We start from the raw sequence: 125,425 nt of genomic DNA, 5'->3' as shown, positions 1-125,425 counted from the left end.
TAGCCAAGAATTGGAAGCAACCTAAATGTCCATCAATAGATGAATGGATAAAGAAGATGTGGTACATATACACAATGGAATACTACTCAGCTATAAGAAAAGGGCAAATCCAATCATTTGCAGCAACATGGATGGAGCTGGAGGGTATTATGCTCAGTGAAACAAGCCAAGCGGAGAAAGAGAAATACCAAATGATTTCACTTATCTGTGGAATATAAGAACAAAGGAAAAACTGAAGGAACAAAACAGCAGCAGAATCACAGAACTCAAGAATGGACTAACAGGTAACAAAGGGAAAGGGACTGGGGAGGATGGGTGGGTAGGGAGGGATAAGGGGGGGAGAAGTAGGGGGGTATTAAGATTAACATGCATGGGGGGGTAGGAGAAAAGGGAGGGCTGTACAACACAGAGAAGGCAAGTAGTGATTCTACAACATTTTGCTATGCTGATGGACAGTGACTGTAAAGGGGTTTATAGGGGAGACCTGGTATAGGGGAGAGCCTAGTAAACATAATATTCGTCATGTAAGTGTAGATTAGTGATAGCAAAAAAAAAAAAAAGGGCAGTTCCTGTGTGGTAACCTCCAACGAGTTCTACACAAGGGTATAAAGGGCATATAAAAGTGTAGGCAAAGGGTCTGTTTGTGTTTATACAGAGGATCAAAGCCTAATTGGGCTACCCCGAAAATGAACTAAGATACGATATGAAAAAGAACTTCCAACATCTGCACCCTCTGGAAGACTCATGCCAGAAGATGATCATCAAAAAACCCCAACAAAGATCCACGCACTGCTACAGCTGTAGATGCACTCATCCCACCAGTTCCTGGTCCTGCCATGGGAATGAGGAAGGAGATATCTAAGCTGGCCTGTGCATACAGTAAAACAACAAAATTGGACTGGATCTATACTGTTGGAACTCAACCAAGAATTTGGAGAAGTGCAAATTGTAGCGCTCCAAAGTCTTACAACTACAAACTATTTATTGTTAAAAGAACATATGGCATGTGAACAGTCCCCAGGAATGGGTTGTTTTAATTTGTCTGATTTCTCTCAGACTGTTCAAGTTCATTTGGACAATATCCACCGTATCATAGATAAGTTTTCACAAATGCCTAAGGTGCCTAACTGGTTTTCTTGGTTTCACTGCAGATGGCTGGTAATTACAGATATGCTTTGGTTATGTAACTATACTCCTATTATGTTAATGTGTGTGTGCAATTTAAGTAGTAGCTTAAAACCTATACATGCTGAAGTTACTCTACAAGAAGATATATCAAAGAAATAATCAATCTTCCCATGTTTTCTTCCGCCTGCTACTTCTATAGCTTTTCTTCTTCCTTCCTAATTACAACCCTTAAATAGAATTCGTGCCTCATATCAAATTTACCGAGTATCATAATTCTTCCAAGTGGTAAAGATACCTCAAGACAAATGCTGGGCATAGAAGCCACAGGGCATAAATATGCAAAGAAGTAAAAAGCTAACTTTTTCAAACAATAAGGCTTCTCTCTCACTTACCAACTTCACATTTCCCTGTATGGCCCCGGAAGATGACTGGTTAGCCAGACACGGGTAAGATTCCTCAAGGGAGGAACAACCTAAGACAGGCACAGTCGCAGGGGGGCCATCAGGTGAGAAATTGGGGATCAACAGAGGTGAGGCTTAGAACCTCACCCCCCCGTTCTGAGAGAAATCTTCTGCATACGTGGATGTTTTATTGCCCTGGTCTAGCTTGGATTAACACATAGTCTACAGGCACACACCTGATCATCTACATGTGCTCTCTTACAACACTAAACTATGTTTTCTACCTTTATCTTGTATCTACCTACCACTTCAGCATTTTATTAAAAATAATAATAATAAAGAGAGAAATGTGGTATCCACATATAAATCAAGTATAAAAACCAAATGAGTATTCATATTTGAACTGACTGTTTATAGTTCATAATGCATGAGCAAAACCGAAAGTTTCTGTGATGACTGCCCTTGTACTGTTCACTATGTAACTTATTCATTATGTAAGAATTTGTTCTACATGTAAAAACTTGTTTGTTATGCCTCAGAAGATTGGAGACTGACAAAAATTAGGCTTGGGGTGGAATAATGATTGTGCATTGAGCATTGACTCCCCTATACAGAATTTTATTGTCGTTAACAACCATTTGATCAATAAATATGAGAGATGCCCTCACAAAAAAAAAAAAAAAAAAAAAAAAAAAAAAAAAAAAAAGGACAGACTTCCAATGGTAAAATAAATTAGTAACCGGGATGTAAGGTATAGCATAAGGAATATAGTCAAGATATTGTAACAGCCTGGTAGGGTGATAGCTGGAACCTAGAATTATGTATATAAATGTTCTACCACTGTGTTGTACACTTGAAACTCATGTAATGTAATACTGTGTGTCAACTACCCTTCAATAAAAAATAATTATTAAAAAAAAAAAAAAAAAAAAGATGAAGCCTGAATAAAGACAGAGGCAGAAATAATGGATGGTAAGTAGGTAAGTTAGAAAGAAATTAAGGATTCAGGACCTTTAAGACATGGAGGTTGATTAACTGGGGATCTAAGTAGATGGTGGAGCTATCTATTAAGACAGGGAAAAGAGGAAAAGAATAGGTTTCGCCTCCTGGGAAGGGCTGTTTGTGGGAATTGCTGGCATGGCAGAGGGAGAGGCGTTTGGAGATTTGGGTTTGAGTTTCAGACATGTTGTTTGATGCACCCGTAGCAGATCAGATCTAGGGCGAGATGTCCAGTATCATCATATTGTTTCCATGTGGTTCCAGCTCCTCCTATTTCTCTCTGATAAAGACCCTTGGGATTACATAGGACCCAGTTAACAATCCAGGATAATCTCCTATCTCAAGATCCTTAACTTTATCACATCTACAAAATCTCTTTTGCTATATAAAGACATAGTCACAGGTTCTTGGAATTAGGACCTGGACATCCTTGAAGGCATTACTCAGCCTACCACAGAAGTTATGGGTGTTTAAGAGCTATAATGAAGGATGAAATCATTTTGGAAAAGTGAGGAATCAAGAATACTGTCACGGAAAGATGAGGGAAGGGAACATTTCTAGGAGGGGGAGATAGAACCGTCAAATGCTGCCAAGAGGTTAACCAAAATAAGGACTGAAATTGTCCTCTAGCAATGAGGCCACTGTAAGCATGATGTCAGGGAAGTGGTAGGGGCAGAGGCCAAACTGGAATATGTTGAGGAATAAACAGTAAATGAAAACGTGATGAAGATGGTAACTACAGGCAACTCTTTGAAGAAGCTTAGCTATGACTGAAAGAAGAGGAAAAAGCAATAGGAGAGAGGGACATGAGGCAAAGGAGTGGGAAGATTAAGGACACTTAAGATGCTAGGAGACAGGGGTCCACAGAAGAGTTTAGGGTATACTCGTAGACAGGTGGAGAGTGTAAGAGAAGGTCTCAGAGAAAGAGCCAGAAGCTCTGCGAGAAGCAGGACGGAGGTGGGAGGATGAATCCAGAAAAGGCAGAGGGGAAGGCAAGGAGCAGGAGGACCCCCTCCACTGCAAGAGGAAGGAGGTGAGGATGAGGGGAGGAGTAGAGCAGCCAGCCCCCGGGGGGCTCCACGCTGGGGAGGGAGGTTTTAGGCTGATGCTCTTCTCTGTGTGGCAGGAGATGAAAGATGCGCTTGTTTACCAAGAGTCAAAGGAAGGAGGTAGGAAGGTTGAGAATAGCGAAGGTTCAGAATGGCCGTGGGGATGAACAGGCAACGCTGTGACTGGGAACACGCGTAAGTACCATGGTAGAACCTGGGTAAGGCTGGGGCCCTGAACCGTGTCATTCAGAAATGAAAACTAGCAACAGGAACTAAATTTTCAAGGACTAAGAAGGAAAGGAAGATCAATTTAAGGCTGTAGCTCTATAACAGAACCTTAGTGTGTTCTGAACTAAATATGAGCAAGAGATCTCACCATTTTTCTAAGTCTTTAAACAACTCTAAATTACACACAGATTTGTTAAAATACTTTAAGTCTACCATGGTTTGAGTAACACACCCAGAAAACTGGAAGAAACATTTTTAAAATGTGCAATCCATTTCAGAGAGTCATGAATATTTTCATTACGTAGTTTTTATTTTAGATGAACATTATTGTAAAAAAAGTTCACTTGGAATAAAATCCTTTTTTTAAAAAAAACCCCACAGCATCATCAGTATCAGTACACAGTTAATGAATTGGCTTAAACAAGATTAACCACATAACAGGTCCATTTTATCTGCAGGAGCTTTTCACATTAAGCTGTTGGAGCAAAAATAAAATTGCGGAAACATACATAGTAGGATAACTCTATGGAAAAACTAGGTATTTCCCATTAGGGACATTATTTTAGTCAAATATATGGTATTTTGCATTAAAGGAACTGCAGCATCAGCTACAGACAAATAAAATAAAACCCATCTGTAAGGCCATAGGAATGAACTGTAATAATTCACATTTTAAAAAAAGGTAGAAAGTGAAACAAGAAGTTCTATTAGTTCTTGGCAATAAGAAATGCAATTGCATATGGCACAAGCATTCCAAAAATTGAAGTAAAATTTGAAAATATCCCTAAAATAATTGCTAATTATCATTTCTGTAAATTTCATCAAGATTTTTTTCATAAGTGAACATGACATCCATTAATTTTATTAGTCTAAAAGAAAGACTGCTTCTACTATAAAATTGTGCTAGCATTTGAAATTTTATTAGTATATCCTGTCCCTCTAGGTCTCTCTAGGACAAGGAATTTCATTTTTAGACATTCTTTTTCCCCCTGTCTTTGGATATAATAAGAAGGAAAAAGGAATGTTTTTTCTGTTAAAAGAAAAATTCTAAGAAGCCCAATAGCAGAAATGAGGGCTTAAAATCTGAGATAAGTAAACCAACATAATGAAATGCTGTTTTCATATTTAAGCTTAGAAGCTCATCTTTAAAGATTAAGAATTAAATTTATTTTAAATAATCTAAATCATGAACTAGAAAAGAAAGTCTGCTTAAATGTATCACTTACTGTCCACAGGAAAAAACTTTATAAGCCTTAATACAGATTCTCAGCATTCAGAACCTGTTAAATGGAGTTATAGTCCCTTATTTAGGAATTTCTGCAAACATTTATCTATATTGCACAGCTAAATTTATTAATAATGGAGATAGGGAGATAATACTTTTTTTAAGCTATTAGATATGACATGTATGTTCGATTCTAAACTAAACTACCTCCTACTTTTCCCAATGATGCCTTTAGTTCAAAACAAAACATACAATCTAAATTGTACTGGATGCATAAAGGCTGGCTCACTGTTTTTCTACCAGGTATTAGAATACTAGTTAGCTAGATGAGGTATAATTAAAAAATAGTCCTTCAAAGTAAAGAGCATATAGTTTTCCGAAAATTGATAACAAAGACTGCACAAAATGTTTGTGTAAATAGTAATAAACCCTGCAGCATCTCCTAACTGATGCCCAGGTGGATTATTTTCCCATAATCTGTCTGAAATAAAGTATAGCTAAAATAAATTCCCAGTGAAACATTTTACGTCAACTGTTTTACATGCTACTTAGTTACAGCACATTTTCACTGTCTGATACCCTCAGACTCTATTTGAAAGGGTCTAGTCCAATCATTGTCAAAAATTACCACACTGATAATAAAGTGCAGCCACTGAACCACTAATACTGCTGCAAAGATCTTCATGTACCTTATCCATAAGACAACAAAAAATGTTCACACAAAACTAGATTTCTTCAGTTTCAGCAGGGAACAGACAATTATCTGCCACTAAATTCATCTACAAATAGAAAAAATAATGCACTATATGTACATTGTTAAGCAAAGTGAGCTATTTATTGGGTCATTTTACCATGCAGAAAGTGAATTTCCTATGGTCTTAGCTCAAATTATATACAATTTAGCAAAGCTAAATGTAAGAAAATAGCAAGGACAATTTATTTCTATATAACAGAGCATATACCCCCAATTTGCTGCTACTTCAAAGAACACTTTTGGACTCATCTAACTTTTACAGGCTCTTTCAAAGGGAAGTTCATGGAGACTAGTTATTAACCCATATAAGACAAAAGAAGAGAGAAGGAAAAAAACAAAAGCAAAGCACTGGTTTTTTTAAAAGCTAACCACAGAATACGTCAGTTTTGGTTTGTAGACAACCCCTGAGATATAAACCAAAGTGTTAAGACACCAAATAGTCAGAGGTAAATTACTAAGAGAATTACATTCATACATGGTGTCATAGCACTTGTCTTTTAGAAAGTACTTTGTTACCATCCAGAAAACTTAACTGCTATGATCTTTTTAAGAAAATTAGTACAAAATGTTTCTAAGAAAGTATTTTTTCTTTCCAGAAATGTACCTAATTTTAAGATGGCAGACATACAATCAACTTTCAATCAAGGAACTACTAGTTATACTGGAACACCAACAGGTACTTTTAAGCCGACAGGTAAGTGCAGAAAGAAAAAAAAAATCAAGGAGGCTGCAATCTATCAACAGTAAGTTTAGTGTATGCATAAAAAATAGTTCTGGTGTATTTCTTACCACTGAATTGTGTGTACGTTTTCAAATGGGCAGTAAAAGTTGAGTGGTCCAAGCCTTGGATACATCTTAATTTGAAGCAGAATTCTCTGTGCTAACAAGCAATCCCTTTCCACTTTCATCTCCCATTCTTAACTATCAAGCCCAATGGGAACCTTTGTGAAACAAAACAGGCCTAACAGGGACTATAATTATTAACAGAATTTACTTCCCTAACTACCTCTTTATTTCTCCCTTCTGTGTGTTGATACGGAAGGCTAGAATAATAGCAATGACTTCATGATTTGAATTTGGCACACAAGTTAACATTACATACCTTTTTTTTTCTTATGTGACAGTTACATCTACAAAAGGTATCCCAGGACCAGCGTTTGGTGAGAAAGGCAGAGAAGCTTGTGGTTGGCTTTGGCCCAAACGACTGGACCAAGTTCCATAAGAACAAACTTGAACAGATGGAACTGGGTTCTACACATTCAAGAATGGCTGTTTTAAAATTGAAACCTTGCTCATATTTTCTCTAATGAAAAGGCAAGACTTTTCCTAGAGGCTGCACAAGGTCTAATTATTTTTATTTTTTAAAAAGTCCCAATAAAAACAGAACAAAAATAATTATTTTCACCATTACCATATCAAGTTAATCTTCTTTCCCTATTGGTAAGAGTTTGGGGAACTAAAATCTAAATCGAACTCGTTAACTCTTACAGACAGATTGTGGCAGGAATTGGGTATTACAACTAAACCAGCAAGCAAAGGAGTGAACCTAAGAAAAAAAATATTACACGTGCTGATGTGACAGAATGACAAATAGACGCTGAAAGAAAACCCTAAAAGGCACATCTCCCTGCCTGTGTAAAATTTCAGCTCAAGAAGTCAAGTCAGAAACAGACAACAATGTTATGTTTTAGATAACTGAGTAATTACAACTAGTAATCAAACATAAGAATAGCACATACCACCTCTAGAAAAGGTGAGATTAAGGTGACTTCCAAATGCAGTTTCTATAGATTAGGCAGAGGTAATCAATTGAAAAAGTGATTTATTCAACTACCCAGACTCTGTGGCAAAAAGTTCAGAAATGAAGCAATCTCTAAAAAACCTGAAGAAATAAATTGTGGTCTCTGCTGAACAGATGGGCATTTTTATGAATTTTTAAGATAAATTTTATCAGAATTTAATGTTTCTTATTTATAAAATCACAAATCAGAGTCTTTAAATGAATGCTATTGATGCAGTAATATTTGGCCAAATGAGCCAGGCCAAATGTCCTTTAATTTTAGTGTATCAACCTCCGCGTTAAATATTCTACCCTTTTTTAAACATCTGCAAATGCCCAAATTTGTCTAGAACTTAATGAGACAAAAGCATGTAAATACGAGTCTAAGATTGTGCTATTAACAGGGAAAGGCTAGCATTGACGTGCAAAGTGAAAAAGAAAGATAGCAGCTTCTGCAACAGGCAATAAAACAAAGAAAAAACAAGTTAGGTCCTGCATGAGTCTCCACTTCATTGCTTCCATGTTTGAAAAAAGGAGCCTGCTATCTTGCTAGGCCATGAGGCTGGAACCCACTTGGCATTCAGTGTTGAGAAGTCTGGGTTCAGTGGTGCTCTCAGCAGCAGCCGGGCGCTGTGACTCTGAGGCTGGGGGAACCTGTGCTTTCAGAGAAGCAGAAAAGGGTCCTCTAAGTGTGCTGCAGTCTCTCAGAAAGAGTTCATCAAAGGAGTGAACAACGGAAGAAACTGGTCTTCTTTGATCTGTTTTCTGTAATTTTCACTGGCCCACCTGCCCCCGATGAGTTGCTGTCATTCTAAAAAAACAAAAAAAAATACAAAGGAAATGAAAGTTTCATGATTTGACCCCAATTACCTAAAAAATAAAAAATTAAAATATCAAACCAGACCATAAATGTGCATTCAGTAGAGTATTTTACTAGAAAGGGAACTAACTTAAGCTTCAATATTGTCTGTTTCTTTGGAAATGGTGGATTAAAATGAGAAAAATGTGTTTAGGATAGCACCTTTGCGTATTAATAATTAATACTAGATAGAAAGTGCCTATTTCCAGTTCAAAGAAATTACAGCTGGTGGAGTGTAAAGTTTCAAGGGTAATGGTAGAAACAATGTTAAGATACTGGTATAGGCAATCCTGTTAGAGCTAAGAAGAGTTAGTAAAATAAGGTATACAATTACATTCAGGACTTAGGCTAAAACAAACTTTCAAGGTTGTCCTAATGATTCATCAATGAGATCATTTCAAATTTAAGCAACATAAATAAGAAAGTTTTTAAAATAGCATAACAAAAATTAAAATTGTGATACAAACCATTTTTCTGTTGAGTTTTGTCATTATATCTCGTGCAAGTATAAAAAATGCCTGAAGATAAACCAAAAATTTCATTATTATATTTTTTAAAGTATAGGATTTGTTCAATATTTCATTATGAAATATAAATACATTAAAGTTTTTAACTGAGAAAAAACATAATTGTAATCACAGTATACGCACGAATATTGTGTCTTACAGTTATGTTTTCCAAGGTTATTAAATTGTCATTCACTCATTCATTCACCAAATATTTTCTGCACATACTGGCACAAGCTCCTAATTGTTGATTACAGACAGCTTCCTTAGTACACGAGAGGGGCAGAGGCGCTATCCAAGCCACACCTGCGGAGTGGCTCCCAGAGCAGGCACGGTGCCTGGTCTAGATGAATGAATAATTATGTATTATTCTGTAACTCTAAAACCTATTGCTTTCACTCGTATACCTGAGAATATATAATCTTCCCTGTCTTAACACTCTAAAATCCTCACAGTTTCCACAGCTCAGCCAAATTCCCCACCGTAGAAGTCAGTTCGAATAGAAGCAGGACCAATCTGATTAACCTCAGTGACATTTTATACCAAGTGTCTCTTGACCCAAACCAAATATTTTTCAAACCTATCATCCCTACTTTGATTCTGTAGAGCCAAGACTCTAAAAGCTCTCTGGTTTTCTCCATGCTAAACTCACTGTTATGTCAGTCTCTTTGTTCCCAACCATTCCTGATAACTCAAAAATGTTCAGCAAAATAATTATTTCCAATCAAGTCAAGCAGAAACAATATGGTTACTAGTATCACTCATTGTCAGTGTCTCACCATCACACTGGTCATCTATGAGTCTAAAAAGCATCTAAATAAGCCCATCCTAGGTTTGGTGACGCTAACTACAACAAGTTAAAACTCTGAGAAAATTGCTAACTTCTGTAGAATACCTGGCCAGAAAAAGCAGCTCGGGTGATTCCCAGCTCTTTAGTTCCACAACTCAATGCTCTCTCTAAGCCATAGGTGTGGTCAGGTACTGCAGGTACTAACAGGAGACCAAAGCCTGCTCCATTAAGCCAGGTACAGAGTTCATTCCGTGGAAACAATCCTATGTGGGCTATCTCAGCGAACTTTCTCCTGTCTAAACCATTAATGCTGACTTTAAGATGCTCCCTTCTTTCTGATGGAAGGAAATGCTTTTATGGCAAGCAGAAGGAAGCATTTTTCTGCTTATCTATGTGTAAATAAATCAGCTGAGGCTTCCTGTTTCCTAATACCAATTAGCCCGCCTGAAAAAATGAGTGGTAGTTATTTAAAACAAAGAAAAACTTCTGATTGGTGTCTACTGGTTAGTCATTTAAGTCTCAATTTTTAGCCATGATGTTATGGTGAACAGTGAATATCCTAAGAAATCAAAATCTTTAGGAAACTATCAGTATTACTGTGAATTACATGTATTAACACATATAACATGTTTTATTTTTATGATCAGTTTAAAAAATATTTTTAAAAAGGAAAATATTTTCAACAATTCTGCCCTTGGTAAAGAAAATCTATTCTTAAAAGACTTTAGATGATTTGGTTTTTTTAAGAGCTACCTTACTGAAAATTTATTAAAACTACTCTTTGATTAAAACACTTATTTCTACTAACTGCCGCTGCATTACAATGTAACATGCTTACTCTAATTCAAACATGTACACTAAGACAATCTGTTTCATGAGCTAACAGTTTAATTCTTTTGAGAGAGTATAAACATGAAAGTAATTAAGGCTCTCCTGCTACAGGCGACTATAGGATGGCATGAAAGATGATAAATGAGCAGAGGACACTGCTTGGGCAGCCAGTGCAGGATTTCCAGCCTCCCAAACAAGGGCAAACTGATCTTAAACTGAACTTCTACCTTCTGTTCAGTGAATCTTAAAGGAGCAGCTTAATATATCCCATAGGGAGGTTGGGCGCTAGAAATTCAACAACCAAGGTCCAATTAAAAGTCAAAAGCACTAAAGTCACGAAATGGAGGTGGAGCTCACAAGGCATTCACTAAGTGAGAAAATAGCAAGGCCTTGAGTGGTGCCTGAAAATAGGCAACTAAGCAAAATGTTAGCACAAAACAAAAGTCACCAAACATTTCTTTTTTACCTCTTCTACATTGGTACTCGATTTCGCACTTGTCTCCAAGAATTTAATCCCATAGTCAATCGCTAACTGAAAGGCAAACAGAAACATCTGAATTCAGTGCAATTAAATATACAAAGGATTTCTGTTTTTTAGGTTTTTCCAAGTCCCAAAGTTAGAGTATCTAGTTCAGAACTCCTGTAGTTCTCAAACTTTTCTTCTATTGTGTTTAAAATTTAGATATCTAGTTTAATTATCCTAAATGGAAGTGGTAAAATGGCACCACTTCCATTCAAAACACAATTTAAGTACTTCTCTTTTTTTCCACTCTCTTCTAGTTCTCTAATATACTTACAAGCAAAACTATGAGAGAGACACACCTACCATTAATTTGGGATTAATTTACTCCTTTTATTTGCTCCCAAAGTATAATTCTCCAAGTTACTATATGGACTTTTCATTTTTTAAAAAACAAATTGATCACAATAGACTAAAAGCTTAAAATACTAAGTTCTACTCATTGCTTTGGTTTCTAATGATGTGACAAATTGTGAACTCTTCCATATTTCCATCTACTCCCAAATAGTTCCTAGTTCATTTATAACACTAAGATTAAGTGAATGTCTTCATGAGGAAAAGGTTTGCAGTTAGATTGAAGAAAAAATAAAATACATTTCACATGCATCACTAGAAAAAGACCATAGCCAAATTCCAAGACTTAAAAATTGAAGGGTTTAAGCCAATTTGAAAATGTCATACAAGTTAATATGTACATATAAAAAACACTTCTGCTTTGCAGGACACAAAATAGAGAATTGCCTATAAATGACATCCATAGCTTGATGAGTCACAAGGTTTTATCCGTAATGACCTAAATCTAATGTGCAGTAAAACAGTCTAAGAAAAAAGAATGAACTGGAAAATGATTATTGTTGAAACTTCATCTATCCTATCACTTTTTTTCAAAGAGAATAAATTAGTTTAATTTCAAAACTGGGTGTTCACACAGATATGGAAGAAATACCCTGCACTCTAAGCTGCAGGAATCTGAAAAAGGACCAAATTGTATCTCCCAGAAAACAGCAAATTCTTCAGGAATGAGTCATGACTACACAGAATATAGAGCTAGAGTTGGATTACTAATTCATACCATTCAAGTATGGATCACATCTCTTTGTTTTTTAAAGGATTAAAATATAGCTATTTTTTAGACTTAAGTCAATAATTAAATAATACTAAGAAAATAAATGTTTAATGTAAGTAGATTCCAGTTTTTGGGCATTCAGTTCAAGTTACCTTCTCTCCTCTTTCTTTTGACACTTGTCTTTTGTCATTCATATCACATTTGTTACCCAGGATCATTCTTTCAACATCTGAAGAGGCATGCTGCAGGGAGAAAATAGTATGTTATAAAAACAGCCTGAGAAAAACAGTTATTCAACAGACAAATCCTAACCTGTCAGAAACATATCCGTGAATTTAGTAATTTAGTAAAAACAATCTTCACTCAACTCAAGGCCTGACACAGAGGAAAATCTAAAAGATGAGAGGAAGGGAAAAGCTACAGCATAAGAGCCTGGGCAAACTTTTTTCCCAAAGGCAGCGGTCTTCTCACGTCTCTTTTTTTGTACATGAACAAACAGAAATACAATTTATGGGTATCTAACAACAAAGCTTCCAAATATCAGTTTGGATCAAAGGAGAAAAAAAAATTGGGACTGAGTGAGCCAGTGGGGAAGGTATTCTGGAATGTGAACTACATAAAAAGTAAATTAATATAAGTTAATACAAATGTGTACAGAATTGTTTCAGAGTCATATTTCTTTCTGAAATGTCAAAGACATTTAAAAAATCTTAGTATCATCTTGGGATTAAACCCAATTTCAAATATCTAAGATGGAGAAAATGTCAGAAGGGCAAAATGATAAGTTACTGGAATAAAGATGTAGTTTTGCTAGTCAAACAGCACAGTGGAACAGACAGAACCTGGGAGTCAGAAGTTTTAATTCTGGCTCTCCTTTTTAAAGGCTTTCTGATCATAGGCAAGTCTTTCTGGCCTCAGTTTTCTCATATGTAAAATGGAGACTTGGCTTAAATTATTTTCAAGATCTGGGTCAAGTTTAAAATTCTGTGAAACTGCTCCTCTGTCCACATCCCCCAGTGCAGCAGAGTAGCCTGATGGCAGCACCGGCGCTCTCACGGGCCATGGTGCTCCTCAGAGTGAGAGGGCCTGGCCTGCCCTGCCCCTGCAGCCCAGCTGCCTCTTCTGAAGACAGAAAGAGCCCTTTGTATGCACCCAGCAGGACTCTTCTCTGGTGTCATCATTGTCTTTCCATACATACCTCTTCAATGTTTCTTATCCAATTTTTAATATTGTCAAAGGACTTTTCATTTGTGATGTCATAGACCAGCATAATTCCCTACAAGAGAAAAAAAGATCTTTAATACTATATATATTCAAAGTTATAGAGTATGATGCCAATGTACTCCTCTCCTCCAGAAACCTTGTGTATGTCTTTTCTCTTTTGTCTTTATAAAAGGGATTCATAATAAAATTTTAAAGTACAGAGATGCAAAGATAAATTCTTCTATTGCCTCCTCAAGTAAATAAATACTCTGTTAACATTTTCACTGTTGAACTTTAATGAATTAGTGATTATGGTAAAGGTGATACACTTTTTCTACATAAGAATTGCACCAAGTGGAGCTAAAGGACTGTTTAAGTTAAAACAGAGATAACACTGAGAGCAAGAAGTGATCACTTCTGTTGTGCACTTGTTTATTCCAAGTAGAAATTGTCTTGCTTCTTTACTCTTATACTAAGACTGTAAGCATAATGCTTAAAAATTATTTCTTCTATGTGGGTTGATCAAAATGTCACTATCTGTCTCAGTATATTACAGACACTTAAAAATATATGCACTTGTTATACAAGCTTAATGAAAGGCATTGTCATATTTTTAAAGATCCCATGTCTGATATTTCTAAAGGGTTTACCTTCTGAATATATCAAGTGAAACTGTATGCTAATTATTCCAAAATCTTTATCACCAGACTACATTTCTGTATTAAGTGAGAGGTCCAACCATTGTCCATCCATTCAACAAATATTTAGTGAGCACCTACTATGTACCTGGTACCAAATTAAGTGCTACCAGCAGTGAACAAGAAAGACAAGGCCCCTTCCTCTCATGGATGGCTAGTAAAGAAAACAATGAACCAATAATTATACAATTAATGATAATCTTGACACTTGCTATGAAGAAACATTGGGAGCCATGAGTACAAATGCTAATCTAATCTGATTGAGGAGCTGGGTGGTTGGGAAGTATTCCTTAAGAAAATGACATTAAAGCCAAGGCCTAAAGACTGAGTAGACTTGAAATGGACAAAGGGGTTGAGGCTGGGGTGAAGAGAAGCCCACGGTGCCTGGCGTATAGCAGAAACATGGTATCTTGCTGACCAGAAGGCCAGAACCCACTGGATTTTGTGATGGAGTCAGTTTGGCGAAAGTGCATAGAAACACTGGGAGAAGGGCACATGAGGCTGCAGAGGCAGACGGGGGTCAGATGTACCTTTGAGACCACTGACTGGACATTGGCTCTCAGATGTCCCCTCTGGTCACCAAAAACTCTAAGTAAAACACAAGGTTGTTTTCATCCCCTCCAAATCTTCTCTTTCTCCTTGTACTCAGGTTTTGTTAAAGGGCAATACAACCACACCAGCCAGCTCAAGCAGACGCCTAGGAGTAACCTCCTCCACAGCCGGTCAGTCCCTAAGTCCTGTAGGCCCCGCAACTGCAGTATTTCTAGATTCTGAGCCCTGCACCCACCACACACACATTGCCTTATTCATATTCTCATCAATTAGCCTGTACCGGGATTACTGTCATAGCCTTTATTGGTCTCCTACTTTCATTTTTAGCTTCCTCTAATTTACTCTCTATAAGGGCACCAGTTACCACTTCATGCTTAAAATCCCATAGCACCTCTCCATTGTACTCATAATTATAGGTTAAAATTCCTTAGCATGGTAGACAAAGTCCTTCAGGTCTAACTTTCAACTTTGTAAATAAATATAAAATAGAAATACAAATCACAAAACACATGGACAAAAGAATCTAGGAAATGTTAACAAAATATTAACAGAGCTATCCCTCAGGGCAGTGAGATTTTGGATGATTTCTTAAAATTTTCAGTTTCCTATACTACATGTAACTTTTTGACAACCATACAAATGCATATTATTGTTTAAATGAAAAAAAAATTCTCCTCTATCCTCCCTCCCCTCAGCCTCAAATGCAAATGTTTCACTTTGGCTACACTGTAAAGTAGATTTCACAAATGTGTCAGTGTAAATAAGTCTTTAAAAATTAGAGTTGAGAGTCATACACCTAAACTGTAAATTTTATGTTAGGTATATTTTACCACAATTTAAAAAATAATTCAAAATGGAATCTGAATAATTCCTGATTCAAAGAATTTAGCTGCCTACAATAAAAAAGTTAATGAAATAACTACCAATAGCTCTACTATCCTTTGAGCCTTATGGGCGATCTTGGTCTTCCTGTCTTATGTCTGTCAAGTGGCCCTCTGGGTGGTTAGCACAGGAAGTGTGAACATGACACAGCGTCTAAAGTCACGGGCTCTGGAGCCAGAGACTCAAGCCTGGGCTCCACCATGTACTACCACCTGGGAGACCCTGGAGATGTTATTGAATCCCGCTCAGTCTCCATTTCCTCATTTGTAAAATGAGGACAGCACATCTTCCACACTGGGCACTTTTCAGGATCTACTGAGATATTATTTGTAAACTACTTAACCTAGAACCCAGGACACAGCTTGGACTAAAAAATTGGCAGCTATCAATGAATATCTTTGGTTTCAATAGTGGAAACCCTTCATCTATTTCCTATGTTTGTAAACTAACTGATGTCGTGAAATTGGAAATACAAACTCAAGTATTCCAGTTAAAACTTCATATATATCTGGTATATCCCTATAACAGAGGCTTCCTTAGCATTCGTAAGATAGCCTTGGTCTATGAGAAATGTTGATAATGCAATGATATAGTCCTTTTTTCCCCCAAAGCCCAATGTCCATCTGGCTTACTTCTGCACCTATGTATATTGCTGAAGAGTTTGAAATCAACCAAAGGACTCTGGAGTGGCAGACTGCAGTACAGTGCTTCTCAGCATGCCGCGCACCTGAACCTACACACTACACCTGCCAGAACCACCACGTGCTGAAATGAGAACACGACGGCTCCGTGTCCCACTGGAACACATGACCTGCAAGACCCAAGACTCAAGTAAGAGCAGGGTTTTCTGAAATTTATCTAAGGTTGTATCTAGGTCTGAAATTTTTCCACTGCTTCACCCCTTCAGCAAGTATTTATGAAATACCTACTATGTGTCAAGCATGGCATTACAGCAGAACAAGGGAGACAAAAATCCCTCCATCAAAAAGGAAAAGACAATACTACCTTAGAATACCAACAATTTCTAATTATTTGAAGTAATGTAAAGAGAGACTTGCCAAGTAGATGAATGAAAAAGACAGACAATCCTCAAATCTAAATTAAATAACACATTTCAATAACCTCTTTCCTCATAACATGAACTAGAGCCAGACATCCAAGGGAAACATCTGCTCTACATCTTACATGTTCCTGCCCTCTCTAGTGAAAACAAGCATGCAAGTGGAATCAATCCATCATTCCTAGAAAACAGAAAAACAGTCAATAGAAAGACTTGTGTTTGTAAGATGCCCTAGTCAAAATTACCTGTAAACTATTCAAAATCATTCCTGTTAAGATATTCTTATTTATCCCTAAAATCCTTCCTGGGAGAAACAAACAACAAAGGAACTTCTTTCTGGCACACAAAGTAAGCCCCTCTCTCTGATTCTAATCTAAGCAAAACAGAATAGCTGACAACCACCTTTCTTAAAATAATGACCTGTCACAATTTTTCAAGTATTATAGGGTAGAACATGGAGAACCATAAGCATACAAAACACATAGTGGTATATAGCGCCAAGGTGATCTAGCTTTAGAAAGGAACCCCTAATCTTTTGGTGGGGATGTTACCAGTACTCAAATAAGGGAGGGTGAGTGGCCGTGGAGGAGGGAGGGAGGGCAGCATGGTAATAAAGGGATCTAGGGATCATGATCACATCATCCGGGAGACAAGGGGACAGCTATCACCTACGGTTCTGGCACCCTGGCTCCACTCCCAGAAGCACAACAGTCTTTTAAGCAACGAGCCTGGTATGATGGCAGCTGATACCCCACAATCTACTACGTTGGGCTTCATGATCTCAACAGCTCAACCTTCTAAGACTCAGTGAGCACACTGGGTTTCATCATCATTCAAAGCTCCAACTTGTGTTTTGGCTTAAGCCTAAAAGCCAGAGATTAAGCCCTGGTCTGGGCCGAACATTCTAGGCATGTCTCAGTACAGCTCTGCTTCTAGGCTGCCTTCTTGACCACTGTACTCCCAGCACACACACAGGATTTGCCCTGAGCCAACAAGCAATAAAATGGCTTGTATAGATGAAGCATCTCAGGATGGAAAACAGCCAAGTGATGAGCTTATGATAACGAGGATAAGGCTAGGAGGTAGCAAAGATGGACTTGGTAGCCAAGACTGACCAGAGTCTAAGCCTCAAAGAGTCACAGATGATTCAGCTACTTCCTGGCCAGCTGGCAGAACGCTGGTCGAGGAGGCTGTGGAGAGATCAGCCATTAGGAGCGGATGTTGGGGGCCTGGTGAGAGAAGGGATGATGGTGGCAGGGCTGAATGATGAGAGGGTGCAAGCAATGCACACTTAGTCCCAGAGCTTGTGGTTTGCTGAGATTTGACAAAGGTATTAATACAAAGGAAAGATCACAAAAATATGCACAATCACTCAAGATGGGTGGAGGAGTTCTAGAACATCTACAAGCTAATTATCTGATTGATATTATGAAGACCAGTGGCAGGGTATATATATGGTTACTAAACAAAGAACATAAAAAAACCTTTAAATGTTTTGTTTCCACATCAAAAAACCTGTTTTCCCCATTCTACTTGATGCTACCTTGAGTTCTATAAACTTGATAAATGAATATTCATGTTTTACTTTCACCTGAACAGTTACAAAACCCTAAAACACACTCACCATGGCTCCTCTGTAGTATGCTGTTGTGATGGTTCGAAATCTTTCCTGACCCGCTGTGTCCCTAAAATTTGAAACAAGAGAGAGAGTGGTTTTTAAAGTCATCACCAGCATCACTGAGGAGAGGCTCTAAGCTGTAGGAGATATAATTTCGGTCTGCTCACAAATGCAGTGGTTTCAGAGGAAAGGAGAACAAGACACAAAGGGAGCCTGTTGTGTGTCTGTGAGCTGGAGGCGGTGGTGGCCATGGGAGCCTGTCAAGAGCTCACAATGACTTGGGTGGAAAACCTGGACCTTGATGATAAAAGCAGCAACAGGACAATGCATGGCCCTGCTAGGAACCAGCACATTATGTTAGTCAAAATAGGTGGGAGAGAATAGAGAATAGTTCTAAATTCTTGGACTCCTAGAGGGTTATAAACCTTCTTTCTAAACGCCTAATGATTAATGCATTTTGCTTTCTTGACTGAAAGTCTGATTACTGTTCAAAGCAAGAAATTGGGCTGGACTTACTACTGTGTAAATTCTGCTCAGCAGAGCATACTAAAATGGATCTCCTCAAGAACTCTTTCAGCTACGGAGCCTGTGATTAAATGGGAACCTGGAGCCAACACATAATGATTGGCAATGTTTCCAAAGACTTTAAAATACATCAACTTTCATATATTCTTGCTTTTTAGCCAGTATCACACCATTAAAACACATTCTGGAAAATATAAAAGTTTCTACAATTAGAAACTTCTGTTTTACTTATTTTAGTAAAAAACCCCTATAAACAAAGTTAAATTTCCTTGACACCTGGAAAAAATCAATATTCCTAAATTTGCCACTTACCACCAGAATTAACTCACTCCCTGTGGTACTAAGAAAGACAAACTAAACTATACAATTTAATTGCAGGGGAGAAAGAGGCACTTATGGAAATATGTTAGAAATCTAATGCATTCCAGGCCCAAGCAGATATACACACACATATGTATATATATACACTTGCATCTGTAAAATTAAAAAAAAATGTAAATATAGTATGTATAACATACAGTACGTATATACTACATAATTTGTATAATATAAATTTATGTACTCTATATATATATAAATAAAAATCCATAAATACCTTAACTTTTATGAATACCACATAAAATATTTTCACATGGTGCTCACATGATACCCACACCAAAGCCGATGGTAGTATTACCATCATCCTGACTCTGCAGAAGAGGAAACAGGCTTGGGTGGGCTGTGGTCCCAGCTCTGCCACTAAAAAGCATCCCAGTTCTCAGCTGTTTAGTTCAGGGCCAGGCCTCACACACCAGTCATCTTATCCTGCCATTCTCTCCCTAATCAGGATTAGATACACAGGGCACCTCATTTGCTACATGGCAAAAAATCCACTGGGAAATCGAAGCCAAGCACCTTTGAACAGACTAACCATATTTTGATTCTAACATACTACTTTATTTAGAACCAGTTCTGTGGCGAGGATGGAAGAAAAAATGCACCATACTGAATGTAGGTCATAAAGACTGAATGGAGAGACTTGTGTTACTCAGAGTATTGATAAATAGTTCCATAATAAATAGTACCAAGTTCCACGTAACTGATCACCTACAGCCTCCTAGAAACACTCATTATCGCTATAACAAAGACTATACAGCACAGAGTCAGAAATTCTCTTTGCTTTTCCCTTAAACAAATTTCTTACATCTTTAAACAATTTGGCTTCTTACAAAACACCGAAAGATAAAAAAGGGCAGCCTGCAGTAACCTTCACAATGTTCCCAATGCATTATTCCGGGAACCACTATACTAGGCTAATATATGAAGCTGACATGATGTTCCAGGAGATTTGGGTAATAGTCCCAGCTTTATCACTAACCCAGACATATGCCGTCAGGTGCACTTAACCCACTTTTCATCCTAGTTTCCTCCTCTGTAAAAGAAGGGCTGGTGGATTTCAGTGTTCCAGCTCTATCCTGGCTCTGAGATTTAAAGCAGAAACACAGCCTAGGAAAAACGTGATATACATATTACTTTACTGTTCTGCCCTGCTTTCATCTTAGTCAATGCTGCACTAAATTTCTAAGCTTTGTCTACTACTGTCATCACACATCATCAGTAAACTCCAGTAAACATCATCAAAAATCTTCCTCAAGTATTCAAATCTACATGGCTCCATGGAAAGCTCTGGAATGAAAGAAATTAAACCAGCTTATAGGAGGTTAAAAAAAAAAACGAAGAAGAGTTTCTGAGTTCAAGCCAAAAGTTTTCAACCTGGCAATCTGGCAGAAGCATATTTATTCCCTGTAGTCTGACAAATTCTTTAGGAATTCACCAGCCACAGTTAGGTGATCATAAGGGGATCTTTGCCTTGCATATTGCAACCAGAGACCTAAGGGACATGACTTTTTCTCCCTTATTTGCCAGTCAAGTGTTCCTCATGTTTTCATTTAAAGAGAAGAAATATGCAAATAAATTATAAAACGTCAGATCTGAGGGGGAACTCAGATGTAATCAGTCTAACCAATCAATTTTCAAATGAGGAAAAATAGGCCCTAGAAGGGAAGCAACTGGCTCCAAGTCCTCAGTGCAGAGGCAGTCATGGCCAGAACCTAGGTCTGCACTTCCTGTTTGGGTTTCCTGTCACTTGACTACTCGGCCTTATCTGATTTCGTAGCTGCAACAACTACACTAACAGAGTAATAGACAGTTGACCCTTGAACAACATGGGTTTAAACTACACCGGTCCACTTATACGTGGATTTTTTACTGGAACATTTTTTGGAGATTTGTGACAATCTGAAAAGAAAACATTTTCTTTTCTCTAGCTTGCTTTATTGTTAAGAATACAGTACATAACATACAAAATATGTGTTTACTGACTGTTTATGTTCTCAGTCAGGCTTCCAGTCAACAGCAGACTATTAGTTAAGTTTTGGGGGAATCAAAGTTATACACAGATTTTCAACTGCATGTGGGTAGGTGCCCCTAAGCCCCCCACTGTTCAAGGTCAACTGTACATTCTAGAATTTGGTTTCCTCCTATAAGATTAGCATTTTGGAAGAATGAGTTCTCAGATCCTTCTGGCTTTAAGAGATAGTGACATCATTCCTTACCTTTCCGCTCTTGGTTGGAGGTACCTTTGAATACTTACTCTTTCCCCACTTGGTTCTGATAAGGAAAAGATGTTTTAGCTATCACAGAATACCTCTAACTTATCACAATTTACATTTAGATCCCCACTTTTAACTCCTGATTAAGGAAGAAACTGTGCATATACGTATCTTTTTACTTACCATATCTGAAGCTTAATTTTCTTTCCATCTAGTTCTATCGTTCTGATTTTAAAATCAATTCCTGCCAGAAAAAGAAACAAACACATGCTAAATTTCTTCAAATAGGATCCAAGTCTTATTAGGAAAGGGACAAAGATTTCTATTGAAAAACAGCTCTCCAACGCACTGGAAAATGTGAACACAGAGAGGGTGTGAATGGTATGTTTCCTCTGAATACAGGCTGAAGAAAGGAATGCTAATTACTTTGCAAAGAATTCCCACACATGTTAAATGCAACGTATTATGTGCCTCATTATTTTGACACAAATAAATCACATCCCTCAAAGGTACATAACTGAGATGGACTGAGAACATGACATATTTTCTTCCTGAAATACAATATTAACAATGCTTCCCACTCCTCATGACCCATCCTTCCCTAAAGAAGGCCATGAGACCCCTTTACAATGTCTTCTTCCAGCACCTCCCATTCTTTCTTTAGGATCTGCAACTGGCTAAGAAGAAAATACACGCATATTTGAGGGCAGGGACAGGAAAGCCTGCATATTTATTTTATATAGTTAATAAGTATTCTATATACATTTTAATAAGTGTTCCCTGCATCTTACTGGCAGGAGCTGAAACAAGCTAGAATGGTTTTTAGCCCTGCTGCACTTTAGAATTATCTGGGGAACCATAAAAAAATACTCATGACAAGGCTTGCTTCCCTTCCCAAATTCTGAGATTCTGCCTCAGTTGGTCAAGGGTGGGATTCGTGCAATAGTAATTTTAAAAGCTCTGCAGGTGATTCTAACCTGTAAGAAGCACTCAACTAGGCATGACAGATAGTATGTGAGTCATTTGGCACCCTGCCCTCACCTATTTCCCCCCACTACGGTAGCTCAAAACTTCCTCAGCAATTTCAACTACAAAGAACCACACAGTCCTTGACGAGTACCAGCATGCTTTATCATTTGTCAGGAATGAGCTGCTACTCCTTCTGAAGGCGCTACACCAGTGAAAACAACTCAGCTGCAATTTGCTGAATCCTCATCTGTCGACTCAGTTTTGTTTTAGTGTTCTCTATTCTTTTGCTTTCTATACAGAACCCCTTAAAAGTGGTTTCCAAAACAAGAAAATATGTCAATTATGTATCCTTTACATTGACTTTAACTGCAGTTGTTTTGGGGGAGAAAAGCCTTCAGCAACTGTTACTACAACGTTTGTAAATATAAACACCGAGAGCACCCAGAGCGGCTGCTTGGCAGCTCCAGCTTTATATAAACCCACATGCATAAACCACATGCGTTTCCCCTTCCCCGTTTTCTTTGCATGGCACCTTTCCCCCAGGGAACCTTATTAAGTACTCTTATGAATCTTAAAACAAACAATCCCACCCAAGCTCATCTTTCCCCTCATTAATAACCCATATATTGTTCACAAATACAATCTGGCTGCCTGTATCCCGGCGTATCTGGCTCACATCTCCCCCCTTAGGTACCTCGGGATTGCAGGGTCTGTAATGGGGCAGCAGAATTTGCCAGCACAGCATGAATATTACTGTTACCATCACAGAGAATTTACTGTTGCCATCAGTCATTTGAGCCTTAAAATACATTGATTTTCATTGTGATTTATCTTTTTATAGACCTCCAAGTCCAGTGTAACAAAGGTCCTCTAGGGACCCTCTTCTCCCCTTTATCTCCTTTTGGTCTCAGCACTCAACACCTACTTGGCACTCACTCAGTGTTTCTTGACACTAACATTTTTGAAGCATCTGTGTAACTTTCCAAATTCATAGAAATAGCAAGTAGAATGGTGGTTACCAGGGGGTAGAGGGAAGGGGAGAGCTAAGTTTTCCCAGATGAAAAAGTTCTGGAGGCCTGTACTTACCGCTACTGAACTATAGTTAAAAATGGCTGAGATGGTAAATTTCATGCTATGTGTTTCCTACCACAATAAAAAAGAAAAAAAATCCTGACTTTCAAAATGCCTACAGTATGTCTGGAAAATAACTTTCTCAATTGGAAGGTGAATGTCCAACATTCCATCATTTACTAGTTTGCTCATATTTAAGTAAGAGGTGATGTATATCAAAATGCCTGCTCAAATGAGTACTTTCCTTACTCTGGCTTATTAAGATGGTAACTCCTGTTCTTTGGAGGTTGTTTTTGCCTGCAGCTGGGAGTCATGGCAACTTTTCCACCTTCATTCAACAAAACCATTCTGAGGCTCCCTGAAAGTCTCACTTACTCTCCGTTCATTTAAAACATTTTAGGAAACTTCCTACTGACCTAGCCTTTTGTTCTTTGTGTTTGTTAGAAGGATTGCCTTTCTGTTATTTGAGGAGGTTCTACCATTATCTGTGATACTTAACCATCTTTTCACTATTCAGAGGTTTTCAATGTTTATAGGAGTTGTGAACTGTGGTCTTTAGCTTTCGTTTATGCTGCTGTCAGGAGCCGACCGATAGTCAATTGCTGTATACAGAGCACAGTCAAATCAGCCCAACTTGAATTTCACTAAAAATATTGGTTATACTATTATTGAAAAGCACTGGACCTGGAAGTACAAAGACCTAGATTGCAGATTGGGTTTTGTCATTAACAACTTTTTAGAGGTTGTTTAACTGCTCTGAATCTCTATACCTCATCCATAAAAAAGGTTGAGAGGACCTAATTAGATAAATTAGTTAATGTGTTTTCATGTGCTTTGGGAACACTGACATTCCATACATATGTAAGCTTTACACACTCAGATTCTATTATCCAACAGCTCCTGTCACTTCATGCATGGATTGTGCTAATAGCTTCCCAGGACGCTATACCATTGTCTCTCTAGTCTAAATTCTCCTGCATTCCACTGCAAGAATAACTTTGAACAATCCCTATGGTAATGCCGCCTCGCTATTTAAGAAGCCAGTGGATCTAACTTCTTGTGCCTGGCAGTACTGCTCTTCACACCGGATGTACCGTTCTCCTGGCACTGCAACTCTCAGGGCCTCTCTTCAACTTTGACCTTCTGTTTCTCCCAAGGGGCCCCACACCTCCTCCTCCCCTCTGCATGTACACAGCCACAGCATGGCAGCCTTTGAGGGCGCCACTGCACACATGCTGTCCTCTCCCTCCTTCCCGCCTCGGCTCTGAATTCCTCTCAAATCAAGCAAGGGTTCCATTCTCTTTCTCGGTTAGGTTGCACACAGAAACATGTAGATAGTAGACAGTAACTAAACGGTTAAATACTCTTATGTAATTAAATAAAGGTTAAATGCTACCAAGTGTGAGAGATAAGAAAACCTCGGAGGTTCAAAGTTTTCCAGTATACTGCACTAACAATAGTCAGGATGCTGAGAAATCTTATTCAAGAAAGAAAATGAAGATATTTACATTACAGTTAGTTTGACAACAGTATCAGTAGAACAGATAGTAGATTGAGATCACTTTAATATTTAAAGAAAAGATAACTTCCTGAGACTACTCCAGGATTAAAGGAATAACAAGTCATAAAATACTAATATATCAATTAGGATGCTTTCTGCTGCAAATAACAAATTCCAAATGAAACTAGCTTAAGGTAATTTGTTGACTCATAAAACAAGTCCAGCAGTGAGCTGGGGTTCAGAGATGTTTCAGTTCCGGCTCATTTCTCTGCACCTCCGCTGGCTGTGCCCTCCTGGGACTATCAATTTCATCCCCTGACTGATAACAGTCTCTGACCGCAACAGCAATACCGAGCAGAAAAGATATCATCTTCCTGTGTGCCTCTATCTTAAAGTGAGGAAATGTTTCCCCAAAGCCTCCAGTGACCCAGCGACCTTTCCTTCATGTCTCATTTCTGGATTTATAACCATGGGAAGAAATGTCATGTTCTAGGGGCTAACGCTGAGTTCCTGAACCAATCACGGCCAAGGCAGTTACCAAGACTGGATTAATCAAGGCCTATCTCTGGAGCTGGGCCACTCCCTAGACCCAAAAGACTGCAAAACATAGAGAGGATGGAAAGGCAACTGAATCAATCATAACATTCATTAGGATAACAATCAAATCTACCAATTAGTAAAATTTTATATTCATAGCTATATGAATGAACAAATTGTGATTTGTCAACAGCTCTCCCCATTATTCTGACATGACTGTTGTTATATTTAGTGATAACTACAGTATTTCTCTTAAGATAATTTTATCTAGTGCTCAGCCACAAACAGAAAACATGAAGGAAAACAATGTGTAACCCACATAGCTGCCATGGCATCTCTGTGCTAAACTGTGATCTTCACTGCCTGGAGAGTCCCTGAGACCTGGCTGTGCTCCAGCTCTAGATGATTAGAAACTGCAAAAAAGGAGGGGGTCACTGTATCAACAGCAACAAAAACCACAGCTCAACCTGGCAGCAAGGGAACTTTTTGGTTTAAAAGGTTAACACAATCTTAAAAACATAGCTTCTACAGGGCATTATGTTAAGGATAAAAAAGCCTTCCATATTGCAACAGCTTTTCAGAAAACATCATTTTCTGGCAGAACATAATACAGTAACTCAAGTTCAAAATGACGACCCTGAGTCATCCCAACTCATGAGCAATCCATGAGCCCTGCCAGGCTGTATCCAGCCCACCCAGCTGGCAACACAGCCCAGCATCTACATTCAGAAGACAAAACTGCAATGTTGCGTCCATGTTTGCTCGAATGGATATGCCCCAACATTAATTTTTTAATGGCTTTAAAGCAGTGCCAGTTTTCTCATTAATATTTATATCTAGTCAATAAAATAGGAAATCTAAATTGTAAGAAAACATTCCCGACTCAAAGACATTTTCATTTTGAACTTAAGTACACACACACGCACACCTTTTTTTTTCCTGAATTGATTCTCATGCTGAACAGCTGCTTATAACTGACACATACTATACACTATAAGGCAGCAAGGTAGCAAGAACAAAAGGAATCAGAGTTCTAGACTTGGAAATACCTTAGAGACGGTTTAGTCCAGTTCTCTTTTTAGGCCAAAGAAAACTGAGGCCTGGGGAGATGCAACAAACTTACCCAGATTCACAAAGATCAATGCAAAAAGGGGTTAAAGTCAAGTGTTGGCATTTAGAGATTGGGCCTTCTCCTAGAGATGTGCACAAGAATGTCCTCGTCTCCCTGTGTGGGGGCAGGGGGTGGGGGAACTGCTCTTTAAGGGTCACTGCAAAACACTAGCAACAACGGATATGTCCACCAGTAGAAGCAGAACACGTTATCAATGGGGCTACTTGGGGGCAGTGAATAAGAGCCATGTGTATCAACATAAGTGAACCTAAAAACATCATGTAAAGTGCAAAAACAGCAACTGCAGGAATTTACACAAACCATTTCTGCAAAATTTCAAAAATACCAAAAGCCATAGTATGTATCATTTCTATATACATCCATGTGTGATGAAAGTATAAAAGCATGCCTGAGAATGATTATCAGCAAATCTGGGATAGCTGTTAACTTCTGGAGAGAAATCAGGGGGGGTAGGGGGGGTGGAAGGCATTAGGGAGGGGCTCATAGGAACTTCAACTCCATTTATAATTTATTATTGTTAAAATTGAGTGGTGGCAGCCATAAGAAGAAAACAAGTCCTACCATTTGCAACAACATGGATGGAGCTAGAGGGTATTATGCTCAGTGAAATAAGCCAAGCGGAGAAAGACAAGTATCAAATGATTTCACTCATCTGTGGAGTATAAGAACAAAGCAAAAACTGAAGGAACAAAACAGCAGAAGATTCACAGAACCCAAGAATGGACTAACAGTTACCAAAGGGAAAGGGACTGGGGAGGATGGGTGGGAAGGGAGGGAGAAGGGGGAAAATAGGGCATTATGATTAGTACACATAATGTAGCAGGGGGTGGGGGTGACACAGGAAAGGCAGTATATACAGAGAAGACAAGTAATGACTCTATAGCATCTTACTACGCTGATGGACAGTGACTGTAATGGGGTATGTGGGGGAGACTTGATAATAGGGGGAGTCTAGTAACCATAATGTTCGAGTAATTGTACATTAATGATATAAAAAAAAAACTGAGTGGTGGTACATGGATGCAGAAGTGTTTTGTATTAAGTATACTGTTGTATGCCTGAAATTGTTCATAATTTTAAAAAAACAGTAGTTACCTGGCAAATGACAGATGGAGGCACTCATTAATGATAGCAGAAAAATCAAAGCAAATTGAGAGATGAAAGGTACCTTAGAAGATTTATTCCAGGGGGGAAAAGCAGGCACTATCTGTTCCTCTCCTTGTTCAATATACAGAGGGCCTGTGAGCCCTTGGTGACCAGGTAGGGAGTGACAGCAGCAAAAGTGGATCAAGTTCAGAAAGTAAGGGGTTTGGGGTAGCAAAGAGTGCTGGCCATTCAGATTTCACGCAGGGGTTCAGGGACATTGCTTTCCCTGCCTGGAGGACAAGGAGCTTCCATCTGGGCCAAGGAGAATCAAAGGCGTTCTGATTTTCCATTCCAGGGGGAGAAGGAAGAGGACAGCCCCCTCTCGCTCAGGCTGGGGGAGGAGGGCTCTGCCCTGCACCTCTCTGAGAAGGTAAAGTCGTATCGAGGACTCTGCACTGTCCAGGGTGACGCACGGGAACAAGAGCTGGCAGAGACCTGGCATTGAGGCTCCAAGGAGAGATGCGGGGTAAGCACTGCGTCTCAGATCTTTCTCAGGTGTGGCTGGAGACAGCTGGCGTGAGGCCTTGGCCAGCAGCAGAAAGGGAAGGAAACTTTGAACTTGGCCTAAGCACAGTTAACAGGCCTGTAACAGGGAAAAAGAGCTTGGAATGAGCAGTACCAGGTCACCTGTCATTCTATAAATTCAATATAATTTAACATGAAGAGGGAAGAGATTGACAAAATTATTTTAGCTTAAAGTCAAATCAGTCAGCCAACAGATATTAATAACATAACCTTTTTTGTTTCAAGAGAATAGGAAGGTTGCCCTGGGTTTATGCACAGGTGAACAGATACCATTGCTGGAGTGCAGGAAAGAACAGCAAGATCTTTTCCTGGCCTTCAGAACTAACTCAGGACCACCAGTTGACCTGACCTTCAGCATAGCGGAGACGTGATGCATTTTTGCCCTGTGGGAGCTGTAGCTTAAAACACACAGAGCTTTCTCTTCTATCTCAGAACTATCTTGTGTTACTTGGGGAAGTTGGCTGCCTGACCCAGGAAAATCAGGAGTAGAGAAACAGCAGGGTCTTTCAGCTGTTTGAGGTTTTCCACACCTGGTTCTCACTGGAGTTCTTTTGAAGTCCAGCTTGGCTGCAGTCAAGAGAGCTATGAAAATAAAAATTCTGATTTCTGGGACATTTAGCCTTTCAAGGAATGATAGCAATGCCGGAATCTAATGCTGGTTTACTTATTAATGGTGCTGTACAATCAACAGAGAAAAAAACATGGGCTATTTATCCCCTTTGACCCACTTTAAGAAGCAGAAATTTAACACTGCACTTATACAATTAAAAAGAAAAAAAAGTACCCTTGTTTGAGAAGTACATTTGGAAACATCTGTGATCCCAGGCTATCTGAACAGGGGTTATGTGGTTTGTCTATTTACATTTCAGAGATATTCCAGGAATAGAAAAAAAAGTTTCCCAAGTATTGAAATCCACTTTAAAGAAATGCTACATTCACTTCCTTATTCAAGATTGTTATTAATGATGAAGATAGAGTGTAGATGGATACTGCCATTTTGAACCTTTGACACCACATTTTGCTTATGCTTTTTTGGTGGACTTTTAAACATGGAGATTAATGAAATTTTATGGTCACTGACTTTAGGATAATTAGTTAAAATCTCTAATTAGAAGAACATTACTGAAGTGGGAAAAAAATATGAGTCATGGATTGAAGTTAAAAAAACTTTTTTTCCAAAAGAAAGAAAGAACTTGGAGAAAACATGTAAAATAGGAATAAAGTTAAGAACAATACTTAGGCTGAAAGCTAGGAATTCAAGGTATTGTTCTTTTGTACATACACATTTTATAGGCTCATAAAAGCATATTTTCACCAACTACCAATTTTGCTGCATATATTTAGAAACATTTAATGTTTTATTTGATTCAAGTTTATAATCTGTTTTCTTGTTTGAAAATTAGAAAATCTAAAGTTGAGGAGGAAAAACATTAAAATTAAGCTTAGCAGACATTTTAACAACAGTTTGAAATGATCACTAGCAGCCAAATGTTAAGTTTTGTTAAATCCAACAACAGGAAAAGGAAGATTTTTTTTAACATGGACTAACAAGTGGTCTGTGAATATAATTTGCCCTTAAAAAGGACATATGATACTCTAAAAAGAAGCTAGACTAGAACTTTTCAGGTTTTTTTGGTTCTTCTCTGTGAATGGCAAGTGGTGAATTAAACCTGTTTATGGTGTAATTCAACAGTGACACATATTACCACTTCCTGCTATAAAGAGTTGCACATCTTATGCACTATTTTAGAATTTTCTACTTGTTGAATTCAATTCAATTCTTGGCATTCTGGTTAAGAGACTGTACTATATCTATAAAATCTAATCATACCAACAAAAGATAAACTCCTAACTAGTTTTACACATTAGTAAGGATTTACTAATTTCTCTTTGAGTCATAAACATGTGTGATGGATACAAACAGTGCAGTAATGTCTATATTTGAGTCTCAGGGCTTTATAGATTAAAACATAGAGATCTACCTAACTTTCAAAATATCTTTGGAAACTAAAAGGGCAAACAACAAATCACTATACGCCAAGTTATGTTGAATCACAAATAAAGGTATTTAACGTTAGAACTACCGAAATATCAAGGGAAAAGCAGAAATAGTGAAGTGTGCTAACACAGCTAGGACAACTCAGATAAAGTATGCAGAGACACCTAGGAAGGATTGAGAATTTTAAATCTGATTGAGGAGCCAGCAGAGATTATCCAGCATTTAGCTTACTGTTTGAGAACGCCCAAATGAATGCATGACAAGTCTCTCTTGCAAATCTTGCACTTTCAAAAGGAAATGTGTTTTAAGTGTTACTCAATTAGGAATAGCAATGTGCTTGAAGTTGTCAAAATGTGGATTTTTAGAGGTTTTCCATGAACAGATGTTTTACTGTCAATAAAATCTCTTTTTATAAAGAGCCTAATTTAAGAACTAAACTTCCTTGAACAATAAAAATTCAGAAAGTCTCTGAGATTTCCATCCCTTCCTTCATTAGTGATTCATGACCTTCTGAAGAACGGAACTGCTCTCAAATGAAACCACTTAAATCTCCTCTACGCCATCCACTGTTTCTGAGAAAGTGTACCTTTGTAACCGGCAAACCCCTCCACTATGAGTCACTATCCCTTTTGTAAACCTGGAATTTCCTTCTTTGTTATTTTGACAACTCAGGGGTCAGGTCTATTTCATTTTAAGGGTGAAGAAATACTATGATTATTCAAAAGACGAAAATAAAAAAGCAAATCTCAGATTTTACACACTATTGCTATGGGAAAACTATACTGCCAAAAATCACTGGAAAAAATTACAACTACATTCCAATGATGCTGCACCAAAAATGCAGTGAAACTGGTCCTTTAGATCTTTCCAAGTATTCACCATGTATCATATTTTCCATTCATTTGGAGGCAAATGAAATTTAAAGAAAAAAAAAATGAAGTAATATAACTAAGTAACATATTACATGGTGCAACTAAAAACCAATTATTTTTCCTCTTTGAGAATGAATGAGTTCTTAAAAGAGGAAAAACAAAAAAGACTGTTACTGATGTAACTAGTCTGCAAGTAAGGGCTGAAATAAATTTCAACTACAGTTTTATTATTTTCCAAGAGAAGTTCCAAATCATTTAAGAAGTGTAACATTTAGTAGTTTTCCTCACCCAGTTAATACAAATCAACTTTTTTTATGGGAGGCATGGGGTAGGGTCTGTACCAAATTACTGGCGGCTTAAAAGCAGAATCATCTAAAGTAATACTATCCTTCCTGCAATACTCACCTCACCACTTCTCATCTTTTTCTCCCACTGTCTTTTTTCCAGATAAAAGGAAAGTGATCAGTTTACAAAAATAAGCAAAGATAACTGCAAACTCAGTGCTTTGCTTTGAGTCTTTTCTTGATCAAAACCAACACCAATGGCACAAAAGTATAGTAAAGTTAAGCAGCACTTAAAGCTCACTGCAGCCAGGGTGACAGATGGATAATTATAATAAGCTACTGCTAATGAGTAGGGTTAAAACAAACAGATGGAGTATATACACGTAAAAGGGTGGAATAAAAATGGTGCAAACAGAATATAGCTTTTCCTAACCAAAAATGGAAAACTTCTACCAATGAGTTTATCAAACTGATTTGTAAAAACACTCCCCTATAATACAAAACTTCACAGTTGCCAACACTCTATAACCTTCATGCACGTAGTAAGTACTTCTACAACTGCACTATATGTAACTCATAGAGAAATCCACCTCTCAACACTTAAGACATTTCTCTAACTTTATAGGGTGACAAAGGATTCTGCCACCTACTACTTCCTTGGCTTGGCTTTTAAAACAGAATACAATGTTAGAACTGCGCTGGTAAATCCATGATGTATGTTTCACCTACCATCAGCATCACTGAAGGAGCTAGAACACATCATATTTTCTCCTGTCTCTCTTGTCCCCCAGCTAATTGCCACTTTAAACTTCAAATACACAAGAATGAGTAATATTCAAAGCATAAAATAAGTGGGTTGTCAAAATATGCTGCAGCAGACTTCCCATTCAGTCATTATTCTCCCCACTCCCAGTGTCTGCGAGGGAGTAGGGGGTGGGGAAGAAAACCTAACAATATTGACAAGAGCCCATTTTTTAAAAGCCATCCTGTTATTTCATGGCTTGGAGAATCATCCAGTACCATATAAAATAACTTTTAAAAAACTGACAAAAATTTATTCCAAATTATATTTTATCAGCTTGTTTTATAAAACCAACTTCAAAGTAAAACATGCCATTCAAGGCCTCCCAACCCCCATCTCAGGTATTAGAGCAGGAAACTAACAGTCCAGGTTCTACTAACTGGCCCTCAGTCTTACAGGAGAATTATTCACTTTATTTTCCCTCTTACTTGTTTTTTTCAAAAGAGACAGTTCTTTCCAAATCCTGGAGAAGCATGTTCAAGATCACTAAATGTCTATTAGTGCCTGTCTTTCTCAGGGAAGTTTTTCAAAGTTACAAATAGAAAATAGGTTTTTTAAACAGGTCATAATTAGGCAGTTGCCCCAACTGATAGGCTCGTAAGAAACAAAAGACTCATTTGGAAGTCTCTAGCCTGAACACCACTCCTGGGGGACAATTACCCGTATTCCAGAACAGAACCTGTAGGAGTGACTGACCAAGAGCTGTGGCTTCTCTTAGGCAGCTACAGACACACTTACTTGAAAACAGTATCTCCCCCCCATCCTCACCCCTTACTTCCCAATGCTAAGCAGCCTCTCAAGGCTTGGCACCTTTTTCACCACAAAGGAATATTCTGAAGCTATTAAAAGTAATCCCTGAGCATTAATTATGAAGACTATACAGAAACTTGTAAAGTATTGGTGTTACATGTGATAAAAGTAGCAAAATTAAAAATTCACTGTCAATGCCATTAAGCAATTTTGAAGAAAACATTATACATACTGTAGATCAAACAGTACTTACTACAACTATACCTCAAATTCTGAATTAAAGAAGCTTTTGGGGACTGCTCTTGCAAATGTTACTTTTGATTATAATGCTGTTTTTATGGGAACAAAGCATTAGAAATTGCATGAAATAACCAATTCTCGTGTTCCATCTGAGTCTTAACTGAAGACTGCAACCATTAACTACCAAATAGACCAGACAAATTTGTCCCTCTTTCCCTAATTCCTTCAACTGAAGTTTATCTGCTGTCACCTGCGAGGGACAGTGTGGGAAGACAAAGAAAGGGATAAAGAAATGTGAGCTTGGTTTCACATGACGTGGCATTTGCAGAAACAAACCCAGGAGGAATGGCATTATCTGCAGATTTCATTTCCCATGCTATCTCTGTCCCTAATTAACACAGCTAATTCTGAGTTTGCTGTACCATCATTTATTAACCATATTCAATTAATCTAATCAGCTGTAAAACAGGAGAGGGCAACAGTGCAAGCTTTAATAAAGTAAGCTCAATGGACTTGAAAAGCTGCTTAGCTGAGGCTCATGGTGAATTCCCACACACACAAAGGGCAAAAGTGGCCTTGGTGAATAATTTGCTTTGCATATTTTAAACTCAGCATTCTATTCATGAGGCCCCATATTATAATACAGTTTAGAAAAAAAGCAACAGCAGGTATACAGATTATTTTTAAAGTACACTCAGAGGTAAGAGGGTAGAGAATTCTGGGCTCTTGGGTGTGGAGGGGATGGACTGGGCCAGAGTATTGTCATATAGAAACAGTTCAGAAAAAAACTAAATAAAACAGACATGACCATCTAACTGAAAGTGTTACATCTGCAATTGAAAAGGTGATATTTTACAATGTTAAATTCATTTACCCAGTTTTTTACTGATCCAAAAGTACACTGGTAATGCCCTAACTGTAACCCTCAGTTACTAACACAAAAAACAAAAACAGAACTGTCCACTCACATGATCATTTTACAGACACACTGTCATTTCAAGGATGTCCTCAGGCAGGCCTGGGGCACGATTTCCACATCTGGTGGTCACAATGTTAGTGCTCTCAGTGTGGACAGGGTAGTCATTAGGTCAGGAAATGCACATGTCAGTGATGCAAAGAAGAAACCCAGTACTCACTGACTGTATTTTTAACCCCAATGTCTGTCAGCAGAATGAAGAATGTGAAGAAAAATGCCACTGGCTGTTTTGGGAACAGAAGAAATCACAACCATTGGACTGCAGTTCTTTGCATGGTTTCTAAAAGTGACAGAAGAAAGCCGGAAAAAAAACTGTGCATTCAGAAAAACTGGTATTTAATCTACTTTGCATAACCCTTTACAAGGCCTCAAGGCTGAAGTCCCTGTTTGGAGATTATGACATGGAGGGCACAGAAGTGGCAGACGTGGCTCCTTTCAGACTTTGCAACCAATTCCTGAGCGGGTATGTGAGTATGATCCACTACTCAAATTACAAGATAGAGAACTGACTGAGATCGCTTCAAGAAATGGCTAAAGAGTGCTCCACCACATGACAAACAATGAGGTTTAGTTGAAGGTAAGTCACACTTAACAAAAATCAAGTTGACCGATAAAAGGGCAAATTTTAATATTAATTTGTCAAGAAGTACTGAGTCTGATGTGAGCCTGACACTATGCTATGCTAGGCACTGAGGAATACAAAATGAAAAGTTATCAGCCTCACAGAGCGCCTAGCCTACTACCAGTGACTCACTAGTCACTAAAATCTCGTAATGTGAAAATCCTACACCACACTTGTGACTTTGGTTAAAGAGATTATTCTAAGGTCGCTCTTCAGGAGCAGTAACTAACAACAGATGATAGACCACTGGAAAACATGACTTCCTAAAATGTGAAACTGCCTGCTTTGATTCTGGTGTTTCCACAAGGAAGCATGTAATTATCTCCCCAAAGGCTGAGGGTAAATAAGTGGCATTTGTCTACCACAAATGGTAAAGATGGTAATGACAATTTTTCACTGCTGTTTAGAAACCAATTTGGCTTAAAGTTTAAGACAGTTAAAAAAAATTTTTTTAAGTACTCACTATACCATCAGCTTCACATGCCCTCCCAGCACTCTAGTATATAAACTATAATCTTGGGCAAGTTTGAAATTTTCTCTAAGCTCTAAGAACTTTGATGGCTAGCTGAAAATAAACATGAGCAAACATCATATTTAGAAAGAAGGGTAATATTAAAAACTCTATCAGGTTTAAGTTATATTAGTAAAGGCTAGGGGGCTCAGTAAACCTGTGTAGCTCAGCTGTAGAGCCTTGAGTCCCTGACTCCAAAGTCCTTTATCTGATAGCATGATGAGATTACAGTTGACCCTTGAACAACACATGTTTGAAATGAGCAGTTCCACTTACATATGGATTTTTTCAATTAATATATTGGAAAAATTTTTGGAGATTTGCGACAAACTGAAAACAACATTCTCTTTTCTCTAGCCTACTTTATTGCGAAAATAAGAGTATATACATACAAAACATGTTAATAAGACTATGTTACTGGTAAGGCTTCTGTTCAACAGTAGGCTATTAGTAGTTCAGTTTTTGGGGAAACAGAAAGTCTATGAGGATTTTTGACTGTGCAGAGGGTTGGCGCCCCTAACCCCACCATGTTCAAGGGTCAGTTGTATATTAAAGAGCTATTTTTTGTGTGTACCTACTGTGTGCCAAGTATAACCCTAGGAAATAGCCACCATTATCCCTCATTTCACCAATGAAGAACCTGAGGCTCAAAAAAATTAAGTAAATTGTGGAAGAGGACAAGCTAGGGAGTGTCAGAGCTGGGATATTTACCATGTCTGCCTAGCTCCCTTCATTGGGCCACCCACTATGCTAACGATGAGAATTCTGTGACTCAAGTGGCACTAACAGGGGAATCACCTTTCAGAGTCCCCCCTAGACATATGAAGTAAGATTACAAAGGATTTGGCAGGAACCAGTTTTCAAAAGAGCACCTAAAGCTGAACCTAGCTCTAGGTCATCTCTACATCACAGAAGTAGAATGGATCCATACGGGGTGGACCTGAATATTAGGTATTAGCTCTCTGAATCCTCTGAGTAAGCTTAGTATAGCCATTCCAAAAAGAATTCTTATTCTAGACTAATCTGAAATAGATCTGATCATCCTGGCATCTTTTGAACTGGAAAAGACTCCATCATTCCAAGTCTTTTTTGAATTATAGTGACTCTCTTCACCAGGACAAGGACCAAAATAAGGGATATTCAGAAGGGACAAGAGGCAACTTGCGGCTCTTATGACTGAAATACATCCATGTTATCCTGCAAGACAGAAATGTGATGTTTATGTTGCCCTAGGGAACATGCCCTTGGTTCTACAGGAAAGCTAGGAAGAAACAAAAATGTTTGAGATAACTGGGCTATTATCAGTGGACAAATACACTTCTTCGCCATTTGGAGGATACCTTTTAAATACACAACAATTTCTTCCATAAAAGATTAGTGTTTCATATAACTTTTCTCTATCTAATTGTAGGTGCATCTTCCAAATCTGATTTTACAGTGAGAAACTATGATGGAAATAACTACAAATGCTCATAATAAATTAAAATATGACCACCTGCTAGACTATTCTGTGGTATCATGGAGGCTCTAAACCCAAAGGTCTTTTCACTAAATCACTCTGCTTCATTAGGACAAGTTTTGTGGGGGTGATGGGTTGTTTTACATATACTTCTGAGGATACACCATAAGGGAAAAAAGCATAAAAGTCAAAAGAAAAACTTGTTTTTTAGAACAATGTATCAGTCGGAGTCTAATCAGGAAAAAGAAACCAATTCAAGTACTTACAACAGAAGGAATTTAACACAGGGAATTGGTGACACAAGCCTTGAAGTAGCTGAGAGCCAAGTAGGAGATGGTAAAAGGTTCAGCAACAGCAGAAAGCCATTGCCACCCTTAAGGTAGAGAGACAACAGGAGGAGGTAGTGTTACTGGAGCTGAAGGCCTAGAGTCATCCAATAAGAGCGTGGAGCCACGGTGGCCCTGTCCAGTGGGAGCTGGAGCCCCGGAGAAACAGGCTCTGCAGAGGAAGCCACCCGAGGCAGAAAGGGAGAAGGAGAAATGCCCTGCTTACTCCCTTTCTCCTTCCTCCTAATCTCCTGCCAGTGTCTCTGGCTGGCTGACCCCAGCCTGAAGCCAGCTGACTGAGGAGCCTAGGCAGGGGACGAGAAAGGGGTATCTGACGGAGAACTGACCAAGGATACGGTTACCCTGTAGCTCTAAGAATGAAATGTGTGTTTCTCTTTTAAGCCACTGAGATTCTAGGGCTGTGTGGCAGCGAAAGCTGACTGACAGATACCTCCATAAACGTTATCAAGTAGGTAAATTAAAAAGCAGACAGAATAATCATATAAATGGAGAATCAAATGTGAAATAATGTTAATAATTATTTTCAATAATGGCTTTGAGGAAAACATTTCCACCATTAATTTGTGAGCCCGGGGCAGAGGGCAAGCACCTGTACAGATCTCCAACCATGACCCAGTCCTAGAAAAGCAGCATATTTGGGTACCTGTCTAGGAATGCAGCAGAATCCCCAGCTGAAGGTGGAAAGGAGCCCTGGCCATTACTATCTTATAACTTCACAGTCAAACGGAAACTTCAGGACAGGATGACCTGGTAAACCAGAAGTATCATATGCTGGCAAGTCAGGAGCCAGGCCTTCAAAAAAAGGAAGTATGTTGCTGAGTCGGCGGTGTTGCCAAACCCTAAGCCAGAGGAGTACCAATATAGCTCAATGGTAGCCACTGACATGGTGATTCCAAGCTTTCTGCTTATAATACTTCAATCACAGACCTCACACTGCAACCTCATTAGTTATTTATAATCTTTCCTTTCCCCAAAGTAGACAGTAAGCATCTGCAGGATGGGGGTGGGGGGTACTTTTTAGCTTACGAAACACTGTAATTACCCACTTGAAAATACATGGTCTCACCCAGCATATGTAATGCTACGTTTTGCAGTTCCTCAGAATACACCTTCAGAAATGCCTCCTTCATGCTCCACTCTGCTATTCCCCACTCCTAAGCATTTTTCAGGATTCCTCCACTGTCTGGAATATTCTCCATACTTCCCACTGGAATCCTGACAGTGGTTTAAGACTCAATAACTCTACTTCCTCTTGCCTCCAGATATCCCAGCTGACTCTGATCACTCTCCACCCTAAATTCCTAGAGAATTAAGAATAAATATTACAGATGAAATGTAATTGCTCTTGTTGTTTCATACAGTTAAGTTTTGCCTTTCCAATTAGATTTAGGCAGAGAATCTAGCACAGTACAGCTGATGGAATTCCACACACAATGAAATAAATACCAATTCTGTCGATGAATTAGGAAGACCAAAGTAAGTGCTACCACCAAAGGGGAAAAAAAGACTGGATATTTCATATTGGTTAGAGAGTCAGTACTTTCTTCAGAAACTGTAGTTTTCTTAAAACTTTGGCAACAATCAGAAAACCGTATGTTGCAGGTGTCTCTGCTGTGTGGGAACTTCTGCCATTGCTCCAACAATCAGAACGGTTTCCAGGGTCCACTGAGAAAAGAGAAGGCAGAAAACCAAGAAAGGAGAGAGACAACAGGCTCACTGCCCAAAAGACCCCAACAGAAAACACAGCAGGTCACAGCTACAGCCGTAGCCCTCCTTCACAGGTAAAGGCCCAGGTTTTTTTTTATGGAAGGAAAAGTGGTTTATCTGATTAAATACAGCCTCCATAGAATTTTTTTTTTAAGTCTTCAGTGGCAAACACAGCCACAGCAGCGGCTTTCTAGCTTTTCTGACCCACAATTAAGAAATGCTTTTGATATCATACCACATTATACATACATACATATGTGTATATATGTTATATAATTGAGAGGAAAGGTTCATAAAATAGTACTTGACCCTTACCCCTTGTTATTATTGTACATGCAATGAATGGACTCTACGTTCTTTTCTACTCTGTTATGTTCTGGTCTGTTCTCTTCCCCTCCATTAAGGAAAAAAAAAAAGTTGTTCTGGACACACTAAACTGACTGCATGACCCAATAACAGGTTGCAACCCACACTGTATAACATTGGCCTAAAGAACATTCTGGAAGTCAACCAAAGGTCATACACTATTGTTTTCTTCTTTTTTAAAAAATCCACTGCTAATAAAGAAAAGCCACACTAACTTCATCTTTTAATGAGGGAGCCTCTTGAGAAACAAAAAGAAAACTTCAGGGCCTTGCAAACAGTAAGCATTAAAATATCTGTTAAATTTAAGAAGCCATAAAAAGAGTGCGTGTGTGTGTTTTTCTGTTTTGTGGGTAACGTAACATAGAAAGGAATGGGGTTAGGGGTGGAGGACATCCTGAGACTTAAAGGAGAAAAATAATTCCAATAATGGAAATACTGCCTGGGCAACATGCCCAATTTTTTAGCATGATATTGCCAGAGGTTCTGCTTCCTTCATCACCTGAGATGCTTTCTGATCTATCTGCCTAAGGCCAAGAAGCAAAAGAGAGAAAGGCCCACCACAAAAAGCAGAAGAGTTCAGCACCATTTGGTAAATGACCTTATTCTAAATGAATGAAATGGGACTATACCTTTTAAATGAGGGAATAATTAACTGCAAATCCAAGGACTCCAGTTTAAATCTGCCCAGAATGGCTACAGCATAAATTGTACTAAAGAATGACAAATTATAGCCAAACAAAATGAGCATCAGATTAGATAACCCTGTCTTATGGAATTAAATCATATCCCTCAAGATATAATCCCCTAAAATCCCTCCCCACCAACAGATAATGATGTTGACAGCTATAATGGGATAGGTTATCATTAATAAAAATAGCTATCACTTCTCAAGAGCCCACTTAGTGCCAGGCACTGTGCTAGGTACTTACTATACGTTATCACTATTCTCATGACAAGCCTGCACGGCGGCTACTATCCTCATTTTACACAAGAGGAAACTGAGGTCCAGATGGAGGAAGACAAAAGTCTAAGCTGGGTAGGAGAGGAGAAGGCCCTGGGACTGAATTATGCAGACCTCAGTCTTGAACTTCCAGATTCCCTGGGCCCCAGCTAGTGCTTAGGACAAACATGGTATCTGGTCACAAACAAGAGTAGGTATCTTCCTTGTTTGGTCTGGGCAAGGAGCTGGGAATCCTGTAGACTACAGACACTTGATCCTGTATGAGAAGGTATGAGGACATAAGAGCCCTAGATATCCTATCTGATTTTAAAGACCTTAACAAACAAGAAAAATAAATGTAAATAACATATGTATTCCACATAAAACTTTTTTTTCTTCTCTCCTTAGGAGAAAGAACAGACAAAACACCTACTATATGCAGCTTTTAAGTTAGGAGAAAAAAACCCAGAAACATGAACTCTCAAAAGCACAAACTCGCATCTTAAGGGTTACGTCAGAAGAGAGAAAGTGCCACTGAAACTGGACGCAGGAGGTACCACCCTAGTCATGTCCACTGTCAGCAGCACAAGCTTTGGAAAGCATTAGAAACTGAGCACAACCATTTCCAAACAATTCAACACCATCACAGAATTCTTTTTCAAACTGAACTCAAGCTCTTGAGATAACTGCAGTAGATAGACCCTTTACCTCCCACACTAGAATACCTTGAAAGGAACAGCCAATTTGAATTTTCAAGCACTGGAAATTTCTACGTTTTACAGAGTTGGTAGAGAGACAGAAGCCACTTTTGTTCCTGAGAGTGAATAACAGAGGAATAAATAGAAAACACAGAAGTTACTGGGAAGACAGAACTTGTTCATTTTAAGTTTCAATACTCATAAACAAAAGCAGTTGCAAAGAACTCATGTAAGAATTCTTAACCAGAGGAACACTGTTCTTTCGTGTTTTTTTCATGTCCATATTACAACTTAAATTTACAACTTAAGCTGTTAGCGTTATTTTTCAAATGAAAGCTACATCATCTGTAGTCATAAGCACACAGACTACTAAATTTAAAAGGCACCCATTATAGTTTTAAGCATAAGTTGAGTGATTAAATGAACAAGAAATTCTTTAGGCAGTACAATAGTTTTTCTGGGCATTTGGCACTATTTGGAGGACCATATTTTACTAATAAGCACCACTAACCTAAGTCATATTATGACTGCTCCCTCATCTAACCTCTGCCTCCCTTGTAACATCTCACCTTCATACTTATCCACCTGTTTGGGGCAGTAAAATAATGCCTAGAAGACATTTATCCTCATGGGATTTTATTTGAAGAAAGAAATCAGAAAGCAATTATCTAGTATAATTTAGTTACAATTACAGGTACTGTCTAGGAAGGAAAAAATGAAAATTAACTTAATCTGTGTACAGGTTGAAATTGTCCCTAGTCCTAAAAAAGATTAGTTAGAACTTAGAGAACTTCCTTTTGATTCCAAGGGGAGTGAGAGGAGAAAAAGAAGGGAGGGAAGAAGGGAGGAGAGGGAAGACTCAGACACTAAAACACGCTTTAGGTTTCTGCCAAAGTCTTACAAAACCTAACACAAACTTCACAGTTAACTACTGTTAGCGGCATGTGCTTTTAGTTATATTCCGAAAATGTGCAAGCCAGCAAGGCAAAATTTGTATCATGGTTCTCGTTTACATTTACCATTCCCTCACTATGGGAATATATAATCACATACAGACATCTGTGAATGATTATACATGAGGATGAGCCTTTCAAGATCAAGTTTAGGAGTTCTAGTGTCTTTCTATTCATATACCAATCATGAGGCAATTCACTAGAGCTGTTTTAGTGAAGAGGGAAACATGTGGGTAGGTCCAGAGGCTATCTGCCCACCATGCATGAACATTGTATAATAATATCCCTGATCCCCACACCCCTTTCTTCTCACAGTAAAGCTCAAAGGTGACATTTCCTTTACCCTACCTACTTATAAGAATCACTCTGTACTTCACCACACCTTTCTTTGTAAGGATTCTTTTTTCCTTGAGTCAAAAGTCATGCCAAATTATCACTGCAATATCTTGACTCTTCTGATATGTAACCAGAATTTCCCCTCTCCTAGTTGAAAGTGACATTTTCTAATACAAAAAGTTTCCAAGTAAAATGGGGTTAGATTAGAATAACTATGAGTCACAGCTGAACATGAACTGAAACAGAAATACACTGGTGAAATCCCTGCCTTAAAAACTTTATCTCACAACCTCAAATGTTTAAAAATGATAAACACAGTGACTTATCCAACAACCTGGGTATCAAGCTTTTGTGACTGTTTGCTTTTTGCTGTGAACTGCTTCTGCATGCTCTGTTTGTTATGCACCGAGGATGTTTCTACACAAACTCAGAAGGCAGGCCCACCATGCATTCTGCAAGGAAGCCTGGGCTCCAGATGCTGCCGAGCGATCAGGTAGGGCATCCACCTTCAGACCAGATACACATGAGATGTACACGGCAGTCAGTCTATGGCACTACTAGTGAAAATATGCTGGGCAAAAAAATCTACTGGAGGTTAATTTTGAACTCTATCACACTCACTTTTACTTTTAATAAGATGTATTTAAAGGAATTATTTGCTATGTATAGTATCAAGAAGCTTTATGAAAGAAACTTTCAAACTATTCAAAACACATTTTAAAAAATTCTTAAAGTGTTTGTTACATTTTGTTCTCTGTTCAAATGGTCCTCATTATTAAGATACAATAGTTAAATTAGCCTGTCGATCAGAAAGATAGTTGAGTGTATATAGCCTGGAGTACAGCACAAGTTTAATATCCCAGTAAGGGGGCCAATGATCTCCCAACCTCCCACCACATAAATTCATTCAACTTGGCTGTAATTTCAGGAACATCTGTGAAACATTTCCCCATAATCTCAGTAATTTCTATACTTCTGATCTACAAAGGATATTCTATTATTTGTTCCCTTGTCAAAAAGGAAAAGTTAGTCCAGAAAAGCCAAAAGAGATTTTAATGCAAAACACTTAAGTCAATGATAGCAGCGTTGATCATTCACTTTTATTCAGGCTTTTGCAGATAAGACACCCATCTTAACCACAGAATCCTCCCCCAAACTCTATTCCTGCTTTTATCTTTTGGTATTGCAAGGGCTCTAGTTGGTCATAGTGTAGTGGTATCTTTTGGCAAAAGAACTCTTCTGAGGCTGAGATAAGGCCTGGCCCTGCAAGGCTAATTAGAACCACCCCACATAGTGTCAATATGCTGCTAGAAAATGCCTGCGGTCTGATGTTAAGCTTTCATTTGCTTCAAGAGACAATTCAATTTCTCATCTTTTATTTACATACCAGTCACTCATAACACAAAACCAGCCTGCAGTTTAAAAAAAGGCCAGGAACTGGCCCCTTGATCACCGCCCACAGCTGTTGCGGTTACCACTGCCAACCTTACACATTGCCCTCCCACCACTTTTTCAGTAGAAAAGACAAGAGTGGAGAGGCAGTGGCACACTCTTCGTTCTCCTTCTGTGCCAGAAAGCCTACCATTTCCCCAGGTCCAAAAGATCTCAATGTTTCAGTGGAAAAAGAGTTGAAAAATGGCTCCATTACAGAAGAACGGAACCCAAAGGCAGGAGGCACTTGGCGTTGAATGTTGCCTCAGGCGCATACTGGGAGGCCTACTGACATACTACCCTATCTCCTATCCAGGTTTGCTTTTGCGCGGGTCAAACTCAGTAACAAAAGATTTTGGTGGAGAAGGTAGAATTAGATAAAGCAGAAAGAAAACACCAAAGTCATTAAAAAAAATTTTTTTAAGAAGAATGAAAGTGACAGGCCTGTAAAAAGTTCAAAGATGGCTTTCTCATTGACACAGAGAAAGCCTCATTATCTAGATCTGGTCACAGTGTGCTGATAGCTCTAGAGAAGAAGAGAGGCAGAGAAATTGTAGTTTATGACCTGGGAGAAAGATTTTCAGGGCCTCCTCTGTCAAAACTTAATCAGACATCAAAATCAATGTTCCAAAAAAGGTTTCATAGAATAATGTCAATGAAATGTGTAATTTCTCAATTTAACCACCTCAGCCACAGCAGACCTAATCCCACATTGAGACACCACAGTTGTGGTTTAAAATTATCTAATCTTCAAAAGATAAGTGGGCAAACATTCTTAATATGTTTTAGTAAGCAACAGTAATTCTGACTTCAGAATCATCAGAAACATAATTCCAAACTAATACCTTTAAAAGATTCCATCCCCCAAAGATGAGAGCCTTACTTTAGTCACTTCATCAATATCCTGCTAAAATTTCAGTTCAATGACCCTTTTCTTGAGCACCAAATATGTGACAAGTATGCAGTGTGGCAATGCAGAGAACACAAAGGTTAAGACCAATCTCTGTCCTAAAGACAGTTATCATGGGAGTGGGGAGCTGGGGAAGCAGAGAAGGAAGTTGCTTCTGCTTTTCATACTGGAATAATGTGGGAAATGCCATGCAACAGTCCAAAGAACTACAGGGTACATAGTACCACTGAGGAAAGAGAAGCATCCTCCGCAGGGGTGGGGCAGGGAGAAGGCTCTGGCATGGCGTCATAAAACAGGTACCACCTGTGGAGCATCAGGAAGGGTAGGGTGTCGACAGGCAGACACGAGGGATGTTCATGGAACCACCCATTCTGGGTGAAGCAGTCATTCCTAGGCTTTTTAATTTCATGAATTAGTAAAATTTCCAGAAAAAAATCCCAAAGGTGATGGTGGTGGAGAGTATGAAAGAAGTTGAAAGAAAGAATGTACTCAGCTAGGAACTGTGTATTCCATAAAATTTGTGTGGGGAGAATACAGGCTAGAAATAGCCTCTTCTTCCCCAGAGAAACAAAACAGCAAGAATTCTGTTACAATTTTCTTTTTTGCAAATGATAGTGAGATAAATAGTGACAATCTATTATCACCATCATTTTATAAGCAAAAGAACATTTTAATTCCCAAAATATAGGAAGCATATCATCTCAGAAACTTAAAAACAGAGCATTCCTTCTCATGAAAGGGCAGTTAGTAACCATACACTGGTCAGGTGGAAACCTGGCCATGGTCCACCACGCACACCTCTTCAGGAGAACCTGGGTTAGAGTCTAGGACTCCTGCAGGAACAAAAGGAAATACAGCTGGAGCCATACTGTAAGGAGTTCGGAATGATACACTGAAGAAGTTATATTCAACTAGGCAAAATGAAATAAACTTTTAAGGGGAAGGGGAGGGATTAATGTGGTACACAAGCAGACCTATACTCTACAACTAATTTGATCAAACTGTGTAGGACGGAACTGGGAGTAGGGGGTGCTGCCCAAGTGAGCTTGGAAATGCTCAGGCCCCCCAGGGGATACTGCAAAATCCTGGGGAGGTATTGAGGGCCTCTATTAGGCGGGTAGAAGAAAGAATGGGAAAGACTTGGCAACAAATTATCTGTAGGATTTGAGGAAAAGGAAAGAATCAAAGATGACTTCTAGATTTTGAAAAAAAAAAACTGATGGTAGTGTTAACAGATACATGAATATTTATAAAAGGGTACTAGATAAGAGGAAATGAATTCCATGTGGACTGGGATATGCAGTGCAGGAATCTGGGAAAGACTGGGGGTATGAGATGGAAAGTTGGGGAGTCATCTATGGAAGGCTTGGAAGGGGGCAAGTTTACCTCCATCATCTGGGGATTTCTGAACCCTTTTTTCGTGCCAGACACTGTATTAGGTGCTAGGGACATGATGAAGAATCTGCTACCTGCACTCATGGAGTCTGGCAGGAAAGATGGATAGTAAAGTAGTAATCACACAGATGGGTGTGATTACAAATTGTATTAAAGAGCCTAATTTCCAAAAAGAAAAAATAGAGAGCAGACACTTGGAAAATGACTTCAATTGAAAGGCAAAATGAGACTACCAATGGCAACAGAAGGCCCAGTTAGGAGAGTAGGAAGCAAATTAAAGCAGACAATTCCTGGAAGCTGGTGGAGGAATGGGTTTCAAAGAGCAAGTAATAAACTGCGCCAAATGCTAACTGAGAGACCAAGTGGGACAAGGGCTGAGAAAAGGCCACGGGCCTGTTCAATTAAGACAGGATGAGCTGGGCACAGTACTGAAGCAGGCTGAGCAGGATTTTAAGGGGTTAATGAGTGAGGAGACATTGGAAAGTGCTGGTGACAAGATTTTCAAGGAGTTAAACAACAAAGGAAAGGAGATGGGAAATGGGTGACTTAAAAGAATCAGTGAATTAAGGGGTTTTACGGTGAGAATGATTTCAACAGGACTGAAAGCAGAGAAGAAAGGGCCAGCAGAGAAAGAGAAGACAGATGATATAAGAGAGGAGAACTATGACTGCCAGAGCCCTTCCCAGGAGAGTGGGTGGGTATTACATCAACCAATCGGTCAGCACTTGCTCTAGAAGGCAAAAGGGAGGAGGGAAGGTGAAAATATGCGGACATGGTACAAAAAGGATTGCTAAGGACGCTCTTGTTAGGGGGTCACGCGGTCTTTTCTGGAAAACAGTGGAAGAGGGGAGTCATTTGCTGACATTTGAGTGACATCAACAGTTGGACTTGAGATTGCTATCAGCTGTCAACTGTACATTCACTCAACAAACATTTACTGAGGGCCTTCCATGCACCAGAGACTGTGTATTTATGCGTGGGCATAAATGAAGTTAGCAGGCATTTAGTACAGATGAAAACTGGGTAAAAGAGAAACAGGTTGATTTTATGGTTCTCACATCTAGAAAAAGACCATAAACAATAACAGGTGATAATTACATATCCTTTGAAGCTTATGTATGTGCTAATGAATGAGTTACCACTATTGCAAGAGCCCAAGAGCCATTCCTCAGAAGAAAATGTATGGTGTTAGTTAATTTATCCCACAAATACTGTGTGCCTGAGCACCAGACAAATGAGCTCTGAAACGGCATGGTTCCTGTCCTCAAGAAGGCCACAGTCAAGATCGGCATGGTTCCTGTCCTCGAGAAGGCCACAGTCAAGATGCGATGTCCTGAAAACTTCTGCTCTTTCCACCATTTTGACACATTTCATTGTTTGCAGCATTAACTGAACCCACCATCACAATCTTTATACTTCATTTGAATTTAAGACTCTGGCCATCTGAACACAGGAAGATACTTTTCTGGATGCAGCGTAACTTAGGGAATGGACTGGACCAGAGAGTTCCATAGCATGGTTTTTCAGTACCAGAATATCCCAAAATAAACTCTTAAAACCACTGGATCTTTTAAAAATTGTAAATGAAATGTGTTACTTCCCCACATATGTCTCTTCAATTATAGTCAGAGCAAAAATCTACACTGGTCCTTGAGGCTCTTGATGACCTGGTCCATGCCACCTGTTGTACCATCCTTGTGTATATATTTCTAATGTTTAAAAACACTTTAAGCTGGGGAACAGCGTCTCATCTCACCTTCCTGCCCAAAACAAGTACTGTGCAAAACGAAACCCAATTTTGGCTCTACGCCCTCCAGGTTCATGTAATCATTCATTACACCACAAGGCAAAAGTGCTAAAAGGGGGAAATATCAACTTTTATGCTCATACTGACACATTTATTTCCCTAATTCTCTTGATGAGACAGTTTAATGATTAAAAAGAAATTAATAGCATGTATCAATATTGTAAAAATGTTATTAATTACTTTTCTGGGATTAAAGTATCATCGTCTTGAGTATTAGGTAAAGAAGAACCTATTGACTAATTTTCAAGTTGATAACTTACTCATTAAAATCAGCTATGGTGTTTCAAGATTTAATGTATTGTTCAAATTCATGTATGCAAACAAACTCATTAAAATTCAGGAGACTTCACTCAGAAACTCGCTGCACTTAAAATTCAGGGCCCTAACAAGACATTGAGCTGGAATATTTAAAGTGAAACATTTGTCCCTCCTAGACGGGGCACTACACACAGTTTTTTGTTTTGTTTTCACCCAAAAGAAGAATTAAAGATACCCTGAGAATGTGCAGCAGCCAGAAGGCTGCAAAGAACTTGCTGCTGCCATTACACTGCTATGCTGTACCCAAGGTCAACGGCTGCTCTTGGACACCTCCTGAATGCCAGCTGAGGCCAGTGATAATCACCTTCACTCTGGGAATAAGTTTAAAGGAAAACATTTCTAATTCTAGCTTTGTAAACTGCGTGTGGTCCATGACTTTTAAGAGCTAATTTTCTAGAAAACTGAAGCACACCCCATTAAGTAACCAAAATGTTCCCACTCATAATTTTTATGGAATTTATTCTAATATAAGTGCTTCTTAAATTACGTGGAAAAAACAAAACCCCCCACTATTTTCTGAGCTCGACTGCATGCTTGACCCTGTGCTAAATGTTTTACTGCAGTACTACCATTAAACCACCTTGCAACAATCCTCGACAGAAGAAACTTAGACCCAGGAAGTTAAAGGACTTGGTGACATAACCCGGCTGGTAAAGGGGTGATGCTACATTCACCTGGTACCATATCACCTCCTTGAAGATAACTGATCTTTTTTTAGAAAATATATTTCTGAATCACTCTTGGCATAGTAAGGCATTGTGGTTCAAAAAAGACTCTGGAACCAGACTTGCCTGGATTCAGAACTGGACTGGTTTTACCCCTTAACTAGTTGTGTGACCTTGAGAAGTTATTCATCCATTTTGTGCCTCAATCACCCCACTTGGAAAATGGGAATAACAACATAATGCACCTAAGAGGTTGTTCTGAGATTTAAATGAGTCAATCCATGAAAAATGTTGACTAATGTAAAAAGCATTCAATAAATGTTAGTTTTTATCATTAAAAGCAGGTGTAATAACAGTGAAACCCAGGAGGATTACCTAGGCTAGCTGTCTGGACCTACCCTCAGTGAATTCGGACTGCGTGCACTCACACACATTCACAAACACACACTTTTCTGTGTGTGTCCCCCATGTGCCAGAGATATACACACAATAATGTATTTCATTCTCAAAATGAAATGAAAATCATGCAAGGGAGTTGCCATCCTTCATCAATAAAGAAAATGGTTAAACAAAGGTTCTCAAATAGGAATTAATAGAATCAGGATTCAAACTTGAGCAGCAGCCCAAGTTCTTTTATTCATACCATGTTATTTTGAGTTCATATGTCTACTTTTTCCATGTTGACAGCAAATCCTTTGGTTATCATTTAGGATCAGAGTTTTGGAAGGGACTAGAGTGTATCTAGACCAAATTCCCCTTTCTGCTTATGAAGAAATGGAAGCCCAGGGAGTTTACTATTGATTTGCCCAAAGTCATATAATGAATGCCACTGTCACAGAACCACCCTGCCACTTGTCCTCTTGAATACTGATGGCCCTGCCTCTAGGAGGCCCTCAGCCCTGCTCCAGATCTTTCATGGGCTCAGAGGAACCAATGACCACTATACAAATCAAGAATGCAAAGGCTAAGTGAGGACTCCAGGGGCTTCCCTAGGAGGCAAATGGGCTTTGTTTCATCAAGTTTAGTTGCTTGGGCCTGTCTGCTTCCTGGTTCACAGCAGCATTCTGGACTCAGGGCTGGCAAACAAACCAGGTGTCAGTCTAGTCTGTAATATCACTGTGATTCTGAGGAAAACTGCCAGATAGGGATTGACAACAATACCCAGGGTAGAAAACTTCACTCGGAAATAAAAAGAAAGGATGGGCTAGCATGAAGTTTAAACTTAATGTGTCAAAGGAAGGAAGCTCACAATGTAGCTGTTCCTAGCATGTCACAGTCTCTCCAGGGCCAACGACATCTGAGCCTAACCCACAGCCCCATGCAGAGGCAGCGCTGAGACTTCCCACATAATTTGTTTCCTTTTCACAAAAGAGTTGGGCTCATAATTAAACTCTGTCCCCTCCTGCCCCCATTCTGCTGTGTGCATATTTGACCGCTTCTTACAGGACTGGGTTAGAGGCCAGGAGACAACCCAAAACTGCAAGGTCATGGCCAGCAGGCAATGTGATGCATGTCTGCACTAACTGTTACTGGGGCTTGTCCAGGGAGAGGTGGATTTCATCATTCTACTCAACACACTTTTAAGAGTTTGCTGGTCATTTTACACAGTTCTTAGAGACCACTGGAAGGGTCCGCTTCTGTGGGCTAAGTGCCAAAACACTGAGACCACGGAAAACACCAGGACCCATTCTGAAAGGAGCGGGTTGTCGCGGACTGAGTGTGGTCTGCAACTGAAATCCCAGGCTCAGGTCTTGATCGATCAAGTCAATTACCCCCACAGAACCTTAGCTTCCCTGTCTAGAACAGGAAGATAGTAATCTCTACCCATGGATATGATTATTGGGGAGCTTAAACTGTGATGTAGGTAAAAGTATTTTATAAACTAAAAGGTCCAAGTGAAGGTGAGGGGGAACTGATACCGTCTGCTCATCTAATTGGTCTCTCTGCATAAAATCCTCAGTGACTTCCCACTGCTCTCAGGTTAAAGTCCAGACTCTTGAACAGGTTTAAAAGCCCTTCACAACCTGCTCTCTAATTGCCCTTCATCTTTACCTGTCATATGCCTGACTTCATTTCAGTCTTCAGCTAAACAGGATACCGCGAGTTTCTCTAGAGGGCTGTGCTGTCTGTCTGTCACACCTGCAGGGGGGAGCCTGCCTCCTCATACTCTCCCATTCTTCCCAGCTAACTTCTCTGATTTTAGCTCAGGTGTCATTTTCCTCCCAGAAGCTTCCCTCTACTTCTCTATGCTTTCCTAACATCTTCTATCTATCCCTTTGTAGCCCTTTCCATCTACTGTGTTAAATTGCCTAGATACTTGTTACTCTTTCCCCTCTCAAAATGTTGTGGACTGAACAACATTGTTGACTGAATGGGTGAATTCAGTGAAAATGAAAATGCCTTAGTGTCTGACTAACAGATCTCTGCAGTTTCTCCCACCCTGAACTTCATAAGCAAACTCACCCTACCCCAGCCTCTCCTTTCTACTGATAAGAAAACAAAGGCCATGAGATGCTAAAAGACTTGGCTAAAATCAAATGGCTCATCAATGGCAGAGATGTGCTGGGACCCTACATTTCCTAACTCAATCCCTGAATTTTCTCCCACAGAAAGCTGACTACGTTCAGACTGTTTGCTATAACATCAGTGTCTTTTCATAGCAAGAGAACTGAAAAGGCAGACGAGATTTAAGAGCAAGGAGGCTTGAAATCAGAAAACGAATGCTCACAGCCTGGCTCTGTGTGACACAGAGCAATCTCCAGGCCTCTAGGCCTCAAGTACCTCATCTGTCAAATGGAAATTTAGCACCAGCATACCTAAGCAGCAAAAGGCTCCTATTATCTAGATTACTTTTCACCTACCTCACCGCATTTTATGTGAAGAAAATGAACTGATCTGAAAATACTTCATACACCTCTTCTCAAAGAAATATTTTACAACTTTCAAGTATCTATTTCTCTGGTAACAGTTAGCTTTATTGTTCAAACTAAGGCATTTTTAAGGGCAGGATTTACATTCATGAAGCGATTTCTTTGTACTAATGAAAGAAGGTTTACAAGATCGACACAGCCTTTGCTTGAATTAACTAATGTCACTACGTCTGCCTCCTGTCTCCATGCCATCAAAACACTATCACCCACAATCATTAACGAAAGAACTAAGAGGACAAACCCTTTTTTCTTTACAGACACTACTTGGTTTCACAGACTCACAGAACACTGCAGCCAGAAGAGACTGGGAAGACCAGGGAAGCCTGCACTTGCCTTTCACAATAAGACAACATCCTAATCTAAACGTTCCGGGGAGGGACTGATTGGAAACACACACCAATTGTTTTTCAGAGTACTATATGTTTTGCAATGATTAGATGATTTGAACAACAAAGAAGAGGTAAATCATATAATGAAATCACAACATAAATTTAACATGTAATGGTATTTATCAAAATTGACGGCTGGAGGGCCAAGATAGAGGCACACCTCTGATATTATGTATGTGTGTTTTAAAATTTAATTATAATGGAAGTGAAAGAAATTATTTTGCTTGTCCCATCAATTTTTCATGCTATATAAGACTGGAAATTTTCAAAACAATAATACTTAGGAAAAACAGGAAACGCACTGACATTGTTTGTGAACCATACCCTCCTCAGTCTGTCATTGTTCATTACTGGCTGGGACAGAGACAAGCACCAATTTTTTATTATCCAGTTCTAAACAGTGTAAGAGAGCGATGTAGTCGAAAGTCAGCATTACTTCTCACACTATCTCAGGCAGAACTTTCTAACTCCTTACTCAATAGTTTACTCCAACTGCTAACAAAAGCAGAAGAGATTGAAGAAGTAGCCAAAGAAACTAAGAGAGGAGGAGCATAGAATGTTGTTTTCATTCTTGTCCTCTTCCCAATCCAACTCCCTCTCCCCAAACCCTGGTAGGGGTGAGGTGTCAGTGGAGAGTGGAATGACAAAGTGGCCCAAATCATTCCAAAAATGGAATAGTTCTCATAATAATTCTCAATACATTAGTCCAGATTTTATTCAGATAACTTTAGAAGAGAAAAAGTAAAAAATTACTTGTTGAAAACCATAAACAGCTGCTCCATCCAAATTCACAAGCAACAAACAAATTACAGTGGGGTTAGTCACTGACATCTCATAATGCAAACTTTTTCTTTGTAGTGGGCTTTGTGTATTTGTATGAGATTAGAACATTTTGCAATGCCTATTCCAGATAAATATCGCATAGAGTCATAAGGAACAAATTCTTATAATTCAACTTCTAATAGATCACCCTGTATTCCATGTCAAAACTTGACCGTGTATTTTAGAGATTGTCCTTCTACTTCATACATTAGGAAAAAAATCTGTAAGTTATTAAAATAATGACTGCCAAGTTCTTTGCCAAAATATGTAAAATTATAATGTGTTGTGGGGAAGTCACGTCAGCCCCAGCTCTGCCCGCAGAAAGCTGAGCAACACTACACATTGCTTAACAGTTTTGTGGTTGGTTGGTAACATGATGGGCTGGGATTCCATACATAACCCACTTTTGCAAAGTGCTTTGAAATCCTACAAGGCTATCACAGGACTGCAAGTAGCACTGTCATCCAGCCTCTCCTATGCTAACAAACCTAAATCTGATGAACGTGGGGACATGCAGAGAGCTTTAGCACTTTCTCCTGGAAGCCAAAAATTAGAAGTCTGGGCTGAGGAAGATGAGAGCTCCTTGGAAAATGTTCAAAGGTTCAGCAACAGGTAAATACCGAAATGCCTAATTAAACTGATACTGAATGCTTCAGGTAAGACAGAAAGAAAACATACTTCAGCACAGCCCAGTAACAGGGCTGCTGCCGAGAACTGTTTCAAACTGTTTCCACTGCTTGATGTGGCTTCCCAAGGAAGTCATGAATAACTCAGTAACTAAAAAAAAAAAGCAGAGGTATTTCTTCCTCTAAAGACCATCATGCACTACTTCCTTTAAGATTCCTTATTTCAACTCAAAATAAGAAAAATCCACAGACACAAAACTGAACATAGGAAAAGGACACATCTCCAGATACAATAATACCCAATAATCATTCATGGATAATATTTTTAATACTGAAATTTAGCTATAACATGTTGGATAGCAAATAGCTATCTATTCATTTTAGGAAATAGCAAATGTGAAGGATAATGCCACCCACTCTCTCCCTCCATTGTCATGGCAGACAGCAGAAATACATCACAGCCCTCAGTCTTGCAGAGCTCAGACACCACAGAACTCTGCACAACAGAGCGTTCCAGGCGGCCACTACCAATCCCTCAGTATTGGTCTTCATGCTGAAGCCTATTTCATCCCGACTTGGTATATTCTTCAAATATGCCAAAATATTGAAATGATCTTCGGAGGAAGCCACTTCATGATTGTTTCAAGACTATATAGTAGGACCTTCGTTTAAGCCATAAAATGGTCATTTCTCCATTTTGTAATTTTTAAATGGTATTAAGAGCAGAAAACATGATTGTAAAACATTAGTTTTACTCTAGACACTATGCAGTTCCAGTGAGATATACAAGCATTTCGATGTAATAAATGTTTATATTCATCTTTTTAAAAATAGAATATGGCCTTATTCAACTCAAATGTCAGTTCCAAACCACTCACTACCCTTCCCTCAAACAAGTGCTGGGCAGAACACTGACACAAACACAGCTCCATCTGCTAATTAAAACTGGGCATGAAACTGTTAACAGGCATCTGTTGCATTGTTTGAAGCTAATGGGCAGAGACAAAGCTGAAATGGCTCTTCTAAAGCAAACCCACTGATTTCATTCATTTTCTCTTTGGTATTTGGGGGGTGTTGGAAGCGGGTGTTAAACAGCTTATTATGGAGGCTGAAAGATAAGTGAAATATCTTTCACCGTCTAAACATCCCTTTAAGATTGATTATAGAAAGAAAGATCTACAGCATTTTATATTGGGGGAAATAACACTCTTGCGTTAAGAAGTCAAATGAAGCACTTTTAATCTCAGACATCATCCATCTATAATATTATGAAAGATAACAAAAACTATAATTCAAGCAATGTTTTACAGCTCCATAGCGTGCTTTCACAATTCATCCAGCCAGCCACTCATTCATCCAGTTGGTTAGTTATTTAATACAGGCTTTGGAGATTTAAAAGGTGAGTAAGACTTGATTCCTGCCCTGGGGAATGCAATAGCAACCCTGTAAAGTTGGTACAGTATTATTACACTCTATCATAGATGAAAGAACTATAGAAAGACAATTGACTCACTAAAGGCCAGAAAACTAGGAATGGCAGATGCCAGAACATGACCCCAGATCTGACCCCAGACCCACTGCTCTTCTTAATTCACCATGCTACCTCCTTAACTCCAAACATGAAACAGTCTACTTCATCTGCTGCTTACATTTCAGAAGCTCTGTATTATGTTATATTCCACATTACTCACCAGCTAACACCCACTTCCTCATCCCTGCTCCAACCCTCTTCTCAATCCTGCTATGAGAACTCTTCCCCACGAGACTTCCCCAAGTAGCAAATCTAACACACGCAAGAGAGCTGGTCCCCAGACCGGCTGCGTGTGCAGGGCAAGCAGACCTAATCCAGAGCCAGCTTCGCACCATGCCAGCAGCTTCTTGGTCTTCCACTTCTGGTTCTGCGGTTCTTTTCAGATTTGGTTATTGGATTCATTTCAAAAACCAACTGCTAAATTTTTCCTTGTCCTCAAAAACTATACTTATTTCCCTCGAACACAGCATCCAAACCTACTTCCCTCTAGCTTTTCTCAGTGGATCCAAACAATCGTGGTGCTGTTGCCGAGAGAACCTCCTTGCTGACTTGCTGCCATGAAGAACAGCTGGTGAAGTTCTTTGTTAAAGTGCACTTATTCTTAAGACTTGTCTGTATCTGTATCCAAGACTCAGTCTCCCCACACTCATCTTTAATTTGAATGGCTTTTCTCATTCACTAGAACACTTAGGACAACAGCTGAACTCTTTACCATCAAGTTTTAAATTTTACTTTTTCTAAAAGCTATTACTTAGATGGGAAGCCTACTGACAGCTGTGGAAGAACACAATGACATTAAAATAAGGTTTGATGTACAAAATGTTCAATACAAAGTTGCATGTTTCTTGCACATTTTTGTTTGAAAAGCTGCAACCAAGGGAAACAACTATGAAAATTAAAAGCAACTTGCTCTATGTGTCTGGATCACGCTCAGCCAAATGTTGCTAACAACTTGGATAAAAATGTAAATATGACAAAGTTTGTTTTGCAGTCAGTAAGTCTTGATAAAAGCTTTGTATTTCTACCAACCAAGAACAGTTTTAATTTTAAACTGGGGTTAGCAAACTTTTTCTATAAAAGAACAGTTAGTAAATATTTTTCAGTTTTGTGGGACACATAGGGTCTCTGTTGTATATTGTTCTTTGTATTGTTTTATTTTTTTTTTAACCCTTTAAAAATGTTAGAAACCGTTCTTCGCTGTGGACCGCACAAAAAACAGACTGCAGGCCACATCTGGCCTGTGGGCCTTAGGTTGCCAACCCTGATTTTAAGGAAAGTGAATCCAAGAAAAAAAATGCAATGTTATAGAATAAAACATCTAAAAGTGCTCTCATGAGACTAGGCTGCAACAATTACCAGCATACTGATATTAATATAATTTCCTTAGTTGTTTTGCACATGGAAGGAATTTTAATGACAGGCTGCATGCACTTTGATCTACCCTGAAACTACAGACATTGAAAGAAAGGGCAAAGGAGAGCTAGAATATGCTGCGCTATCCAAGTATGAATTCCTATAGGACTCAGAGGCATTGTATTAGCATTTACTATTTCCCTGAACAGATCTGGCTAATCAAAACGGGAACATCTTAACTTTCCCTTACATAAAAGCATACGTGCAAAAACGAATTTTTCCCTGGAAGAGGTGGTGACTTGAATTTAGGGAGCTGATCAGAGTGATCAGAAAGAGCAGCAGCTCAGGTTTGAGAAGTGATACAGACTTGGATTTGGGGTTTCACTAGAGACTCTGCTACAACCAGCTGTGTGATCTTGACGCTATCAACCTTAGTTTTCTCATTTATAAAACTGGGACAGAAGGATAAAGTTTTCTGCTGTCAAACTGTGACTACACAAAAATAATGAAACCACTCAGGAAATACCCTAACAGGAAGGAGGGGGTGGGGCAGAGGGGCAGACAGTAAAGGGAAGAAGACGGTCCTGTTAGAGGACATGGCCAGGCTCAGTTCAGGTCCTTCTAAGAAGTCAGCATGCCTTCGAATCAAAATTAAAATGAACCCATATCCCACTGGACTCACAATACATAGCTAGCTGTATTATATTTCCTATAATTGCCTTTTGCTTGTTGTCTTCATGTTCCATTTTGCAGACATTTAATTGAATGTTAATTATGACTGTGTAAGGGGTTTGGGGGAGCCGATCAAAAACCTCTTCTTAGTTCTCAAACACTTGAACTGGAAGGCTAGTTGGTCCTAGGCACTGGGCTATAATTTCAAATGAATAAAATATCCCTATTCAATTGTTAATAAATATTATCTGACTGATATTCTGGAAGATTCCCAATAAGCCAACTGAAAAAGCAGAAAGGAAATGAGGGAAACTGAGGTATCTGAGAAAATGGCAGAACCTTAGAGAAGTAAAAAAAAAAAAAGTATCTGTGAGACAACTGTATCTGTAATCCAAGTGACTAATTGTCTCCTTCCTTCCATGATGGCAGAGCAGCTAGAGAAACAGCATCTAGACAGCAAAGGCCCTTTTTTTAAAACTACTTAAACTTTGACAAAGCAAAATTAAGACTTAAAATGTGTCTTCGTGGGAAGAAACAGCCGCACATACTTATCTACCAAAACATACACACAAACCCCAGACATTAAGAAATGGACCTTTCCTGTGAAGTAGACCTTATCAAGTTTTGTCAGCTATGCTGAGGCAGACCATGTCAAAACTCAGTCAGAAAAGCCCAGGAACTTAAACCACCTAGGGACCTCAAGAAATAGTTACGATTAGGAGGAGATGAACCATCCTCTTACCTGAACAATTTCAGATCACAGGGGACAGGGATGAAGGTTTCAGAGGGTGAACACTGCTGTTAGAGATGCAGACACTCTGATTCTACGGTTGTAGTCAGTGAAGAGTGTGTGGAACTTTTCACTAAAATGGTGGTCGACATTCACCTTATTTTCCTAGCTTAATTTCAACTACAAAGCTTTAGGTTTCAGGTATATAAATTCTGCTGTTTGAAGGTCGTGTGACACCACTTCCTGTCAGGGCACTGAGGCTAAATAAGAGGTATGGATTTCCCCTCCTCCATGCCAACTGAAGACACAGTTGAGAGCCTCTTTTTACCACATCCACCCCAAAGAACATATAAAGACCAAGATCACACATGAGATTCACCCCATTTAACATCTACCTCCTGTTCAAGACAGTTTTAGGACACTGCAACTCTCCACAGAACCAAATTTCAATTATTAAAAAAAAATCTAAGCAAGAAAGATTTAATCCTTTAGGATGAAAGTAATTGTTAAAAGCTACTATTGTAAAAGGAAACAGACACCCATGTAAGGGGAAAAAATTAAGGCAAAAAAAGAGAAAACTAATAAAACTATTATAAATGAATTACAGTCATCCAAGGAACTTAGCAGAAAGAGCATCAAAGAGATTCACTTACTTTCAACACAGAATGTTTCTGGGAGGGTCACACACAGACTGAACAAAAGGCTACCCACTCAACTTGTTAGAAATTGTCCTTTACCATCTGGATTGCAGGATGCATTCAACAATGAAAACGAGTTATTTGGGATTTTGAAAGTAGTACCAGCATCAAAAATTAACTCCCTTTAGTTACATCAAAAATGAACGCCCTTTAGTTGCTGTAACAGCTCCCACCAAATCTCTTAGGAATATACTTGAGATGTGACATTTAAAATCTGCTTCCTCAGAAAAGAAAAAGTCCCACTCAAGAATGACTGCCAAGAACTTGCAACTCAAACTTCCCTAAGCCCAGATATTTTGACACCAGGGAAGTTTCGGACCACTCGATTCATATGAAAGAGGCCAACAAGCCACAGCCTTTCCTAGTACTTGATTTGAAGAACATTGTATCACCATTCTCTTTTTAAATACATTATTCTTAAAACATACAAATATTCAAATACACTTATTACCACAGCACTGGCCCCTGGTATCCCAGAAGTTCATGGTGGAATATGCTGGTAAGAACCATTTGGAAGATGCTTAAGTTAGTTACTATAACAATCCACGAACATCACCCAGACAACCAAAAGCTAAGATTCTTAAAGGCGTTAATTAAGTGCAGCTATTAAACAAGGGAAATGATGTTAAGGTCACTTGTACAGGCATCTTAAAACCAGCTTTGATTTGCTCTTCAGTTTATGGTAAAAGATCTTGGTACCTGAACACAAAGTCTCCCACTACAAAAGAAGGAAAGATAGCTCCCAGCCAAGATCAGGAAAAAACTGCATCAAAGGTAATTGGGGAGGTATTTTGCATGTTGTGATTCATTTATCAAGTAATAATTAAAACCGAAGCAAAATATACAGAGAAGCATGCGGAATGTAAGATCAGTTTCCAGCTGAGAAGCTGTTACACATACAAGCCCAAGAAGTTAAAAAGTTGACAAGTGTTGCGTCTCAGGAGATGGTAGTGAAAGGGTGAACAATTTTTTTTCCTGATCACACCATCCCCAAAGTCACTGGTTCTCTAACACCCCTTAAAACTCACAGAACAATTTAATGCTCCACAGACACTCCATCATTAGTCACTTTTTGCTCTTGATCCTGCACTTGATCCAAAGGAATTAGAGGGAAAATGGTAACCAGACTCCCAGTTCCTGGAGAAAGTCCTGTGCTCCTACTGCTTTCCATTTCCCCTCCGTTTCCCACCTTTTCTGCTCAACCACTCTACGGTATATTCTGCTTCCCCTTTTCCTATCTCATATCCAGAAATCCTTTACTTTCTCCACTAAGTACCCTCATTCCTTCCTTTCGGTGCCTGAACTCTTCTCCCCATCTAGTCATTTTCTTCTGCCCCCTCCTGTGAAGAGATGTCCAGACCTCTTGCGGCCGGTGCCCCTCATCCTTCACCTCCTGACCACTCATTCCCCTGAATTCCCTCCCTGCTGCCGGGTTCTCGCCTCTCTTGTCCCTTGTGTCCTCTGTCCCTTTACTTCACGTCCCCTCCATTCCCCCAACCCTTCATTTCGCTCTTAACATTTCCTTCCTCCTTCCTGCCTTTTAATCCATTTCACACCCACTGTCCCCTTCTCTCACCAGATTTCCTGTGCCCCCCACTTTGTCTAAGACCTTTCCTGTCACGCCCCCAACCCTCTCATTTCCCCCCAGTACCCCTGGCCCAGGTGCCTCCGGTTCCCCTTCCCCTTCTGCCCCCAAGTCCCCCCTTCACCCCCCAACCTCACGTCCCCGCCCGCCCCTCTCCCTCACGCCTTCACTCTCTCCCACTGCCCTCGCCTCCGTGCAGTCCGCGGCGTCCCCTCCCCGGGTGGTCCGTCCCCCGCCCTCTCCCAGGCCCCCTCGCAGCCGCCCCCAATTTCTCACTCCCTGTTCCTGGTCGCGGCCCCTTTCTCACCGATGGTGGAAATGAAGGTGGTGTTGAAGGCGTCCTCGGAGAAGCGGAATAGGAGGCAGGTCTTGCCCACCCCCGAGTCGCCGATCAGTAGCAGCTTGAACAGATAATCGTACGTCTTCGCCATCTTCTCGCTCCGGCCCTCTGACCAGGGAGCTAGAGCAGCAGCGAAGAGAGAAGAGGAGGGGGCCTCGGGCGAGGGGGCGTACCCGCCGAGCCGCCGCCGCTCGCCCCGCCCCAATCCCCGCCCCTTCCCTGCGCGCCCCGCCCCGCGAGGCCAATCCTCACGAGCTTCGTCATCACCACTCGCGGCCCAGGGCTTCATGGGACTTGTAGTTTCGTCGATGAGGCTCGGGCGTGCCTGGCGCGGGCTGTCCGAGCGACCCCAGCGGATAAAAGAAGACACGCTCTGGGCGGGGTGATGGGGTGGATTAGGCGTTTCCACCCGAGTTGGGAAGGGAGGCGTGGTTTCAAATCTACGCATCAAGCCGAGGCAACTTAATTTCGTCTTTTCTTTGTGTGCAGGCTCCTTTCCAATCCAGGACCTCGGAATCTGAGTCCCGCGGTTCCCGCATCTCTTCCGCCAGGACCTGGAGCGGGGATACTATCTTTTCTTCACGCTGCGATGGCGCAGCTTGTGGATTATCTGCCAGAGTAATAACTGGCTTCTCCTTGAATTCCTGTCCAGCACTACCTCCAAAACCTCTTACAGAGCTCGAAACGAATGACTGCTTTTCCAACTTGAACCCCAATCATGTTCCCTTCTTTACTCAACACAGAGCCAAATACGACGAGTTTTTAGAGGATCTGCTATGCAGACCTCCTCCCCCACCTCGCAGGAGGATGGATAAAAAAATCTTGGGACAAAATATGAAGGCTTGTGCTAGAGGTCTGTGCCCTATAAAACTGCAAGCATCGTATGCGGCAGGAACTGACCGTGGGAATCCAGAGAGTAAGATTTGGGTTTTGTCTGGGTTCAACCACTCAACCACACACACAGGCTCTCTACACCTCAGTTTTCTCATCTGCAAAATGGAGTATAAAACCAGCTGTTTCATACGGTTGTAGGGAAAATTGAGATACTGAATGTGAACACACTGAAATTCATAAGGCATTTTAGAAATGTTAATGGTGATGGTTACCTTCTTCAACCCTTAGTAGACTCAATGCATGACAAGTGAAGGGGGAAAACAGCCTTCCGTTAGACTCGATTTGACCCTTTATTTACTGTTTCGGACTATTCTTTAATTGTTTTGTGCATGTATTGTTCAGGCCTCTTTCATTTGCTAGTGGCAGAAACCCAACCAGATCAAGCTCTCCTGAAAGGGGAATTTACTGGCTCAGGTTAAGCCAAAGGGAAAGCAAATAGCTCAAGGAGGTGTAGGACTAAAAATGCTATCCAGTCAAATCTCTCCATCTTTTATCTCTTCTTCTCCTTTCTCAGTTTTAATTTCTAATATGTCAAATACCTAAGAAAAGACCCACACAAACAAAAGCTCTTCAGAGTTCTCAATAATTTTTAAGAGGATAAACGGGTCCCGAGGCCAAAATATTTGAGAACTACTGGCTTAAGTATTAACCTTGTATCTGAGGAAACACCTTCTGGAAGGTTAGAGATTATTAAGGGAACCAGTGGACTCAACCATTAGTGGAATAAGGAAAAATCTTGGACAGTTAGTAGAGCAAAACAGCAGGCTTTTCTAAAACACATCGAGTACCATGTGACTTCATGTACAATGCCAGTGATATTCCATTCTTAGTCTTTTGTGGCAGAAGATTCATTTGGCCTGAGTATTGACTTTCCCCTTCTATGTGGGAAGAAGATGAAATAAGTCATTAACTCACATTTACTGATCATACTGTACCCAGATGGTTGCTGCTAATCTAATGTCTAATTCTTAGAGCCCACCTGATGGGAACAAAGCTCTAAGAAGGCCTATGTCACAGTTTCTGCCCCTAATGAGGAGGGAGTCTGCCGTCTGGAACGGCTGAGCCTCCTCACTCCAGACAGTTCTTGGACAATTTTGTACACTTGGCCTCAGCCAGGACTGAACAAGTATGGGGAGCTCAATTCTATACCTTCATCTTCATTCTGGAGAAGAGAAAAAGAAATCTTCAAAGACCAGTAGAATCTTTTTTTTAAAATGTATACTGATTAAAATAAATTTTAGTCCTACCATCTGCATGCAACTGTTGGCATTCTCTTTCTGTATGAATAAGAACATACTGATGTAGTAAAGAACTTAAGTTCAGAAGAGAAGCTAGAGTTAGGAATTTTAAAGTCCCTAGATTTCCTTAGGGGAATTTTGTTAATTAATGGGAATTTTAAAAAATAATCTTTCCTATTTTCACTTCCCTGGTTTTTCTCTACTACCAAGTATATATAAGATTGGGACTTTCTAGATGGTACATCTGTGCACCACTGTTGAAGCACCATTTGAGCATTGTGATATATCAGCACTACTTCAAAAAGAATCTGATATTTTCTTTATATGCATTATTAATTTTCATATTTTGTACAACAATATGTTACTTGGAGATCAGATTTTGGTGGTAGGAACAGTACTATTGAATCAAGGCACTTTGCTCAAAGGACTGTACAATAAGTAGTAGATTTGTAGAACTGGGGTATCACAGGTAACAGGTTGCCTTTCTTTATCCAAGATGGGTGAACCCCTTTTTAAAAACCCATGTTACTGTGCTCTGAAGAGACCACATCAATATTTTTGCTGGTTGCCCAAACCCACCCTTGAATGTTATATCACTTTAGTGCACTATGCAAAGCTGCACATTCAATTTGGTCCTGTAAATGCATACTGAAGTTTTTGATAAGGTTATGTTTGTAGCAGCCTGACTTACAGAAATCTAGGTGAGCAGGGCGTTTCCCCTCTGTGGTTCTTGTCAGGTCAGGACTTGTGCTTCCTGCTTTCGGAAAGCTTCTTCTCCCCCCCATTGTGGCTAGGAATCACGGTACTTTACTCCTCCAACCACAGAGGTGGTCATATGATCAAGCTGGATCAATCTGAGTTCCTCTCTGTGAATTTTCTGAGCTGGGGAGTTGATGCTGAAATAAGGTCTGTCTAGTGTGAGGTTTGTGAGTTGATCTGGTTTCATCAGAGCTCTAGTTCATTTTCCTGTATTCTCTTGCTGCTGCCCTTCATATGTTTACCGTGTCCTCAGGCTGGCCTTCCTCATGGTAGCAAACAGGACTGCCACATTGCACAATTCCAAGGGCATATTCACTTCTTACAGTTTCTTCAGCTTGGAGGTCAAAGACCCTCAAGGGTCTACAAACATATTCTTGAGGATCTGTATGTTCTCTAGGCAAATTTTCAAATTAATTCAAGCATTCTTTAACTGGTTTAAATTGCTCCATGACACTTGACTGCACCTTTCTTAACTGCTTAAATGACATTAAATTTGGTTGAGACCCCAACTTATCAAGGGCTGGCAAAACTGGTATCAATCATTCTGGGGACTTTTCTTCCCCTTAATTATATCCTATAAGAATCCAGACACCTTACATGGTCCTGAAAAGTTAGGAGAAAAGCAGCCTCTGGCTATCAGTCTGCACCTGTCAGTGTTGATGCTTCTGTCCAAACACTCTTGGGTTCTGGTCCTCTGCCATCTATTGAGCACAGCTGTCCTGGTGGGCTACAAAGATGTCCTTCATGGTGATTATTTTCACTGGCTGATGACTCAGCCATCGAATAAGTTCTCTCTCTGTTATCTAGTAGTTTGTGTACCTCTTTGTCTTCTCTCTTAAAACTTGAGCTCTTTGAGGAAAGGGACATTACTAATTTCTCACTGTGACCCCAGCATGCCTAGCATGATGCCTTACATTAGTAGGTACTCAGTGAAATTGTCAAATGAGTGAGTGAACATCTGACTATCATGCCAGCTGTCTAGGTAGTTTAAAAACATCTGGGACATCTTCCATTTATTATTTGCCGTAAGACCTGGGTATTTTTAGTCTCACCAAATATCTTTCTTGTGGCATGCTACCTTGTATTTATGTTATTCATTCTCTAAGTATACTATTCATTATTGTGTTTAAGAAATCAGTGTGATTATATATTATTTCTCTAGCTTATCAAGATCATATTGATTGATAATCCCTTAAAAATACCAATTTTTCTTACCACCTGTGTGTCATCCAAAAACATGCTCTTTGTTTAGTGATATTCTAGTGGGATAATTCTGTAATTATCCTCATCAGAGCGGGACAGACTGTACTCTTCCCCCCTACTGTTGTTTCCTGAGCAATCACTGGGTGAATAAGGTCCACTCCAACAAATATCCATTAAGCTCACACTCTGAAACCAACTCAGCAAAGCCACCTGGAAGATACAAAGAGATCTGTCATGTGATCCCTGCCCTCCTTATGCTTGGCAGCTAACTGATAGGGAGAACCCACAAGTGAAACGTCCCATGATGAATGGAAAGCAGATATTTGGCTGACAGACACTTCGTTTTTCCGATGGGTCAGGTGCCCATTCCGACTGGCTAGGTGTCCATTTTGACTGGGCACACAGTTTAATTGGTCAGGTTTCCAATGTGATTGATCCAATGCTTGTGCCAAATAGATTATTTAATATTTTACATATTACCACTGGATGCAAAAGTTAAGTAAATATGACATGATAACAAAAAAAATTGTTATATCAAAGTACTATGTCTGCTTGATTAACAAATCTCTATAAAGGTGAGTAATCCAGTATCTCAAATAACATACCTAGGACCTGGTTTCTCGTGTTTTCCTAGCAATGCTTCCTCAAAGTAACACTTATTTCAACAGGCCAACCTAAGTGGTTACAAAATGTTTTCCTGAAACTCCTGGGACTCTGCTTCCAGATTCGAACAGAAGAACAAATAGAGAATCATCTTCCTCAAAAATTCAAATAAACGCATTACAATTGAGTTCCATAGGCCCTGACTGCCCTTTCACGAACCAATCATAGGGTCCAAGGGAATGGCCTGGGCCAACCGGGTTAAGCCATTCGAGGGGTCAAACTCACCCTAAATCACAGGGTTCTATTAGAAAAAGAGAAGACAGGAACAGATAAGGCTATGGAAACAACAAATGAATATTACCACCTGTTTCAGGGTCAAGTGTATATTGATATTTGAGTACTGCTAAATGATTGGTTATGTTGGAACTTCTGGAGCAGTCCTGGAGCTGAATCCAGGAAAATTCTGACTTGTCGTTCTCTTAAACAAATGGACTGATGTTGAACTAGGAAGAAGAGGCAAAGGAAATACTGTTTCCTTAAGGAGGGGACAGGTGGTCCAAAGTTAGAATTAACAAAGGCTCTTAGACACCTGGTCCCTTTTCTACTCTACTCCAGCAACCAGCTAAGGTTAGACACTTCTGGTAGCCTTGAACTTTCTAAGTTCCCTATCAGTTTCTGACAAGTCTGTCCTGTGTTTTTTGTAACCGAAAGAGAACTGGACTAAGTATCAGGTGACCTGAGTTCTGTTCCTAGTTCTCCCACTAACTTGCTCTGTAACCTTAAATAAGACAACAAACTTTCTCAAGAGTTTGAGACAAACTTAGACAAATCCAAACGCCCTTAACAGATTGCCTGGGATCTGCTCTGGGGATTCTGGTTTTATAGAAACTGGTCTACCAGGCCAACCAAACAGCCTGAGGAATCAAGGGGATTTATTGACAGCCGCAAGGCCTAGTGGGTCCCATGGAGGCCGCCAGGCAGGGTGTGGTGCTGGGAAAGGAGCCCAAGACACCTAGTTCCTTGTTCTAAAGAGTGTTCAATTCACCCTATGACTCAGTTATCAGCACTTCTCTCTTTCCAAGAAGTGCAAAGTTTCAGTCAATCCTCTCTGTGATGGCAACAGCAATTTTATTGGGTTGACAGCAATTTAATGATTTGCTAATCTATAGTTTAGAGAAAAATGAACTTTTGCTTTGTATTTTGAGCCATATCCAATCAGATTTCTGCCTCCAATTCCTACTTAGTATGGATAATCATACCTGAATAAGCTTAAACATAGACTTTTTTATCCCTAATTTAACAGCAGCAAGGGCTTATAAACAGAATAATCAGGGAGCATGTTGAATGCACCAGAACTTATGATAAAACACCCTCTCTCTTGAAATTCCTTGTTCTCACTGTTCAGACAGAACTGAAGAATTGATATGAAATCAAGCAGAACTCTTTGATTACTTATTTTTAAGATTTACAATGATAAATGATGCTGACAAACTAATGGACTGCTGAAGAAATAAGACTGAATAAGTGATTCTTTGGGCCAGAATGAATATTCAGATTAAGAAAAAACTGCTAAGGAAATCCCAATCACAGAGTAATTTCCCACATATCACTTTCTAAACCTCAAGTAGCTATATGGACTAATTAGGCCTGTTTGGGGGATTATCAAACATCTTATTTCTGCAATGAATGGCATCATTTGGCATTTAATATTCATTGAGGCTTTTATGAAACAGAGAGGTTTCCATATGTCTCTAGAGCAAAACATTTGTGCTAGCCATCTGCTACTCAAGAGCAGTTTTGTAGGAAAAGAATGCAAATTGCTTGGTTCTTTAATTACTTTGGGGTTAGACTGTGGGACTGCCAATTCACTGCTAGGAGAATATTATTTACTTAGCCACCAACTTAAGGACTTCTTTATAAATAGCGTGACAAGAAACTGAAACCTAAAATCATCTCTGTCCTTTGAACTCACAGCAAAGACCATTGTAAAGTGATGTGTGAGACTTTTTCAAGTTGGCATTAAGGAGACACTGTCCAGAATACTGGACCTTAAGGTCAGTGTAGCAACATCAGTTCTCTTTTCTTCATCCTGACACCAAGGGAATATATGACTCAATACTTAAAAAAAAAAAAAAGTAAAGATCTCCTTGAGCTTGGTATCAAAAAAGGGTAATTTATTCTTAGTCACCCAGGAGCTAATTACCTGAGCTTTGGATCTATGCCATTTGTTTCTCCTTCCTCCCCACCCCGCCTACCCTCCTCATTAGCTTCTTGAATTGTGGCCCAATTCTCTGCTCAGTACTATCTCCACTAGCCTATGGGTATGCATCATTAGTTGTGATTAATCAGGAGTAACTCCAACCAAGAATTTAACCAAAATGGAAAACCTGGAGCTTAGAGATTTATCTGGAGATTTCAATTAATGAGGCTTTTTCTAGCTCTCCTCACAGTAAAATTTTCATTCACTGGGGTTATTGGTATACAGGATGTAAGAAATTGACAGGCAAAAGAGACCTGGGTTGGCCACAGACTAGCTGTGAGATTCTAACCTCATGGACCTCTGATTTCTAAGACTATTTTCTGTTTTAAGATGCTGTAAAACCACTGAGTACAGAGATAATTTATTTTGTTTCCAAAGTTCATACCTCAAAACACTAAGTGAATCAGCAAATATTAGTAGATGAAACTAGAAGAAAGGGTTTCATGGTCAAAACCTTTCGGGAAATACTGCTCCCAGTGTTTCGGTGGTATGCCTCCTCAGAACCCGCACTACGGCTGAAGTGCCTGGTGGCTCCACAACGGGGTGCAGTGGGCAGCTTCCCCACACTCCCGCCTAGATGCCCCTTTCTGATGCAGCATTTTATGGGACCTATGTTCTGCAGAATATATTTTGGGAAATTTTGATTTAATCTAAACCCTTAGTTTTAGATATGAAAATCTAAATTATGAAGTACTACTGTCATGATGAAAATCAGCACGTTTACAGGAAACTGTCTGGACGGGAGGAAGCATCCATTACCAGAATTCCTGACAAACTGGACAGAGAACCCCTGACCCTGCCTCCAGGTTTATCCTGGGTTCCAGGGGAGGCCTCCCTCAGGCCGCCTCTGTCACCATCACAACCACAGAAAGATCTGCCAAGGGGTGGGGGTGCTGCTTTGCCTCCAAGTCCTGGGGAACTGGCAGAAATTGTACTACACAGCAATAAAATCATCACCTTATGTGCAGAAGAAAATATATCCAAGAATTCTCAAAGTGAAAAAAGCTAGTTTCTTAAATGAATATTCTGGATGCTGCATTTTTCAGAAAAAAAAAAAAACTAGTGTCAAGTAACTAACCCAACATTCATGTTTTTGCTTTTGTATTCTGTATTTTAAGGGAATTATAGGGTATGTGTTAAAAGATCACATCACATGCAGGCTAATTTACTACAGTGACATCTAAAGTTTTGTATAATGATCTGCACAATAAAATATTTTTAAGGATTAATTATTTAAATTTCTTGAAGGCATGAATTATATTTACATTGTATCTCTAATGACTAACACAGGGCTTGACATATATTAGGCACAGAGTGACAAATGTTTGCATTAATTAGTAAATTATTACCTGATGATTGGATATTAATAAAATTATGTATAATGTATTAATGATACTAATAGTATCATTCCTTTTGAAAAATCAAAGATAAATTCTTTGACCTGGGTTAGGGTTTATAAACAAAAGCTGAGTTAACACTTCTTATTTATAATCTTCTTTTGTCATACACAATTGCACTGTGATATGGTGTTTCTTTTAGGTAATAATAAATGGGATCACTTCTATATTTTACTTTTGAACACATGCACATAGACTTAGGATTGTAATGAGTCAGTAGACAGTCCTATCTTCAGTAGACAGCAAGTCCTATCTTCCAGTTAGTGTAAAATTCCCCTTTCAGCCCATTGGCCTATATTAAACATCCCCAGAGATAACACACATAATAATGAGCCTTAAAAAATGTGTGATCCTGGAGGGCCTTTTGAGTCGTCAAAGAAGAATTAAGTGATGTTGGTAAATTATAGTTTGTGTTCTATATTTTCATTCATTTAATAACAAAACACTTTTTTTAGCACCTGCAATATATAAAGCAACTTGTCAGGTACCATAAGGGGAATACAAACAAACTGATAAAGAACATCCCTTAAGAAGCCTTGCAGGAGAGGTGGAACATACACATAAATAATTATAATGCTAGATAAATTTGATATGCCAATGATATGCCAGTAATGTGCAACTATGTTGGTTTATAGTTCTTTCAAAATCAGTTTACTTTTCTTTCAAAACTGGTAGCCTATAGTTAAGCAGATTACCCCGTGTATTAGAACACCCTGTTCCCTAACTATTCTGGATAAATGGTATGTGTATGTTTCATCACTCAGTATCAGTCACATCAGGTTTTACTGGCAGTCATCAGCATCGTCTGAGAGCCATGCTTCTCATTAAGTGGTAGGACAGGCCCACCCCAGCAAAGTGTCACTGACCAGCACTAAATCACTTTGACATACAATTCACTTGGAGTGGACAGGCGAGGAGGCTGAATCATGATGCAGGAACCTGAACTGTGGTGGGGAGGCTGAGGGCAATTCAGGAAGTTGGATATTTGTGTGGGAGGCGACGCAGCAGTAAACAGACCAAGTTGTCAAGTGACAACCAGAAATGGGGTCAGTAAAGATAGGCACGCAAACTGTCCCCTGGCTCTGCAGAGGGGTTCTGTCTGAATGAATAGTGGACCTGATGAGAAGGTTTGGGGGCAGAAGGAGGTCACTGTCTGCCACATCCCAGAAGTGATCACTACCTGATGGTGTGAATTGACTCTTTTATTCTGATCCAGGCTATATTTTTAATCTCTATTTTAAAAGCAAAAAAGTTTTAAGGAATTAATTTATATAATCAATATCCAAAGATCATTAAGGAAATATGTCCTTCATTTATTAGGAACAATACTGTCAGAGAAGGTTGTACTAAAGCTTTTGTCTGAGCCCAGAATCCAGAATTCAGTGCTCTTAGCACTGAAACACACAACAACAAATTAACATCAAAATATGTATCTTATACATGTCCTTATTTACACCTTTGCCTTGAGAACTGGTGATAAAATACTTTTTAGTCTGTGGACATAGCTCCTATAAAATTAAATGTTGTAAATCATGAATTTGACTTCTAAAAATTGAGTATGAATTAATAAGGAAGCTTGTAATTTTAACTTCTCTGCATGTCAAGCCAGGACTGGATTATGACCCTGACCTGGAGGGAAACGATGATGTGGACAGAAGGACCTGTTTTATCTCGCAGCTCCTCCCGACCGTGGCTGACCCAAGGAGCCCTCCGCAACAGGCGAGGCAGTGCACACCTGGTGGCCCTGGGAGTCATGCTTCTCTTCTCCCTCCTACCTGGTCCACTTCAGGGAGGCAACACCAAGGTCACCCATGCTAGGATCACTATGTAGGGCTTTGGTATCTGGCTTTTTATGGGAGCTCAAACTTTCCAGTAAAATGTTTAATTACAGAAATTATTTGTTTGGTTTCTAGCCCATAGGCCTACCGGAGACCATGTCTACTGCCCAGAGTAAGTTATTTGTGGCAGGCAGCAGACAAAACACTTGCAATAGCTCATGACTATGTGCGTGTTTTATAGTTGAGGTAGCAATTATTTATGTACCCAGTTTTGTGCACTCTAGTATTAACTCACTTCTGGCTTATTGTTTAGCCAGATATCCTTCGCTCTGAAGTCTTGACAAGAGGGGTCCCTCCCCTGGGGCCCACTCTTTAGGGGGCCCTACGCTTGTCCTCTTCCCTCCTCCCCACTGGACAAGAAATGTACAGGCTAGGCAGATTTATTTAGTCAGAACCATGACCCTCTTTTAGTCTATACTCAGATAGCCAGGCCCCAAATTTCCTGCCAGAGGCCCTGCTTCCAAGACCAGTATGGGCCTCTTCTCCTGATCTGTTCTTCCAAGGGTACACTGTGACACTGTTGTGACACTACAGGCCCAAGCAATGGCCAAAGAGGGTGGTGACATGTTCAGAGCTTGGACATATGGGCTGGAATCCTTATCATGTGTGTGTGTGTGAGGCCCATCATGATGCAGGCCAGGCCTGGGAGTGGGAAAGAAGGGATTGGTTCAGGCCAGGACTGCTCTACCCGAACCACCACATTCTGGAGTGGAGCTCTGTGGAGCCAGAATAGTCTAAAGCCCAATCAGTTTTCTAGGTCATTATAAACATGTCTGTCAAGGCAGGAAGCTTGTTGTCTGCAGCAATAATTCAATATTTAGACACAAGATATGTGAGCCTCAATTTTTACTCTTGCCTCAGGCCCCACCCATTATGAGACTAGGCCTGCTTTTGGAATAGGCTTGATTTTGAGTTTATTTAAAATTTTAATGTAAAGGACCTGGTAACAGAGGGTTGAAGTGTGGGTAGTGGGGGGGCCACTTTGACACCAGATCAACGGTAGCATTGCAATGTTACAACTATGTCCCAATGTCCTGCTCCCTAGCCTGACAGAAATCATGTGCGTGTGTGTGTGTGTGTGTGTGTGTGTGTTTAACATCCACCAAGAAACAGAATATGACTTAGCTGTTTTCAAATAATTCGAGCCCCACACTACTGCTCTGGTCTAGATTGCTGCTGTTTCACTGCCAAGCACCATTTTCCACTGATTTCCTTAAGCTGCTTGGAGTTAAGAGCCAGGCACTACAAAGGCCTCTTCCAGGCAAGAAAGATGATCTAGAAAGGGACTTGGGCCAAGCTTACTCGATGGAACACCACTTCACTTCAGAAAATCCCTAAGCCTTTCTATCTGTTTTGTCAGCTGTAAAATAAGCAGACTAATTCAGTCCTACCTCAGAGGGCAACAAGTGGCAGATTTAATTAAAGATGACTGTGCTGGGCTTCGTAATGTAAAGTCATATATAAATGAAAAGGAGCAATAGAGCTATTTCATCCAAAGTTTGGAGTGCATCCTGTTTCCACTGCTTGAGCCTCTAAACACTGATCACAGACTGCCACAGACTTCAGAGGTGCAGAAAGGCACAGCTGGGCTTGCGTTACCTGAACTGAAAGCAGGGTTTAGTAATGGGAGTGAAGCACAGACCAATAATCAGTGCACATATCCAATTTCTGGATGGCAGGCAGCACCAAGATCCACTGGGTCCAGCTAGTGGCAGATGATGGGCTGGTTTCTGCAATCAAAATACAAAGAACAGATGTATCCATTTATTCCTGGGACTGTTTTGAAAAGATCCTTGAGATCTGAAGTGTCACACTGAGGGGAGACCCCTTTCCAAACAGCTACCACGCTCTTCTTCCTTACTGTCCCTGTCTCAGTTTTCTGGCTGACAGCTCAGGTTAGAGGTGTTTTCCTCAAGGGGTAGGCTTCATTCGTTAAGGACATACAGCAAGGATCAAGCCTGTCTAGGAACCAGTCCTTCCTTTAAAGCTGTGCTTCTTATTCACAGGGTGCACATTCCATGGTTCCCTTAAAGACTCTGCTGCGTGACTCACCAGAAGTCACGCTGGTCCAGCTAAGACACACCTGGAATTGTTGAACACTTTGGCTAAAGGATTTCTGTCTCTCACATGATTCACCTGACATGCACTGTTAGAAAATGTGAATCCTTGCAAAAATGGGCTCAATTCCATTGTACAAGTATGTCTTTAATTTAAAATGGTTTCTCTCCTCAACCTGTGGTCCCTATATTTGATTATCCTACATGAAAAAAAATGCTTTTGTTGTAACCATTCATCAACGATTTGCTGAAGTTCATGGAGAAGGTGTTTTCAGTTAACAAGTGATGTCCAGTTATTGTTTCAGTGAGGCAGGCTGAAGGGGAGGACTCCGACCAGCCGCTGTCTTGCCAAAGGCAGCAGTGACAACATTTGGAGGAAGTAGGCACCTTACGCATCTTTTCCTAAGCACTTCCCCCAACCCCCTTCCCCAGGGGTGGGCCCCAGGAGTCTCTATCACCCCAAGTGCCCACAGTGACGAGCACGCACTCGTGACCGAAGCTGAGACCACCAGATTCTCTCTCCAGGGCATGTGGAGTTGGGACACGGGCCCTGGTCAGTCACTACCAGCGCTGGAACTAGGAGAGCATATAACAGGGGCTGGCATGGCCATTTTCACTATGTGCTCTGGGAGGCAGAAAAAACTGGGATGTAGGGAGAGAAGACTGAAACAGTGTCAGGGAGTAGAGATGAGAAACCAGGTCACTCCTGAGGGAAAAACAGAGGCAGCAAGAGACTAGCTGTCACCATTCCAGTGGCCTCTCAGGGTTCTGCTCCAACCCCTTGAGGCCCAGCTGCCCTTCCTGTCCTGGCCCATTTCCAGTACACTCTCCATTTTAGCCCAGGCAAGCCTGAGACGTATCTGTTCCATGAAACCCAAGGAGCCTGGGCTAAGTGAGTGGGCTGGCAGAGAGCGAGGCTGTCAGGGATTCTGGCTGCACGAGCAGGGCCCGCCTGGTGACCCCTACCAGGTGGTCCCATGACACTGGCCTGCCCATATCAGATGTGCATACAAGTAATTTTTGCTGATCATAAAATTGAATGAAATAGCTTCATAATTATTCCTGAAACAATGTTCTCTCTTAGCCACTTCCTGACACACTTCCTTGTGCCATAGGGAAGAAAGCGGCATGGTAGACGGCATACCCAGAATTTTGTCTAACTGAATACTTCTGCATGTGTATTGGTACCTGCAGCTACCATTGGCCATGCATGTTAAAGAGAAAAAGAAAAGAAAGGAAGGAAGGAAAGAGGGAGGGAGGGAGGGAGGGAGGGAAGGAGGAAGGAAGGAAGAAAAGAAACAAACAAAAACAAAAAATCTGACTGGATAGGCAATGGTCACTTCTAATGACTTGTCTGTCCCCATTTGCTGGACCACCTGACACTCATCCAGAGCTCTGAATCTGCCCCAAATTCAGAAGCAAATCCTTTCTCTAGTTGAAGGCTTCACGGAGTCTCGTTTCAGTATTTTAAGGGACATAGGTTACCCTGTGACCTGTCCTGCTAGCATCAAATGTCCTGGTTCTAGGCCTCTGGGCTTCTGCCTTTATCCTGGGATTGAGTCTCAGTTTTGATTCCATTTCAAAACGTTGAGTCTTTGATTCCCCCAGGCTTCAGCCCTGCTTCCATTACCCAACCAGGACCCTGGTCCCTTCAAACTCAGGACTCTTAATTTGCTTAAATCTATCCTCCCCAAGTAATACACCTGAAATGCAGGCAAGCTGGGACCTTGCTGCCTGCCCCTTGTCCTTTGTGACCTACTGCTATGTATGCTTTTCCTGCATATATATACAAAACAATAATAGTATTACACAGCAGTAATAGTAGTATAACTCAGTTTGGTTCCCCAACCTGATTCCAACGTGTGTTAAGTATGGGGGAGGGGGTCTTCCCACACACAACAACAAGCAATTCTCAAACACCAGCAGGGTGTCTGAGAACTCAACTCAGTTCTGATGCTCTCTGCCTGGAGACAGCACCAGACTCCCCAGGTTAAAGGCTCTGTCCTACAAGACTGCCCTCTAACCCCTAGCTTCAGAAGCAGGTCACAAGCCCCAGGCTGTTACTTGTGCTTCTGATCTACTGGCTATAGCCTGGAGGTTCTCACGACCTGCCCCTTAGATTCAATTAATTGGCTAGAGCAGCTCCCAGAACTCAGGAAAATACTTATGTTTACCAGTTCAATAAAGGATTCCGTAAAGGATACAAGTTAACAGCCACATGATGAGATACACAGGGCAAGGTCCCAAATAAAGGAGCTTCTATCCTTGTGGAGCTTGGGGCCTGGCTCAGTGGCACGTGGAGGCATTCTGGTTCCCGACGCACAGAAGCACTCTGACTGAGAACCAGGATCCAAGAGAGCACAGAGCGATAAGCTCTTCTCAGGGGTTTGTGGGAGGGTTCACTGCATAGTCATGATTGACTAAATCAGTGGCCATTGGCTGATTCACCCTCCAGCCCCTGTCCTTGGGTGGGGTCCAAAAGTTTCTCATTAACATGACTAGACACCCATTTCACCTTTAAGCTGCAGTGTTTTCAGGAATTGTGGATGAAGACCAAATATACTTGGGAAATATATATTTGGTCATATGAATGACCAAATATGTATTTCTTATGACTCATTATATTGCACCTACACTGCCACTCTAGGTCACTCACATTGTTCTTCCCAACATCTCCCCACTACTCTATCACCCTGTTTTCACCACAGCCAATAATCATTTACTCTACTTATGGGATATCTACCTTTTGCTACCTTCTAGATCTTTCTGACCATGAATCTTCTAAGTCCCCAAATCACTATTACTACCCTGAGGGTCCACATGGTTCATGGCTCTGTTTGCCTGACAGACATCCCCCCTTTTACTTCAACTGGGCATGATCACAATGCTTAGCATGCAGGGTGACAGGGAGGCAGTGTGGTGGAAGGGGCATGACACGAGCATGGGCATCGTGAGCAACCGAGATCAAATCCTTGCTTCTCTACTTACACAAGTTTCTTAATTTCTCTAGAACTCAAAAGGATTGTTGAAAAGAGTATGTGAGATAATGCATCTGGCAAAATTTAGTAGTTGAGAAAGTGCAAAATTCAGCAGTTATGATAAAATAAATGTTGTCTTTCCTGCAACTGATACACTTTTTAAAATTAAGGTATCATTGATATACAATCTCATGAAGGTTTCACATGAACAACATTGTGATTTCAACATTCACCCATATTATCAAGTCCCCCCCAACACTCCATTGCAGTCACTGTCTATCAGGGTAGTAAGATGCTATAGATTCATTACTTGTATTCTCCATGCTGTACTGCCTTCTCCATGACCTACCCATATTGTGACCCTGCACTGATATTTTTTAACAGCTTTATTGAGATACAATTCACGTATCATACAGCCCACTGACTTCAAGAGTCCAATTTAACGGTTTTTAGTAAAGTCTCTGGACTTGGATTTCTTAAAATGCAATTATAGCATAAGAGATATGAGGTTTAATAACAATTAAAAAGATATAGGATTTTAGTCAGTTATATATTTATATAAATCAAAAGTGGGATGGCACTACACTGCCAAAAAAGCTTGTGATATTGGGTGGTACTGCCACACATATGACGGTCAGAACAAGACAAGTTATGGTTCCCTGTTATTCTGAGCTGGCAATGTGTTCACTCATTGGGCCTATTTCAAGAGGGATATGGGCAAACTGGAGCATGTCCAGAGGAACATGAAGAGGGTGATGGGAAACTGCAAGTATAGTTTGTAGGTGCCTGTGATAGTCATACCAGAGAAATAAACCAAAGAGGAGATGAAACCTCTCGTGATTAGCTCTAGGGCTGTCATTAGGGAAGTGAATGACATATATTTTCTGTGTTCCTTTCCTAGGCCAGAACCTCAATTGTTGAATTTCAGTTAAAGGCAATCAGATTTTGACGTGACATAAGGAACAATTAGAACTGTCTAAAATTGGAGTGGATTGTCCTTTCCCAACCTGAAATTCTACTTTTAATATATTACCACATTATTAGCAAGTCAGACAGCAATGCCTATAGAGCTCTTACTCTGTGTAATGTGTTGTGCTCAGGTGGGTAAAATGAGCCAGTAGGCTAATTCCTCTTTATAAGGCCAATCATCCAGTATGTGGGTTAGTCTAGCAGTCCATTCTTTCTCTCATTTTGCATTTCTGCCTTTTAATCAGAGGTAAGAGAAATGGAAGTCCCAGAATGTCAGTATGGATATTTTGCTAGCAGTTCTGATGGTAATGGAAATATTTTTAAAATAACCCTTTGGCATTACCTGATTAGGAGTTAGTGCTCATCTCTTCTCCACTGTGCATAAAGTGACTTCATTTTAGTACTTGAAATTGGCTGTGGTGGAAACACTTAATGGAAATTAGCAATCGCTACAGATCAGGAACACAGCTCTCCTCCAGCTCATTTACCTGTGCCCTGCTGCTCCAGAGTACACGTATTACATAATGACTACAGAGCTGGCACAATCAATCATGAAGACAGACCTGCTGCTAGATTTTTGGACTATGTGTCTCTATAAAAATATGTTCAGAGCCAATGGTATTTAACTTTAATGTAAGGCCAATTTGGAATCTAAGTAGTTTAATATAGCTAGTTTCAGATGAGTGGAATATTTAGGGGAAAATATTTAGGGAAGACTAGACTCACTTTCAACTGCCTTCAAGGCTGTATCTCTTCTTCCTTTAGGAAAACTCATAATAACCATGGAACCATGGTCTATATTTAAAGAGTCTACTATGCCCAGCTGCTTATGGAGTGACCAAGTGACAGAGTAGGAAGACATCTCCAGGACAAAGGCCCTCTGGAAGTGGGAAGATAAAAAGCTCTCTGCTGGACATTGTCCTGCATGACAAGTGGCTCCTTGTGCCACCTATTGGACTTTGAAAGAACAATCTCTTGGCTTTTCATTCACAGGTAAGACTCCAGCATTTTCTGCAGATAGAACAAATTCATAATCCTCCTTAAGTCAGAACTATTGTAAAGCCTTGCATTTTACAAGTCATTATGAGGGAAATCACATCACTTCAAGATTCCCAGAGCCAACTGATTTCTTTATCGTCAACAAGCTCTAGGAATAACAGTTGGCATTATTGAGCACTTGCAGTATACTATGTACTTTTCGAGCACAATCTCATTTTATCTTCATATAACCTTACGTAAAAGGTATAAATACTTTCATTTCACAGATGGGGAAACAACTTAAAGAGGTTAAGTTTCTATATTAGAGTAAAAATTTTCGGTGCTCCTAGGAAACAGGGTTTATATCGCCTATTGCTTTGTATGTAGCAGAAATTCCACAAAGTTTAATAACTTTTTAAATATGAATAAATAGAGACCCATTCTTCTTAATACCATAAGCCCAGTGACCTATTAGCCTTTTAATCACCTTAATCTAATGGGAAAATGGAATGATTTTCATTGATTTTGCCTGTACACACTTTCCAAGGGAAGAGCTCGCTGTAATATCTCATTAACCCTAGGGTGACTTAGAATTATTTCCCCATTTTAGAAATGAGTTTAACTGAGGCTTGGCCAGAATTTAGTGGTCTTTCAGTCTTTTCATCACACCCAGATGGGGCAGAGGAAAGACCAAAGGCATTCATCAAGAAGGACCTAACAAAGGTTTGACTGGAAAAGGATTCTGGGTAGGACAGAGGCAGAAAAGTTAGTCCTCAAAGAATGACCATCTCATCAATTATGGTGAGTATGGTACTCAATGGACAAATTCCTGTGCTTATTATGCACTGTACATGTGGGGAAATGAGACGAAATTCTGATCTTAAGAAGCCTGTGGACTTTTAGGGAAGAGGAGACATAGACACATAGACACAAGGAAAGTAAAATTGCAGCTTTACAAGAGTATAAAAAGAAAAACCACATAAGACAGCAGTGATTATTGAGAAATGACTGATGTAGGCAATACATGCTGCAGGAATTCAGAAAATGGAGAGATCATATTTGCATAGAGTTTTGTTAACCTCAGAACATCTTCACTATGAGTTGTGGGAAGACCATGAAGTTTTGAGAGAGCATCTGGCCTCTAAGTAGCTTTCTTCCCTGAGACCTAGGCAAATAGTGACAGGGTTTGCAGGAAGCAATAGCCAGATTGATGAGGAGCCCAGAGACCTGATCAAAGCAGGCAACACAGCACCAGGAGAACTCACCTGGCTACTGACTCTGATATTGTGAATATTAATTAATGACTTTTTTTCTCATTGTATTTTTCCCTCTTTCTACCTTTAAGCGGGAATAGCCTGTAGTTCTTTCTGGGCTTTGCTTTCTTTTTTTTTAAAGTATAATTTCCTTTTTTTTTCCCCAGAGAATAATTTTTCTTCAGTCCATATGGACTTAGCTCCTTACATGTTTTTTTTTTAAGTGTAATTTCCATTTTATTTGTTTTCCAGAGAACTGTGTTTGGGCTCTGCTTTTGAAAATTTTGAGCCCTCCAGAGAACTTGTTCTTAATCTTGGCTCCTCATGGAGTCGCCTGGGTCCTTCCCCCAAATACTTTAATTGACCGGGGATGCTCCTTTGTTCATTCTAATGTGCAACCGTGTGTATCATTACTGAAAGGGTTCCTAGACCTGGTAAGAGGGAATAAAATTTGCTAGAACGAGCAAAGCGTCTTGGAGGAACAGGGGAAGAGGGGAGCTTCCTTGCTCCAGTCTAGAGAAATATCTTTGATTTGTTGCCCTGGAGTAGTAGGAATCTTGGTTCTGGCTTCCTTACAACCTCATGGGGAAGGTAGGGAGATTCCAAGAGAAGGGCGGTGTGGAGTTATCTGGGCCAGTGCTTCTCATGCTGGGATGTGCACACGAATCACTGGGGGGCCTTGGTAACAGCAGAATCTGACTCAGTAGGTCTGGGATGGGGCCTGAGAGCTTGTTATTACCAAAACTTCCTGGATGACCCCAGTGCTGCTGGTCCGCAACATAGCAAAGATCTGCATGGCTGAGACTCTAAGCTGCCCCCCACCTCCATCTCAAGCCATGACCTGTTAAACCTGAGGGGTTCCACAGCAGGGACAATGGACATCAGTGCAGTGACCTGGCTGGACTGATAACTGAGGAGCAGCTGGACCCCAGCTGCAAAGCCTTCCAGGCTAAAAGGGGGCACATCCTCACAGAGGATGCCATGACAGAGTTCTGGCAGATCAAAGACGGCCAAATGAAAAGCAGTAACTGACGAAGGCATCACACAGGTTGTGGGCAGGGCTAACACAAACCAACAAAAGGTTAGGAGGCACCACCCCTTAGGCACAAGGGCCAAAAGTGGAGGATGTGGTGACTGGAATCCTGTGACAGGAAAGGGACACCTGTGAAGGACAGTGAAGCAACTGTCACTTTAGAGAAACATGGCCACTCAGGAGAAAATGGTGTATCAAAGATAGATCCAAGGTAGTAATACCCCAATACTGCTCTTCTCCCACCCCGTGATTACCTACAGATGCCTCCCATTGGCCCAATCCAACTAGAAGCCAGAAGGCAAGAGAACCGAGCTGTTGCAGCCCAAGAAAGTCAGCCTCCCGCACACAGAGCAGGGTGAAGGACAGACAGCAGATCAAGTTGGGGACACATGCAGAAAACCTAGTACAATCCCCAAGAATGAGGTGAAATGTTTTTCCAGGCAGGCTGGCTTATCTGTTCAGTTTGCTATAACAAAATAATATAGGTTGGATCAGGAACAAGATAGGGATGCCCACTCTCCCCACTGTTATTCAACATAGTACTGGAGGTCCTAGCCACGGCAATCAGACAAAACACAGAATACAAGGCACCCAGACTGGTAAAGAAGAAGTCAAACTGTCATTATTTGCACAAGACATGATACTGCACGTAAAAAACCCAAAAGACTCTACTCCAAAACTAGAACAAATATCGGAATTCAGCAAAGTTGCAGGATACAAAACTAACACACAGAAATCTGTGGCTTTCCTAACTAACGATGAACTAGCAGAAAGAGAAATCAGGAACACAATTCCATTGCATCAAAAAAAATAAAATACCGAGGAATAAACCTAAGCAAGGAGTGAAAGACCTATATCCTGAAAATTACAAGACACTCTTAAGAGAAATTAAAGAGGACACTAGCAAATGGAAACTCATCCCATGCTCTTGGCTAGGAAGAATCAATATTGTCAAAATGGCCATCCTGCCCAAAGCAATATACAGATTCAATGCAATCCCTTTCAAAATACCAACAGCGTTCTTCAATGAAGTGGAACAAATAGTGTTAAAATTCATATGGAACCACAAAAGACCCTGAATAGCCACAGCAATCCTGAGAAGGAAGAATAAAGCAGGGGGGATCTTGCTCCCCAACACAAGCTCTACTAGAAAGCCACAGTAATCAAGACAATTTGGTACTGGCACAAGAAAAGAATAGAGACTCCAGACATTAACCCAAACATATATGGTCAATTAATATATGATAAAGGAGCCATGGACATACAATGGGGAAATGACAGTCTCTTCAACAGATGGTGCTGGCAAAACTGGACAGCTACATGTAAGAGAATGAAACTGGATCACTGTCTAACCCCATACACAAAAGTAAACTCCAAATGGATCAAAGACCTAAATGTAAGTCATGAAACCATAAAACTCTTAGAAAAAAACATAGGCAAAAATCTCTTAGACATAAAGAGACATGACTTCTTCATGAACATATTTCCTCAGGCAAGGAAAACAAAAGCAAAAATGAACAAATGGGACTATATCAAGCTGAAAAAGTACAGCAAAGGACACCACCAATAGAACAAAAAAGCATCCTACAGTATGGGAGAATATATTCATAAATGACAGATCCGATAAAGGGTTCACATCCAAAATATATAAAGAGCTCACGTACCTCAACAAACAAAAAGCAAATAATCCAATTAAAAAATGGTCAGAGGAGCTGAACAGATAGTTCTCCAAAGAAGAAATTCATATGGCCAACAGACACATGAAAAGATGCTTCACATTGCTAATCATCAGAGAAATGCAAATTAAAACCACAATGAGATATCACCTCACACCAGTAAGGATCACCACCATCCAAAAGACAAACAACAACAAATGTTGGTGAGGTTGTGCAGAAAGGGGAACCCTCCTACACTGCTGGTGGGAATGTAAATTAGTTCAACTATTGTGGAAAGCAGTATGGAGGTCCCTCAAAAAACTCAAAATACATTATGAACTATACACAGTCAGTTCAAATATGACTATTCATTTGATTTTTAAACTTGATTTATATGTGGATACCACATTTCTCTATTATTATTATTTTTAATAAAATGCTGAAGTGGTAGGTAGATACGAGATAAAGGTAGAAAACAGAGTTTAGTGTTGTAAGAGAGCAAATGTAGATGATCAGGTGTGTGCCTGTAGACTATGTGTTAATCCGAGCTAGACGAGGGCAATAAACATCCACGTATGCAGAAGATTTCTCTCAGAACATGAGGGGGGAGGTTCTAAGCCTCACCTCTGCTGCTCCCCATTTTCTCACCAGATAGCCCCCTGCGACTGTGCCTGTCTTAGGTTGTTCCTCCCTTGAGGAATCTTACCCGTCTCTGGCTAACCAGTCATCTTCCAGGGCCATACAGGGAAATGTTAAGTTGGTAAGTGAGAGAGAAGCCTTATTGTTTGAAAAGGTTAGCTTTTTACTTCTTTGCATATTTATGCCCTGTGGCTTCTATGCCCAGCATTTGTCTTGAGGTGTCTTTACCACTTGGAAGAATTATGATACTCGGTAAATTCGACATGTGGCACGAGTTCTATTTAAAGGTTGTGATTAGGTAGGAAGAAGAAAAGCTATAGAAGTAGCAGGCAGAAGAAAACCTGGGAAGATTGATTATTTCTTTGACATATCTTCTTGTAGAGTAACTTCAGCATGGATAGGTTTTAAACTACTAATTAAATTGTAAACACACATTAACATAATAGGAATATAGTTACCTAACCAAAGCATACCTGTAATTACCAGCCATCTCCAGTGAAACCAAGAAAACCAGTTAGGCACCTTAGGCATTTGTGAAAACTTATCTATGATATGGTGGATATTGTCCGACTGAACTTAAACAGTCTGAGAGAATTCAGATAAACTAGAACAACCCATTCCTGGGGACTGTTCATATCCCGTATGTTCTTTTAACGATAAATAGTCTGTGGTTGTAAGATTTTGGAGTGCTACAATTTGCACTTCTCCTAATTCTTGGTTGAGTTCCAACAGTATAGATCCAGTCCAATTTTTGTTTTACTGTATACACAGGCCAGCTTAGATATCTCCTTCCTCATTCCCATGGCAAGTCCAGGAACTGGTGGGATGAGTGCATCTACAGCTGTAGCAGTGCGTGGATCTTTGTTGGAGTTTTTTTTTTTTGCTGATCATCTTCTGTCATGAGTCTTCCCGAGAGTGCTGATGTTGGAAGTTCTTTTTCATATCGTATCTTAGTTCATTTTCGGGGTAGCCAAATTAGGCTTTGATCCTCTGTATAAACACAAACAGACCCTTTGCCTACACTTTTATATGCCCTTTATATCATTGTGTAGAACTCATTAGAGGTCACCACATAGGAACTGCTTTTTTTTTTTAATCATTAATATACACTTACATGACGAATACTTTGTTTACTAGGCTCTCCCCCATACCAGGTCCCCCCTATATACTCCTTTACAGTCACTGTCCATCAGCGTAGCAAACTGTTGTAGAATCACTACTTGTCTTCTCTGTGTTGTACAGCCCTCCCCTTTCTCCCACCCCGCTATGGATGCTAATCTTAATACCCCTCTTTTTCTGCCCCCCCTTATCCCTCCCTACCCACCCATCCTCCCCAGTCCCTTTCCCTTTGGTACCTGTTAGTCCATTCTTGAGTTCTGTGATTCTGTTGCTGTTTTGTTCCTTCAGTTTTTCCTTTGTTCTTATATTCCACAGATGAGTGAAATCATTTGGTATTTCTCTTTCTCTGCTTGGCTTGTTTCACTGAGCATAATACCCTCCAGCTCCATCCACGTTGCTGCAAATGATTGGATTTGCCCTTTTCTTATGGCTGAGTAGTATTCCATTGTGTATATGTACCACATCTTCTTTATCCATTCATCTATCGATGGACATTTAGGTTGCTTCCAATTCTTGGCTATTGTAAATAGTGCTGCGATAAACATAGGGGTACATTGGTCTTTCTCATACTTGATTGCTGCTGTAGATTAATGATAAAAAAAAAAAATACTATAGGTTGGGTGGCTTAAACAAGTTGTACATTTTCCCAGTTCTGGAGGCTGGTAAGACCCAGATCAAGAGTATCAACAGATTTGGTGTCTAGTGAGAGCCTACATCCTGGTTCAAAGACAGGGTCCTCTCACTGTGTCCTCACATGGCAGAATAAGGGAGGCAGCTCTCTGGGGCTCTTTTGTAAGAACACTTAATCCCACTTATGAGGGCTCCACCTCATGACCTAACCACCTCCCTAAGGGCCCACCTCCCAACAGCATCACATTGTGGGTGATTAGGATTCACCATATGAATTTGGAGGGCAATAAACAGTCAGCAGCACCAGTCCACTGGGGCTCAGCCTCAGTGAACAATTAATTTAGTATGGAAAACAAAGAAAATAACAGTTAGTGTCATCTGACACTCTCACCTCTTATAGATGGAAGCTTATCTGAGAAGTTCGAGCAAACATCCTCATGAATGACAGATGGATTTCAATCCTAATAATGGAGCTCTGGGGACAATGGTTGTGACCCCGTTGGAGAACTGGTGTGCAGAGAAGGGGTGGACTTTCAGAAGTTGCTGCTGATTTCAGGAATGTGTTGAGAATAAGACACCTGTGCTTTGAAACCTGCCAACAGGTGGACAACAGGAGGAAGAGAAAAAGAATGCAGCTTTGTTATAGTTCGCAGGTGACACAGATTTCTCTGAGCTTCTCATAAAATACTTAGAAAGGCTGGAGTGTGAAAAGGTATCTTTAAAGCCCCACCTCACACTGTGAATTTCCTAAAAACAAAAGTAAACCTCTGACCATCTTTGTGGGAAAGAAGAGGACAAGCCTGAGACACCCCAATCCCAGGGAAAAGTGGGGGTCTGACCTATTTAGACCTGTCTTGGCCGGTTTGAAATTTAGCACCAGTTGGGTTCCTGGCTTAACTCAAATGCCTGAGTTTTCCCAGTGTCTGAAGTTTAAGGGGGAAGGGATGGCTGCACACTTCCGAGGCAAAGGACTCAGGTGCTGACTAGATCTCAGAAGGACCTTCTCAGACCTGGCCAGACAGAACAGCCAGAGTTCTCAGGCAGTGAACACAGTGCTGACTGGCTCTTCACAGTTCTTTGGAAGCCAGGCAGGAGCTCCTTCTGCAGGATGCCTGAGAGCAGGCTGCCAATGCAAAGGGGCTCTGGGTTCCTTTATCTGCCATCAGTGTAAGGGCCCAGGGACATTTAGGGGAAACTGAGCTCTGGAGGAAGAGACAGAGTTATAAACAGAGCCCAGGTCAGCTTGATCTGGACTTTTTATTTCTCGTGCTATTACATTGTCTCCAAAGTTGGAGGGTTTGACACACTGTACTGGGCATTGGTTAAGGAACAGAGGTAACTAGGTGTGAGCATTAGAAATTGTTCTGAGACCTACAACACATCAAGTGCCAGAATAGATTCCAGATTAATTAAAAAGTTAACGAATAAATATCACAACAAAATAATTAGACTAAAGCATGGGAAAATAAATATTTAGCTGATCCTAAGGTGGCCAAGGCCTGCATATCTACAACAGCAAAGAGAATAACAAATTGGCTTGAAATATATATATATATATGTATACACACATATGTATATGTATATATAATTAAAATTTTCTGTATGCTTTTAAAATCACCAAAACATAAAATGAATAGGCTAACATGAACAGGAAACTAGAAATTGGGAAGAAGAATATTTGTAATCCTTAATAGAGAAGGATACATAAGAACTAGATGATCATCATGCTAATGGCTTATAAGCATATGAAAAATATTAACTAAAACAACAGTGAAATATGACAAAATACCATATAGTTCTGAATAGAAGGAGACCAGGAAAAATATACCCAGTACTGTCAAAGGTGGTAAGAAGGGTGCATTTTCAAGCATTTACAACTGGAATGTAAATTGGTTTGACTTTTCTGGAGGGTAATTTGGCAGTTTATATTATTAATCTTAAAAATGTGTGTAACTCTTAACTCAGCAATTTCTCCTCTAAGAATTTATCCTAAGGAAATAGTCAAGGATGTGCACAAAAGACTTACCTACAAGAATGTTTCCTACAGTGTTAATTTTAAGAGAAAAATTGGGGTGGGGGAATAGCGAATGCTAAGATTTGACAGAGTTGGTTGGTGGGTACATGGGTCTTCATCATGGTATTAGTTTCCTACTATATGAATTACCATAAAGTTAGTGGGTTAAACAGCAATACAAATTTATCTTACAGTTTTGTAGTTCAGAGTTTGACCTGGGTCTAGGTGGGTTGAAATTGAGGTGCTGGCAGGGCTATCTTCCTTCTGAAGGCTTTAGGGGTGTCCATTTCCTTGTCTTCCAGCTTCTAGAGGGTCCCCATATTCCTTGACTCACGGCCCCATTCTTTCATCTTCAAAGCCAGCAACATATCTCAGATGCTTCTTTCATCATAACCTCTTTCTCTGACTCTCTTTTTCTGTCTTCCTCTTTCACTTTTAAGAGCCCTTGTGATTACGTTGGGTCTACCCAGGTCATCCAGGATAATTTTCCTAAAGTCAACTAATTAGCAACTTTAATTCCACTTGCCATGTAACTACAGGTCTTGGGGATTAGGCCACTTAAGTCTTTGGGGGCCCCTTTAGTCCACCTACACAATTACACTATGCACACATTTGTTTGAAAATATTTAATATTATTTAAAATAGTAAATATTTAAAAACCCAATCCTAATGTCCTATTTATTGTACGGATGAAAGAAGGATATATATTCATACAATGAATGCTATGTGCCCATCAAAAGTCATAATGTAGTTAGATATGCAGTAACATGGAGCAATGTTCATTATGCAGTAAGTGGGGGAGGAGGAAATCAACGCTATGAAAGAATATGCACAAGATAACCAATTATGTAAAATCAAAACCCTAAATTCAAGTGAATAAAAAATGTTTGTAAGGACTTAAGTCAAAACGTTAACTATATTTATCGCTGGATGGTATATTTTTCTTCTATTTTTCTCCCTTTTCCAAAATGTGCTTTATACACATATTATTTGCGAAGAGAAATAGGTGATTAAGAACGCCCGTCTAGGACAATTTTCTGGTCAAGCACCTCCCTGGCTTCCTGACATTTCATCACACTCACCCCTCAAGTTTGTCCTCCTCATCAAAAAACATTTTCAAGGCTGGCTACCGCGGACGCCGCTTTTCGGGCCGAGCTGTCCGCTCAGCACAGGAAGGGGCCGCACGGTTAACTAAGCATGGCAGCCAAACGGTGCGTCTTAGAAACTTTTTCAGGGTAAAGAAAAGCCAAGGCAGAGCCGCGTGTCTTGGTACCTTGGAAGCCGGACGCACAAGTACACGAACCGCTTTCGTAATCTTGCTGGCACATGTTAACATTTTTAATTAATAATATTGTTTTTAATAAACAAAAGAACAGAGACTATGTGGCATCGCCGCGTGCGCGAGGCCGCAGAGCCAACTGAGAGCGGACGGGCTTGGCTGCCGGGCCCGTGGCCGAGCGGCCCAGCGTGCTCGCGCCGTCCCGCTTTCGGCCAGCACCGGCGCTTCCTCTCCGCGGCCGGAGGCCGAGGCGGCTTCCAGTCGGGCGCACACCGCCTCGGCCTGGCCCCGGCGGCCCCGGCACACGGCTGCCCGCGCGGCTTGGGCCCGTGGCTGGGCGAAGCCGTTGGAACCCGGCCGGAGCCGTCCCCCCACCAGCGAGAGGAGCGCCTAGAGAGGACGGGTCCGCCGCCCCCGCCGCTCCGCTCCTCCCCGCCTTCTCTCTCCCGGAAGTTGACGCCGCGAGCCCGATCGCGTGCTGCTGGTTAGGGGTGTCGCCTTACCGATCGGGACGGGTTGGGCTTGCTAAAGGATCAACATGCCTGTGAGTTGTTTACTTTCGGGCTTCGCGTTGGTTTCGGGCTCTTCTGCCCAGGGGTCCAGGGAGCGGGTTAGCCCGACGGCTGCGCACACCCTTGTGCTTCCCTGCCGAAAGCAGCTCCTTCGCGCGTGGCGGACTTGTTGGAACTTGTCCGGGCACCGCGGCCGGTCGGGCCCAGCAGGGCGTTGGGGCGGGGAGGAACCGGGGCCGCCCTGGCTGCGATCTGGAGTCGGTGGCTGAGAGGGAGCAGCTTACTTACTAATCAGCCCTCTTGGTGTTTCGTGGGCGCCCGCGAGCCTGTTATCTTTGGAGTCGTCTTGCTTTTTTGCGGTTCTCGCCCCTTCTGCCCGCTTTGGAAGCGGTTTCCTACTGGTTTCCTTTTTAAAAACTGCCTTCGTAGTTGCTTTACATAATTAATTCTATCAAGAACGGTCCTGCCTCAGCCACTCAAGAGTTCCTGTCAGATCAGATGTTGAAGCCTGGGGACAGAAAACACCCCGGCGTTGGTATTGTCCGGTCCGCCTCAGCAATTTCTGCACTCAGCGGGTGCAGGGTCGGGGTCGGTTTTGTTTTTATTGGAGACTATTGTTGAATCGAGTAAAGAAGAGCGGGGTTAACTTTACCATATGCTTACTGATCATCACAGCGCTCCATTACCGAGACTTGGAAAAATGCAACCATTATAAAGAGTATTGACGAAAATTAACAGGCTTTTAAAAAACACCAAAAATGTAGCCTCTGCTGAATATGACTTTTATTCTTTTTGTTTTTGCATGTACATTTCAGGACTGGTAAATCTACCAGCATTGTGGTTTCCTTCTAGTAGTAATATTCTTTTTTATTCAGTTGGCTAGAGATTTACTACATCCGTCCTTGGAAGAGGAAAAGAAAAAACATAAAAAGAAACGGCTAGTTCAGAGTCCAAATTCTTATTTTATGGATGTAAAGTGCCCAGGTAAGATTTCAAATCTTAATTCCTTCCCAAAAGAAAATTTAAAGAGGGATGGCTTGTGTGTGTAGAGACTTTGGCCCCACCTATTGAGTGGGAACAAGTGGGACTACAGAATTGGAAATGTCATAAGGGACATTTTCATAATAAACGTATTTAAACCGTTGTAGAAACATTTGGGGGTGAAGATGGGACTCCAAAGGGGATGTGACATTTGACTTAGGTCTTGAAGTTGTTCAGGTGAGTTTTCTTTTTCATGATGCAATAAAAAGTCTGTTGATTCTTTTTTTTTTATTAAGGTATGATTGATACACACTCTTATGAAGGTTTCACATGAAAAAACAATGTGGTTACTACATTTACCCATATTATCAAGTCCCCACTCATACCCCAATGCAGTCACTGTCCATCAGTGCAGCAAGATGCCACAGATCCACTATGTGCCTTCTCTGTGATACACTGTTCTCTCCGTGATCCCCCACACCACGTGTACTACACATAATAACCCTTAATCCCCTTCTCCCTTCCTCCCCACCCGCCCTCCCACACTCCTCCCCTTTTGTAACCACTAGTTCATTCTTGGAGTCTCCGAGTTCGCTGCTATTTTGTTCCTTCAGTTTTGCTTCATTGTTATACTCCACAAATGAGGGAAATCATGTGGCATTTGTCTTTCTCCGCCTGGCTTATTTCACTGAGCATAATGTCCTCCAGCTCCATCCATGTTGTTGCAAATGGTAGAATTTGTTTCTTCCTTATGGCCGAATAGTGTTCCATTGTGTATATGTACCACATCTTCTTTATCCATTCATCTACCGATGGACACTTAGGTTGCTTCCATATCTTGGCTATTGTAAAAAGTGCTGTGATAAACATAGGGGTGCATGTCTTTTTGAATCTGAGAAGTTGTATTCTTTGGGTAAATTCCTAGGAGTGAGATTCCGGGGTCAAATGATATTTCTATTTTTAGTTTTTTGAGGAACCTCCATATTGTTTTCCACAATGGTTGAACTAGCTTACATTCCCACCAGCAGTGTAAGAGGGTTCCCCTTTCTCCTCATCCTCACCAGCATTTGTTGTTCTTCGTCTTTTCGATGCTGGCCATTCTTACTGGTGAGAGGCGATATCTCATTGTGGTTTTAATTTGCATTTCCCTGATTATTAGTGATGATGAGCATCTTTTCATGTGTCTGTTGGCCATCTGAATTTCTTCTTTGGAGAACTCTGTTCAGATCCTCTGCCCATTTTTTTATCGAGTTATTTGCTTTTTGGATATTGAAGGGTGTAAGTCCTTTATATATTTTGGATGTTAACCCCTTGTCGGATATGTCATTTACAAATATATTCTCCCATACTGTAGGATGCCTTTTTGTTCTGTTGATGGTGTGCTTTGCCGTACAGAAACTTTTTAGTTTGATGTAGTCCTATGAGTTCATTTTTGCTTTTGTTTCCCTTGCTCGAGGAGATGTGTTCAGGAAGAAGTTGCCCCTGCTTATATTCAGGAAATGTTTGCCTATGTTGTCTTCTAAGAGTTTTATGGTTTCATGACTTACAGTCAAGTCTTTGATCCATTTTGAGTTTACTTTTATGAATGGATTAAACAATAATCCAGTTTTATTCTCTTCCATGTAGCTGTCCAGTTTTGCCAACAACAGCTGTTGAAGAGGCTATCATTTCCCCATTGTATATCTGTGGCTCCTTTATCATATATTAATTGACCATATATGGTTGGGTTTATATCAGGTCTCTCTAGTCTGTTCCATTGGCCTATGGGTCTGTTCTTGTGCCAGTACCAAATTGTGTTGATTACTGTGGCTTTGTAGTAGAGCTTGAAGTTGGGGAGCATAATGATTTTCTCTAGTTCATTGAAGAATGCTGTTGGTATTTTGATAGGAATTGCATTGAATCTATAGATTGCTTTAGGCAGGATGGCCATTTTGACAATATTAATTCTTCCTAGCCAAGAGCACAGGATGTGTTTCCATTTATTGGTATCTTCTTTAATTTCTCTTAAGAGTGTCTTGTAGTTTTCAGAGTATAGGTCTTTCACTTCCTTGGTTAGGTTTATTCCTAGATATTTTATTCTTTTTGATGCAGTTGTGAATGGAATTGTTTTCCTGATTTCTCTTTCTGCTAGTTCATCGTTAGTGTATAGGAATGCAACAGATTTCTGTGTATTAATTTTGTATCCTGCAGCTTTGCTGAATTCAGATATTAGTTCTAGTAGTTTTGGAGTGGATTCTTTAGGGTTTTTATGTACAATATCATGTCATCTGCAAACAGGGACAGTTTAACTTCTTCCTTGCCTGTCTGGATGCCTTTTATTTCTTTGTGTTGTCTGATTGCCAAGGCTAGGACCTCCAGAACTATGTTGAATAAAAGTGGGGAGAGTGGGCATCATTGTCTTGTTCCCGATCTTAAAGGAAAAGCTTTCAGCTTCTCGCTGTTAAGTATGATGTTGGCTGTGGGTTTGTTATATATGGTCTTTATTATGTTGAGGTACTTGCCCTCTATACCCATTTTCTTGAGAGTTTTTATCATGAATGGATGTTGAATTTTGTCAAATGCTTTTTCAGCATCTATGGAGATGATCATGTAGTTTTTGTCCTTCTTTTTGTTTATGTGGTGGATAATGTTGATGGATTTTTTAATGTTGTACCATCCTTGCATCCCTGGCATAAATCCTACTTGATCATGATGGATGATCTTTTTGATATATTTTTGAATTCAGTTTGCTAATATTTTGTTGAGTATTTTTGCATCTATGTTCATCAGGAATATTGGTCTGTAATTTTCTTTTTTTGTGGTGTCTTTGCCTAGTTTTGGTATTAGAGTGATGCTGGCCTCATAGAATGAGTTTGGAAGTATTCCCTCTTCTTCTACTCTTTGGAAAACTTTAAGGAGGATGGGTATTAGGTCTTCACTAAATGTTTGATAAAATTCAGCGGTGAAGCCATCTGGTCCACGAGTTTTGTTCTTAGGTAGTTTTTTGATTACCAGTTCAATTTCGTTGGTGGTAATTGGTCTGTTCAGATTTTCTGTTTCTTCTTGGGTCAGCCTTGGAAGGTTGTATCTTTCTAGAAAATTGTCCATTTCTTCTAGGTTATCCAGTTTGTTAGCATATAATTTTTCATAGTATTCTCTAATAATTCTTTTATTTCTGTGGTGTCCGTAGTGATGTTTCCTTTCTCATTTCTGATTCTGTTTATGTGTGTAGACTCTTTTTTTTTTCTTGGTAAGTCTGGCTAGGTGTTTATCTATTTTGTTTATTTTCTTGAAGAACCAGATCTTGCTTTCATTGATTCTTTCTATTATTTTATTCTTCTCGATTTTATTTATTTCTGCTCTAATCTTTATCATGTCCCTCCTTCTACTGACTTTGGGCCTCATTTTTTGTTCTTTTTCTAGTTTCATTAATTGCAAGTTTAGACTGCTTATATGGGATTGTTCTTCTTTCCTGAGGTAGGCCTGTATTGCAATATACTTTCCTCTTAGCACGGCCTTGGTTGCATCCCACAGATTTTGTGGTGTTGAATTATTGTTGTCATTTGTCTCCATATATTGCTTGATCTCTGTTTTTATTTGGTCATTGACCCATTGGTTAAGTCTGTTGATTCTTTAGTGTGAAGTTGTGCTTCCCAGTGTACTGAGCACTTGAAATGTGGCTAATCGAACTGGAAATATTCTTTAAGTGTAAAATATGCATTAGAGTTTGAAGATGTAGCATATGCATACAAAAAACTATTGATTACATGTTGAAATGATAATAATTTAGAAATACTGAGCTCAGTAAAACATTATTCATTTTACCTGTTGAGTCTTTGAAAAAACATTTTTGTGTGACTCAGATAAGTTTTACTTACATACATGGCTTGCTACTTCACCTCACTAAATTTCTTAATCTTTTACAAGGTCTTCAGTAGAAATGTGTTGAACCAATGTTGTGTTTTCTTCTGCTTTTCACTTTTAACACTGCCCACTTTTTAGGTTGCTACAAGATCACCACGGTTTTCAGCCATGCTCAGACAGTGGTTCTCTGTGTGGGCTGTTCAACAGTGTTGTGCCAGCCAACAGGAGGAAAGGCCCGACTCACAGAAGGTATATCCTTTGGCATTTTCTAACCCAGTGATGAGATTTTATGATAATAAATGTATCTTTACTAAACACCAGTTTAACAGAAATTTTAAATTCATGATTACCAAAATGATTTTCTTTCATTGTGTGCTCTTTGAGTAAAGAGTGCCCTGTTCAACTGGAAAAATTTATACTCTTGACCTTGCATAGAACTCATTTAACTATTATTTTTCTCACTTTGGAACACCTGATTGTGTTGTGGTTAGTTACTTATTTTGCTTAACTTAGAATCATACACATAAATCAGAATGGAGCAAAACAATAGAACATATAGAGTTTTTTAAACCATAGGATTTTTTAAAAGTCTCATGTAAATATTTTGTTTCAAATATATTTGGTACTTAGGACTTAAGACAGTTTTTATCATTGCTAACTAAGTAACAGATAACTAATGTATAAACTAAAGTGCCAGGTGTGATTTCTATAAGCATCTATTTAATAGTTAATATAAAAATCATTTTTAATTCCTCTTTGACTTCTGTGCACCAAGAAAAATTAATAATGTATATTGTTTTCCATAGCAGTATACTTGTAGATTTATAATTCCATAATGATACTTGAAATTTGCTTGTGATATTTTGAGGAACTGTGAATTCCATGTTGTTCTCACTGGAAGAGTTATAAGTACACTGGCAACATATCCAAGATCTATTTTTTGTGACCTGGTGACAGCTGAATGTGTGAAGTCAGCTTACCATATTTAAGTGCTGTATTGCTCTTGAAAGTGTACTTGCAAGATCACTGAAACCTTTATATAATGCCATGATCTTGGAGTTTGTGCCTGTGTGCTGACCAATGATTAGTAGGGTGTACCTTTACCAGAGTTTTCCTGGTAGATCTGAAAGGAATTCTAATAAAAACTCCTTCTTGGGAAAGTAATTCAGAATAGTTCCTAAAAGTTAATATTAAAATGCAGCTTGTGTTAAAGTTTTAACTGTTGAATTCATACTCATGGTCTTATATAGACTCGTTATACCATTTGAGAAACAGGAGTTAACAGTTTTAGTCATATCAGTAAATTCAAATATAAGAGATTTATTACAGCAAATTTCTGGTATAAAAGGAAAAATATATGGATAATAATCTAATATTCCTAAAACATAAGTTAAAAAACTTAAGTTTTTTATTTTTTGTGATTAAAACTGTATTATATAGATAGAATAGACTTGTGTTTAACATGCTCTTGTGATTCCTTTGCAGGGTGTTCATTTAGAAGAAAGCAACACTAATGATCTGCACAACTTCTTGATTTTGTGTTATATCGCAGAAAGCCTTATCAGATCAGTAATTCTGGTTAATCTATCAAGATAATATAATTACATTTAATTTTGTAAGGTATATAACAGTGATCTCCTATTTTAGTGTCAGTTTTTCAATAAAATTTTGATTATGGGCAAACTCCCCCCATCTTTTTTTTTTAAGTATGTGAATGTGCTATACATTTATATACCATATGTGAATTTAGTTTAATCACTGTTTAAAAGCATATTCTGATTAGTTTGTGTCTCATCTCAGGAGTAGAAAGCCTAAAGATTTGATTTTTAGTCCTTTTCCAAATTGCTATGAATGGGCTAAATAATTACAAATGGAAAGAAATTCATTGCTTGTTAATTCTTAACATAATTTTGCTATTGTTAACTATGGAAACACATTTATAGAAGTACATATTTAATGCAGTAATAATCAGTATTACACAGTAATAACAGTATATCAGTAATACACAGTGATAATATAGTTCTTTAGGTCTGTGTGGCCCTAACATGCTGCATAATTTAGATCAATAACTACAGCTGGGGTCTGAGTTATGGGAAGCTCCTTTGGGGTAGAAAATTTGAGAGGAGGACTCAGGAATAGCATGATTTACCCTAGGACGTCCTGGCTGGGGATGGTAGATAAAGCTGAATTCCCTCATCCAAGTGAACACTCCTGACTACAGATGTGTGTTGAGTGGCTGTGGTGTCTCACTGTCATTTTTATAGTTTATGAAGTGGCCCTCGAGAGCTAGGAAGTGGAGTGTTTCCTCTCCAGCCACTGTATGACTGCCAGTTGGACTGGGAAGGTAGCTGCTTCTATACTGTTACCTTTAAGGCAGGCACTTTAGTCAGGCATTTCCTATCAAAAGGAGCTCGTACATGTATACCCCTAGTCTGAGAGGCTGGTCTTGTAACATACTGATTCATAGAGTAATATTGAATGAGAACTGAAGACCGATCGGAAGTTGGTATATTTAATACATGAAGAAGTGGATAACACAGAGGTTCCCAAACTTTCTTCATAATAATTCTTTCATGGAGTTCCTTGGCCAAAAGAAATACCTGATAGTTACATTTATGAAGTAGTTAGTTTCTCACAACTTTAAAAGCCATTTGAAAATAGTAACATGTAAGTTAAAAGTGATCATTTTAATCTCATTCTTAAATGACCACAATTACTAATGGATGGAATGGTTGTGCCTTTTGGGCACTGCATAGTTTTTCAAAATGGGAATCATATTGGTTCCACATTGATTTTTGCATAGTACAGGTCCAGAACCCAGCTTTACAAAGATGGGACATCAACAAAGGGAATGTGGTACATAAAATGTAACCGAACTACCTGGGTCTAGAAGTTTCCATCATATTCACAGATGTCAGGTATCAAGTTTTTCCTGTGGTGCCCAAAGACACCTCAGCTTGCAGTTTAAGAATGTTGCCTCCAAAGAGAACCAGTGGGGATGACAGGCTGCTGATAAAGAAAGGGGCAAAACCTATGGTAACTAATCTAGAGGGCAAATCCCTGAAAATTTCCTTGGAAAGTACTGAAAGAAAATATACTTTAAAGAATGTATATAAGGATTAAGTTGTGGAGGTACTTGGCACTGAGAACTAAATGGTGTATTACATTTTGCTTCAGTATTAATCTAACAGTATTACTGGGTTGAAAAATCTTCAGTAAAATACTAGGATTTTTCCAAACTTCAAGGTTTGCCATATGCATTATTATGTATTGAATGTTCTTTAATACTATTATTTATATTGACTTTTTAATGTAAATATGTTTTTAAAGGAAACCTTATATCTCTTCCATAAAAAGAAAAGCCAGTTACATAAAGGTAACTAAAAATAAAATGAAATTCTTGGCTTCTGACTTGATCAGATGTCAAATGGTTTCTTAGGTCGTACTTGTAAGTCATCTGATAAAGAGTTTCCTTTTTTTGAGATATAATGTAGATACCATAAAATTCAACTTTTTAAAATATAAGTCCAGTGGTTTTTAGTATATTCACAAGGATGTACATCCATCATCACTATAATCCCAGATCATTTTCATTACCCAAAAAGAAATCCCATACTCAGATTTCATAACCCATTCCTTCCTCCTCCCAACTCCTACCAACTAATGCACTTTCTGCATGGATTTACTTATTGTGGACATTTTATATAAACAGGATTATACAATATGGGGCCTTGTGTGTCTGACTTCTTTAATTAGCATGATGTTTATGATGGTCATGCATGCCATAGCATGTATCAGTGCTTCATGCCTTTATATGAATAATATTCTGTTGTAAGAATATACAACATTTTGTCCATCAGTTGATGGACATTCAGATTTTTTTATACATTTTGGCTACTATGAATAATCTGCTATAAATGTAAGTAGACAAGTACAAGTTAATGTAGACATATTTTAAATTCTCTTAGGTGTATATATAGGAGTGGAATGGGTCATGTAGTAATTTTTTGTTTAGCTTTTTGAGGAACTACCTGCTTTCCAAGGAGATTGCACCATTTTGTATTCCTACCAGCAATGCACAAGCATTTTAACATCCTCACCAATATTTGTTACTGTCTTTTTTGGTTATAACCATCTTAGTGTGTGTAAGAGTTATACTTTTGATTTGCAGTTCCCTGAAGACAAACATTCACTGTCTTTTCATGTGCTTACTGGCCATATGCATAACTTCTCTGGAGAAACATCTATTCATAATCTTTGTCCCTTTTCAACTGGGACAAATTTTCAATTGGGACTTGTCCCCTTTCAACTTCAACAATTTTATTGTTGAGTTATAAGAGTTCTTACATATTCTAGGTACAAGTCCATTAGATACATGATTTGCAAATATTCTCCAATTGTCTTTTCACCTTTGTCCTTAGAAAAAAATATTTTTAATTTTTATGAAATTTGTCTACTTTTTTGTCGTTTCTTGTGTTTTGGTGCCATATCTAAGAAATTGCCTAATCCAAGGTCACAGAGATTCATGCATGTTTTTTCTAAGAGTTTTATAGTTTTAGTTCTTACATTTAGGTTTGCTCCATTTTGAATTAGTTTTTGCATATGGTGTGAGTCAGGGATTCAACTATAATCTCTAATCCTTTTTAGTGGCTGCATAATAGTCTGTGGTATGGAAATGCTATAATTTATTTAGCATTATCCTGTTGATGGGCACTTTGTTTCTAATTTTTTCCACTATTATCAACTGCCATAAATATATTGAAATATATCTTTAATAATGGTGCTTTTATTTCTGTGGGTTAGATTTCCAGAAATGGTATTGGTTAGAAAGATAAATGTATTTTTAACTGGAAATGCCAGATTGCCTTTCATCAATATATGAAAATATTCTCCTTCATCTACATCTCTACCATTAACAAATGGAATCTCAATTTTTTGCTATTTTGATGATTATAAGGTTTTATACCATTGTTACTCTGATTTGTGTATCTGCTTACTGAGGAGCTTGAGAGTAGAAAGAAGCCAGAATAAACTATCTTCCTAGAATTTCTTCTCATTTACTTTTTCTTAATGACAAAATTCTCCATATTAGAAATATGGCTAACAACAATCGTAGTTTCCTGTTGCTGCTGTAACAAATTACCACAAATTAAGTGGCTTAAAATAACATGAATGTATAATCTTACAGTTCTCTGGGTCAAGAGTACAAAATGGACCTCTTGACCTAAAATCAATATGTTAGTGGTGCTGTATTCCTTTGGGAGACTCGAGGGTGGAATCTTTCCTCATCTTTTCCAGCTTCCAGAGGCTGCCTACACTCCTTGGTTCATGGTTCCATATCACTCCCACCTCCACCTCAGTCACTACAACCCTGACATCCCACCCTCCACTGATAAGGATCCTTGTGATTACACTGGGCTCACCCAGATAATTGAGGATAATTTCCCTATCTCAGGATCTTTGATGTAATTAATATTTGCAAAGTCCCTTTTGTTATGTAAGGTAACATAGGTTCCAGGGACTGGGAAGTGGACATCTTTGGGGGGCCATTACTCTATCACAGAATACAAAGTTTTAAAATTCTATCCAAGATTTGAAAACTTAAGACTCTATATATCTTTGTAAGTTTCAATGAAAAACTTTGGAAGCGTTAGAGTTCATTACATTTTACAAAGAAAAGAGATTACTAATGACATCACCTTGTAACCTTTGAGAATTTTACAGTGATATTTTCACAACTATAAGCGTAATTATATAAAGTTTAGATATTTGCTATTATTCACAAATCAGTCATACACCACATTAAAAGAGATAAAAACCACATGATCATCTCAACAGATGCAGAAAAAGCATTTGGCAAAATTCAACATCCATTCATTATAAAAACTCTCAAAAATGAGTATAGAAGGTATGTACCTCAGCATGACAAAGACCATATATTATAAACTGATGGCTAACAGCATACTCAATGGTGAAAACCTGAAAGCTTTTCCTCTAAGGTCAGGAACAAGACAAGGATGTCCACTCTTACCACATTTTTTCAGCATATACTGGGGGCCCTAGCCATGGCAATCAGACAATTTAAGAGATAAAAGACATCCAAATTGGTAAGAAAGAAGTTAAACTGTCACTATTCGTAGATGACATGATATACATAGAAAACTAAGGACTCCACCAAAAAACTTGGAATTAATAACTGGATTAGCAAAGTTGCAGGATACATAATACACAAATCTGTTGCAGTCCTATCTAACAGAAAGAGAAATCAGGAAACAATTCCATTTATAATTGCATCAAAAAGAATGAAATGCCTAGGAATAAACCTAGCCAAGGAGGTAAAAGACCTTACTCTGAAAACCTGTAAGACACTCATGAGAGAAATTAAAGAAGACACAAAGAAATGGAAATCTATCCCGTACTTATGGATAGGAAGAATTAATATTGTCAAAATGGCCATTCTGTCCAAAGCAATTTACAGATTCATTGTAATCCCTATCAAAATACCAACAGCATTTTTCAATGAACTACAGCAAATAATCCTAAAATTCATATGGAACCACAAGAGACTCCAAATAGCCAAAGCCATCCTGAGAAAGAATGAAAGATGGAGGTATTACACTCCCTGACTTGAAGCTATACTACAGAGCTACAGTAATCAAAACAATATGGTATTGGCACATGAACAGACCCATAGATAAATGAAACAGAATAAAGAGCCCAGATATAAACCCATGCATATATGGTCAATTAATATATGACAAAGGAGCAATGAATTGCAACAGGGAAAAGACAGCTTCTTCAATAACTGGTGTTGGGAAAACTGGACAGCTACATGCAAAAGAATGAAACTGGATTGCTGTCTAACTCCATACACAAAAGTAAACGAAATGGACTAAAGACCTCAATGTAAGACATGAAACCATAAACCCTTAGAAGAAAATATAGGCAAAAAGCTCTTGAACATAAGCATGAGAAATTTTTTCCTGGACACATCTCCTTGGGCAAAGGAAACAAAAAATGAACAAGTGGTACTACATCAAACTAAAAAGCTTCTGTAAAGCAAAGGACACCATCAACAGAACAAAAAGGCAACCTATAGTATGGAAGAATATATTCATAAATGATTATCTGATAAGGGGTTAACATCCAAAATATATAAAGAACTCATACACCTCAGCACCAAAAAAACAAATAACCCAATTTAAAATTGGCAGAGGACTTGAACAGACATTTCTCCAAAGAAAAAATACAGATGATCAGTAGGCATATGAAAAGATGCTCCATATCACTAGTCATCAGGGAAATACAAATCAAAACCACAATGAGATATCACCTCACACCAGTTAGATGGCTACCGTCCAAAAGACAAGAAATAACAGGTGTTGGTAAGTATGTGGAGAAAAGGGAGCCCTCTTACATTGTTAGTGGGAATGTAAATTGGTGCAGCCACTGTGGAAAGCAGTATGGAGGTTGGTTCCACAAAAAACTAAATATAGAAATACCATAGGACCCAATAATTCTACTTCTAAGAATTTATCTGAAGAAAACAAAATCCCTGATTCAACAAGGTACATACACCCCATGTTTATCGCCACATCATTTACAATAGCCTAGTTACGGAAATAACCTAAGTGTCCATCAACAGATGAATGGAAAAGATGTGGTACCTATACACAATGGAATATTATTCAGCCATTAAAAGAAATTCTGCCATTTGGAACAACCTAGATGGACCTACAGGGTATTATGCTAAATGAAATAAGCCAGGCAGAGAAAGACAAATACCACATGACTTCGCTTATTTGTGGGATATAAAAACAAAATGAACAAAATTTCAGTAGACTCGTAGACACTGAGAAGTGACTGGTGGTTACCATGGGGGAGGGGTTGGATGGGTCTGTGGGTTGGGTGAGGGGGATAAAGGGGCACAAAAATTCTCAGTCATAATACAAGTTGGTCACAGGTATAGTAAGTAGTACAGCATGGAGAATGTAGCTCATGATTCTGTAAAATCTTTCTGTGTTGACAGATAGCAACTGTACTAGTGGGGGTAAGGATTTAATAATATGGGTAACTGTTGAACCACTATATACTTGAAACCACTATAAGATTGTATATCAACTGTACTTCAATAAAAAAAAAAAAGATTTGCTATGATCCAGGGTCAAATAGCCTCTGGATCTTGTTTCTAAGGGAATGCCAGAATCACTAATTTTCTCAGTTTATCTTTGTTCTACCTATTCTGGCTCAGTTTCCCCTATGAGGTACTAGATCTACTTTTTCTTTCCTCACAAAACCTCAAAGTAGAAAAAAATTGGGGAGAATAGTCCTGTCAGATTTAAAAGGTAGTTAAAAGGCTACATTTTAAATTTTTCTTAGGGAAGCAGTTTTCATTTGTTATTCTACAGGAAAGAAATTAGAGCTGCCACTGCCTTCTGGACCCAGAGTTAAGCAGCCCCGCTCAGTATTTTGTGTTTGTGTTCTTGAGTCCATGAATGTCATTTCCATTTTCTCATTTCATAGTTTATATATCATGCTACCTATTTAAAAGAGGGGAGTGTGTGAACATGTAACTCTACTGTCTCATCTTTGTTTTGTCTTTATATTAACTTGTGTATTAATAAGTCATAATTCTTCCAGATTGCAGCCAGATTTACTAATTAAAATCTGAATGAATATATTTATTTTTATTCATTTTATGTGACTTAGAAATTTTTTCTAAACACCGCATCTGTAAAATTACATGCCACTAAGTGTGCCTTTTTTTGGATATATGAATTTTCATAGATACTTTTTTATGGGAAGACAAAATACACAATTAGATCAGGATTTAGTGTCAGATATACCTAGCCTTGAAGCAAGTTCTAGTGGTTAATAGTTCTAACAGGGCAAAATGATCATTTCTACTTAATAGGGTTGTTTTGAAGATAAAATTAGATAACATACAAAGTGCTTAGCACAATGCTTGACACACAGTAAGTGCTGTGCTAATAGTATTTTTTAAATAAAAAAGGATACTATTTATTCAAAATTAGATACTTTCAAGTTCTTTTTTTCCCCCCCAAATTATTTACCCATTGCATTACCACACTGGCTCGTAGTTGTGTTAACTATCACTGCAAAGCAAGCCACTCCAGAATTCAGTGGCTTAAAACAATGATGTATTTCCTATGAGTCTCTGGGGTGGTCTCACCTGGGCTCACTGATGCAGTTGGATTCAGGTGGAGGCTCAGCCGTACTGGAAGCTCTAGGATGACTTCAGTCACGTGTCCAGCAGCTGGTGCTGGCTGTCAGCTGCGGCACCTCAGTTCTCCTGTGTGTGGTCTCCCACGATCCAGTAAGCCAGCCTGGCTTCCTTATGTGGCAATCTCAGGGCGGTGTTCTCAGAGGGGAAAACATAAGCTTGAAGGGCTCTCTAGAGCCTGAGGTCCGGAACTTGTGCAACACTAATTTCTACCATATTCTATCGGTCACAGCAAGTCACACAGCAGCCCAGATTCCAAGGAATGGAGAAACACGCTCCACTTTTGGCCGGGAAGAGAGGCAAAATCACATTACAAAAGAGCATGCAGCCCCGGAAGATGACTGGTTAGCCAGAGACAGGTAAGATTCCTCAAGGGAGGAACAACCTAAGACAGGCACAGTCGCAGGGGGGCCATCAGGTGAGAAATTGGGGATCAACAGAGGTGAGGCTTAGAACCTCACCCCCCCTGTTCTGAGAGAAATCTTCTGCATATGTGGATGTTTTATTGCCCTTGTCTAGCTTGGATTAACACATAGTCTACAGGCACACACCTGATCATCTACATTTGCTCTCTTACAACACTAAACTATGTTTTCTACCTTTATGTTGTATCTACCTACCACTTCAGCATCTTATTAAAAATAATAAAGAGAGAAATGTGGTATCCACATATAAATCAAGTATAAAAATCAAATGTGTATTCATATTTGAACTGACTGTTTATAGTTCATAATGCATGAGCAAAACCAAAAGTTTCTGTGATGACTGCCCTTGTACTGTTCACCATGTAACTTATTCACTATGTAAGAATTTGTTCTCCATGTAAGAACTTGTTCGTTATGCTTCAGAAGATTGGAGACTGACGAAAATTAGGCTTGGGGTGGATTAATGATTGTGCATTGAGCATTGACTCCCCTATACAGAATTTTATTGTTGTTAACAACCATTTGATCAATAAATATGAGAGATGCCCTAACAACAACAACCAAGAAAAAGCACACACTTCCAATTGTAAAATAAATAAGCAACCGGGATGTAATGTATAGCATAAGGAATATAGTCAAAATATTGTAACAACTTGGTATGGTGATAGCTGGTACTTAGAATTATCATGTATATAAATGTCAAATCACTGTGTTGTACACCTGAAACTAATGTAATGTAATACTGTGTGTCAACTACCCTTCAATAAAAAATAATTATCTAAAAAAAAAAAAGAGCATGCACAATGGAATGGAAGGAATCTGTGGCCTTTAAAGGATTTACCACACTTTAGGACACCACCACCATTTATCAAGGTTATTCATTCCCAAAACCATGAACATGGCCATGATCAATTCTTAAAGATATGCTTTGTTCACTGCCCCTCTTCTGGATGCGCATCAAATACAAGTGGGAAATTTACATCAGATGAAATCCAAATGGCCAAAGAACATGTGAAGATATGTCTAATTTTACTACCAATAGATAAGAGCAAGTGAAAACAACTGAGGTATCATTTCCCATCCATCGTATAGTCAACAATTAAGAGCTAGTGTTGACATACAAACAATAGAATTAGCTCAACAATATAAAATTGTTCATATTCAAATATTTTTGACTTACAAAAATAGCAATTTCATATGACCAATCCAGTTTTATAACATTGTCTATAATAGTAAAAAACAAACCAACAATAAATAAGAAAATAGATAGTATATGATATAGTTGTAACAATGTAATATTTTACAGCAGTAAAACTGGATTTATATTTATCAACTTGGACCAGTTCACAAAAACTATGTTAAATTTAAAAAGGGAATGTAGAAAACATGTATACTATGCTATTTGTATAAATGTAAATAATACAAAATACTATATATTAGATATGGCTACATATACATGGCTGTGAATGTTTTAAATAAGGAATTGGGAGGATATTCACCAACTCCTGAGAACAGTTGCCTGTAGGGCAGCAGGAATGGGACTTTGGGTGGTGATTAAAGGGGTCTTTAGCTTTATCCGTCTTATTTATTATATTTTTTAAATGAAGAACATTTGACTAAATATTAACATTTTAAATTATGGGTTTGGGGATTATATGGGTATTTTTCATGCGAATCTTTTGTGTAGAAAGAAAAAAACTAGAAAATTTTTTAAAAAAGGATCAATTTAATACAAGGAAGGTAAAACAAATCATCTGTAGCCAATGACACCTTGACAAGAATACATCATGGCAAAAACACTTGAACAAGAATTCCTCATCTGGGACTGTGAACCCCTGGTGTTTTTATATCACATGGCTCATTTTCTGAGAAGGGTCACAGCTCTTCTCTGAGCTTCAACAAGAATCCTAAAAAAGATGAAAAACGACTCGTGTAAAGCAAATGCCTTGTTTATAGTAGACATTCGCTAAATTATAGGGCTCTTCACATTGGGTGGATCCTCAGTCACACTGCACGTCCTGACACCCGGATAATGCTCCTCCCTCCTTCTTTAATGTAAATGCCATGTCTTTTGGCAGTGCACTCTGTGGCCTGTGCAAGCTTACACTGATATCACATGATTAAATTGAAAACATGTATCTTTCAATATCAAACATTTCTTAAAATTACTACTGATTTTATTTGCTTTCAGTCACAATATTTAATGTTTAAAAATTAACGACATTAAAGGAAGGCATAACATTTTTAGGTTTATCAAAAACATCACTGATTGAAAAACTGATCAATATGAATACAAGATAGAGGTCAGGAGAAGCCAGAAAGGAAGATGAAATGGATCTGTTTAAGAGAGCTGTTTTCTCTGTTCATGAACCAACTCAGAGCCATCCAGCTATTTCCCTTTATAGATCAAAGTAGAAAGTGAAGAAACAGCCTTAGGGCTCAAAACTATAGAAAACCCCTCTTTTATTAGAGTGTATAACAACTCTGATTTCTTTTTGAATTTTCCTTCAGTACAATCACCAATATATCCCATCTATGGCTGTTACAACAAAATTCCCTAATACGGCAGCACTGCAATAAGCCACCCACAGTGGCAGTCTCCAAGAGGGCTCCCGGTGATCCCTCCCTTCTGGTATTTAGGCTCTGTGTAGCCCTCCCCTCAGAGCCCTCAGCTAAGTCAGGGATGGCTGTGTAACCAACAGAATTTGGTGTAAATTATGGTATATGACTTCCAAACCTAGATTATAAAAGACATTGTGGCTCTTGCCTTGCTCTCTCTTAAATCACTTGATCTGAGGGAAGCAATATTACAGTCAAGCGGATGAATGGAGAGGTCCACGTGGCAAGAAGCTGAGACCTCTTGCCAAAAGCGGGCAAGCAGCAGAGGCCTCGTGCTTATAGCCACGTGGGTGAGCTGTCTTGGAATGCAATCCTCCAGCTTCAGTCAAGCCTTCAGATGACTGAAGCTTCTACTGACATCTTATCTGCAACCACAGGAGAGATCCTGAGATAGAACCACTCAGCTAAACTGCTCCTTCACTTCCAAAACACAGAAATTGTGAGATGGGATAATGTGTTGTGCAGCAATAGATAACTAATGCATATTATACTAAGTGAAAGAAGCCAGACACAAAAGGCCACATATTATATTGATTCCATTTATATGAAGTGTCCGCAACAGGCAAATCCAGAGAGAAAGTAGATTGGTGGTTGTCAGGGTGTGGGAGGAGAGAGGAATGGGGAGCAAATACTAAAGGGTATAAGATTTCTTTTTTTGGATGAAGATGTTCTAGAACTGTATGGGTGTACAACCTGGTGTATATACTAAAAACCACTAAACTGTACACTTTAAAAGGGTAAATTGTAGGGTATGTGAATTGTGAATTATATCTGAAATGCTTATTTTTTTACATTACAGATTTTGATATCTGGAAGCAGAGTGCAGCTATAACACAAACCTAAAATATGGGAGAGAAGAGTAGATGGAAGTTGGAAGAACTTTGAAGAGAATTTTAGAAAGCTGGAGGAGCCCTGAAGCAACTGTCCAGAAGTATGGCGGCCTTGGACGGGGCTGCAGGCATAGACTTAAAGGAGAGTAAGGAAAATCTTACTGGAAATTGGAGGAAAGGGGATTCTTGTTATGTAGCAGTAGAAAGTTCAGCAACACTGTTGCCTGCAGAAATACAGAAAGTAGAAAATGTGCTTAATGACCTGGGTGATGGAGCTGAGATTTCCAGACGGTGGTGAACATGCCTCCTGGCTTCTTCTTGCTGATTTTATTAAAATGCATGGGAGAGACAGGCTAAAGGAAGAACTACAAAACAAAAAGCAATCAGTAATTGATGGTTTGGAAAATCCCCAGATTCTCCAGATGGCAAATTATGCTAAAATTTAGAATGGTTTTAGGCAAAGATAAAATTTAGGGCACTTCCAGGAAAATATGGTCTAAAGATAATGTTGAGGGTGTGACTGTAAAAGCCTTTAAGACTGCAGAAAAAATCCAAGATGGTGCCTCAGAGAGTTACTGAAACACAGGGCGTATTAGAAATTCAGTGTTTTCTCTAGTTGTCTCAGCATAACAGCAAGTTAGAGAGGGGCTTATTTTGAAGAGATTTTGGAGTATGTTTTTTGTTTCCTAGCATGAACTCCAATGAGATTTGTAGGACGTTCACAAAGTTTTAAAAAATTTTACTGGTAGGACCTTACCTAAATTCAACAGAAAGGAGAATATAAAAGAGGACTTTGGACCCCAAAACTTGTAAGCAGAAAGCAGGCTGAGAAAAGCACTCCGCTGCAAATACATGCTACATTTCATGAAAAATGAGTAACTGAGAGGGCAGTACCATGGGCCCAGAGAACATAGCCAAAAGTCAAGAATTATTACCAAGCCTTGAGTACTAATCAAGGAGCTGCCAGCCTGTGTCTGGACTTCAGAGTTGCTATAACTCATACATGTCTTCATTTCCCCACTTTTTGAAGAGGAGGGTCTATAGCGATAATCCTATGTATATTATGCCATTGTATTTTGCACATGTGGAGAGCAAATAAGTTGTCTTTAGTTCACAGATCTTCAGATCAAGTGGAACTGTACTTGAGCTGCTATACTTAAGGAACTACCCCCAAGGTGGCTCATCCACATCTAGACCTGATATAGATGATAGATACTGGACTTTGAGTTGATGCTATGATGTGAAGAATTTTCTGGAGGACTTGGGAGGAGGTAAGTGTATTTTGCATGTGGGAAGGACATGAAATGTGGGGGGCCAGAGATCAGACTGGTAGCCAACTTCCAATAAGCCTCCCCCCACTTTCTGATATTCATACCCTGTATAATGCCTCCAAGATTATATCAGTGTTGGTCTGTCTGACCTAGGGAATATGGCAAACATGATGGTATGTGACTTCTGAGGTCAGGTTATAAAAGGCATTGACTTTTGCTTGGCTCCTTCACAGTCTCTCTCTCAATACAATCGCTTTTGAGTCACTTGCTCTGGGTGAAACCAGTTACCTGACACTAAGATAATCAACCAGCCCTACAGGAAGGCCCACATGAGAAACTGAGGCTTCCTGGCATCCACAAGCTCAGAGAACTGATTTCTTGCCACCAGTCATGCAAGGGAGTGAGCCATTTTGGAAGCATTTCCTCCAGCCCCAGAGAAGCCTTTCGATGACTACACGTCTGTGACCTCACTAGACTCTGGTGCCAGACCCACCCAGCCAAGCTGCTCCTGAATTCCTGAGCCTCAGAGACCAGGAGGTGATATGTTTGTTCTTTTAAGCCACTGATACACTATTTCTCATAATCTTGTTTCTGCTGTCATATTAAACCAACAATATTGGGAGATTCCTGTTGAATGAGATTTGCTCTGTATCACACATTCAAAAATACATATTTTTATCAGAATATTTTTATTTCAAGAGTTAACACTTTTTTCAAAAAAGTAAAAACAATATAGTAACTTCCCTGAGTATAAAGAACTAATCCTACAGTAAAGGACAGTTACAAAATTAAGCAGTTAGAGGTATATAATTCTCTGCATTCAATTACACTCTATTACAAATTTATTCTTAAAAATCTCTTGTATTTTGGGGACTTTAGTTAGTATTAGAAAACAAAAACAAAAACAGCTCATTTTGTACCTGTGATGTTAAGGTATGTCCGATCTGTCTTTATCAAATTCCAGAGCAATCTTTAAAGCAGTGCTATTGAGGCCAACCGATTGCATGTTACACATGATAGAAACAACTATTCCTCTTGGGGGAATCTTGTTCTTTATAGCTTCTGCGTCCAGTTCTTCAGGAAGGACCAGCAGGACACTACTGGCACCCACTGCGCCTCCAGTATGTGAGGCATAATGCCGTTGTTTCCTACAGGAACCGTGTATTTGCTTCTTTTCCACAACACCCCATGCCATCGCATATTTACCCTCTTTATCCCAAGACATCTCTGTGTTCGGGACCGGTGTCCACATCATAGCCATTGTTTCTGGTTTGAGATATCCAGGTAAAAGATTTTCACTTGAGTTCTTACACAGCCCGACCTGGTAACCATACAGCATTGCATTCCCAAATTTCAGAAGGTCACCCACTGTAGACAGAAATCCACCACCAGCCCATTTATAGGAATTATCCACGTAAGGCGTGTTGACAAGACGTCTCTTTTTATTATAAACATAAAATCTAAAATGAAATAAGAATGGTCATTAAAATTTTAAGTCTATTATTGATTTTACATATGAAAATGAATAGGAAAATGCATACATAGACAGATTGTATTTCAATGCAGTGATCATACATTCTCAGAAGCTAACAATTCTCAGTAGGACTCAGATTCTAATCAAACACATATAACTGAGTAGTTTAGCATAGAAAGTGGATTGTTTTTTCTATGACAGTGCTTGCCCATGTTGAGTATCCAAGTTTTGCCTGCAAAAATGTACTAATACTACACATAATTTTATTTGCCCTCTGCATATGCAAAACACTCATCATTTGGTAGATAGTCCTAGTCCTTGGGCTTAATGAATCATGTGCCACACGTGAATTTATGACTAAAAGTGTACATATTGGGATGTTTAGGAATAAGGTTAATATTTGTAAGGAGACTCCATCTCCTGTCTAGAAACACCATAGAAATACACATACAGTGACTGATATTGTAATTCCTTGGTGTTGTGGGAGAAGCTGGAGTTAGTAAACCTCAGTTTGAATCCCAACACTCACCCTTATTACCTATACTTACTTTGATTTACAAACATTTACACTTAAGTTCTTCCTATGTGCCAGGCATTGTTCTAAGAACTATATAAATATGAACTAATTTGTTCTTGTAATAATGTTCGGAGGTAGGTACTAGTATAATTCCTATTTTACAGATGAGAAAACTGAGGCACAAAGCAGATAAATAACTTGTCCAAGAGCACAGAGCTTGTGCATTGGCAGAGGTGGACTGCGACCCAGGCAGCCTGTTGCCGTTCTGCTCCAGCATCCTGATTCACAAAGTGATGAGAAAACATCTACTTCGCAGAGTTAGGAATATATATAAATCACTTTGCATATTTCTGCTAGGTACTTAATAAATGAGAACTGTTATTTACTCACACATTCAACAATTATTGAACGGAGCACTTAACATGCGCCAGGCACCATTTGGATGCTGGAATTAAGTGTTAAAAGAGATAAAGTGCCTGACCTCATGAGGTTTCTATTCCAGTATGAGGAGACCATACCATAAATGTTAGGTAAATGAAGTAAAATCACAAAAGAATTAAACAAAAAATGAAACTTGGCTCATGAGGATCCTTTCTCTTTCAAGAGTCACATGGTGCTCTTAGATTTTCAGTTTGCTGTCTCACCACTTACCCCCTTCATTCTGCCTTGGTTATTCACAAGTACTGTCAGATCTGAATTTCACCATCACTTTAAACTGTTATACAGAAGGTGTCTCAAACTCAAAAACTTCTTCCTGTGCCTATTAGACTATGACTAATCTTTCCAACTGTCCAACTGAACCTGCTCTCCGCCCTCATTGTGACCTCCACCTATTCCCCTTAACTCTTCCCAGATTTCCCAGGTCTTTAAGTTCCTTCTGATTTCACATGTTTTTCTGTTCTAGCCTGAAGTAGACCATCAGCCATTTCAACTATTTCAGCTGCGGTCCCACTGGCAATTTGGGTTCCTCACTCTTCTGCCTTAAACCACACCGAACCACTAACCTGAGTAACTCTTGCTACCCCTTCCCTTACTTCCTCATCTCTCAAGCAAGGCTGCAGAAATTCATATAACAAAGCTGACTGATACAGATTCATACTCTTTGCTAAAGGTCTTTACTGCTTTGTCAAATCTTTTCACTCTTTTCCTGGTTATTCTCTGGTATATCCTTCATAATAGCTATTCCCAATCTTTTCCCCCCTCAGTCCTCTCCCCTGCTTCAGGCCCAGTCAGACGGTAACTATATTCTTTGTTTTACTGCAAAAATTGAGACAATTCAAAGTAAGCCAGAAACTCTCATCTTTATCTTAAAATGTATTTGACATCACCATTCATTTTTTTTTCCTTCTTTCCAGTCATTTAAGAAAACTTCCCATTGTTTTTAAGACTATTTCTACTACCTGCATCTTTGACTGCATCATTTTGCCTCTACAACCTTGTTCCACATTCCTAGATTTTTCTTCTCCTTTCAGCCCATTCTCCAAGGGGAAGTCAGAGATTATGTCTCCCTATAATCCACCCATTTGAAACCCTCCAATGGTGCCCACTGTAATGAGAATAAAACCCTAATCTCTTCCTGTAGCCTACAACAGTCAAAGATCTTCAACAAAGACAGTACCAATTCCCTAAGGAAAACTTTTGGAAGCATTTTTTTAGTTGTCACAATTATTAGAGGGCTCTTACTGACATTAAGTGTATAGGGTCCCAAGCCCTCTAAATGTCCTTGGCAAAGTCCCACACAATGGTGCAATCTCCCATGTTCTGAAAGACCTTCAACTCCCCTATGAGATATTCATGTACAAGATCTGTTTATAACTAGCTGAGCCTAGAACCCAATCCATTTCATATATAAACACCAAGTACTTTTTGCACATTTTTATTCTACAATGAATTTTTCTTAAACGTAACCATTGTAAAAGTTGAAGAAAGACCACACTTTATTGTTCAAAACTTTAGCCAGCGTTGGCCACCAAGGGCATGAGCTAAAGCACCGATACAATACACCTGTATTGGTCTGCATTTATAGTTGTCACATTTACAATGCTTTTATGTATTAAGTTGCATTTGATTTTATGTTTTCCAATGTTGCCATGAATTGATATATTGAAATATCTGTTATTACAAATTATATCCTTTTTGTTTCTTCTTTATATTTTAGTTAGCATATTAAGTGTAGGGTAAATGATGTATGATTTCTATTTCAGGATATTAAAGGTGTTAGAAAATATTTGTTAAATGAAGGGGCAGTGGGTCTAATGGCACTGAAGCCACCATCTAGGATGATTTAGCCTTTGCTTAACCTCTTTCACCCTCGTCACTTACATCTTGCCTTGCTTGTTTCATGCTAGACTTATTTCTGTATTTGTAACAAGGCAAGCTAGCTCTCCTTATTATTCATGTTTCATCTCAACTGACATGGCCTAAAAACAATGTACTTTAAATACCCCACATCCTCTCCGGGTTACTCTATATCCCATTACCCTGTTTTATTTTGTTCTTATCAATGTATGAGATTCTTAATTTACATGTTTGTCTCTTCCCAAAGAATGTAAATTTCGTAAGAGTAGGAACCTTACCTACACTGTTTATTGATGATTGTTACCTAGAATGGTACTTGCCTTCTGTTAAGTACTCATTAAATATGTGAATACATGAAAGCATCATTTATTGCCAGATATTTAATGGAGACACCTTGCAAGGCACTGGAGAGAGAAGTTAAACCATAACTGTTGGCTTTCCAGGGACTAACAGTCTTGTTGGACAATTCTTAAACTTCAAAGCATCAGATGAAATCACCTGGCAATTTTAAAATGCAGACTCTGCTTCAGTAGGGCTGGGGAGGGACCCAAAATTCTGACAAACTCCAAGGTGATATCAATACTGCTGGTCCCTGGATCACAGTTTGAGTAACAATAGGTTGTGGGATGATTAGCAAGATGGCTATGAGGAATTCTGACCACTAGTGAGAACAAGCCTTGTTGAAATGGCTGCTCACAGAGGCCAGGCTGGGGAGGAAAGTAGTTCAGTTTGGTTGAAGAGAGAGCTTGAGGGGCTAAGTGGAAAGGTGATGTTGGAAGAGTACAGATGGGACAGGGGACAGGTCACAAAGGACTTCTGTGCATGCTAGGAGCTTTGAATCCCTCATTTTAGTTTACAGATTCTTTAGTTTCCTATATCCTGAGGGGGGAAAAAAATCTCTCTTCATCTTTGTTACAGCTTCCAGTTACCTGTCCTTTTTCTCTCATTTTCCATGAAACTAAGAAAACAGTTGACACCTGCTGTTTCCATGCACTTACCCTCTCTATTCATTCAAACTTAAAATCTGGCTTTTGTTCCCTTACCACTACTAAACAGCTCTCTGGTGGGTCTCAAGGATCTTCCAATTCTCTTTTTACAGTCCTGTTTGCCCACTGTAGTGCTGTTAACCAGCACGCTGATGACACCCCCCTTCAGGCCATTCTGCTCTGAGCTCCCCCCTAGCTCCCAATCCTATGATGCCCCACGACTCTCCAGCCACCAGTGGTTCGTTTGCCAGGTGTTCTCGTCTACAGAGTAACTACAAATCTGCATCTGTGCCACAACCCCTGTTCCAAATTAACCATCAGACTCTCTAGCACTAGTTATTCGTAAATTTGGTTTTGGAGAAGGGCACGAAAGTTGTTTATCAGAATCACCTGTAGGCCTCCTCCTTCCCTAAATTGTACCCCCTTTCAAGATTCCTAACTTTGGAGGGACTGTGGGCATATGCAGTTTGAAAAATGACCCTTCTTTTTTTCTTCAAGATTCTTATATGTTCCTTAAAAGTCCAAGTCATAATACTGGGTGAAGCAGGGGTGGCCACAAGTATGTGCTTTTAAGATGAAAAAGTTCTACAGATAATCTTAATATGCTTTCTTGAGAACCAATAACTTGATACATGGTTTTAATCCTCAAAATAAACATGTCTAAAACTAAATTAACCTCTTCCAAACCTCCTTCTCATATTTCTTTCCATTAAAACCTGGGTCGATTCTCTTGCCCTCAACTCTCACAACCAAAAAGATGCTAAATCCTATTCAACCTCTGCTTTGTGTCTTACCCTTCCTCCCATTCCTATGTCCACTCCCATATTTTAGATCTTCATTACTTTCTACCTGAACTCTGATTACACTTTAGTTCCAGCCAATCAAATGTAAATAAACCACATAATAGAAATATATCTTCTCATTGAGAAATATATTTATTAGAGTGAACTCCAAGTTTGCAAACTAGGAGAGAACTACCAATACATTTTGGCTAATAATAAGCATCCTGTAACTTCTTTTTAATAGTAAAGCATTTCAAACCACCTATATCAAGGCTGGAAATTAGGAATCCTGAACCATTCCTCCTTAAAAATATAAAAATACAGAGAATTCTAGTTACAGATCAATATCTCTGATAAACATAGATATGAAAATCCTCAACAGAATATTAGCAAGATAAATTATTTATTGAAAAGGATCATTCACCATGACCAAGTGGGATTTATCCCAGGGATGCAAGGACGGTTAAATATCCACAAATCAATCAATGTGATACACCACATTAACAAAGGAAGGATAAAAACTGTATGATCATCTCCATAGATGCAAAAAAAAATTGACAAAATCCAACCCATTCATGATAAAAACTATCAACAAAGTGGGTATAGAAAGAACATACTCAACATAATAAAGGCCATATATGACAAACTCTCAGCTAACATAATACCCAATGGTGAAAAGCTAAAAGCTTTTCCTCTAAGATCAGTAATAAGACAAGGATGCTCACTCTCACTACTTTTACTCAATATTGTACTGGAAGTCCTAGCCATGGCAATCAAACAAGAAATAAAAGGCATCCAAAGGAAGAAGCAAAAATTTGTTGCTATTTGCATGATATGCTATATATAAAAAGCCCAAAAGAAACCCTATTAGAATAAATGAATTCAGTAAAATTGCAGGTTACAAAACCCAAAGTCCATTGTGTTTCTACATAATAATAATGAACTAGTAGAAAGAGAAATTAAGAAAATCCTATTTACAATTGCATCAAAAATGATGAACTATCTAGGAATAAATTTAACTAAGGAAGTGAAAACCATTAAGACATTGATGAAATTGAAAATGACAAATAAATGGGAAGACATTCCATGCTCATGGATTGGAAGAATACTTTAAAATGTCTATACTACCCAAAGCAATATACAGATTCAATGCAATCTCTATAAAAAAACCAATGGCATTTTTCACAGAACTAGAACAAGTAATCCTAAAATTTGTATAGAACCACAAAAGACCCAGAATAGACAAAGCAATCTTGAGAAATAAGAATAGAGGTAACATGCTCCCTGATTTCAAACTATACTACAAAGCTATAGTAATCAAAACAGTATGGTACTGGACAAAAAGAGACACAGGCCAATGGGCCAGAAAAGAGAGCCCCAGAATAAACCTATGCTTATACGTTTACTTAATATATGAAAAAGGAGTAAAGAATATATACAATGGGGAAAAGACAGTGTCTTTAATAAATGGTGGTGGGAAAACTGGACAGCTACATGCTAAAGGATGAAACTGGACCACCTTCTTATACCATACACAAAAATAAACTTTACTGTAAGACCTGCAACCATAAAACTCCTAAAAAAATCCAGACAATTTACCCTTGAACATTGGAATTTTTTTCTGGATGTCTTCCCAGGCAAGGCAAACAAAAGCAAAAACAAGTAGGACTACATCAAACTAAATAGCTTCTGCACAGCAAGGAAACCATCAGTAAAAAAAAAAAGGCAACCTACTGAATGGCAGAAGCTATTTGCAAATAATATATCTATTAAGAGGTTAATGCCCAAAATATATAAAGAACTCATGTAACTCAACACCAAAAAAAAAAAAGCCAAATAATCCAATTAAAAAATGGGCAGAAGACCTGAATATTTTTCCAAAGAGGACACACAGATGTCCAAGAGATACGTGAAAAGATACTCAACATCACTAATCATCGGGGAAATGCAAATCAAAACCACATTGAGATATCACCTCACACTAGTCAGAATAGCTAGTACCAAAAGACAAGAAATAACAAGTATTGGCAAGAACGTGGAGAAAAGGGATCCGCTGTGCATTGTTAGTAGAAATGTAAATTGGTGCAGATACTATGAAAAATACTATGGAGGTTCCTTGAACAATTAAAAATAGAAATACCATATGACCCAGTAATTCCACTTCTGGGTTATTTATCTGAAAAAAAGAAAAACACTAACTGGAAAAGATACAGGTACCCCTATATTTGTTGCACATTATTTACAATAGCCAAAATATGAAAGTAGCCTAAGTGTCATTGATGAATGAGTGGATAAAAAAGACGTGGCATATATACATACAATGGAATATTACTCAGCCATAGAAAAGACTGACGTCTTGCCATCTGCAATAATATGAATGGACCTAGAGGGCATTATGCTAAGTGAAATAAGTCAAACAAACACCATATGATATATATGTAGAATCAAAAAATTAAACAAATTAATGAACCAACCAACAAACTAACCAACCAGAAATAGACTAATAAATACAGAGAATAAATTGTTGGTTGCCAGGGGAAGAAGGAACGGGTAAAATAGGTGAATGAGGTAAGGAGGTACAAACTTCCAGCTATAAAAGTCTTGTGGATGGAATATACAGCATAGGGAATATAGTAAATGTCTTTGGTGACAAATAACTAAACTTATCATAGTTAGCATTTTGTAGTATATGTAATTGTTGAATCACTATGTTGCACACCTGAAACTGATATAATATTGTATATCAACTATACTTCAATAAAAAATATGGAGAATTCTAGATTTAGAATTCTATACTTTTTTACTCATGTTAATCACTTTATTCTGAAACTTTAGGGTTTCAAGTTTTTGTTTTTTTTGCAATGTAAACAACTACACTATATCAAGTGAAAAGTAACTTAGTACCTTAATCTTTTGACTTACAAGAGAAATTCAGGATTCAGTTCAACGAATATTTTTCATTGAGACACCACATCCTTCTAGAATTCTAAATCTTAAAGAGGCAAATTCTAAACTTTAATCTCTTCATTCCTTTACTCAGAGGATAAACTAATGGCTTTTTATGAAAACAATTTTGTTCAGCTGGATGATTACTATCCCAAATTCTTAAGGAATTTCTGTTCTAAAGAGAATGGAATATAGACACAAGTTCTTAAATTACCAGGACATCTTTGTAACTAAATATACAACGGAACAGTCACATTTGATGTGAATGATGTCAACGACAAACAGCCTCTTCCTACTTAAGAATCTCTAGATACTGCACAAGAACATTATGTAACTACAGAAACCCGCATCTACAGACTTACAAATTCAAAATAATTTTTAAATGCTTCTTAAATGCCTTTAGAAACAAGAATACACCACTTCGTATTTATTGTTATAAGTTAAAAAACCCACAGAATTTAAAATGCATATTATAAAAACCAATCCCATTTTAACATTTAACATGAACATTTAGATTGAACCTACTATTAGTCCCTCAGCTAAAAGCATAAAAAAGAGCTTCCTAAGGAACAGTGCTTAATTTTAGAAGATACTCTAGAAAATAAAGCTAATAATAAAGATAATAATAGAAGATAAAAGCCTTATGTATATTGTCAAGATACAGCAAACACTTCAGAAATTTTTTTTGGTTTTGGTCTCATCTAATTACATAAGGTATTTTTGCTGCCAAGTACTGTACCAAGGACAGAAAATATAAGCAGAGTCTAATAATAAGCTAATGCACTAAGGATTCCCCTGTCAACAAACTGAGTATCTTTCAGTGGCAAGAACATTCACTCCACTCCTTTATGGGTTTTGTGTAATATATGAAAAAGGAGTAAAAAATATATATGATGGGGAAAATCATATTTAGTTTACTTGCCTATATAGATATACTTGCTTTACAAAATCAGTATATTTGCATATAGAAAATAATGTTATTCTTCCATTTAAGAAAATTTCAGTTTTATTCAGGACAATGCACCTAGCTAAAAACTAATTTTTTTGCATCCCTTACAGCCTAAGTTGCTAAAATTGCAGCCGAAGAAATGTAAGTACTATTTTGGGTTAGGTTCTCAGGAAATACCTTAAAAAGATGACAGACACTAGGAGGCACTATTTTAAACACACATATACACACAGAAAAGTGATAAAGATGATAAATATTTACTCTTGTGACATAATAACCCTAAAAAGCCTAGGACAGGATAACACATATTTAATTTATGATTATGACCAAGTAGTCAGCAGACTAAATAACAAAGCTGCAAACTTTTTTTGGAAATTTTATTTCCTACAAAATGGTCCAATGAAACAAACGAATAGAAACATGCTTTTACTAAAGTTTTACTATAAGGTTTTTAAAAATACGTATCTTTGAAGATTCCTTTTACTTCCAGAACTTCCCCCCAAAACTGGTGTCTTTAAGCTCTCTTAAAATAATTATTATACAGAAGAAAAAGAAAGAACCAGAGTTGCATTTTAGCAGCCCAAATAGATACTGTATCAAGTAAAATAAAAACAAAGTAATGGACAGAACATTTTCCTAAGTAATAATATCTCTTACTTTTAGTGCCCTTTTTTATTTCAACAGCCCATTTAATCTAACTAAATCAACTATCCCTTTAGCACCACTGGGCACTACCAAACTCTAAAGATATCCAGAGCTGACAGGAACCTTTAAGAGTAGAAATGGAAACCGACTGCCTTTTTTCAAAGAATGAAAGATAAAATGAAATTAACCATCATATGCCATATTCTGATTTTTGTGCAAGTCAAAAATGATTTACTCATCAAGAAAACAGTGAATGATAGCTGCCCTACACTCTGTATCATACAGCCTTAACTTTCAGTTTAGAAAAGAGGCTCAATCACTATACGTAATGTTTTTCTCTCCCTTCTATATTAGTTGAGTCAATTATCAAATGCATTAATCAAAATAAGGTGTGCACTATGCCATATTTATTAGACAATCTTTTTTTAGATTCAATTGACAACGTTTGGTATTTGTTAATTTTTCTTATACTTTCCAGTAGGGTATATAGTTGGATCTAAAAATAATGAAAAGTAATTGTCTGAAATGGTAGCGAACTATAAGGCATTTAAAAATTAAAATTCATTGCTTGCTGCTAACCTAATTTCTTTTAGGTCCAAGAAACTCAGGATGATTTGCAATGCATATTTAATTTTTTTAAGTAAGATGATAATTTAAAAATAACTTAAATACAACATATGATTGAACAAAACTAGTATGGGAATAGGAATAATAAAGCTAAAAATACTCCACTATTTTGTCAGTTCAAATTCCATTAAGCCATTTTGTAAAGCATGTAGTAATGGATATACGCAAGGTAAAAGTAATGGTTGATTTGGTGTGTTACATTTCTAACAAACTGAATAATAATAGAGTAAAATGGGAAAGGAAAACACCATATCCATGAAACTCCTATTAGTCATTAGCCTCAAAAATCTCTCCCAATGCCTTTTACAAACTACCAGTAAAAATTATGATAAAACTTAGTTTGATATATCTCAGTGAAATGACTTTCAAACTTTTACAGTGGAAAAACCTGGCAGCTCCCACCTCAAGAAACAATCAAAATTACCATCATTACTAATGGCACAAATTGAGCTCACATGACCTCTGAGAGAAATGACAACTAAATGTAATATGTGATCCTGAACTGGATCCTGGATCAGAAGGAATTTTTTTTCCCTTTCCTGTTGCTATAAAGGAATTATTGGATCAATTGGCAAAATTTGAGTAAGGGCTGTAGATTTGGTATAAGCATTGTGTCAATGTTAATTTCCTGAATGCCCTTATTTTCAGAAAAAAAAAAAAACATTTAAGTGTTTATGGGTATCGGTAAAGAGGTACCATGTCTGCAACTTAATTCCAAATGGTTGAGAAAAAACATATATATATAGACAGATAAAGCAAATGTGGTAAAATGATAACATTGGGGAATCCAGATGAAGGGTACATGGGAATTCTTTGTACTACTCATGTAACTTTTCTCTATGAAATCATTTCAAAATTGAAAAGCAATTAAAAATAATAAACACTAAGCAAACAAACCATTAGCTAAAACATAAGAAAGGGATGGTGGAAGAGCAAATTATAGAATCCCGGTGTGGGTGCAATTTTGGGCTTAAATTATTATTGCTGTCTTTCATCTAAGGATTTTAGGATACTTTACAAATACATTTTATTTCCCTCACTTTATAGATGGAAAAACAAACACGTAGAAAAGCTCCCAAAATGTGGCAAGTAGATTTTGGAATGGAGACAAGGAAAATTTGACTTTTAATTGATAGCATAGTGTTAGGATGTGATGTAGCTAGACACACCAGAGGGTATTCATTTACCTTGCTCTATTGTAAATCACTGGCTCATTTTCCTCCTGCACAGTTGTCAGCATATCCAAGTCATGGAAAATTTTCTGCATATAGTCCAAATATTTATATCCTGAAGCTCTTTCTACTATGGCTGCCAGTAGGGTATAGCCAAAAGTTGAATACAAAAACTGACTACCTTGAGACATCATTGCAAGGGGGAAAGAAAAGAAAATACTTCATTATTATTTAAAAATATGTAAAATATTTTCCCACTGAAAACTGGCATACCTTTAAAATTGGAATATTTTACTTCAGCATTTAGGAAAAGATCATGGATGATACATTAACAAATATAGTCAACTTTGCAATGGCCCTGTTTATTCCATGTCTCCAACAAAAGAATAAAATGATGATTAGTACACTTAAAATTCTGCAAAAATCAATACTTTCTGCGATAATGAAATAAGCAAATTAAGTCCTATCTCAGAACTAAATAAAAATCTTTCAAACTAGCAACAAAACAGGACGGGAAAGAAAAGCAAATTTGGTTTCTTGAGTTAATTGTTTTGTTCTTAATATATCTCCTACCCAATGCTTAAGGCATAGTTGTGCAAGTTATTTTAATATGTGTAGGTATAAACACCTTGCTTTAAATATATATTAAAATATATATACAGATTCAAATATATATATTGTTTTAAATACATACCTTTATATTATTTTGGATTCTGGAAACATAGATTACATTATCTGTACTAAAAATGGGTGGGAATGTTACTTTTTAAAACAAGATCCATAATTATATTTCTTTGCCCTTATTAATTATGCCTACATAATATCTATTCATGGTAAAAAAAAAACCTTTTAAAACGAAAATGGAATACATGTCCATAAACCTATGGTAAACTTGAAGCTATTGTGGCTTCAGTAGGCATCATACCATAAAAAATGCAAAAAAAAAAAATTTTTAAAGATGAGCTTTGGGGAAATAAAATTAAATTGATGAATACTAATTTCTTTAAGAAATAAAGACAAAAGAAGTTGAGCAATTCAAATACTAAAATACAAAATACTGAAATAATAGCGATACGCTATCATTCTCACTTTGGTCCAATTTTTATTTGGAGAACTACTGTTTTCCCATCATATATCCACAAATATCTTGATACTGAGAATCCACTAAATGACTGGGTAGCCTCCGATGAGACTAAATCTAAACAACTAATTGTCTAGATGCTAGGCTTTGTCAGGAACTATAGACAAAAACGAAAGCCTTGGACTGACAACAAAACTCACGCCACAGTCATCAACATCCAGTGCACTCAGGATGGTACGATTCTGAATTTTCTGAAAATACTTCAGTAATGACTTTGTTAAGACAAAAATTAACACTCACCAGGTTTAAAGAACAAAGGGTCATTTTTAAATAATCTTAGGGAATCAATTGAATTTTCAAACTTTTCTTTCAAATATAATTCGCCTTGTTCAAAATCATTCTTTTTCTTGCCAGGTTTTGAATTCCTGCTTTTGGCATCATTATCTTGCTCTGTCTTAGCTTTAGCAAAGTCACTCTTTTCAATATTTCTGCCTCCTTTTTCTTGGTCAGATTCCAGTGTCCCTTTCAACATCTTCAAGGCTTTGTAAGCTTTCTCTTCTTTCACCTTTTTCATGTCCTTTTCGTAATGACGAATTCCGCTTAAATGGGAAATCAGTAATCTTGTTGTGACAGAAACCTAATCATAAAAACATGAAAACTCAATTACACTATTAAATTGCATAATAAAAAGTTAGTGGCCTTAGAATAACGTCTCACTAATATTTTCCATTTTAGATGCCGCTGGGAAAAATACGTCATGTATATCTGTTTAGCCTCAAACTTCAGAAAAATACCCACTCTATTATCATCTGGATAAAAAAAAACTTTTTATTCATTAACAATAATTAAAACCAAACCAAAGAATCGTATAAAGCCTTTTAAGCCATTTAACATGCCATTAATACAATCAACTGTGAGTTTCATTACCTTTTCACCTTCATATTCTTTTTCTGGGAATTCAGGAACATAATGTTGTACTGGAATATCAAGATCCAGTTTCCCTGCTTCCCATAATTTGGCCAGAGCAACCATTGTGAGGCTTTTGCTGATACTGGCAATTCTCATAACTGTCTCTGGCTTGCACGGCACACGGTTCTCAACATCAGCATAACCTAAACCTTTGGGGGAAAAAATGCAAAAAGCTATTAATAGGCTTCATGATCAAAGGAGTCTTTAACAATACTATCTTAAAACATCCTCCGTATTTATCGAAAAGAAAAGATATTCCACTTTAAGCTAATTAAAACGGAACATAAGTCTTGGTAACACTGACAACAGTTAAGCCTAACAATTTAACCTTATAACTAAACGGAAATTGTACTGTTACACAATAGTAATTTTCTGATTCAGATGTTAATTTTTCTTAGCTTATCTAAAAAATTTGCTTATTTCACGTTTTAAATAAATTACTCTGCATTCTGGAAAATGATTGTTCTTCAGATTATATTTTTTCTTGATTTTTGAGTGGTTTTCCACTAAATTCCTTACAATAGCGATCCCCCAAAAAATGGGTGAGAAAAGATGTCCTTGCAAACCCCATATAGCTAACCATCAATTTAATTCAGCTGTAAACCAGAAGAAAAACTCGACTCTTTATTCTATTAAACATGTTTTCTCTACAATATGTATGGTTTTATGAAACCTGAATAGCATTTCAAGGGATTTACCAACTGGCACAAAACACACTAAATGACACTTTTTCTGAGCCCACCTTCTGACCAGACTTCTTTTCCATCTACGGAGACTCCAACCACTATGCCCGGTGCACCCACTTCGTCCTAAAGGGGAAGGGAGAGAGGAGCCAGTCGTAGACACAGGTCCAGGCAGCTCGCACCGCCGCCGGCGCTTCCCAGGGGCGCTCCCGAGGCCCCGCCCCGCGCCCTGGGCTGCGGCTCCGCCCCTGGGCTCCGGCCCCGCCCCCTGGGCTCCGGCCCCGCCCCCTGGGCTCCGGCCCTGCGGGGCGTGAAAGTCGAGGGGTGTGCCGGGTCAGCACCCTGACGGGGAAGGGACGGTCCCCGAGGAGAGCGATGACCTCCGCCCGCATCCAGACAAACCCCCAACAGCGTCTGGCTGTTGCCGGGAGGTCGGGGAAGGGGGAGTCTTCCTCAGAAGCCGGCCGCTGGCATCCCCCGCCAGTGGGGTCCGTTCGGCCCGGGAGATGACCACCCCGGGGGCCCCATTCCGGGGTGAAGCCGGGGGTGGGGCGCCCGGCTCCCGGCCGCCTTCGTCCTCCGTCGCCGCACCTTGATCCTGTGCAGCAGGTCGCGGCTGCTGTCGACGGCTCTGGAGAAGCGCCTGGAGCGGGGCGGCGTCGGGGTCTGTGGAGGCCAAGGAGCGAGGGGCTGCTCCTGCGGCGGCAGAGGCTCGGCCGGAGGCGGCGCCTCGGGGTCGGGGGCCGCTGGGGACGGCGCGGGGGCCGCGCCCCTCAGCCCACCCGCCAGCTTCGCCCCGAGCGCCAGCCCCAGCCCCAGCCCGAGGCCCCCGACCCAGCCGGCGCCGAGCGGCGGCCGCCCTGCGCGCCGGTGGGCCCTGCGCCTCCCGCAGCCCCAGGCCCAACCGCCGGAGGTCGCGGCCCGGGCCGTCAGGGCTGACCGTAGCCGGTACATGGCGTCTCCCGCTGGACGGCAGCCTCCCAGCTCCCGCAGGCCGAGCGGGCGGCGGAGACGCGCGGGGTGGGAAGAGAGGGGAGGCGGGTGCGGAGGGAGGAGCCGTGACCGCGCTCAGACTTTAGCAGTCGACGCCGGACGCCGGAGCGCCGATCGCATCGAGCCCTTCCCCCTTTTTACCCCCTTTTCACCCGCTCTTCTTGCCGTGTCTCTTGACATTTCTTCATCCTCCGCCCCGTTTTCCCCCGTGCTTCCGCTCAGATCAAGTGTCGCCTCTTGAGAGAAGCCTCCCCAGCTCCTGTCCCCAGGGGAGTTCTCCCCGTACATTCTTGACCCCCGGTGGGCACACCTCAATAGCAGCACTTGGTTTCATTGACTGTGACTTCTTCGGAGGGCCGTGACTTTGCTTTTGGACCCTCAGTTCCCGGACGATGCCTGGCACACAGCGGCCGCTCAGCGGGCATCTCCGTTTCTCTCAACGCTCTTTTTATCTCTGTCTCCATTCTTTTTGTCTCATTTCAGCTCCTTCCATTTCCCTAGGGCCCTTTTAAAAACTCTTTTCTTCCGGAAGACTGGTGCCACACCACATCAAACATACAGGCATACATTAAAAAGTATTTTCGCTGCAAAAAAGAAAGTTTGAAAGAAGTTGCACTTCAAAATTTTTAATCTGAAAGTAATTGATATAATTTATAATTAGCTGTGATTTCTGATATCTGTAGATGATCAGATTCTTGTGAAATAAGAAATCTAACCGCAAATTGCTACAAAATGTAAAATGTTTATACTCCTAACCGAACAATTAATGACATAATGTTAATTTGAAAGTAATTAAACATCCATTCCAATTTTACAAATTCCTTTTTATATTTTTATGTATATATATGTACATTTTTAAAAACCTTAAAGGCCTTAGGTATTGGGAGCAATATACCCAATGTATAAAACGACCTTGTCTTTCCTTGCAGGTGGAATATATAGAGTTCACAGACTTGAACTGACAAACTTGTCAGGATAAAAAGCTGTTACGCTCTTGAGCTAACATTTGTTTAACTGGAGGAAAAGGCAATAATGGTAACCACACCTAGTAAGAAAATACTGGTGCTAAACAATTTATAAGGCTTTGGGGTTGCCCATAAAACCAATGATCCCCAAGAGACTAGACTATCTATCCTATGACCCAGAGGGTTTGACACTGAAGCTCACTGAAGTCTCTGAGCACCACCTGCAGTTAGAGTGGACAGGGGCACTCCATCAAAATGATATTGGAGGTTCCCATCCCCCACTACTACAAGCACATGACAGTGAGAGAAAAAATATATAGGTAGATGTAAAAGATAGAGCCAGGAGTGGTTATAATGAAAGGTAACTATACTTCTTTAAAACCGTGTACACGTATATCTTATGTACTCTTATGTACCTCTCCTTGAGTCTGAAATGGAACAGAAACACAGAGCCAAAGAGAGCAAAAGCCAAGATCCTGGTGGACTTCCACCAGTTCAGAAGCAGGTAGAGGCTACCCAAAGTACAGCCTCTATGAAGGTAATAGAGAGTAAATGTTCTCTACGCAAGACAAATGCCTAAGAGGCGAACTAACCAAGCAGCTGGCAGATGTGCTAGCTGCGTCTCTCCTATCACCATGGGGCAGGAGCCCAGAGCTTTAGTATTTAGCTGGCTCTGGACTGGGAGCCACAGTAACCAAACAGAAGAAAAGTAAACCACTAGATAGGCGGAGGAGGGGGAATACAAGAAGAGAGAAGAAAAGGAGAGGAAGGAAATGGAAGGAAAGAACTTTTCCAGTAAAAATAAACCCGCAAACCAAATTACCAAAACACATGCAGGAATATATTTCAAGAAAGACTGACAACAAAATAATCAAAAAATCAAATCACCTCAGACATATAAAAGCAGTAGAACAATCTACAGGACAATTAAAAAAAGGCCACAACCTAGCTAAAAAAAGATGAGCTGATAGAAAACAAAATATGTTTTTTTCAAAGAATTCTCAAAGAAAATGCATAATATTCATAAAACAAACAAGGAATTAGGAAACAAAAATAGGAATAAATGAAACAACATAACAAAAAAGAATCATAAATTACAGAAATAAAAAATCATGAGATATTTTTAAAGAGCATCATTTCTGAAGCTGGAAGTACAAAACTTGGTGGGCTGCCTCTATCCAAGGTCAGTTTTTGTTTTCTCTTAGTGTTTACTTTTGCAGGCTAAACTTTTCCAGCTGCTCTAACCATTCTTCATATCTCAAGGTTTCCAGGCCCAAAACTGGCTCTAAGAAATAGATACAGTGTTTGAGAGTCTTCCAGTAAAATGAGACCATCACATCCCACTCTCTGTACCGTTAGCATCTTTACGGTTGAATCAAAACATTGGTTCCTAATGAATTTGTGGTCAGCAGTTAAATATTTTTTTTGCATAAACAAAATAGTCAAGCCCAAACTTCCCTTGCATATCATGTACTTGCAAAATCAATTTAACATATGTCTGTTAACCTTTATCAGTTTTGGCTTAGTATTTCCATTGGCATTATTCGTAATCTAAGACCTGTCATTGGCTCTATCATAAACCTTTTGACTTTCATGTCATCTGCAAA

At 39.2% G+C, this 125,425-nt stretch overlaps 3 protein-coding genes and 1 long non-coding RNA gene across 6 annotated transcripts; 2 read left to right on the top strand and 2 right to left on the bottom strand.

The window, feature by feature from the left end:
- Positions 1-4,094: 4,094 nt before the first annotated feature.
- Positions 4,095-60,408, bottom strand: RAB8B (RAB8B, member RAS oncogene family). Its single transcript, XM_036903083.2, has 8 exons — positions 60,178-60,408; positions 21,449-21,509; positions 18,156-18,216; positions 13,335-13,412; positions 12,289-12,378; positions 11,017-11,082; positions 8,891-8,941; positions 4,095-8,375 (listed from the first exon to the last, which is right to left on the bottom strand). Exons 1-8 carry the CDS (start codon positions 60,299-60,301, stop codon positions 8,283-8,285), a joined length of 624 nt encoding a protein of 207 aa, XP_036758978.1. The 5' UTR covers positions 60,302-60,408; the 3' UTR covers positions 4,095-8,282.
- On the top strand, positions 32,560-59,743 carry LOC130679609 (uncharacterized). The gene is made up of 3 exons (XR_008992623.1): positions 32,560-34,646; positions 38,611-38,801; positions 48,041-59,743. It is a non-coding gene; the product is annotated as an uncharacterized LOC130679609 (long non-coding RNA).
- Positions 60,409-87,409: 27,001 nt separating the features above from the next.
- RPS27L (ribosomal protein S27 like) lies at positions 87,410-94,025 on the top strand. The gene is made up of 4 exons (XM_036903085.2): positions 87,410-87,550; positions 88,394-88,502; positions 92,481-92,591; positions 93,828-94,025. Exons 1-4 carry the CDS (start codon positions 87,545-87,547, stop codon positions 93,854-93,856), a joined length of 255 nt encoding a protein of 84 aa, XP_036758980.1. The 5' UTR covers positions 87,410-87,544; the 3' UTR covers positions 93,857-94,025.
- A 13,378-nt stretch (positions 94,026-107,403) lies between these two features.
- On the bottom strand, positions 107,404-122,889 carry LACTB (lactamase beta). Of its 3 annotated transcripts, none has more exons than XM_036903082.2 (6): positions 122,452-122,885; positions 121,920-121,986; positions 121,136-121,326; positions 120,509-120,845; positions 119,143-119,308; positions 107,404-108,191 (listed from the first exon to the last, which is right to left on the bottom strand). In XM_036903082.2, exons 1-6 carry the CDS (start codon positions 122,812-122,814, stop codon positions 107,660-107,662), a joined length of 1,656 nt encoding a protein of 551 aa, XP_036758977.2. In that variant the 5' UTR covers positions 122,815-122,885; the 3' UTR covers positions 107,404-107,659. The 3 variants fall into 3 exon arrangements, 2 of the variants coding, with proteins under 2 accessions (XP_036758977.2, XP_057344851.1); XR_005028306.2 differs by having other exon boundaries at positions 107,988-108,191; positions 119,143-119,304; positions 122,452-122,889; XM_057488868.1 differs by lacking the exon at positions 119,143-119,308 and having other exon boundaries at positions 107,854-108,191; positions 122,452-122,889.
- Between the last annotated feature and the right edge of the window lie 2,536 nt (positions 122,890-125,425).

The sequence above is a fragment of the Manis pentadactyla genome, chromosome 11 (assembly GCF_030020395.1).
Source record: "Manis pentadactyla isolate mManPen7 chromosome 11, mManPen7.hap1, whole genome shotgun sequence".
Lineage (NCBI taxonomy): Eukaryota > Metazoa > Chordata > Mammalia > Pholidota > Manidae > Manis > Manis pentadactyla.
The sequence above is the reverse complement of the archived record's forward strand: the minus strand, read 5'-3'. Positions and strand labels throughout refer to the sequence as shown.

Coding starts and splice junctions, on each gene's coding strand:
- RAB8B (XM_036903083.2), bottom strand. CDS start 60,301: ATGGCGAAGACGTACGATTATCTGTTCAAGCTGCTACTGATCGGCGAC. Junction 21,510..60,177: donor CACCTTCATTTCCACCATCG/GTGAGAAAGGGG, acceptor TTTTTCTGGCAG/GAATTGATTTTAAAATCAGA. Junction 12,379..13,334: donor GGATAAGAAACATTGAAGAG/GTATGTATGGAA, acceptor TTCTCCCTGCAG/CATGCCTCTTCAGATGTTGA.
- RPS27L (XM_036903085.2), top strand. Junction 88,503..92,480: donor TATGGATGTAAAGTGCCCAG/GTAAGATTTCAA, acceptor CCCACTTTTTAG/GTTGCTACAAGATCACCACG. Junction 92,592..93,827: donor AAAGGCCCGACTCACAGAAG/GTATATCCTTTG, acceptor ATTCCTTTGCAG/GGTGTTCATTTAGAAGAAAG.
- LACTB (XM_036903082.2), bottom strand. CDS start 122,814: ATGTACCGGCTACGGTCAGCCCTGACGGCCCGGGCCGCGACCTCCGGC. Junction 121,327..121,919: donor AAAAGAAGTCTGGTCAGAAG/GTGGGCTCAGAA, acceptor TTTCCCCCAAAG/GTTTAGGTTATGCTGATGTT. Junction 120,846..121,135: donor AAGAATATGAAGGTGAAAAG/GTAATGAAACTC, acceptor TTTTATGATTAG/GTTTCTGTCACAACAAGATT.